The 144,179-nt window shown below is 45.7% G+C and overlaps 1 protein-coding gene across 1 annotated transcript; it reads left to right on the forward strand.

Annotated features, from left to right (window-relative positions):
• Positions 1-11,232: 11,232 nt before the first annotated feature.
• MYDGF (myeloid derived growth factor) lies at positions 11,233-86,794 on the forward strand. Its single transcript, XM_069649358.1, has 6 exons — positions 11,233-11,581; positions 30,234-30,284; positions 32,754-32,815; positions 55,294-55,375; positions 56,687-56,747; positions 86,400-86,794. The coding sequence occupies exons 1-6, from the start codon at positions 11,420-11,422 to the stop codon at positions 86,477-86,479; spliced, it is 498 nt and encodes a 165-aa protein (XP_069505459.1). The 5' UTR covers positions 11,233-11,419; the 3' UTR covers positions 86,480-86,794.
• The last annotated feature ends 57,385 nt before the right edge of the window (positions 86,795-144,179 follow it).

Consider the following 144,179-nt stretch of genomic DNA (forward strand, 5'->3'; position numbering starts at 1 on the left):
AGTCTTTCAAGGTCTCCCCTGAGCTGGCGTGGTGGGAGAAGGCATGGCAGGCGCCCCATTGATATTGAATGTGCCCTGCTCTTGTGCTGGTGCCGGGCTTCCAGCATGCGTGTGGGGTGCATTTAATCATAGCTCTCAACTCACACACTTTTGGCGGGTGTCACCCGCCTTGTAAACAGCGGACTCACCCGCCAAGCCTCCTGCACACCCATTCGTTTCAATGGGTTTCAGTGTTTTCACCCGCCTTTGCGACACAAATGGTTGAGAGCTATGCTTTTAGTACAATAAATCCTGCACTTTGGAGTTTTCTCAAGCATTTAAAAAAAGAACAGGCATTTCAGCAACTGCAAATAGCACAGACAATATCATGACAAAAAACAGGAGTGCAGAGAAAAAAAAAATAGAGATGCACAGTTATATTTTAAAGAATGTGTACAACGTTTTGGAAAAATCAACAAGCTCGCATATTTACAAAGTGATACATTTAATTTAAAATATTAAATAAAGAAAAAAAGACTGACTAAGAAAAGTCTTGCTCGAAAATATATCTGAGTGCCATAAAATTCAAATTACCAAGAATCCAGAACCCTCAAAAAATAGGAAGAAATCCACATCCATATACCCAAAGAGGAAGAAATCCATCAGAAGAATAAAAGAATTTTATTTGCTGGAGCAAATAAATGAGAAGATGAAGCATAATGCTCGCCTCCGTCTTGACATAGAATCGCATAAAGAATGGACCTAAACAAGGCTGTTGTAGTGTTCTGGTCAAAGTGCATTGAAAAAAGCAATGGAGGGAGTGACACCTGCTGGACGAAAATAAAACTGCAGTTTAAAATTACATTATTAGAAAGATTGGTTATGACATTTATTAAAAACATTTACAAATCTAAATACAACTAAAAAACATAAATTCAATGTTTAAAAAATGTGTAATTTGTGTTTGTCAATACAATTAAATGAGTTATTTAATATTCACTGATAATGATTTTGTTATTAATTAATTCGCTATTATCAATGTATACCAAGGAGACTTTGTATACAGGGGCACTCCTCATTCTGCCACACTTGTGCAACCTTTTGTGATGATGAGGGGCAGAGCAGTCTGCAACCGCTTGAATCCCTCATGCTCTATGGAGGGAGAAACATGTAAAGAAAGTGGACATGCAGGAAGTTTTGAGAAGAGTGAAGGATCAACAGGCCAAATACAAAGAGTATTATGACAGCACTAAAGCGCCATCCGATACAGTTCTGAGGTTAGGAGCTTGGGTTAGAGTAAAGATCACTTGCAGGGTTGCAAAGGGCTTATCCAAAGACAAAGGACCAAGAGTGGAAGGTGTGGGGAAGAAGAGTGTTACCCTAGAGCATAGCTCTCAACTCACCCGCTTTTGGCGGGTGTCACCCGCCTTGAAAGCAGATGAATCACCCGCCAAGTCCCTCATATGCCCATTCACTTCTATGGGCCTCTCACCTGCCAAAAAGAAAATCGGTTGTTTTCACCCGCCTTGGTGACAAAAAAGGTTGGGAGCTATGCCTAGAGCAGGGAGGAAAATGGTTGTTCAACAATATTGTACGTGTACCAGACAATACAAGAGCTGCCATAGGTGGCAGCTTGTGTGAAGACGCAGACATTCTGAAATAAGATGAAAGGAAACTTGATGTCCAGAAGAATCACACCTTTATTTGTTTATTTATTTTGACATTTATAAAGTGCACTGAACCCGGAGGCATCTGGACACTGGTTTACATGAGGTCAGTGGTTACACCTGGTTACAACAAGGTTACAGACATAGGTGGTGCATTAGTTTACAAGTAATGGTTACACTGGTTACAAGCATAAATGGTACTTACATGGTGCATAGACATACGTTTCTGAATCCGGGTGGAGGTGGCGTTGCCATGTGTTTGTCGGTTTGGGCGGGTTCAGCTAATTTTTGAGGTCTTGGGAAAGGAGCCAGGTTTTGAGGCCTTTGCGGAAGGACCAGAAGGAGTCATCAGAACTTAGGGCCACAGGGAGGGTATTCCAGTGTTTGACTGTGATCACAGGGAAACTTCTGCCCCCTGCCTTCTGGCGCCTCTATCTGGAAATGTCAAGCAAGTGTGAGTAGGCAGCCCAAGTAGGTCTGGAGGATTGGGCCTTGGAAATGTTTCTGGACAGGTAGGGTGGGGCAGTGCTTGAGATACTTTTGTGGGTCGGTGAGAGCGTTTTGAACATGATGCATTCTTGGACCAGGAGCCAGTAGATGTTTCGTCTGCCTGTGGAAATGTCTTTTTTGGAGATGTTTGACGCTGCTTTTACTGCGTTACTGGATGACCTGTAGTTTTTTATATTACGGACATTAGTGACTGCAAAGAGGGAGTTGCAATAGTCAACCCTGGATAATATGAGGGCTCTGGCAAATGTGATGCAACTGTCAGTGGATAGGAATGGCCTGCAGGCGTTCATCAATTTTGTGATGTATGCTGCTGCGGATGCAATAGCGTTTACCTGTCTAGTTAGTGATAATGTAGAGTATATTCTCAGGGTTTTTACCTCTTTAGCGATGGTGATGATGTTCCTGTCGATGGAAAAGGATTTGTATGAGTCATTGAGTGTGTTTAGCCGTGATTGTGTGCCAATAAGGAGCAGTTTGGTTTTCTCGTCATTTAGGCATAGTCAGTGTTGTGCCATCCAGGACTGAATGGTTTGCTATAATTTGCTTAGTGCATTGGAGTCAGTGTCATAGTTGCCGGAGATGGGTAGGAGGATTTGGGTGTCATCCGTGTAGTTAGTGTAGGTGATACCCAGGTCATCAAGGGGGTCAAAAAGGGGTTTGGTGAAGATATTCTACAGGGTCGGTGAGACACATGAGCCTTGTGGCACTGCACAGGAGACTGGGATTGGGGGGCTGCCGCTGAGGTAGAGAACACTCTCATTAGATAACAAGGACTCTATGCAAGCTATGGCTTTGGCCGAGAAGTGGGCAGCCGAGGAGAGGTGTTGGCAGAGGATTTTGTGATTGACAAAGTCAAAGGCGGATGAGAAGTCAAGTAGGAGGAGGATGGACATGTTTCCATTGCCGTTGATTTTGTCCATTTGGATTTTTAAGTCCAGGAGCGTGGATTCTGTTTGGTGACTGTGGTGGAAGTCTGATTGGCAGAGCCCGAGGAGATTTTGGTTTTCCAGATAGTTTTGGATTTGCAGATAGGCTGCTCTGTCAAGTATTCTGAGGAGGAAAGGTACGGTCATTATGGGGCAGTAGTTGGTGGGAATGTGAGCGTCTAGAGTAGGCTTCTTGAAGAGCAGGGTTACTGTAAAGACTGGAGGGGGGTGTCTGTACTTCTGCTCTCTATATGGTAGAGGAGAGGCACAGAGGACCCCAGCCAAGATTCTCTATTATTGGTACGTGGTCGAGCAATCAAGGCCTAGCTTCTCAGGAGGTAATGCAGGCTGGTTCTTAAGTACAGTGTAGTCCCAAAGCCCCCACAAAGGAATGTCCACATACTGTATTAGTTAAAACACAGTCTTTATATAATTAATGTTCAAGGTTATGTACAATATCACAATAACTGACTTTGTACTCGGTTATCTACAATGGCAAATATACAGTTCTACATGGTACCACTCTTACTTTTAGATCTCATTAAAGTGCATCAACTGTATGGTTAAATGTCACACAAATCAGTTCGTAAAGGAAACCAACAATAGATATAAGAGGAAAGCAGTTGGTTAGAACAATAGGCAGAATACTGGCCCTGCCACCTAGACACAGCTCTGCGTGGATGTACCCCCACCTGGGCAACCTGTAAAGTAAAGATATATCACAAGCCCAGTCCATATATGGTTCACAAGAGTCTTTCCAATAGTTCAGCAACCCCAAAGTACCTGGTGTTATAGAGTTCCTCATCGGGAAATCGACGGCCCTTCGTGAGTGCACTCACTTTAAGGCAGGAGGCACGGGTCGGCGAACGTCCGGCGATGAACAGGGTGAACTACGGCGGTGAAGTGGCAGCTTCGTTCCTAGCAGTGCTCGTCGGCGACGGAGCATAGATGTCCTGCAAGGATGAGGCGTGCGGAGCACCTCGATGTCGATAGTTCAGGACCGCAAAGAGTTTGAAGAACTGTGGCCCAACAAGGTGGTTGAGTCGTCATCATCTCTGTGGTCTTTGGGTGGCGGGAAACCCACCGGCGGATGGTCCTCGGCGCGTCGACGGCCTGGCCGTCTCTGGCGGGATAAGGCGGGTGGCGGTGCAGACGAGCGCGTTCATGAATCGATAGTTCTCAGGCAACGGGAGCTCGGCGGCTCTGGTCGTCGATGGTGGTCGTCGACAGTGGTGGACAACAGTGTCCGGGCGCTTCTCCTTGTGATTCCGCGGCAGTCCCCGTCTCCGGCCGGCAGCCTGTCGTAGGTCTGTCTACCAGGGAGCTTTGGCAAAGATCAGCTGGTGCACAATGGTCGCTCGTAGCTTGGGAAGAGGGCGCCTTACCACGTCCTCTTTGGGTCAGTCCTTGGAGAGAAAGCAGCTTTCAGATTGATGAAGAAGGGCAACAGCAATTCCTCTCTTCCAGCAGAGCTTCAATGTTAAGCTTCAGTTTCAACTCCAATTTCTTTTCAGCTTCTGAACACGAATTCTAGCAGTCAGAGACCCCAGATATACTAGTTGATCTCCTATTCATTCTGCTGGGTCACACTCAGGCAACCCATCGGTCAGAAGGGCATTCATACAGGCAGGCAGCCAATCAGGCGCATAGTGCATTCAGGCCATTCACTTCTCTCCAGACACTCACAACAAGTTATGTGTATTGGGACAAGTACCCAGCCATTCAACACTCTACACTGCATTCATACCAGTTTTGGGCAGGGCTGTCTCAGTCATTGTGTCAAACACCAGAAACCAGACATCCACAACAAGAAGTGCATATTGGTCACACACTCCATTCACCCAGGTCCCACCCACAGGGTGTACCCATAACATACTGTCACTGGGAAGGCTCCAGCCAGTCTGGCCTGGACTTCAAAACAACACTGTCACAACCCACATTCTGAAGACCCCCTGGCCAACCTATGGGCCAGGGAGAGTCTTGATTCCAGCCCCCACTTAACCCAAGAAATTGCAGCATAGGCCTTCTTGGGGCCAGTCCTGGCACCTTTAGGGCCAGGCTCATGTTTGAATATGGACTTGTGCTTGGGAACTACTTTTCATTAATGCCAGTCATGTGGAGGCATCCTCATAACCTGGCTCCATGAAACTAGGCTTGCAGTGTAGTATTTTTGGGTGTGGTACCATGGGGACTATTTTACCTGGACTTCATTCTTGAAGCTATTTAAACCACACCCGAATAGACTGACACGCTTCGCGTTACTGCAACGTAACGCTCACCGTGTTCAGCTTCAGCCACAAACCTCGTAAGGACAGCACCTGCAAAGGAAAGGAGAAGACATTGTGAGAAAAAGGCAGCAGCTTACCTGAACTTCATCGCCAGCGGTCCGCAGCTCTTCCGACCATCATCCTGGAACCAGTGCTCCTCCGGACCTGAAAAAGAGAAAAAACAAGGCATTAGACATTGTACAATTAACGAACTGTGCCGAAAGGCTTACCTCGCTGGCCGCTCCTCAATCAGCATCACGACAGAAATTCCATCCTCCGGCCGAGTACCGCGACCTGTGGAGAGGAAAAGATAACAGGTTAGCAAAGGCAAGGCATCGTGAGCGCAGCGCATATCGCCTACTCACCGCATCAAGGCGCTCCAAAAACGCCCATACTTGCCGGCGAAACACAGATTCACCTTGCCACATATTAGACTTCCGCGTACCTAGGAAGAAAAAGACATTGTTTAAAAGGCATGCAAGAACAGCAATATTCACAACAATAAGACCTACCTGAAAGACTCAAGACGGGATGGCATCAATGAAGCAACTCGATCGTCATTGCCCACCAAGCTCAACGCGCCCCTGCCAAGACAGCAGGACGGAGAACCCACCAACATCTAAAACAAGGTGAGGAGAAGTCCAGAAGGGTCGCAGACCTACAGGGAGGTGGGAGGCTGTTTACCCCGGTTGCCCAGTTCTGAACATAGTTTACCTGTATTCCAGGCAGAACTCTTCTGCTGGTCGCATTTGGGCATTGCAAGGAGGGACATCTGAACCCCAACTGCTGAGTGGCGCCCCCGTGGAACCAGGTGAGCATAACAAACATCATATATGGAACTTCCACCCAATAGCCAGTCAGGGGGAAGGGACAGAGGCAGGGCTTCCCAGGACTTTGAGAAAACAAGGTAACAGGCCATAGAAAGCAAGAGGCCACAGGGGCCTTCTTGTTTCCTATCAGGAATCAACTGATTCCAATGGCAGGGCCTGGGTATCCCAAAATGGAGGATACTCAGAGCACCTGTCAAATTCAGCATGGAGCTGCCACCAGCCCATACCCTGCTCTGTGGGCCACACACAGGTGTCCAAAACATACACTAGGGGCACAGGGTTGTACCCCCACCCATGGGTGCCATAAGGGTATCCCATGGGTCTGCACACCAAACCAAAAGAGAGAGCTGCACCGCCAGGAGTCCCACATGAACTCCTGCGCGGAAAACACGACAGAACACACAATAAAAAGCAGTAAAGGACAAGGATACGGAGACCCTGTCCCTCAGATGCATTTCCAGCATCACAGTTACCCAGGCTTCTTTTAGATTCTCTGGGACTTTGCCAGCTGAGAAGGAATTATTGATTAGCACTCTGATGAATGGGGCAAGCTCTTCAGCACAATACTTTATAAAAGTGGCCGGGCATATGTGACCTTGGCATTTGGAAGGTTTCAAGCCTTTAATCATTTTGGTCATTTCAATGGCCGTGATTGGGTTGACTTCAAGCCAAGGAATGGTGATGGGGGTGGGGGGATGCTGGTCCAGGGTCTGGTCAGTTGGCGAGAGTTCTTTTTTTTTGCAGTGATTTTAGTAGGGAAATTTATCCAGGAGTGTGTTTTGGAAGTTTTTGCACCAGCTGAGATCCTAGGTGCAGTTATCAGGTGAAGGAGCTGGTGTTTGAAACTCGCGTAAAACAGCCAAGAGCTCTCTTGTGCCCAAGCTTGCTTTTTCAATTCTCCTGTTATATGTGGTGCTTTTAGTTTGCAGAATAGCTTGTTTGTACTTTTTGGAAAGGGCTGTGAGGTACTGTTTGTTCTCGTCTGAAGGTGTTTTTACCCAGGCAGTCTCCGCTGCTCTTTTTGAGTAGCATAGGGTTTTGAGACTGGGGGTATATCAAGAATTAAGGTGGGCACTTGGTTTGGGTTTGCAGTTACTCAAAGGTGCTACCTTGTTGATGGCTTTGAGGAAGGTTTGGCTATATAGCTCGACCATGGAGGTGGGGTCAGTGTTTGCGTGTGAATGGGCTGTTAGAGGTAGCAGCAGGTGGAGTAGGTTGGATGGAGGTATGTTACGTGAGTTTCTCGAGAGGGAAGCTGGTGCTGGTTGGGATGAGACCTCAGAGTTATCTGTCTCTAAATGTGATAACATTTTGGTCTGACCAGGGGCAAGGATTGTTAGCTAGTATGTTGGTGTTGCAGTTGAGATTTGCTATCCAATCTCATGTGCAGCCTTTATCATTGGTGGGGCTTGAAATACAGAGGGAGAATCCCAGGGATTCAAGGTGTTGGCTAGGGTGTGTGCATGGGGATCAGATGGGTTGTTTAGGCCTAACTTGACATCTCCCAAGAGCATGATTTTGGAGGAGGGCTTTGTGTTGGTGGAGGGGAGTTGTGCAATGTCTTCCTCAAGTGACAGTAGTGGGGTTGGGGGTCTGTAAATTAAGTGGGTTGTAAGGGTGGCTGTAGCGGATAAGGCAATTTTGATCGAGAACAGCTCACCTGAGCTGATAGTTTGGTTTAGGATTTCTCTAATGGGTAGGAGGTTTTTGGCAATAAAGGCTAATCTGCCTCCTTTAGATACCAATCTGTCTTTCCTGAAGATGGTATATCTGTCCGAGATGGATAGGGAGCGGGAAGGACCAGCAGCTGGATGCAGCCATGTCCCTGAGATTGCTAGGAATTCCAGTTTGTTGCTAGTGATGAGGTTGGATATGTCAAGGGCAAGGAGGAATCTGGCATTGATGAGCGCTCCTATGAGGTGTGCTGTGGTATTCGCTTTTGAGTCGGTGGTGGGGGTGATTTTGTTAGGTATGTGTTCTGGTGTAGCAGGGGAGGATAGTTTGGGTATGCTGGAGGCTTTGGCCCGTGCTGTGGCGCTGTATCTAGGGTGGTGGTGGTATGGATAGTGGCTGGGGAAGCTGTCTTGATGGTGTTGTGAGTGTTGCATGTGTCAAAATCACAATTGCGGATGTTGGGCTCTGGAGAACAGGTTTTCAAGTTGTGTTTGCAGTGTGGGTTGCGAGGCGATGTTGTTGCGTTCTCGTGGTGCAGGGGGTGGTGGCTCTTGATTTGAGGCATGCATTTCTCCACATGATCGGTGGGGTTGTTGTATATAGGAACAGCTGGCATGTAGCTAAGCGAGACACTAATCTCCTATTCCGATTCTCAAAGGAACAAGGTTCACTGGGGCTCGGGATAGGCTTGTGCCAAGTATCCAGTGGGATAGAGGTAATGTTGAATGGGCATGCCTTGTGCATGAAGTGTGTTGGATGGGCATGCCTTGTGCAGGAAGTGTGTTGGTGAATCATGGAGTGTGTGTTGACATTTTTAGGGTGAGTGTGTGTTCATAGATAGTGGTGGCATGCTGTGAGTGGTTGGAAGGGCAGATTGTAGGTCGCTCCAGATCACCCATGGCTTGGTAGGGCCAGGCAAGGGTAAAGCTGGACCTATTGTATGGGTCTTTGGTGGAGGGTAGCATTACCTGGTGACTCCTAGGCGAGTCCAGCTGGGGTGGGGAGGTGGCATAGTTTAACGGAGTCTGGCAGAAGTGGGCTCAGCGACGTGGGTTAGGTGTGCATTTACACGAGGAGCATGGGCTGAGTGGGGCTCAAAGGGGATACCTATAGGGCCTGGAAAGTCATTATCATGTACTGTTGTTGGTTGGATAGGGAGTAGAGTGGGGTTGAAGCAGCTGGGTTTGAATTGCCTATGAAGGCGTCAGAGGGGCTGCTGTAGATGAGTCTTGGAGCTGGTGGAGAGTTTGTTCAAAGTGGGTCGTGCCGCAGTGCTGGTGGGGGTTGTGTCAAAAGGAGGGGGGGTGCGTGTGCATGTTGGGGTTTACCAGTGCAGGTGGATGGAACCAGGGCTTCCTTTGACTGTGAGCCTACATGCCATGGAGTATCATGGAGAGATGCTCGCAGCTCCAGCACGCTCCGACAGGCTCAGACAGGGGCTTTAGTGGTCGTCCTTGAGTAGGGGGTTGGCTAAGCCTGCCGGCTTCTCTGATTGCCCCTTTAGTGACACCGGCCAGACAATGGAGGTCACTGGAGGGCTGGCTGGGAATGGCATTGCTGGACACAGATGGCGTTGACCATCTTGGAGCAGGGGAATCACCATTGGAGAGAACAGCCTAACTGAGCTGGTCAAGAATGAAAAACAAAGCTGCACTTGGGAGTAGGTAATGCGCAAAGACAGTATAAACTTAGCGCTCACTCAGGCAATTTAGTGCAATTTTTCCTCTTAGGTCGAGAGGTGGCATGCAATATGCAGGAAGTCCAAGTTCAGTGGGCGTACCTCGTAGGTGGCTTGGTTTTATGTTTCGGGACGTCCTGGTGCTGGCCTTGTGGCGAAGAGGCTCTCTGGTACTGTTGCTTGTCCCCACGATGCAGGAAGACTTCATATATTGTTGATTGACAACAGTTTTCCATCCTTGTGTTCTTAATGTTGATTTATCTAGCTTTCTTTTTCCCCACCCTCCCCTTTGCTTTCCCCATCTTTCTTTAGTTTCCCTATAGGGGGATATGTGATGTGTATCACTGTCCTGTTCTGGAATTCTCCATCTAGAATTCCACAATAGGACAGTTAAGAATTGTTTGGTTTGAGTTTGTGAGACTTGGAGGAAGCAGCAGCTGTGCTGCGGTGGCTCGCTGGGTTCTCAAATAAACACACTACCTAAATCTCAATGGTGTGTGTCCTCATGGATATCAGCTTCAACAGGGATGGGCTTAGGGCAGGGCCGCCCGGGACACCATTAATTAGCCATCCGCCAGCTCAGGGGAGTCTTTCAAGGTCTCCCCCGAGCTGGCGTGGTGGGAGAAGGCGTGGCAGGCGCCCTATTGAAATTGAATGTGCCCCGCTCTTGTGCTGGCGCCGGGCTTCCAGCGTGCGTGTGGGGTGCATTTAATCATAGCTCTCAACTCACACACTTTTGGCGGGTGTCACCCGCCTTGTAAACAGCGGACTCACCCGCAAAGCCTCATGCACACCCATTCGTTTCAATGGGTTTCAGTGTTTTCACCCGCCTTTGCGACACAAATGGTTGAGAGCTATGTTTAATAACAATAGGCCGCTGATGCTTTCGCATCGGCACCCCAGTGAAGTGATTACCTCTCCGCTCTGGTGCGGGAGCGGGCGGTTTTCATTACAATGGGGCGCTGATGCATTAGTATCAGCGTCCTATTCCAGTGATTAAGTCACTGCTGCGGAGTCTGAGCTAAAAAAAGATGCCCCCCCACCTCCGGCAGTGACCAGCGGCGCTGGGGGATGCGGTCGGCAAAGATTTGCTTCACTGCTAGTGAGGCGGTACAGTGTGGATGCAGGATGTACATTGAGACCTGGCAATACTTACGCGGGAGCCTACATTCACTTTCAGGGGGAAAATGCCACGCCCATGCACATTGTGCATACTTTACTTAAATTGCGTGATGATGCATGTCTCATCATTATGCGTAGATATGTGGATTTTCGTCATAAAATATTATTCCGGATGGACGTTGTTACATTTGTAATACTCCTACAGAATGAGACATACAGATCCGCCCAAGTGATGTCATGCTTGGAGTTTATGAGCTAAACAAAGCCCTGAGCGTATTTATTGATTAAATTATTCTACTTGTATCTTTAACAATGTAAGCTTAATAACCAGTTACTGAAACTCAATTCTTTTTTATTAAGGGCATAACTAATAGCACCAATACTACATTGTTCTTGAATATTATTTACATTAAGTAATATAGCTATATGAATGTTTTAGATCCATTAATATGTTTATTAATGTCTTTTTTGTAAGTGAAATAATATTATAAACGAAAAAAGGCTTTGGGCTATGTACACGTGGCATATGATATCCACGTCAACGTATTTCATTTAGGATGGGGCAGGTCGCCGGTGTTCAAACAGAACACTCGAGCTTTTGTTACATGAATGCGATGGGAGGTGTTCATCTGGTCTCCAGCTCCATGGATTGACCCGAGCCAGTAGCCGTAGCTATGATTTTCCAGTCCACCCTGTCTTTGCGCGCTTCCGGTTGGAGCGGCTCATGCTGACGTGCAGTTAGTCTGTTGCTTGGTCCTGTAGTAAGATGGCGCCGCATAGCTGTCAGAACTGGCGGGTCGCTCCAGAGTTATTCACCGTTCTGATCCTCGCGCTTGTGACAAGCGGCACGTGGGGGGAGACGCCTCCCATCACTGAAGATTTTGATGTGAGACCCGGAGGACAGGTGCACTCGTTCTCTCGAACCTTGGTGAGCAAGGTGGAATGTGCTGTTCAGACTGCCACTCTTTGAAACTGAGGCTTGTCGATTGCTGTGAAGATATCCTAGGTGTGAGTGCTCGTAATGGTCACTGAGAGGAAGATGTTTGGATACTTTGGAATGCTGGTCTAAGGTCTGTATTGGTGCACCGGTTTAATTATCGGGCTTTATGGGTACACTGGATGTATCTCGGAAGGCAAAGCTGGGTTCACAGGTCCGTGTGGGAAACTCTATGAGAGTGGCAGTGGCGAGAGAACACAGTGGGGTGTATTCTGTCACTTGGAGAGAAGGAGCCCTTTGCAGTGCTGGAAATGGGGAAAATGTATTGGGGGAACACTCTCATCCTTGAAGCGGCGCGGCCGAGGGGCGTGGTCCCAGGCCAGGTTACGCAATACAGTCTCTCTTCATGGAAACCCATACTGCGATTTGCATGAAAGCAAATAGCATTATGGGAACGTAAGTATGAGTACACCTTTTTAGAGAAGAATGGAAGTTGTGGTCTGGAGTTTTAATTGGTCACACTACTCACCATAAGAAAACATGTCTCTACATTGCAGGACAAGTATACCTGTCTGAACAGAAACGTGGGTTGCTTGTGCATGTGACAACTCTGCTTCAGGACAGATCTCGCTGGGAGTATCCTGTTCTGAAGCAGAGTTGTTACACACTCACACAAGCAACCCACTGTGTAATCCACACGCAATCCATGCAGACTGCTCACAGAAGTCAAGTCTTATGCAATGCTCGTTATAACGTGTCTCTGGGGGCAGAATATGTTTCGCCAGAGCCCCGCTCCATCGTGTTCCTGCGCCAAGCGTTTGAGTGGCTTTTGGCATACGGGCCGGCTCCGAGCGACTGCTGGCATAACTGCTCTGATGAGGGTCAGTTCCCATTCAAAGGGTAAAATTGTACATGATCTCGTTTTAAGTCTCTTGCTTCCAAAAAGTCAAATGTAAAAAAATGACTCACAATTTAAATGCATAAACCAGAAATAAAAAGTCTGTCGCCTACACGTTAAAAACTCATCAGAAGGGATTCCCTAGCTACGTTTTGATGGCTATGTACACTTTTCATGGTGCTCCTTGAACGGAAGGTCTGAAGCCTAGAGACTTGGCATTGTTGACGAATGAAGGGAAGAAGCCTTTAAGTTACATTGATGGGTTATTTTCCAATTAGTGTTTGGGAATTGTGTTAATTGATGACTGTGTACTCAGTTTTTATTAATTTTGGATATGTAGGGTCATCCAGGATTGCCTTATACCTAGACTTTTTTTGCAAGCGTTTCATATTGACACATAAATGAGAAATTCATTAGTTCAAATACTGTTAATGTTAAAGGTATTTGCACGACGCACCATCACCACCGGAGTGGTCCCCAGGCACTCGGGCGTATCTGAAAAAGAGGGGGTGGTGGGTTAGATTTGGGTTGACTATTTAGATGTGAAGCATGGCAAACATCACAATTATAACTAGACGTCATGTAAGACTTATCTCGCAGTTCTAGTACAAATCTGTCTAGGAGGACACATGGTAATCTGGGAAAGGTGGGGCAGTTAAAAGCTTATCCCTGACAATTATTAGCATTATAGTACACCTGCGAGATATGACCGTCATAGCGTGGGCTATTTTAGAAATATGTAGTCCTAGGGGTGGGTCAGTTTAGTGGGGTGCAGTGATTGCTGTCACCGTCGGTTACACCACCCTTACCTTGGTAGTTGCTGCCGATTGATGGCTGCCGGCGTACTGAGTCTTCTGCAGACATCATCTGGTGCTGTCCTTAGCCTCGGGTTCCTTCGCAAAGGGTGTTGCCCTAGTTCCTGAATTCAAATAGGGCTGTAGGCCAAATCACCGACATCTGGGGAGCGGTCACACGGAACGGGATGTGGGGGCACCAGGAGAGAGCGCATGCTGCAGCGTTTGGCTCTCATGGCCATGGGATTTTGGGAAACGGGGAGAAGAGGCGGGGGACTAACGGGGGGCCCTGAATTTACTCTGCCTCGGAAGCCGTAAAAGGCATAGAAATGTGCCGCTTCATGTCGTTCATCGCAAATGGTTCCTCAACATGTTTCAGCCCTTCTTCAGGGGGACTTCAGCTATCTATGGAGAAACCTTTTTTGGTTCATGAATCGTCCAATATAGGTAGCTTGATGTATTGGTTCTCATCTTGGCATTGCCCCACTGATTTCGAGGTGGACCTACGGGCGATAGAAAATGTTATATGTACTCTGGCTCTTGATGCATGCAAAAAGTCTCTATATATCACACACACATAACTTAACTTAACTTAGTGGTCAGTGCCCGGTTGACCAAGTACTCTGTATCACTTTTCCAACTTTATAGTCCTCTTGGATACACTGGCAGAAGAAATTGTGATTCTGAAATGTGAATTTTCTCTCACAGTGGCAAATGCACATTCAAAGGTATTGCATTTGGTCAGAAGTGTATGTATGACAAACCAATACTAAAACAGACCATTGTAAATATGTACCTTTTTTTAACGTTCTGTGTCCTCTGGTGTTGAGTTATGGTCCCCGCGCTCTTGTTTTGACTCAAAGAGCCTGAAAGAAAATATGTTCAGTCACTTTTCATTGATTGGGGAATGTTTTAGTCCGACTAAATTAATTATCCTAATGGTAAACGTTGTGCATACGAATATCCAGTCTCTTTCTTGTGGGTGTCTGGAAGGGTGGTCGAATGTTGTGCTGCCAATACTATATGCGAAGATACTGCAAAAGCCAGTAATGTACTTTTTGTTAAATGCTATAAGGATGACAGACTCTAAAGTGGGACCGCCTTATAAGATCAGGTACTGCGCATGCATGATGCAACAGGTTTTCCCCATGGTTGTTTGGGGAATCTAGTGGACATGTTGGGGGTTTTCAAGATGGGGTGAGCTAGCATACGCCTACGATTGATGCAAGATGCGTAATAATAAAACGGTAACTAAGAAACCGTTATCCAAGTGTTGATATTTGAACATATTCCAGTTTTGGAGGTCAGGCGCTTGAGAATTTGTTATATGTATTTTGTTTTGTGACATTTGTGAAGAAGCTAACGGCCTTTGGTTTTGCTTGAAGCAATCCAAGTTTTTTTTGTAAAAATTCGGTAGTCTGAAAATTACATTGTTGGAAGACAATGGGCCTCATTGCGAGTCCGGCGGTAACCCAGACGGTGAAACCGCCTGGTTACTGCCGGACTCGTATTACCATTCCACCTCCGTGACTCCTGGAATTACCGGGGCATTACAACCCTGGTGTCCTGGGAATTCCAGAGGCGGAATGGTGTTAATCCCCATTCCCATTGAGTCCTACGGGACTCAATGGGGATGGGGATCATGGAAACACTGGCACCATCTCGTGATGGTGCTGGTGTTTCCTCGTCCGCCTGCAGGCGGGCGGTGTTAAACCCGCCAGGTCAGACCTGGCGGGTTTGACGCCTCCGCCTGCAGGAGTTGTGATCGCCCCGCATGGAAACAACGGTAGCGGCGGGTTTACTGCCACCGTTGTTTCCATACCGGGCGAGTTATAATGAGGCCCAATATTTGCTTTGGTAGTTAGGATTACTGTGTGCTGTACTGTCGCTGAATTACTGATTCTGCCATGATAACCGAATTTGGATAGCAGGACTATTGCCAGCTACTTATATGGATGCTTTGCTTAAAGTTGAGAAGGACCATCTATTCAGAAGCAACTTGGGTATGCAATAATAACCCATGGTGTCGGGCTGAGGTATAAAATATCAAGTTACAAGCTACTTGTCAAACCTAAAAAGTCACTTGCCCCCTCAATTATCCGCATAAACGGGACACAATTTTCTACTCGCCAAGAGTAATTTAGCACAAGTCAATGCCCTGTTTTTATTCTTGAGTGATATATAAATGTATACAGTGTACTAAAATGCGGACTATTCAATTTATGAAAACGCCATTGCAAAGCTGCCATGAGATATCTATCTGGTGGTATGGAGTAGCGGTCGTGTGCCTATGGCTAATGCAAGGGAAGTAATTCTGGACGTGGAAGAGTTGGCATGTCAGCAATTAGTGGGACTTGGAGGGAGTTTTAAGGGGCAAACGGTAGTAAAGAAACAGAGCTTGTCGTCTCTCACTGCTCTGCTGTGTGTCTCTCCTTTGTGTGCCTTATTTAGTTTAATTCATATTGTTTTGCTTAGAGGTAGATTTGAATGAATGCCTTGTCTTGGTCTTTTGGTTTGGTCATCCTCACTCGGCTAGTTTTAGGATGGGTGTGTTGACATTATGTTCCATTTGGTCTTGTCTCATTGGCTAGATAGGGTTTATACTGGCAGAGATGTTGGGCGTGCTTGTTGTTTTGAGTGACCCTATTGGTTCAAGATTTCTAGTTGGAAGCTATACCCAGGCATAAGGGTATTCACACTCCCAGTGCCAGAGAAACATAAGCAAAAGATTGGAAGAGAAGGTGGCCTATAGTTTTATGCCAAAGGAGCAGCAACGAACCAAGACTCTGGGGAAGAAGGGGATAAGGCAGCATTCATTGAAATAAACCTCTTAATTTTCACCTAAAATACAAAAATGTGTTTGTTGTAAATTATCTTTTGGGTCAACGAATTCTAGAGGGAAGGGGCCAAGATTTGAAAAGATCGAACCAAGGCTTTATTTCATCTGTAAAGGGGTGCCTGTTCGGGCTGGTGAATGCCAGGTAAGCAGGCTGGTGAATGCCAGGTAAGCTTCAAGTAGGTTGGGGCATGACCGTGAAGGATTTTATATAAAAGGTCCTTGCCCTTAAATCTGACCATGGCCGCCACAGGAAGTCAATACAGTGTGAGACATGCATGGTATCAAGAGAGACAAAGGGCCTCATTACACGGTAGGCGGTAAGGGTTTACCGGTAAGGGCACCGGTACCGCCTTACTACGAGTTCCCTTTGCGGCACCCGACCTTAACGGCTGGTTTTACCAGCCGTTAAAGTAGGGTGCCGCAAAGGGACCTTGGTGCTAATTACGGTACCGCAATTTGCGGTACCGTAATTGGCGTCTTCCCCATTACCATTATGCCCTATGGGGGCTAACATGGGAATGGGGAAGTGCCTTGGTGAATGGGGAATTACCGCCCTCGCTCACCTTGGAGTAGGGCGGTAATTCCACCATCCACCAAGGCGGACACGGTAAAATACCAGCGGCAACAATGGCGCTAATAGCGCAATGGTTACCGCCTACCGTGTAATGAGGCCCAAAGACTCAAAAGTAGCAGTTTGAAAACCGTTATTTTGTAAAGCAATACCTAGCTGGCCCTAACTCTAAATGGATTGTTCCCTCAACTGATGTTTCTAAGGGTCGTCGATGCCCTCGCTCTTTGACAAATAGTGGTAGGAAGTCTTCTTAAAAGAAAAATAGTGGTTCTTAAAATAAATATAAACCAAGGCTGGTTTCAGGTGGTTTTCCCACCAGGCATATTTCTGCCAATGTCATAAAAATTAGTACAGTCAAAAAGGGTTGTTCGTGAAACCTTCTCCACAGGGTTCTTGCAATATTTTCTGGTTCCTTGGGATTCCCTTCCCCAAGCTTCAATTCTTCAAAGTTTGAAACGCAGTTCCTTGTAGGCTTCTCAGGGTTCCCTTTCCCAAGCTTATGTCTCTGTTTAAAAAAGAATAAAATCATCTTTATTGGGCCTCTCAGGGTTCCCTTCCCCAAGCTTGGGCCCCTTTTATGTAATACAGAAGTTCTGCCTGTCAGGTTACGCCCTTCGTTAATCACAGTTCTTTCAGGGGCAGTATCAGAGACTTTCGAGAACGCCAGCCTCTTTGCTCCTCCTTACCGCAACCACTCTGATGAATATCCCCTCTCCTTTTCTTCTATTTTCATAAGTCTCTTAACTTTCCTGTGTTGGGGTTTCCTACACCCCTTTTCACACTTTCCATGATTTTCATACTTTCTTCCTGCTTTACTGTGCACAGTTGCACCTGTTTCTTGCTCCTTTTCACTGTACTGTGCTTCTTGCGCACTTCTCACTTTGTTGTGCACACTTGCACCTTTCACTTTTTGCTTTCGGGTCGCTTGCACCCTTTTTTTCTTGTCTCCGCGCCTCTAGCGCATTAATCCTGTCTTCTTTCCTTTCGCAACACTTGCGATACGCTTTCCTTTAAACTTTCTTCACTTTTATGCTGTTTCAATTCTGTTCAGCCACCTGCACGCTAGAGTTTCTCTCTTCCTTTTCTCATGAAACTCGCTGGTAAGCCCGGCGCTGGCAAGTGGTCTTCCTCTAGTTGCTTGGGTCCAGGTCAGGGTCTCACCACCTGCCCCTCTGAAACCCTTGGGAGCGGCACACGTCCCAAGGGAACACGCAGTTCCTTAAACAGGGCCAGCAGCTCACTCCGGCTCCTTGGAGACACAGCTCCCTAGGCAAGCTGTATCTTCTCCTGGCATACCGGGTCAGCGTCTCAGCTCTCTGTTCTTCTCCAGGTTCTCCTGATCTTCCTCACTGCTTCCTTCTGCTGCTTGGCTCCCGTGCTCCACACTGCATCTCCAGCTCGCCCCCATTCACCTGTGCAGAGCCACACCTTTTTATAGTCCTCAGTGGAGTCAGATGTGCACAGTTGGGGAAAAGTGCCTGACCTTGACACTATTAGTGGGACAATTCAAAGGTGTTACGTGGTAGGCCTCGCTTTGTATTCCGTCCTAGTACTTATTGGAAATGGGGAGGGGTAGCTGAGGTGTGATTGGAAATCCCCCCCATAAAGACTGAGAGAAAGTGGGCTTTTGTGGGTGAGGTTTTCCAAGGTTCGTTTCAAGGGTTTGGTCTCCCTAGATGTTTGACCTTCCCTTTTCTTGAGGGAAGGTCAAGGGGTAAGACGGACCCGGGTGACAATATTCCATAGACGGAGAGGGAGGGTAGGATGGATTGGGGCACGGAACGGAGAATACCATGTCTCGCCTTCGAACACTCTTCCCGCAGTCCCCACGGATCGCCTTTTCAGTTGCTCCTGTCTCGCTTGTCCACTCTCAGGATTGGGATCCAGGAGTGATGACCTTTCCCTGGCCACCTGAACAACAAATCCCTGGGGACTACTTGTGAGAAGGCCCTCCAGTTTCTCACAGCAGCCTCCTGAGAACGGGTTTAATATGTGCTCGCCGGAGGGCTGTTGGTGACAATACGGGCTGCAGCATTGAGAATCACCCTAAGGCTTTGAATGCCCTTTTTTATTTGCCCCCAGGAATAAGATTTTGCAGTAATCTAGTTTTGCCCCACTGATTGCTCCCGCAAAAGCAGTACCATTCTCCTCTGACAATAGAAGACTGATTTGTCTCATTAACATCAAATATGATGAACGTAAAATGAAATTAACCTGGCCAACCATTGACATGGGACATTAAATATAACGCCAAGAAATGTGCCCTTGGATGTGCTTTTAATCTATTCCTGTATAGAAATGTGGGAATTAGTGACTTGCCTCCCCATCATTTTCACCCCACTTAAAGCTCTCCTCAGTGTGGTGGGTGGGAAGGAGTAAGACGCATATTGGACACTTTTTCAGTATTTATTCAAAATAATAAAGAAAAGGCCTACCTTAACCTATCGCTACAGGGATGTTACCTACCTACCTACCTACCTAACCAAACTAACTAAAGGTGCTCGTCTGTCATCAGGAAGCTCAAATCAAAAATATCTTCTGTCCAAAATCTAATCTCCCTGACCCTACCACTAAACAAAGATTACCAAAAGAATTTCCCTCTCCTGGCTGCTTCCTTTCAGGTACCTGTCTTAAGGCTTCACTTCAGGGTTCTCTTAGTTCATGCATATATCAAATCTGAAAATGTCCTCCTCTAGAAACAAGTCCGTTACAATGATCTCTTCTGGTTCTCAGTGTCTTATTTATGAGCTCTTGCCAAGAGGTAGGTCTGGTCTTCCGGATGCTGTAAGGCTTATAATTTCCTTAATGGTTTTCTTAAGATGATCTTACATTCCTTCCTGTAAGTATTTTGCTCTCTTTCCACTTGACCCTTCTGGGGTTTGCTAGATCTTCATCGTGGGTGAGGCACCACTTCCGGGGTCTCACTGACTATTTCTCTGAGCCCTTGGCGCAATATGTAATCTTGACACATAGTACTCTTCAGAATTTTCATTAAAGAATCCCCCGACTTCAACAGTTAACTTTTGTAACTTCCTTCATCGGATACTCTCTCCAGATTTCTCAAAGCTGCATGCTTAATATCTCTACTCACTTTCAGTTTCTTGTGATATTTGCATGTATGCTTTTTCAATATCCCAACATCAATATCATAGTTTCCACAAGTTCCTTCACTTAAGGTAGGTTTCCCCAGAGCCCTCCCCCTTCTCCATTTCATCCCGGTTCCTTCGTTTGTTGTGGGTGGCTTTTCAGGGTTTGGCTCTCACAGGTCTGTCTTCGGTTCCTCGTCTCCCTGCTGCAGGCTTTGCAGCAGCACTGCTCTTGACGTCTCCATAGGGTTGCCGCGCTCGGCGAATGCTGGTTGACGGGAGGTTCCAGGTCTCCCGCTTCCACTGGTGTCAGGGTTGTTGGATGGACCCCAGGCCCACCACGTTGTTTCCGTCGTCATACCACCACTTCGGACGTTCCTCCAAACTCCGTCCTGATGGCTTTCTCCAGCGTCTCACTTTGGTGTTCTCTGCTTCTCGGATTGCTGCGGGCTCCACTGCACCACTATGCTCTGCCCCTCCAAGGCGTAGGTACGTCGAACGGCTTCCCCTGTGTATGGCTCTCTCTCCTCTTCTCTGAGCCTCTCGTCCTTCTTTCATACAAGTTCGCTCTTAAAGGCATCGTGGTTGATTCAGCATTGCCTGGAGGCAAACAAAAGGAGGGCACCTTAGTCATTACTGGAGGCAGTCCCACATATGCAGATATGATGGCTTGCATAGGGCGTTCCTTTCCTTGTGGGAGAGTCTTGCGGTGAGGGCTCATTTCCCTAGCCTCAAAAGGGGTGGCTACCCCTGGGGAGAATGGGAAAATACTCTCGATTCGTCACATCAGGCACTTTTCAACTGGCAACTAGGCCTTTGCTAAAGAAAATTTTACAAGTCAGGCATGTCCACTTTTACAACCTTCAAAGAATGCCTGTCGGTGCATCAATAGAAAACAGATACAAAAGTTCTGTTGGACGTTTGACTGCAGTCACTTTAGCATTCTATTTCTGAATTTGCTAGCCTTGGATGCTCCCTGGACTCCTTGCATTGAAACGTTGCACTTAACTGTTACTCCAAGCAAATTCCAACAGATGGCTCGGCAGTTCTTGCTTTTCCATTGGCTGTTTTTGTGCTGTCGGTCCAGTCAAAAGGTGCTCACAAGGGCAGAAAGGGCAGTGTTACGTTCTTGTCAATGAGTGTGCTTTGACTCAAAATATCAACGGGCAGCTTAGCCGTTCCTTCCTTCTCCTTTGTACCCATCATGCTTCTATGGATCATGTGCCTTATCCTTGCCCACATACAGGACATCCTTGCCCAATGGAGGTTTCCTTGAATGGCTGGCAATAGCTAGTGCTCCCTTTCAAACTTACTTTACGGGGCACCTGCCAAGCTCCGCCTAACATAGATATTGTGGCATCATGCAGTGCAGTAGTTCATACCGGGAATACAGGAGCCACTGGATGACAGTTGGGAAGAGTCGTTTTTTTTTCTTTTTTTTCCTCCATATTTCGTAGACCCCTGAACTTTTTTTAATGCACTTTTGTGATGCTCTTTTTTTTTTCTCCCCTCCAGAAAGTCAAAACCAATCTTATTTAGGACGCAACTCTTTTAATGACTTGTTCCCTGCCACCCCAGATCGGGGTTGCTGCAACAGTACGTTTTGAATACCCTCACCCAGACACTGTGTCCGTTACTAGTTCACGGCAGTGTAACTATCGTGACTGCACCATGCATGGCCATTTTTCTGTACAGAGAAACTTTATTGCTCCTTGTTTCTTCAGTCCAGTAACCTAGAAATGGGACTCTATTGCTGTTTGTGTTTTGGCCACCCAGAGTGACCTGAGGTTGTCCCAGAGCTCACAAATGGATTCTGTCTGGATGTGCCTGTGTAAACCAGGGAAAGGGATAATCCACATCCATGTGTTTGCCTTGGAAAGTGACGAAGAGCAATGTTTGTCTGGCCATCAAAAGTATGAATGGTATAATGGTACGCGTGTGCGATTGATGGTTGGGGTCCTTACCAACCTCCGGTTTAATGATGAAAGCTGAGACTCTACGCCCTTACTTTGTCAGTGAGATTCGATCCTAAAGCACCTGGAAGGACGACTTCTCTGACAACGGTGAATAAAGCTGTTCTGCTACATCGCCTAGACCCTTGGACTTCTGATGGCACCCTGTATTTGTGGGGAACTGAGTATGGCGTTCCTTCCCCTTTATTTATCTAGCTGGACCTGTTGGATCCGTAACCTGTACTCTGTGTTTGTGATTCCGCTGAACTCTTGCAGGGAAATGTTTCTTTCAGATGGGGAAAACTTTTCATTCAGAAGTCCGGCGTGGCTCTAGTGGTCACTGTATTCATCAAGTAGTGCCCCTATTCCATTTCCTGATGCATGGGTATCTCAAATGGCTTGACTTGCATTCTTTTTTTCCCGTATCTGACCTGTGCTGATGTGAGAGACTCCTTCCAAGCAGAAGTCCTGAGAGATGCTGCTGTCCTCGAGATCTTTCAGGTCGTCCTTCTTTCGGGTTTTAGTTTCCTTCCACTTGCTCTGGGATTATCTGCTGCAGAATACTTAATCTCTAGTGTGAACTTGCTATTTGTTGATTTGCTCTTTCAGGGCATGATCTCTGGATTGATGCGACTGCAACACACATCTTCCTCAGAGTATCTTGTTTGGAGGTACACAGACTATTTCTTCTGATTCTGAGGTCTCCTGCTGCAGGCCATTCATCTTCAGGTCTAAACCATGACTGATCCTGGACAACACTCTGCAAGCACAATTTTGGAGATATTGCAATGCATTTACATTGCTTGGATTTCATCCTTGTGATCCACTCATACTGTCCTTTTCATTCTAAAATGCAAAAGGCTAAGTCTGCAGACTTAGTTCGTGGCAAATAGGATGACATTGGTCTATTGGCCTTAACACAGTACAGTCATGTATTTATTGATTTAAGTTGGATACAAAATTGAGGTGGTTCACTAAAAAGGGGGTTTGGGGAGTCTAAAGGACGGGCAGGTGGCTTGGACGAGGGCTGCCTGTCCCAGACCATACGTCACGAGAACCTGCAAACCTATAATTTGGTTCTCTGTCTCAGGTGGTCTTGGCTGCATGCTGTAAATACTGCTCTTTGTGGTTCAGTTTCTAAATATATTGCTGTCTTGTAAATCAGTTTCTCAACTAGTAAATAAGAAATGTAATCGGTGGGTAAATACACTTCTGTAACTGAAGTGCAATGTGCTTAATAGAATTTAAGTGCTCAATTAGGGGATCAGCTCACCTGCTGGCAGTCTGTCGCATGATAATCTTTAGCTTTTAACCCCCTTCCTCCATTTCTTTATCTAAGAATTTGCCACAGTATCAAGCACAAGGAAGGTGGATAGTATGCACATATTGCCTAGGATGGCACCAGTCTTCTCAAACTACAGTCCGTGTCACTTTAAATGTGCTTTTGCTAGCCTAAAACGGACCTATTTAAAAGGTGTTTAACTTATCACTGCCCTGTTTTACCCTGCTGCTGGTTTATGGGGTAAGGAATATGCTTGAGAGAAATCCTGAAGTTCAAGGTCGTGCTCGCAATTTGCACCCTCAATGCGAAATCCCGAGAAATCTGCCCTTTGGAGTTTGCATTTGGAAACTTCTCAATTATAATCTCTGCTCCCCACGGCTGCCTCAAAAGGGAAGCCCCATCATTTTGAAATGGGCTACCACTCAGCCCCTTCGCATCTTCAGCTGGCCGTAAAATTCGCCCATGAGAAAGGGGCAAAGGACAAATGGCTCTAACGTACGGTACTTGCTGCTTTGCATAAAATCAAAGAGCATTTTGGGAACATAAAAACGAGCACATTTTATGTATAGCATATCTGTGACAGTGATTCAAGCCAGCAACCTTTCTGAGCACTTAATTCACACTGGCCTCCCTGCATATTTAATTTGTGATAACCTACAATAAAATGACAGCAAACCACAAATCATGTATACTAATTCGGACATGTTGGCAGTCACGTGTTGGCTGTCCTGCTTTAGCAGAAGTCTGCTTTCCTGCATGCAATTCCTTTAGATCGTGTCATTAATTGATCGATCTGCCCTTGGTGTGGGTCACTTTTGTGTGCTCTCAGGCCCATGACCTACACCCAGTTAAGGGAGCACTGGCAGTGCCCTGACTCAAGCGAAGGGTTTTGGTGGCTGTTGAAGCAATGCCTGCTAACCGGGCACACTTAAAGCCCTCCATGTTATGCATCCTTCTAAATCAATCACGGAACCAGGAAGATTGAAGCGTTTTTATTTCTCTAACCTAGTTAAGAAGTGCAGATTACTCGGATATGAGCAGACTGGTCGGTATTAATACAAGCATATTTTTCAGTATTTGAACAGGCAGCAGGATTAATTTTAAGACCAGTGAATCTGTTCAGTGGAATGCACGGGGCTAGAAAGGGGGGGGCGCTTGGTTTGCAAAAGTTAATTTCTCCACACTACTCTCTACGTTACTACTGCTCTCTCCTACTATGCTACTACTGATGCTCCAACCAGTACAACTCTTCCCTATCCACGCCTTCCCAGACTCTCTGCCTATCTGTGTTACACATGTGAGAGCATTAAAATAAAAAAAGAGGTAAGCCCGCCCCACCCCCCACACCCTCTCTTATTTCTATTTGGCAGGGGAAATGTCAAGTCCATTGCCTGGCTGTTCTTGATTTCGTTTTCCAGGCTGCGGTTTGGTATGTTTGTTGTGCCCACAGTTGATGTTGGTGCCTTGCTTTCGCCTGGAAGGGGTCTTTCAATCTGTTCTGAAGCGCAAGTCTGTTGTGACTTACTTGCGTGGGATGTCTTGGTTCGAGAGGCTCTAGACCTAGCTTGCTGCAGTGTAGGCTTAGAATAAAGTAGGGTCAAGAGCACGCTTTCGTTTAGTGGGAGACACTTAGCCGATGTGCGGTTTCATGTGGGGGATGGATTACATGGAGGCCATCAGGGGAGCCATAGTGCGGCCACATGCATGTGAAAAACACTGAGGGTCTGATTCATGGAATAATTTGTCCGGTGCAAAGTACTTTGCACTGGTGCAAAGTGACTTCGCACTGCTCACAAACACCCTTATTCATGGAACAGTGCAAAGTGACTTTGTCCGGCAAAATGTTGCATGAATCGGGCCCCGAGTGTTCCAATTTAGAAAACTCTAATATTGTATTTATTTTTGACACTTTTCAATCATAAAATTGATCTTTGGTTATATTAAAATTGTGCCGTTTGTGTCTTAATTTTTATGCTATTTCCAGTAACCATTTCTAAATAAAAGCAAAGCAAGCGTTCTGCATTTATGAATACATTTTTGAAGCCATTTCGTAAGCCACAGAAAGAATGGTATGAATGTGCATAGCGTTTCAGAGCATGGGCCTTTGGTGAGCAATCCTGTGAGCAGTGAGAGAAATTGAGGTGGGGGTTGGTGTGATCGGAGGCCAGCAAGACCGTATGAAGTCCAACTATTGTTAGAGGAATGATCGAAGTGGATTGTGATGTATCTACTGGTGGTATTAACTTCAAGCAGGACACACAGGAACCACCAAGGAGCCAGGGTTGTAAAAGGTAAGTCTTCTTTATTTAGTTACAGCTTCAGTAGGAAGGTGATAATAGCCTGCTGCCTCTGGCTCTCTCCCTGCTAGTCCCTAACCGTCCAACCTGAAACCCCCTCACTCACCACCTTCCATGCCTCACACCAACATTCCAAGCTCCACTCACAGACCCACAGCCCTCATACCACATATAATCCATACATTTACTAGGATACACTATCCCCCCTCTTTACAAACCAAAAGAAACTTTCCAAAATGCAAAGAAAATAACCCTCAAGAAACTGACCACCTTTTGTCCTGGTCTGCCCCCTAGGACCTTGGGGCTGCCACCCCCAAGCACAAACTGCTCACTCTGAGCGAACCCCACTAACAAACTAAAACCTACCTCCTTCCGTAAGGGCCTGCCACACCCAAACCCTGAACCTGCCACGTCCAGGCACAAACCTCACCCCTATTGCAGGACACTACCGTCACTTGCACAGTGGGAAAAACCTACCTACTTCCAAAATCAATACAACATCTGGAAAATAACTAAAAGGTCTGACCACTTCTAACCTAGTAAATAATTCTAAACACACAAACGAACAGCATCACCACCCCTCTCCACATAAAATAAGCAAGAAAAATTAGGATAGCCACCAACGATACAGAGATGACAGAAAAATGAGACAACCACAAAAGATGTGGTGTGCTAAAAAGGTAAGGTGCACAGATACAACCGTGCAAACACAGGAAATTCTTACACAAATGTTGAAAAGATGAAAATAAAACTCTTGCAGAATATTCCCGAAAACTCCAAATATACACACAAGATGAAAAATATGGTGCATTGCAAAACATAAATTTGCAAAAGAAATTAGTTTAGGTGCACGAGGGATGAAAAGTAAAATGCGCAAATCTAAACTTCCCCAAAACGTTTAGAATAAATATTAAAACCGGTGTCAGTGTAGTTCAAGTAAGTTTAACACTTCAAACACCCAAAAACACCAAAACTGTGTGCAACCCCAAAGCAAAATGAACTGGCGAGCCACTACTCCTCTTAAGGCATCGCCTGGCACCACAGAAAACCCATTAGAAGTGTAAATTACACTCCCAAAACAGTAACCTCCACCTTATTTTGCAATAACCTACAATGCACCAAAATCTACAACATGGGCCCTGTGCCCAAAAACTCTAACGTAACAACTTGCATAAAGACCTCCAACTGCTTCATGGGCCCCTTGCCCTGGCAACTACGTCACTACCCAAAACCAAAAGGTTTAACTCCCTGGAGCACTCAACAGTAAAGTGTCCACCTTCTGAAGGTTTTTTAAACAGCAACCACAATTGGCCACAGCGCGGAAGCCAAAACCCCTTCATATGCATGCAACTCCATTACAGAAGCGTCACACAAGACACGTACACTACAACTACAAATGTGTCACACTACTCACGTGTACTACTACTACCACACCACGTGCTACACACACATACGACAGCTACGCCCCTATTACATCCAATACGCTTCTTTGCGCCACACACACACCCTGCTACCCTTGCGCACACAAACGCAACTCACAAACTCACTGTCCACATCACACATACACTGGGTACAATTACGCATTATAAACTACATTTCTTAAAATAGACATGGGTTGCACCACCAGCCATGGCGGTAATCAGTCACCATGCTGGAGCGCACGCAAGATCATCATCAAAACATCTCAATGATCCTTAATTGAGCTATAATTAATCCACCCTCCGTATAAAACCTGCAATTGTATATTCATGAAAGAACGTCTGTGGACATTTCACATTTAAAAAAAAAAAAAAAAAAAAAAAAAAACAAATGCATAAATTATACTCCTGGCTGCAAATATCTTACCGTAGCTACAAATTAATCATGTGATGTCCCCATTTTAAACTTGTGTATTTCCTTATTGCTGTGTTTAAAATGTGTACCTCCTACTAAATTCGACAAATACACACTACACACGCATACGACTTCATGGCAATTAATCTCTATTCATCTCCAACATAATTTCCATTAACTCTACCCGATAAAACATTAAGCAGCATCCTCCAAACTGTTTGAAATGCACCAATTACAGTCGCTGCATCCAAACACGCGCTGCACATGCCTATCAACTCGCATTTACTTCATTTAAAAAAAAACACTTCAACTCTGCAGTTTAGCACTGAATTCATAAAACACGTCAAAACTCATCTATGATATGCTTCTTGAAAACAACACGCGATTATTCAAGTCCTTCTGCAAATTAAATGTGTAGTCAACATTTAAAATGTTTCATTTCCACATTGCTAAGTCTTTTTCTGGCTAAAGCGTTTGTCTATCCAAACAAATACTTCAGTGAACTTTAAAATTCATGAGCTCATGAAAGTACCTCCCAGCCTCAATGTTCTCCATAAGTCTGTTGCCGCCCTCTGCTGCCTCCATGTCCTTATGGCCACTGTTTCCTCTTTGTTTTTGTTTTTTTAGTTTTTTTATTCCCATATAAATATCATCCCGCTGGCGGTACCGATGGCAGTACATAACAGCTTCCTCAAAGTATTGCCGGAGGCTTCACACAGACGTGTAACGTTTCTCCTCTTTAACTTCCACCAACACGTCACGGCAAGAAAACAAATGGCGCAGGCATTTCTCATGCGTTCCAGCCAACAACACGGCTGAAACGCAGGGGGCACAAATGGTCGCGCGAGGGACCCTCCAGAAACGCCCTAATCAATTTTGATTTTTTTTCTTTTTTTTCTCATTGCCTCCACAATAGTGCAATCCTTCACGTACTGCAAGTCCCAACAGCCTCCACACTGCGCGAGCGCAACGGCTCTCGGAACTCCAGCATTTCAATCCTAGTTCACCAGTGGCAGCTTTCTTCCACCACTCGGGCCCCAGCCCATTTTCAGGGCCTGACACTTCACCTGCTCCATGGATGGTCTACAGGCCTCCTCTGCAGCCTGTCTGATGCCATGGCCCTCTCCAACAGCCAACTGGTGACACGGTCATCTCCTCAACTGACATCAGCTTCATTCTCAGCAGCTCAAGACTCCTTCTTTCAGATCTCCAAGACTCCTTCAGTGTCTCAACTTCCAGCAGGTTCTTAATATCCTCGTCGCCAAAAAGATGTATCTACTGGTGGTACTAACTTCAAGCAAGGAGCCAGGGTTGTAAAATGTAAGTCGTCTTTATTTAGTTACAGCTTCAGTAGGAAGATGAGAATAGGAGATCAATAGCCTGCTGCCTCTACCCTTTGCTCACTCCCTGCTAGTCCCTAATCGTCAAACCTGGAACCCCGCCACCTTCCATGCCTCACACCAACATTCCAAGCTCCACTCACAGACCCACAGCTCTCATACCATATATAAACCATGCTAATATTTAAATAGTCCTGGAATCTGATTTTTTTAATTTTTTTATTTATTAAATCGCCATTATCTTTTAGTACTTTCGCTAATCTGAGTCAAAACATTTAAGATACATTGCTTATTGTGGAATGGCTCTCGGTTTCTGTTTTTTTGTTTTTTTTTTTCTCTTCTTTGCCCTACAAAGTTAATATCAACGCCAAACTGAACCGTGATTTATATCTCTTGCGCCTTTAATACATTGTTTCTTGAATGTGCGTTTACAATTCATAAGAATGTTTTTGGGAAAACCATGATTCCTTAGTTTGGGCTATTTGGTGGCAGAGCCCCCTATAAGCCTATTGCAATAGGGTACAGTTTGGGAGAAATGGCAAATGAGGAGGGACACACAGCTTGAAGGTGTTTGGTTTTTGCCCACCCGTTGACTGGCCATGCTAATCCCTATGGCCATTCCCACCCATTTCTATCCCTCCCTGTCCAAAACACCCTCTTCATGGGAACTCTTTGAGATTGTTTTAAGCAAGCCTTACCATCAAACTTTGCACTCGAAGTGCCTGCCACTGTTTTTTCAAAGCAGTCTTTGAGTGTTAATGACTTAATGGGAGCTATAGTCGCCAAGTATTTGTCTTGGTTGGGTATCCGACAGCTGGAAGGACCTTTGTGGGAAAGCACAGGATTGAGTGGAAGTCTTTACAGGTAAATAAGGATTCGTGAAGAAGCAAGAAGCCTGGCAAAATACCAATGTCCCTGAAGATGGTCAAAGTTGACTGAAATGCATCGGACATAATTTGCGACAGAGGCCAATTTCTGAACCACCTGTAGAATAAAGATGAACTTTTATGAAAATGTTCAACAATTTGGCGAATCATTATTACCTATACCTATAAAGACTGCCACAGAATTGAGTGGATTCCCACATACTTGGTGACTAGAGCGAAACACCCCACAGTTCAAATGGGGCGGAATCTGGCGTCGGGACAAAATAACTATCCAAGAGCATAAGAATCAATTATAAACTTTTGATATATAAAGCTGTGCCCACCTAACCCTACTGGGAAAATCTTAATTGGAGCTATACACAGCTACTGGTATAATACAGATGTCTAGACCATGTCTGCCTTCAGCCACTCGATTTGATCAGCACAATGCGTGCTCTTCACTGAAGTCCTGTTAATAACAAGCATTGGCAATACTAACAGTTTTGGCTTGTGTAAAAGTATTAGGCATTTGCCAGGCACTACTATTATGACCAGGTACTCTCCCCATTTTGCACCTGACCATCAATAAGGCAGTGCCTGGCAAGAACCTTTCTCATGCCTACACAAAAGCCAAAACTACTGGCATTGCCAATGCGTGTTTTTATTTTCATGTCTGATATCCACCTCTGCAACAGCCCGCCAGTTATTTCAGAGCGGTTGTATGGTTGTCACTGATTTGTGTTGGGTTCTTTTGGCATCGCTGTGGGTCAGTATGTTTGCTATACAAAGACCTGATTGCCTTTCAGGCATATCGTTTCTACTTGTGCTCAGTATTGTTTGGAAACCCATTTAACGCTGCGTCTTCTCTCCGCTCTTGTCCTCCAGGGGGGATACACATGCACCTTCACTTATGCTGCGCAGGGAGGCACCAATGAGGTAAGTGATTAAAGCCTGGGAGCGTGTTTTCTGTAAGCAGGCTCAGACAGATGCTGCTGCACGGTTTCCAGCACGCATCGGGAAGATGTCTGGGAGGCACAGAATTTGTTTATCACACATTGAGATTTGTGGTGGAATAATGTGTCTTGCAGCCTCCCTCCCATCTGTGAGAAAATATCTGCATGTTTACTGGTTTGCGAGAGGAATGCAGAATTGTGGTACTGTGTGTTGTTGAAAAGAACTAGATGAGCCCCATCAGGGAAGAGATAACATGTCAAAATGGCAGTCTTCAGTACGCAGAAGGGCTTGAGATTGCTTTCCCAGCCATTGGCGGGCGCATGTGGGCACTGCTTGGACACAGATACCATGTGGCTGGTCAGTAGGAGTAGGGCCTGTTTAGACTTTCTAGAAGAACAATTAGTCATTCCCTCGTTCAATGGGGAGGGAGTGCAGCATCCATTCTTATCACTTGATGATCATTCTACCGTGAGTTACATCTCGTTGTTAAAAATGGGTCTCGGTTGTAGGACTCGTGCTTTTCCATCTCTTCTGGAGGTGTTGGAGACAATCCATCTTCATGGATAATCGTCACTTGCCTTGATTTTGTTGGAGACGTTCCCACACATCATCGAACAAACGCATGCATTATATTTTGGGCATCCATATACACCTGCTCTTAGAATTAAAGTATTGAAATTCACTGGTGCTACTGCTACTCCTAGAGCAGCCACTGAACTAGACCTGCTGCGAGAAACGCCATATTTCTCAGATCTATGGTCTGTGTTTGTGAACACACTTAGCAACAGGGTTTTGAAGCATAATGGTGCCAAGATGAGGGGCAAGGTTTTGCTACACATGTATTTCAAGTGTTCTTCGATTAGAGTGAAGATACCCAGGGTCCACGTTGGGCAATTTGCCGAGGGGAGTGTGACGTGCCATAGAGTCCCTGTTTTCTGTGTGAAGAGTATGGCCCTCATAAGGAGGTCGGCCACTGGGATTTCAGACGCAGCCTGGGAATGGGAAACCTGAAGTACTGGCACCCTTGTTAACGGTGCCGGTGCTTCAGTGAAAACCATGCTGGTAGGGGCCTGAACTCTCGGCGGGTCAGGCCTGCAGGGAGTTCTGTGTCCCGACCGGCATACTTCTAGTTTGGCGGTCAAGAAAGGGGGCCGGAACATTGCTACCGACACCTTTATTTCCAGACCACCAACCATATAATGAGGCCCTATGTCTCAATTCGACTCCATTTGTAACATAGCAACATGATGAACTGATACCTGAGTGAACAAGGATGCAGGCCCACTCTAGATAACATTTGGTAGTGGGAGTATTTTACTCCCTTTTTTTTTAAAGTTGGGAGTAAAATGATTTTTTAGTGAGTAAAAATGTAAGTCCCATTTCCAATGGGAGTATTTTATAAGTGGGTAAAAATGTTTAAACTGGAAAACTGACATGTTTTTGTAATCATTATTTCTTTGCACCTAGTTATTCTTGCACGTAAAAAAGATACAGGTTTACTACTTCCCATCAGGCAGCAATAATAGTAGTTTCTTTCGGTGGTACTACCTGCTCTACTGGCTCAAACATATCCATGGAGTTTTGTGGGTGAAAGCTATTTTTTATTGGGAGTATTTTTACTGTATTTGCCTATTTATAGGACGTAAAAGTGGACGATGCACCCCTTATCTGCAGGGCTGCAGCCTGCTACGGGGGTGAGAGGGGATCATATTTTAAATTGGTATAATAGTCTCGGGAGGCTAGCTCAGGGGCAACATGCTCGCCTTGGAAGCAAGACGACATGGAACAACACAGGTTCGATCCCCCGGTCCATGCTGAAAAACCTCTGGGTATTAAGCGTGCAATAAATAACCGTGCAATAAATAACCTATCATACTCATAGTCTAAAGGATGGAGATTAATCTATCTGTAGCAAGTGACATTGTCTAGCAGTGGAATCATATGCTTTGATGTATCCATACTCGAAGAGACAATCCTTGCTGACGATTCCTATCTTGACAATCAATGGGGAATATTAAAGCACGTAGATCCATAAAAAGATATTAACTTTGAGTAACTATAATTGCAGGTAAGTGAGTCAGTGTAGGTGCTTTCAGACCTTTCCCTGCTATCTGGATCCACATGTAGCTCAGGTATCATCAAAGCTGCTGTCTTAGGATGTGCCCATTGTGCAGAAACGTCATGTGGGCCACCACCACTGAGATTTTTCTGTCTGAGGCAAGGTGGAATAATTTTACAAAGCCAAAACTACTTCTCTTATATAAGAATAGCCTTCACGCACAATCCTACTACTTTATATTAAGCATGTCTTTGATGTTGGGTCTAAATAGTGCCTGCTGTGTATAAACGTGCCTTCTCCACAAAGAAGTACATACTGTTTAATAAACCTCGCAATTGTTGTTTGATGTTGAAATTATCCATGAATTAATCGTTGCTACTATTTATTTCCAGCAATGGCAGATGAGTTTAGCTGTCAGTGTGGATGGTAGCCTCTTTTCTTGTTCCATGTACAGGTAGGTCCTGTAAGAAAATTGATTGTTCATGGTGGATGGGAGCTTCTTTGATAGTGGGGTGCGTGGCCCAGATAGGTTATGCTATTAAAGTAGAGATACGGCTAGAAAAAGTTTGAATTGGGGAGGTCTTCACTCCTTTTATATGACCGAAGATGTATGTGCTCCTCTGAACAGAATATCCTTTGTCTTTTGTGTAAGACCTGGTTTTAATTATGATGACCTGACCTGAACCACGAAAAAGCTGAACTCTGATGTATACATTTCAAGTTCAGACCTTGTTTGACCAATGAGTCTACAGAAACACTTGGTTAGCAGTAATTAATGTATAGCATATTTGTATGCTTGACAAAATGTACAGGCTACCATCTCAGTGACACATACCAACTGATTACACATCCACCTGCAATCCAACAAGGAATTCTAATACTAGGGCATAAGGAAAACCAGCCTTGAAATAGACTGTCACAGGTCAAAACACGCGTTCGAAACAACAACCAAAAGAATTAAAATTAATCAATTCCTTCAAGACTTATTCCACTCACTGTTTAATTAAGGGACTTTGCGCGTGTATGACACAGGTGTTTACTAGACTTTGCAATTCACAGTGGTACAGTCACTGAACCTGTTGACACGCTGCAGTCCCACAATACTTCTTCATCCAAGACACTAACCCAATGGGTGTAGATATACCCAGTTAATTGTATTGTATTCATGGTTCTAATTATGGCCATTGAGAAGCAGAGTGAGGACTAGAAATGTAAGGCAATACTGCCAAAGAGGCACATGACTGCAAGGCATAAAATAAGCGGTTTCCGATAGCAATTTGCCATGCAATTCTGTAGGTTAGTGTAGGGATTTGGTATTATCCTGCATCCTAATGGAACCTTTGGTCAGTGTATTGATTGACAATGGAGTGTTAAGGGTTAGAATGTTTGTGTGACTGGGGTTCTATGTGGTCAGTTGGGAGATGTAAGCGCCTACCTGGGAGGATGCAGGTGTATGTTGCCCTGAAACCAGATGTACCTGACATTATATGACCATCATAATGTACTGGAACTAAATAAAGAAGTTACTGGAACTTCACCTGAAGTCATGGTCATCTGTGGGGAACAAGGAGTTCTACATTGGCGACGAGGATGCTGGCTGTGCTGGGGGGACAGCATTGAAGATGGCACATACACCTCCCCCCCAACCCAAGAAGAAGACCTCCCAGGTAGGGCGAGCGCTTAAAACTGTAGGCGCAGAAGGGCCCAGCGCATGGAGCTCAGGGGCAGAAAGTAAGGGGCTGTGCCAGAGCCAGGGGCCAGCTGGCCTGTCACTAGCAGGACAGGTCAGGCAAAGAGGAAAGCAAGAGACTGAGGAGGGGCTGAGGGCCCAGAGACTGATTGCTTAAGGGGTCTGGGACCACTAGCTGCAGCATGGAGGGCTTGGTGCCCATTGCAGTAGCAATTTTAAGAGGCCTGTGGTCTAGTTACGCCTGGAAATTATGAGGAAGCCATGCTGGGCAGCTGAGGGATATAGCCAAGGCAGTAGCAACAGGAGAGGCTTGGAGCCTAAGCTGCGCCGGGAAAAGAAACAATGAGGAGTGATGTTGTACAGCTTGAGGCCTGGAGTTGGGGCAGCAGCAATAGAAGAGGTTGGGAACCTAAGCTGCGCCTATATGTTAAAATAGAAGATTGGTGGCGTATGTGAAAAGCGCCTGGAGCAGAGGAGGGTCCTGGGGGGCCATTCCAGCGTTTGAGGGGGCTTGGAGCCCATACCTGCACCTAAGAGACTTGTAGCCCGTGGCTGCACCTTAGGGGCTTAGAGCCCATGTGCAGAGATGAAAGAATATTGCCCAAGACAACATGTGTAGTGCCTGGAGGGGCAAGGGCCCATTTGCAGCAGCGCTAAGGAGGTGCATGTAGGAGCTATCACTTATATGAGGTGATGAGGATCTTTGAGGGCATGTTGTCAGTAGTTCCTGAGGGGCTTGGAGCCTACTTAAGAACTGAGAGATGCGGTAGGAGGCAAAGGGAGTACAAATTTTATAGCAGGCGGCTGGCAGCAATGAAACGCAGCATTATGAACATACCAGGAAAGGAACGCTTCGGGAGGTGATATTTACAAAAGGAAGAGTGGCAGATGGATTGGTAAATCCATTTCTGTTGCGGGCGGCTGCATTTCCGCCCGTTGGAATTTTTTTATTTTCAAAAAGCTTAAGTTGTGAATGATCTTAATTGCCGGAATGAATAACAGAGGTACTTTTAAGTTAAGAGATGATGCTTTCACGAGCATAAGTAAAGGAAGCAATTTGGTCTTGCCTTCATTGAATTGGTTAAGTAGTTATAATTAGTTATTGATTCAGAATCTGTTGTCATGTGAGGCCTGAATGGCATTTGGACAGCGTGAGTGCATGAGAGCGTGAACCTGTATGTTGTCAGGTGTAGTTTCTTGTGGGATAGGTTGTCCTGTAATAGGGGCACTTCATGGAAGTTGTTGAAGCTTAAGAGCAGAGAACAAAGTTTATAGTTTTTAGATTGGATTTAGGTCTCAAGGGTGTTTGTAATTAGTCAACCAAGGGATTAAGTGATCCAAATGTGAGGTTTTATTAAGTAGGTTAAAGTTGCATATTAGTAGAAAGAGATTGAGATATGCGTAGTAATAGTGTTTTCTGAAATGCTATTTGGTATTTATGTTGTAGGTACTTTGGTATGAGAGGTATCTTGCAAGTGGTAGTTAGCATGTTTGATAGGTGTGCACGGATGGTGTGTAAAAGTCGTGGCCTCTGTTACCTCTGTCAACAAATACTTGGTAATGTTATGATGCAAAGGCAAAAAATTGTGGTACGGTCATGTTTAACTAACACGCTTTTCCTTCCACAGATGGACATTTAATGAAATATAGGTTGCATTGACAACATTGCTAGAATTTGGTATGTGGAATCTGAAGTATAGTTATGTGCACTAATGTTTTATTTCCACAGGTGGGACTTTTGTAATGCAGATGTATTAAGACCTTATTTAATGCTAAAGTTTAAAGTGCTAAGTGTCAAACAAAGTTTTTGTTTGGTTGTTTGGTTTAGAAACCATACAGAGTTTCATGATGATACAGCAAAGACTATAGTAGAGTCATTGATGTTGGTATGATGCTGGTGTGAATGAAGTGTGGTTTTCCCTAATAGGAGCTGTATTGTATTTTAGGAATACTTTCAACATGGGCAAGTTAGGGGTAATGGTGTCACAAGAAGTGAAGTATTTACCCGGGTATCTGGGATACTCAGTCTAGTTGGAGGTGGTGTGTATTTAGGTACATACCGGTTTGCATTGTTGGGTGTGAGGGAGATGTGTGTATGTTCTTTGGTGGGACGATGAAGTCAAGTTTAGGAAGAGAGGTATGGGTGCCTCTATTTGTAAAAGTTTTAGTAAGGATGTTTGAGCAGTTGGGTGCCTTTTCCTCACTTGGTAGAAAGAGAAAGGGGCATTGATTGTAATTGTGTCCCACGGCTGTGTGGACTATTTTGGAATATGTAATGAGACTAGCAGAATGTTCTCAGTTAGGAGTGATGAGGCAAGTGCATTGAACGTGGGGTTGTTTGTGTGCGTGTTGTTATTAGCCATTATGGTTAAGTTATCTACTTGTGTTTTTATGTCCCTAAGGAAGGGAGATATATAGGGATTTGGTATTATCCTGCATCCTAATGGAACCTTTGGTCAGTGTATTGATTGACAATGGAGTGTTAAGGGTTAGAATGTTTGTGTGACTGGGGTTCTATGTGGTCAGTTGGGAGATGTAAGCCTACCTGGGAGGATGCAGGTGTATGTTGCCCTGAACCCAGATGTACCTGACATTATATGACCATCATAATGTACTGGAACTAAATAAAGAAGTTACTGGAACTTCACCTGAAGTCATGGTCATCTGTGGGGAACAAGGCGTTCTACAGTTAGCTAATTAAATTGACGCTTGTGTAGCACAGCTAGCTATTCAAATTTCCTTGCTCAATAAAGCACAGCTCACCTGACAGTCCTCGCTCCACCCTCATTTATCAGTTCACTGCAAGTTCACAGAGGCTAATAGTGAGAGAGGGCAGCTTTGATCGCCTTCTCCACTCTGAAAATTGCCAGAGGTATGTGTGGCAGTGATAGGCAAGACATGTTCTCTTATTTTCAAATGATTGCAAATCAGAAGTAAATTGGGATTTTTTTTTATTAAGCTAACTATATCATGTCTGGCAAAGAACAGTATTTGATCACTTTCTTATTTTTTAAAAAGACCGTTCTGAAATTCACTTCCTAAAATGTAAGCTGATATATTATGCATAAAGTATTGCTAATGTAAAGCACTGCATTGTCCCCATGTTTTTCAGTAAAGGTTAGGTTAGTGTATCTCCTAGTGTAAACTAAATTTCAGTTTGTTGGTGAACGTGCATCATATTGACCGGTGAACACTTTTGAAAAGGTATATGATTACATGGCTAAAGGCTTTGGATGGCAAACCTAGTTATGTGACCTGTTGATTGCGTATGTCTGTGCAACTGGTGCTTCACCCATGAGCTGATCCCAACTCCTTGACATTCTATCTTATCACCCTGTTGCTTTATAGCAGCTACCTTGAAAGTGAGATGGTTGCAAAACTACAATATTCCACCTAGTTGCACAGTTTTCAGCTATGCCATTCACTCTGCTTAGTCTCTTTCTTTCCTCTTAGATAATGAATACAAAAAGCAAACCTGATGTTTGCACAAAGTAGTGATCCATAGTTCATCCAGGCTTTACATCTTCAGATCTACTGCAGTACCTTACCCTTTAATAAGCCTCTTGAGCTCACTTTGCTCTACAAATATGATTGCATTGCAAATTGGCACCTGCGGGAGAGAGCTGGCCAATCTGAAGGCTGGGAACGCAAGCAGAATCTGCAAGTAGCCCAAAATTCCACTAGACCCGCTGTGCCTCTCCCCAGTCTTCACCCTGTCCTTGTAGGGTAATTTCATTTTAAGAGAAGCATGAATAGTGCAAACCCTGGTTTCCTTAAAAACAAACAAAAAATATCAACACCTCAGATGGTGGCTCTGAATGCTAATGGCGATAAATACCGCTTTCATGGATGCGCTGGACTGGAATACTGCACTTGTGCTTACCTGACTCGGGCTTGAGGACTTTTAGCGGCCCTCCTCCCCCCACCAAATGTGGTAATTAATGTTATATTGAAGACAGTTGATATCAATGACCGGCAAGGACCATGTTATTCACTTGAAGTTGAGAACTACCCTGCCTGACGCAAATCTATACTACGTACTTGGTCTTAGGCTATGACATTTCTTTTACATTGTGAATGTTTTCGTTTTACAAACTTCTCCTTAGACAGCAACTGACGAGCCAAACATGCAGTATACAGTACACTGCCCTGTGGAACACTGACTGACTGCACCCAGCTGCAGACACTTGCAGTGAAAAACATTTTCAACTAATACATCATATCTATTTTTGTCCATTCATGCTGCTAACAAGTTACATTTTACAGACACTCCCCTCACTAAAGTCTTCGGCGCTAGACACACATGCTGTATTGTTGCTAATTTTATGTCTTTGGTACAAATACCATCTGGTGACATTTACAGGGTTCGAAATTGAGGGAGGCTGGGAGCTATTTAGCTCCTGCTTCTATCAAAATGGAGCCTGGTTAGCTTGAAACCAATAGCTAGTAGGAGCTACTTTTGGTGCCTAGGGCCAACTGGTGCCTTCCAAACATGTAAATGTGATGTTAACTTTGAGCATTTGAGAATGTTAATCAAGAGCAATTTGAACATAACTAATACACATTTAAACACAATGATTCATACAAAATGGACAAAAACGTTAAGAGCATCTCTGGTGGCTCATGGTTCCCCTGCGGAAGATCCTGCCTATAGGGTAATGTTATCCAGGAGCTGGTTTTAGCTCCTGCTCATCAAATGCCAAGTTCGAACCCTGCATTTACAATATTAGTTACACATTGCTAATCAAATATGTTTTTTCTGTAATCAAAAAAGTAGCACATTTTTCTAATCAATTTTTTGAAAACTATTTTATACCTTGTTGTGGATCGGGTATGTGTTTTAGCCCTGAAGAACAGACTTGAATTTTGGGAGCGGCAAAGAATGTGTCTGCCAAATTGGGTACCTTTTTCTGGTTTTACTAATTACCTCATAAGCTCCATCTTTTCATGTCCCTTCACATTCCTGGCAAGGAAATAAGATCAGGCATACACGAAAGACACATTTACGAAACGTTTGGTGGGTACAAAAGGTCTGTTTATTCAAAATGTTAAAACAGTAATGCGGACATGCAGTTGACATGACACAATTTTGAGTTATATGATTGATGCTTAAGACCACTCCTGCTGCTATATCCTACATAAATAATGAATGCCTAAAATTCCATTTAATGTATTCATATAGAACACAAGAGTTCAATGTATTTGCACAACATGACAAAGCTGCAATGAATTTATATTCTCTTCACCTCCCACTGCACTTTGCTTTCCTCGCCCATGAGCTTAGAGGAAGGCATCCTTCGTGTGTGTGTGTGTGTGTGTCTCTGTACACGCTCCAAACTGGAACAAAAAAGCAGTGGCTTACTATACTCTTGATAACTCGCATCTTAACCTCTGATCCCATGTTTTTAATATCAGTTTTCACTAAGCGCAGCTATTCACCAGCTAAGTTGCTTAACTTGTAGCTTGGATTCCATTACCAACTTCAGAACTTGACCAAAAACTATGTAATTCTGGTCAAATCACTATCTCGATCTGCCACAACTTGCACAATTCTGTAAATATGGAGAGCCAACTGCACAGTGTGACATAAAGTGTTGTCCTAGTTACGTCTTCTGAAAAAGCCCTTCCAATCCAACCATGGGTTAAACCATATTACTCTTTTCAGTGCCTTGTGTTGGTGATGCGCTTCATACATTAAATGCATGTATATAACTGTGCTGCTCCTTAGACCTAGCTCCCCTACATCAAATACATTCATTACATATATTAAATCTTAACCTTTTCTTTTTTTTGTAAACGAGGGCTGGCTCTTTGAATATAGATATCACAATAACCTCTCCTGTGTTTATGTACCCATTTGGTGCCTAGTAGTACTTAAGAAGACTCTTTAGCCGTGGTTTGAAATGTGCATGTATAAGGACCATCTATGAAAGCAGAGATGGATGCCCCGGGTTGTCATGTTATACTGAAAATCATATGGGAGTGGCCAGTGTTCTTATGGTTTTATAGACCTTAAAGTGAACTGTGATGTGGGTGGTGAGGATCCCAAAGATAAACGGCAGATGAGGCTTGCGATTGATTGGTCTGGGTTGCCAACTATGTCTACAGGACACATGGATTGTAGAACGTATACATTTTTATGGTTTTAATAGTACATGTAGAAGTGCGACGAAGTATATAAAGGGGGCGTCCACTTAAGGTAGGAGAGGAGCTTCTTACATTTCGCGATATATTACCTCTAGAAATTGAGAGACAGCTATCGTGCTCTGATCTGTTAGTTCCTTTAAAATGGACAGTCCACTTATTTCAGACAGGCTTATTGTGAATATTTATAGTCCTCTCGGTGTACAGAGGAGCCATAACCTATGGACACCTGTGACGCCTAACTTGTATACTGGATGTCAAAATTGATTACCGATCATTCTTGGGTATTAGGGGGTCTTAATGAATGTTGCCAATTCTCGCCTGCTTGAGCAGCATTGTTTTTCTTAAATATGATTTACAAGGTCCAGCTGTACCTGGGAGATCCAATGTCCAGGGTAAAGCTTGGGCTGAATTGCTTTTTATTTTTTTTAAAAAGTTCTAATTTTCAAATGACACAACAGTAGGCAAAACTCTTATTTCATACAGAGAAATAAATACCAAATTCAATAACTAATTGATTTAAGCACCCAAAGTGTAAGACCTTTTATATCTAGCCCAAGTGACTTAAAGCTTTAACAATGTCCATGTTTCACCCAGCTTGCAGAAGGGCATTACCCTCTATCCGTCACCTACCATTCTATGGCTTTAAATTTGATTCCAATTGATAAACACATCCCCATATTTGGAACATGTACAGTGAGTTTCAACAATTAAATTGGCTATGCATTATACAGCATTAAAGAATTTGGTAGGGATAGTTGACAAGGAAGAGTTGTAAGGTATGGCCTTGTTATCTGTTTGTATACCTCTCGAGGGTCAGGACTGCTGTCATCACCTACCTTTTTGAACGTGAAAATAGATAAAATGATTTCTTGTTATTCAGCGTCACCAAGTCTGGAGCATTGCTGATCACAGTCTGAGTTCCCGAAAGCAAGTTCCCACTTCCTCAGACCACTTGGACCTTTCACCTTCTGCACTTCTTTATGCCCCTGGAGTAATGGCCTCGCTTAACTAGCGCAATCAAAGATCCATGATCTACAGTAGTTAGAGCCCCAAAAACTGCTGCATCTGTTTTACTATAACTGGCTGAGGCGTATTCTGAACTGCGGTGGCTCTCTGGCATTAGCTTCCTTCATGCAGGCCATACTACTTGCCCCAAATATACTTCCTCTGTCTGGCAATACTACAATCTTTCATTGTCAACTTTGTACCCCTTCTTTGCAAGCAGGGCAAGGAGCATTTTCAAATCTCCTCGAGACTGCTCCCCTGAAGTTCTACAAACCAACAGATAGTCAACGTATTGAATTACGGTAGTGGACACATGTAAATTCTCCAGACCCATTTGAATCGCCCTGTTAAAGACACTCAGAGATTTGCAGTACCCCAGGGACAACCTTGTGTGCTCGAATCTCTGACCGCGATAAGTAAACACTGTAAGGTACTGAGAATTGGAGTGTAAGGGAACAGTGAGAAAGGGTATTTTTTAAATCGATCGTTGTGAAGAGGGTCGACACAGTCAGAATATTACAGAGAATGGTGGCAGGATTCAGTACCACAAGAAATTCTACCTGAACAATATTATTGAGGGGGTGTAAATCCTGGACTCCTTCGCTTTCTTTACACGGTAGATGGGTGTGCTGCACGGGGATGCAGAAGGTTGTATTATGCCCTGCTCCAACAAGGCCATAATGGTCTCATAAATCCCTTTGTCCGCCTCCTTCGACTTGGCATATTGCTTAACCTGTGGTAATATCGCACCAGGTTTCAATTTATCTGCACCGCTTCAACCCTCTTTAAGGTCCATAAGTGGTCCGGCACCTTTCCCAAATCCTCCTTTCAATACGGTGATGCATTTTTAACCATGAGCATGGTCTGTGGTACTTACCTGTGCTTTATCGCTATCTGGCAAGGCAACCTAATTTCAAAACCATCTCTCCTGTGTCTTTAAATAATTGCTCGTCAGACACGCCCTTTAGCGATAAGGTCAGATTGATGCACAGAACTATGCACCCTTCTCCGCCTTCCTCATCTGTGACTGAGAGAACCACCCTGTTCTTCTTGATCACTATGGCCTCTAGGAGTATTGTAACAATGGTGCCTGGTGTTGCTTTCTGCGGCACAATAGGCCGAAATCAAAACTCCATCAGTACCCGCCGTGTCTGATTTCTGATCCCTCGGGACCCAACACAACAAAACCATCAAACCATAACAAAGTTGAATGTACAGGGACTCCCCCTGATTGTGGTGTCGCTACAATAGGGATGCAAACACGCTCCTTCTCTTACCGGATACAAACCTGGAGTTGAGCACACTATACCTTCCTCCGTGAACGTAATCGGCATCTGCAGCTTGCTCAGGAGGTCTCTGTACAACACAACAATGGGGCAGATACATTTTGAGTACCTACCTTAATACAGAAATCTTCAGTATAAGGAACTGACAAGATAGCCCCAAAGAATCCCTGTGTGCCCATCGTTCTGCCTGACAAGGGGAACTCGCTTTCCTTAAACACAAGATTTTGTAGATCCGTCGTTGACCTTGAATGAGAACATTCTATCACCTACCTGCACACCTATCCAGGGTTCCTCTTCTGGATTGGTGGTATCGGACAGGGCTGGACACATCAAAGACCACTGTCGGCTGTCCTACTCCTGATGCATATTAGCACCAGCAAGCAAAAAAACAATCCCTCCAAAAACGCTTGCTCCACTATAGTGAGTTAACCTTTCTTGGGGTAAAGGATTCTTATCCCATGTCTGCACCGATGCTTGTGCTGGCACGGTCAGTGGGATCCTATAGGTCTCTTCAGCCCCAGTTTCTGGGATCTGCTAAATCCATGCCTGCTGCGATTGAACAGAACCTGGGGGATATGGCGGGGTTGGGGATTGCGTTTGCTGAGTTCCCATGTTAAAATACTGTGACCTGTCGTGACAATCTCATGACAAGTATCCCAACCTTCCACACGACCAAACCTGAATCCCATAGAACCCTCCATAATTATTACCCATTGGCCCATTATACGGAGGACCTGTTTCTTCTAACCCGCCAAAGGACGCACTCCCTCGTGGACATCCTCCCCTGCCCCTGGGAAACGCTCTCATTTACCTTTTGGACCGGTAGCCTACCCGTCCATCACACCCCTTTGTCATACACAATTCAGCCTGTCCCTGCTGTCCCTCCATGGAGTTAGTAATTACTGCCCCTTCCAAACAAATCTTCGCCAATTCTGCACAAGCTTGGCCTCTGCTTTTTGTGCCTGTTCTATACTCTCCTTTTCCATTTCTTGTCTCCTTTTACAAAAATGCATTATATGTGCTTGAATTTCTGGCCAACTCTTGGCCTCCATCCCTACCACTTTATCTAGATCATGCTGAACTTCCTTGGGAAGTCCCTTCTTTAGTATGTGGTAAAAATATTGGCACATTCTTGTCCCATGTTTTTCCCGTTTTTGCCCTCCACATCTCCCGAATGAACTGGATGTGTGCAGCAGGATTATCACAAAATGTCATTGTTTTGGCTAGAATTAACTTTATATTGGGATACGTTATCCACAAGGCCACCCATACCTTTGCCTTCCAGTTATTAAAAGCTCCTCCATCTTGTGCAGTTGGATAGCTGAGCTCCCAGATACCCCAATCTCCTCCAAAGCTCGTCTGACCACTCCCCCTCCCCTCACCCCCCCATTAGGGCCGTGAATAAGCTCTTCATGTCTCCTATGGCTAAAAGGACACCGGCAGTGTGCTACTCCAATGCATAAATCCACTTCCCTGCTCCTGCAGTGAGCGAAGGGAGTGTCTTCATCACGTTACTCCTGTTCACGTGTAACCATGGGACATAATACGCCTTGCCGCGACCCTTCTGCTGCAAAGGAAACTGAGTTGTACCCATTTTTACTGGGGCTTCCCCATCTCTCCTACTACTTGCTACAGCTATGCGAGTACCCTGCGGGTCCTATGGCCCCATGGTGCGCTCTCTATTGCTGGTACAGGAGTGGGAGGTAGGGCGACTAGACCCTGCTCTCCCTGCTTGACATCAGATTCCCACCTCTCTATCTCATATTCCGGTTACCACACACCCTAACCCTTCAACAGGAACGGAAACTTAGTTTGCACTACCATAGGATGCTGCCTCCCTGCTCAAACCCTGTACCTGTGGCACCATCCCTGTTCCCCATGTACACCTCAACTGCTTCAATAACCGATTCATCCAACCTAACAAGAACATGCCCATGCCTCCACCTTCCTTCCTTCTACATCCCTTAACTGTCTTCTCCCTTCTACCCGCTCTTCATCTCTTTGCTGCTGTAGCTGAAATGCATATTCCTCCACTAGCCTCAGCACTTCTTTCGTGTTTTCCCGCTCTTGCGTATCTACCACTAGTCGCAGCCTATCCTCTATCCTAACAGTAAAAGGACAGATCTCCCTTGTTTCAGCCCTTGATCTGTGCTTCTAGCTGCCAACCTCACTGTCTCTCGTTCCTCCACCCTTAATCTGTCTGCTAATTTAGCAGTCAGGGGAGTTATTCCCTTTCCGCTCTCTGTTTGCAACCTCTCTGCAGCCCTATTTATTGATAGTTACCCTTCCACTTCCCATGAAATCCCACTTCATAGGTATTGCAGCTGATGGAGGCATCACTTGTATCTGTCTTGCAACCACTGGAGTGGCTGCTGGGGAAAATGGTGGTTTGAACTCATCTACTCCTCTGCAGACGATAAAGGGCATCCATATGTAGGCGGTGCAGCACCCTTCTTTTTCAGCTCTTCCTCCACGATTTTAACATTATTGCCTTTCTGCCTTTTTCATACATCCTCCATAGCTCCGGGGAGCAGTTGGATGGTGCTGTCGAACCAAAGTAACCCAAGTCTCACTGAACCACATAAATTGATACATTATATACGATTTTGCAACAGTTAAAACATTCCTAGCTACTTAATTACAATCCACCCCCACATGTGATTGGACAAAACATCTTCAAAGAAATGCCATCTTTCTCCAATTCCTACATTCTCATTGGTAGCCGTTATCTTAATTACCATCTTCAGTTCTTGTGTAGAACACAATTGCTTTTAGGATTTGTCTGTGGTCGGTCATGACCTCATCAACCAGTTAAACATCTGAATGCAGACATAATTCATTACTAGTAATAACTAGCCTAAGCCCTATTAACCTTTACTCTTAATTGCACCTAGTTCGCATAAATACTTAAAGTGATATGAAGAAGGCTGAGTAAATGGGTTCTCTTTGAATTAGCGATAACTATCTCATTTCCCGGTGCTCCATTGGAACATTTTAATCTAAATAACTGCCATTTCATCGTGCACAGTACCTGTGAAAATACAATTGAAACGCCTTGGTTTCAGTCACTTTAGCCTCGAGCATTTACCCCATGGTTTATTGCTGGTCAGAATGAATAGCAAAAACCCTCTACAGATTACACGTGCTGTCTGCGATACTTATCAGTTCATAAACCCCATGGACGCTCCTTTAGCTGAGCTGACCATTGCGAAGGTTGAAGTCCCTTATTACCCCGCCTCTGAAACTCTACAGAACCAGTTTCTCAAAAGTCAACCCCTGACTGTCGTGTTTCAATTTGTTTATAAAAAGCACACTACATGTGGATTTATAGATCCCCTTTTACATGTTTTCTCAGTGTGCATGCTGAATACTGACTTTCTTTTACAGTGAATTCTTCAGGACAGGCCCCCTTTTCTGCATGGGCATTATAAAAACCACAATTGCCTGCTTCTAGGCACTCCATAGCACATTATGTCTGAATCGCGTTTATTTTTCATTTGTCAGTTTTAGCATTTGTCTTTCTACATCCAAGCAAAGCTAATCTGTATCATGTTGACCAAAAAGTACCACTAACATATCCCATTCACATTTAACTATACTGGATACATATGAAATTGTATCATTGCGCCCAGTTTGTCGCACCCTGAGTCACAAATTTGGCACACGCAACAAAAACACCTTGATTGTGGGGACCTTGCCTGACCTTCCAAACATTTCCAAACCTTCCCATTTTATGTTGCATATTTTGACCCAACATCTGCATTTTACACAGCGAACCAAGAGGTATGGTAGGTGAAATTGATCACATGGGGAATTCTGGATATCCTTTTAAATGTTCATTCTGCTTTTGCGTTTGAACACAACCCCTCCTAATGAGCATAATCTACTTCAAGTTTCAAATCCAATTACATTTTGTACAGATCAACACAGAGCTAAATAAATGGCAAGTTACTCCTACCGCAATCCCACAATATACACACTATATCCTCTTGGGTACACCACTGGTTGATCTTAATCCTTTAAATAATCTTAAGGTCGGACATTCTTACTACACCCGGACCAGTCTTCTGGCGCAGCCATGCAAGTACTTTGTTCCTTAAATAGATTCTTGTTTGAAAACCTCTACAGGAATTCAAGTTAGAAATATGAAAGTTCCTGGGGTCCATGACAGACATCCTAGCTGAGAGTCTTCAGTAATTACAGGCATGGAAGCCTTGCTGACACGTAGATGTTTTTGGATACGAAGTTTGGAATTGATATTGGGCTGTTTCAAATGATAGCCCGAAACATGGACCTGGTCTCCTGAGTCAGCATGAGAAGTCAACCTGGCGACTTAAGCTGACTGCTCCCTTACCGTGTATGCAATTGGCGTTGAGATTTGAGGCTTCCTTAAGGTTTTCAGACAGTCCGTAGTTATTCATAGGGTGCTGTATCGTATTTCTTAACTCTGTACTTATCTGACAGGAAGAATCTCTAGTTTCCCCCCACACTGTGTTTCCCCTCTCCTGGGGGTTTATTAACGTCAAGAGGGCGGGCAGATTGGGTTGTTTGGGACATCTGGGACTCAACATTTTTATCATTATTTCCTATGCCCGTAGGCAGATCCCACTGACAGGATTGATCTGTCTTTTCTGGCTGAAGCTGGACTTGCACATTTGTCTATCATGTCCAGCCATGCAAACACATCTGAGAGGTTACTTCACATGTTCAGTTCCACAATTATTTTGTCCTTCATTTGTGCCCATTGCACTGGATTCGTATGGGCCAGTTTAGAAGGAAATTCCTTTTCTGGCATCACTATGGAGATCTGTGGAGATCACTTTGCAGTGGGTAGCTGAGCAATCTTTAATGTCGGTTTTCCAGGGATTAATCCTCCACTGTTAGTTTCAAAGTTATTTATTGTGTGTAATGATAACATGCTATCCGCTCCTTGGTCCCAACTATCTTAGGTAACCATCTCAGAAGGGCATCCCAACTCTCCGATATGATACAATGACTCATCCGTCACTTTTGTATTAATTATTGGCACAATTGGCGATCCACTGAAATCAGTTTCATCTTCAGAAGAGCAGAGTCTCATGACTTGCAATCTCAACCTTCCTTAGGCACTCGAGGTCAGCACTTCCATTAAGTGGTTATTTTTAGGAAGAGGAGTTGTATTTGATGCCACCGGGAGTGTGGGCATTTCTTTGGCTCCAGTGATGGGGATTTTTTTAACTTTAGCTCTGGTGGTGGGCATATGTGGTATGGATAAGGGAAAAACAAACAATTTGCCCTACTATTTCCGAGTACACAGCAGATCTAGGCACACAGACCTGCTCCGTGCGGGCACAACCCATTCCTCAAGGCAAGCAACCGATTAGCCCTGCAACGGCTTAATCAGCCCCTCAAGCACCCAGCGATCCTTGCATTAGCTCTGCTTCCCAAGCGTCGCACCGATATGTACCTCGGGTTTGCCATCATCAGCTTCAAATCATTCCCACTTCAAATCGTCCCCACTCTATTGTGCAACACACACACCACACACTTCTCTATGTTCAAAGAGTATTCAGAGTATTCGGAGGGGCAGGCCTAGGCCAGACCGCACTCCTGAGAGAAGTTAGAAGAAAGGACCCAAAGATGAGCGTCCATCCGATCGTTCTGCTGTCAAGCCATGCCCAGAAAGGACTGATTCCGACAGCAGCAATCCATGGATGGCCATATATACGAAAGCCCCTTGCTGCAATCTATGCACCCCCAAACCAAAGGCCACCATCTCACGTGCGCCCAAGCCTAAAGTTGCAATTTCATGGGCGCACAAGCCTAATGACCCCAGTATGCGTGCCCCCAAGTCCTACACTTGATACCATGCTAAGTCTAGAACGAATCGGACATCTCGGAGCCCAGACGCACACATTAGACTTGCCAACAGTATAGAGCATAGCCTGTACCTGAATGACGATAAGACAGAGCTTCTTCTAGTCTGCCCCCAACCCACTCTCGTAAACCTTGATCCTGCATTCCACCTTTTCACCATAGATGGACACAATACCCCTGTCTCCAAGTCCGTAAAAACTCTGGGTATCTACTTGGATGCCTCACTTAACATGACTTGTCAAATAAACAATATCAACTGTACAACTGCTTATGGCACAAAACTCATACGAGCAAGTAGACCACTCCTCACTACCACCAACCGGCTCACAGTGGCCTGCTCCCTTGTGGGGTCTAATTTGTTCTACTAATGCCTTACTTTGCGGAACGATTGATAAGAACCTGAACAGGCTCCGAGTCATCCAAAATAATGCTCTCTGAATGGCACTGGACCTGTGCAAATTTGACTACATTTCCGAAGCCAGGAGATCGGTCCACTGGCATCTCATCCGGGAGAGAATTAAATTCAAAACTCTTCCATCACCGTCGCGGTCTGACCAACAAACCCCCTTCCTACCTGGTCCAGAGGATCAAGAAAGATCTGCCAGCCAGACCACTCAGATCTTTCCACTGTCACTGCCTTCTGACCCCAGGAATTAGACATATTACGTGAAACACCTGTTGAGCCAACCAGAACACTTGCCTCCCTGCTATCTTGCTATTCCATTGTTTGTACCCAGCGCCTCCGTGCCCGTGGGCTTTCGTACACTATAAGAAATAAGCAAACCTATGCTTTGGGCACCATATTGTATGAGCTGATGTCTGTTTTCTACTGCATGGTAGATTCTGCTATGTCTTTTCAGATTTATACAGAAAACTGCATTCAGATGTACAAAGTGAGCTTTAATTCAAATGTACAAAGTGAGCTTACAGAGGAGTCCTTGTGTAAATGCTGTACATTGAACGCTGTGTAATAATGTACATAGCATGATGTGCTTTCCCAAGAAGGCATGTTTGCATTACTGCAGTAGCAAAACACCCTAATATAATCTGCAGTGAATTCTTCTTATTCTCTACTCCACACCCAGAAAAATACATCTGCTGCAACCTTGAAGTGCTATATGGATAGTCCCTTATTTAATGTTGTAAATGTTACTGGGTCTTGAACCGCCTTGCTCTTCTAGGATTTGTCCCTTTCTGCTCATCTACCACTTTTGCTTTGTGAGCCATAGAAAGTACAAGGTACATTCTGTTGCTTAGCTGTGGGTCAGTGCCTCTCACTCCGTGAAAACACAACTATCGAAGAGCACGTAGGGAATATTAGGCCACTGGCAATGTTGCTCTCAAGCTTCATGGGAAAGAGTATGAGAGACTAGCTCTGTCTGAAAACAAATTACATAGATTCTCTGGGAAAGTAGCTGTCCCCGGTCTGTTGGACATAGTCCATGAGTGAGGGAGACCCAAGACCGTACTCGTGGCCACACCTGGGATGTTTTCCATGCCCGGTTCACAAGTATGAGGATCGGGAATCGTAGAAGCTAAAAAAGAAAAAAAGCACCAGGTGTAATTCATCTTTTTCAAGTATCAAGGTACCACAGCATGAACAAGCGTGGACCATGAAACATAAAGATAAATTGCCATTGCTTTCCCCATGTGCACACCAAAATTAAGAATGGAAAAGAATACTGAGGGGGTAGTTGAGCGATTGGATTTCGTGTTGTAAATAAAATGTATGTCCTGATCAAGGCCCCCATGTAAATTGAAAAGAAGATCGGTGAAGGATGAGCGGATCCTTTTTGAAGAGCCCAAACACCCAGTGTCGACAGATCATTTTCTAATAACATCCTCTTAAGAGCAGAACTAAGAGAGGAGGAAACACACCCGCTGGGCAATGTTTGAGCACATATAAACAGTTGAAAAAAGGATGGATGTTTTAACAAATCTATTAATATTATTTTTTCTCTGCCTGCAAAATGCATGATCCCCATCCCAGTAAATGATAAAAATTAACAATTTCTATGCAAACAAATTTGTTGGTAGTGCTTCCATGCCCATAGTAAATACTAACAAGTGTAAAGAATGCAAAAAGTCAATTGCACGAGAGGCACCTTGGTTACTAACCCCATTTTGTTTTGTAGACATGTGTATTGTAAATGTGTAATGTTATGAGATTGTGTTTTTTTATTTTTGTGAGCTTTGTGTTTGATTAAATGTATAGATCAGAAATAAAGGAAAATATTTTTGGCCAGAAACAGAATTTGAGGTCCAGTCCAGTGCAGTAATTTGAATATACTTACATTATGTCCACAGGTGGCTAAAGATATTCACATAAGAGGGAGGGGTAATTTGAGACTCTGTTTTTCTGATCCCTGTCTGTTGGAGACTTAAGTTATTAACAAAAGCTCTTTCTTTGATCTTGATTAACTTGATTTAAATGATTGCTTGAGAGATACTGCTCGATCATTGACTTGGTCACCTGAGTCTTCACCACTGGAGATATGATATGGCATTTATAACCCGCCTATACACAAGTGTTTCAAGGCGTGATGAGGCAAGGGAGGGGGAACAAGGGACAACGGACAACGATCCTACTAGGCCAGGTGTCATTCAGATCGCAAGTGCATGGGAATGGGGAAAGGGAAAAGTGCGAGGGGGAAGGGAGAGGGGAAGTGCAGTACATGGGATCGTAGAATGAATAAATAAAACGGCCAGCAGGTGGCAAGTGCAAAGTGACTGCAGACATAAGTGCTGGTAGGGAGACTGCGGGGATACAGAAAACAGTCCCCAAGTGCAAGGGTTGCCAGTGCAGGTGGGCAACTGGCAGGGCCTGGGCCCGGGATCAGAAGGGTGGCCAGGTAACCAGTGCAGTTTCTGTCAAGAATTCAGCAGGGAAGCGGGGGAGAGATAGCAGAAGCAAAGAGGAAGGTTTTGAGGTGCTTCCGGAACAGGAGGTGGTTCGCCTCAAGTTTCAGGGAGACAGGAAGGTTGTTCCAGAGGGAGGCCCCTGCTGAAGAGAGAGATCTACCACCAACTCGTTGCTTGGAGAAGCGACTGACCCTGAGGGAGTTGGAGGCGGATGAGCGAAGAGCTCGAGAAGGAAGATATTTAGGAAGAGAGAGTTGAAGGTATTGCGGCCTCAGAAGGCCTTGTGGACAATGCAGAGAGTTTTTAACTTGATCCTCGCAGCCACTGGGAGCCAGTGCAGAGATTTCAGTCCTGGAGAGATCTGATCCCTGGACTTGAGGCCAAGGACCAGTCTCGCAGTCCTGTTCTGGATAAGTTGCAGAGGGTGGAGAGTAGAGGTAGGCAGATTTAGTCTAGCCTAGAGAGAACCAGGGCTCTGGAGACAGTGAGCTTCTGTGGAAAGGAGAGGAAAAGAAGAATACCTCTGAGGAGGTGCAGCTGGTAGTGTGACTTCTTAGAGACGTCAGAGATGTGAGGAGAGAAGTAGTGTGGAGTCGAAGATGACCCCAAGGTTTTTGGCCTTGCAGGTGGAAGCAGGAAGAGGGCCAAGAGAGGCCAGCCAGAGAGCTGCAGGGAAGGTGGGAGTAGGTGTGCCGATGAGTAGAATATCAGTTTTACAGGCATTAAGGCAGAGGTCATTGGCGGCACACCACTCCTGGATGGTAGACAGAAATGAGGGAAGGAGAGGAGGCCGCCGAGGGTAGCCTGAAAATGAGCTGGGTATCATCCTCGTAGCACTGAAAGTTGGGGCAGAGAGAGGCGATGCAGTGGGAAAGTTGTGCCAGGTATTGGTTGAACAGCCAGGTAGAGAGCTGGGGGACACCACAGGTAGAGAAAAAGATATGGGAGAGGAAGCACCCAAGTTGGACCTGGGAGGGTCGGTCGGAGAGGAAAGAAGTCAGCCACGCAAGAGCCTGACCAGTGATGCCCAGGTTATCGCGGAGACGGTTGAGCAATATGGCATGGTTGACAGTGTCAAAGGCAGACGAGCGATCAACAAGACGAGAACACAAGTGGTGTTGGAATCAAGGTTGGAGAGCAGGTCTTCATGGATGTTCAGGAGAGCAGTTTCCGTGCTTCTGGCAGCTCTGAAGCCAGACTGATGGTCATGAAGACAGCCAACAGATTCAGTGTGGAGCTTACCCAGGGAGGGAGTCATGGAGATTGGGTGATAGTTCGCCGGACAGGAGGGTTCGGCAGAGGGTTTCTTAAGAGGGTGCACAAGGGAGTGCTTCAGGGGGGATGGGAAGACTCCAGTGGCGAAGGAGTGATTGCAGAAATCAGCCAGGGCAGGAGCCAGGGAGTCGATGTGGTCCTTGATAGTTTTGGAGGAAGAGGGGTCAACCTGTTTCGATGAGACTTTCAGAAACCTCATCTGCAGAGAATTGGGGAAAGGCAGAGAAGGAGGGCGGGGTGGTTGCTGCAGAAAGGCCAGAGGAAGAGCATGAAATGGAGGGAGGGGGGGGCGATAGGAGGAGAGTGAGGATAGGATGTCCTGAGTTTTAGAAATGAAGTGAGAAGCCAGTGCCGTGCAAAGGGCCTGGGAAGGGACAGGAGAGGTAGAGACTGCGGCAGGATCGGCCAGTTCCTTGCAGATTTTAAAGAGCTCAGCCGAGTTGTTGGATTCCGCAGAGACGCGGGCTTGGATATGAGCTCTCTTCTTGGTTAGGACAGAGAGCCGGTATTGCCTTTGAAGCAGGCGGCAGGCCAGTTTGTCAGAGGGTGTACATGAAATGAGCCATTTCCTCTCGGCCACCCTGCACTTGCATTTTAGGGTGACGAGGTCTGAGTCGTACCAGGAGTTGCACTTGGCCTTGGGCTTCAGGCGGATTCTCAAGACCGGGGCAAGGATATCCGATATAGCAGAGTGGAGCGTGCAGAGGGCTGTGTCAGGGTGAGAGCTAGCCAAAGGTGGAGGAGGGGGAGAGAAAGTGGCTGCGAAAGCCTCAACTGACAAGCGCTTCATGGGTCGGATGACCGAGGTGATGGGGGTGGCAGTGATGGGGGTGGCAGTGATGGAGGTGGCTTGCCCTGAGTGGTAGGGAGGGTGAGGTGGGAGGAGAGGAGAAAGTGTCCACTCCAGGAGAGAGGGACAGAGAGGGTAAAGTCTGATGAAACCAGAACATCCAGAGTGTGCCCTGCAGTGAGTTGGGCCAGAGGGGCGAATGGTGAGAGAGTCACAGAGGTCGCGAAAGAGTACTAAGGGAGGACAGGAGGCATCCAGGTGGATGTTGAAATCTCCAAGAAGGAGGAGTTGAGTGGTTGAGGCCAGGAGTGAGGAGGAGAGGTCCGCCCACTCGGCGAGGAAGGAGAAGATTTGACCAGGTGGCCGATAGATGGTAGCCACAGTAAGGGAATGGCTGGGGGAGAGAGGGAGCCTGCAGACGAGGCATTCGAAAGAGGAGTAGGAGGGACAGAGGTGGGAATCCACTCTTGGAAGATCAGGACTACACCTCCTCCAGAACGGATGGACCTGGGCGCAGAGTGGATCTTGAAAGACGTCTGGTAGGAGCGTGTCAAAGCAAGTGGCAGAGCTGGCCGTGAACCATGTCTCGGTCAGACCAAGGACATCGAGGTCAAGTTCCTCCAGGAGCCGGCAGATATCAGAGGTGTGTGACAGCAGAGCGAGAGTTAAGAGTGGCAATATAGAGAAGATTGCCATCCTTGATGGACTTCCGGGGAGGGGTACAGGTAAGAGGTACACTCTTCGGAGGTGTAGGAGCCCGAGAGGGAGCATAGAGGAAAGGAGAAGGCAAGGTAGTGAAGGAGGAGACAGAGTGGGGAGGCGAGGTTGTCGCGGAGAGGGGAGCGGGGACTGCAGGAAAAGAAAGGAAATTGATGAGGCGCGGGAAGCGTCTATCAAAGAGGTGAAGGTTAGCCTGAGGGCCTTGGACCAAGACTGTCCCATTTGAGTTAACATTAATGATGACCTTGGAGGAATGGACGGAGGCCAGGAGGGCGTCCCATCGGGTGCCGCCATTAATGGGAGAGGAGGCGAAAGGTGAGAGCACAGAGACAATATGAAGGGTCCATATGTCTGGGAGTGGAACGATAAAGAGGATGTCGGTGAAAGTTTCCTTAGAGGAGGCACTGGTGTAGGTGTCAGCGATAGGGAGGCCTGGGCTGGAGACCAGGATGTCCTTTTTAAACTTCTTTTTACCATATTTTGTGAGGAGAGCAGGATAGTCCATAGGGGAGACAGAGAGCACCATGGAGTAGGTCGGAGAGGAGAGAGGTAAAGGTACTAGAGCAGGACTCTAGAGAAGACGGGCGTGACAGTGAGAGGCAAGCAGGTTGCTCAATAGGACAAGATGACAACAATCGGGATTAAGGAGTTTACAGAATGCACGTTATAGGACAGGAGAGAAAAAACAGCTAGATTTGAGAATCCTGAATAGAGGGAGGAACGCCTAGGTTTCACAAAGCAGTTGTATAAGTACTGATATGGTCAATTGTACAAACATCCAACATCAGATGGCACCATCTATAGGAGCAGGGTAGACAGAAGGGAGGGGTCAGGCAATAGGCGTCCCCTGCGGACACCTGCAGACACAGGGAGCCGCCCTTTGCCTACGGGGCTCTTAGCCACAGGGGCTGCCCTAGGGAGGTCAAGGAAAAAGGAGGGAGAAACCAATCGGGAGAAGGGTGGGCGTGATGGGAGGCAGGCGGGAAGGAGGGGGGTGGGAGAGAGAGAGAGAGAGAGAAGAACACGGAAGGGGAACTGGAGGCATGCAGGAAGGGCTGCACATGGGGGAGGGGCACCCGCGGCACAACAAATTTAAACTTAAAGCACAACACTATCACAATACCTCAATGGGGGCTCACCAGATGGGGGGGAATGAAGTTGCTGCAGTCACCCGCTCAGCTGCCGTGAAAGAAAGGTGCTAGTCAGTGACTGGTTAGTAAACGCGGCCTCTGCGGTATGCAATATAAGATGCTTTTGATGGTTTCACTTGAATTGTTCTTTCTTGTTCCATTCCCATTTAGGCCACAAGGGACATCCTACTTGTTCTTCACGCAGTTTGAAGCTAAAGTGGAAGGGGGCACGATAGAACACGCCCAGGCCTACGTGAGTAAACACTAAGTAACTGGGTGTGCATGGCCTGTGATGACTGAGGGCTGCAACAGGGAGACTCCTGGTTTTCTGGTGGCAGAGCCAGCTGAGTACCTGCAGTATGACTCTTATTCCTGAAGATGTCTTGCCGATCTTACTGAAACTGCCTTCCTGATTGCTCTTTTGGTTATTTCACTCTCCTCTCGAAGCAGCACTTCTAATTAACCCCACCCCTCAATCAAACAAAATTAGGTTCTTAGCTTTTTTCCATACCCTTTATTTCAAAAATCCGTACATTCATTTTTTCAAGTATAATATCCACTATTTATGAAGCCCTTCTTCCGTTCTGATCTCTTCATGCATAATGTGAGTTTATAAATGCAAAGGCAGACGGTTTCCTGTAATAAATTGCCTTCCGTTATGTATGGTTTTGGTTAGATGCATTTAAAGACGCAATTGATCAACCTAGGGAATCAAGTTTCGAGAAAATCTAGGATATGTTTTTAAGACTATGAAAAGCATGGGTGGGCCTCAATTGGTCTGTAGCTTTAGCAGTAATATGCAGGTTTGTAGCACCAGTGACACCAAGGCAGCCGCAGTGGCAGAGAAGGCGAAGAGGCGGGGAAATCAGGAGTGAAGGTGGACTTTAAAAGCTCTGTGGACAAGCGGCGCCTGTTGAACCATCATTGATTGGAAGGCTGTATCAGTATTGAGTGTATTTTAGCATTGATGAGTCTGTAGTGTTTTTCAAAATATGGGTTCTCTAGTATCTTGTCGGTGACCAGGGCAACAAAGGTAGCAACAAAGACGTTGAGAGGCGTTTATACGCAGCGTAATAGGAAGTGTGCAGCTGCAATGGTCATAGCTGCATCATTAGGAAAAAGCAAAAATAATCTTTCCCCCAGTCTAATCATTTTTGGTTCTGCAGTATCGCAGAGCAGATGGGCATGAAGACAGCTGAGTTGGCCTAGTGACAGGTTGTAGCAAGACTGCAGAGGTAGGAGGAATCTATAGTAGCTGCCATCGATCGCCAGCAGATTCCTAGTTCTGCAAGGAAGGAAGGTGCACATGCAGCTGTGCTCATTCGAAATGGAGCTGCACTGCAGTTTGTTGGATGTGAGGGATGCTGTGAATGGAATGATGAAATGGGTCTTGTGGCAGCATGGAATCATGGAGTTCACTGTTGCCCAACTACCAAATGATTTAAGAATTCACACGCTTGATCTAGGTTTGTGCAGAGAAGCCCAAACTTGATTTCTAATTTTGAAACGTTTTGCTTCTTTTATTCTGGATGGGTTATGCCTACTTACTGCTCTTTGCTTTCAGTCTCATTCCGATAAAGACGTTCCCCTGAAGAAGGAAGAATATGAAGTTGGCGAAACTACAGGTTCGTTTTCATGCACGTCTGGAGTTTTTTGTACAGTTGATGCATTTTTTGTGCACAGCCATACTGCTGCAGTGGTCTTCCAAAGGGTTTAGATGCACATTAAAGAAAGTGTTGTTAAACGATGTGTCTGTTAAAGCTTGAGAAGAGACTAGTCAGCATGTGCACTCTGGCAAAGGTTAAGTGGAGGTGACCTAAGGTAATTATGAAGCATACCATTGGGTTGATGACCTTAAACTGTCCCTCCACCGTGACCCTTTTACTCTGTTTGCCCTGATTGACTTTCAAGCTTATTCTCCCTGATGTTTACTAATTGAGGCCTCTTCGGGGACGTGACTGTGATGTCTGTCCACTACCTGCCTCACCCCTGCCTTTCCCAGAGAAACTCTAAGCCTCCTGTGGCTAGAATGCCCCAAAGGCACTCTGTTAGCTGTGCACGTAAACATGAGTGGTGAGCTGCAAGGGTGCCACTGATGTGATTAATGTGCATAACGTTAGAGGGGCACAGCAGTCTATACCAAAGGGAGGGTCAAACTAATAACCCCTGTTTAAAATGCAGTATCAAATACAACAGTGCGTTGGGTGGCATAAGGATTCGACGATATGCAGGCATGGTATCTGCTACCTCCGAAGAGTGAAGGCTGCAAAGCTAAGTGTAGGCAGCTAGGAAGCCCTTCCTGCACCTTGACAAGGCCCATCTGACGGCAAAGCTATGTCACTCTTGGAGGATACTGGATTTCTCAACCAAGGAATCTGCACCACTTTCCCATGACCAGGCGGGCAGAGGCTAGTCCCTCTCAAAGCCTTGCTTCTCTTCTGCGTGGACCTAACACAAAGAGCTTGGAGCAACAGTATCTTGCCTGTCTATATAAAAAATTTGAAGATCAAATAATGCTGAAAGAACAGTTGGGGGGATGGGGGGGCAGAGCCCTGTTCCTACATAATGTGCAGCTACAGGACACGCTCTGAACCTCCTGATAACCGGACCTAGGTCTACAACCAAACATCTGCACTGCTCACCTACTGTCTGACCTAGCACATTCACATTCTCCAGTGGCTTCATCGCCCCATCATCCCATACTGGGGATTGTTACTGATGACCTCTAAGCTTGCAAGGACCTGCCACATTGGCTTTGAACAGTCAGAAATAGCTGTAGACTTCAGAGCACAGGTTTTCCCTTCACCGAGGTGCCTCTGTAGAGACGCCCAAGTGAAACTGAACTCTGGTCATATCTTTAATACTTAAAATAGTGGGCACCACACATCAGGACAAGCGGAAGCAGATCGATCTCTCCCATACATTCATATGAGAGTGGCGCCTAGTTCAATGACTAGAGTCTAGCAAAGTGCTCAAGGGGTACTTTCAATGAAACTCTGTATCCAAACGACGCTTTTGACTTTGGGCATTGCTGGTGACCGTAAGTGGTAGGGTCTTTACTTCACAGAATATGCAGGATTTATTTTTTCCTTTTATCTATGTTGACCGTCCCTTATTTAATATAATCCTGTATCTTGCGATCCCCCCCTCCTCCTCCTCTCCTAGTATTTGTCTATTTCTGCTGATCTACTGCGCTTTTTTTCTGTGAGCCAGAAAAGGAATAAGGCAAATTCTGTTGTATACTGTTGTATAGCTGTGGTTCAGTGGCCCTAACCTGCAACGGCACAGACAGAAATTGTTTTAACTTTTGCCGGCAGTGTTGATGAGTTTGACAAGAACTAAACACCTATAGTTTGAACACCTAGCTGTGAATGTGGGCTCATGACTGTTGAGGACTGGTAAGACTGGAGAAATGTATCCTTGCAGATAGTCCCATCAGGTGGAACTTAAGAAATTACAACTGAAAGCAGCCAGTGGGTAAAACCAGAGAACATCTCCCGGGACATGTAATCCTTTGACCTGGTGTGCCGCAGTAGGTTAGCATATGCCAGACTGGCAGCTGGGGGATGAGTGGTAGAGTTAGGACAATGGCTAGTAATGTCCCAATGCTGGGACTGCGGGCCTCTGTACACTGAAGAAAGGTCCCCAGCTGTAAGGCCAGAGCCTCGGGGGGTATAGGTAAACCAATCCGTCCTTCCATTTGGAAGAGGAGCCCAATGGCATTCCTTCGGAGATTGTCTTTGGTGTAATTTTCAGAGAAGGCATCCAAAAACGTCCACAAATTATTGTACTGTTCTTGATGCTTGCCTTTTATTTCTCTTTGCTTTCTTCGCTGTCCAATTGAGACACTTAATTTGAGTTAGCTTGGATGACTTACTGAAGTGGTGAAAGGGCAGCTTGAGAAGAAGTAATTTAATCGTGTATTCTTTTGTTTGATACATCATTTCCTTTTCTGTGAATGGTTACTTTATTCTCTTCTGCTTACCAAGAACATCCTCATCCAGCCTTCTGTTTGTGGGCCTGCCTCAACTGAGCCGAGAACGGTTGTGATGGTCAAGAGACACCATTAACTGATATTTATTTACCCCCACAAAGAGAACTTCTTAACTATAAGCCATGTCTAGAATGTGGGTGATGGAAGATGAGTGGGAGGATTTAAATAATGTACACCTCAATTTGTGTTCTGGACAGCCAAAGAACTTCAAGGGAGGATTGGTGAAGGAGCGGGCGGAAGGAGGAAAGGACACCAATGAATTGAGCTAGACTATTCTCTATAAGAACATATTGCTCCTGTAGATCCTTTGAAGTCCAGCTCTCTCGTGGCAAAACAGAGTGGCTTTAATGTGTAGCATTCTCATCTCGGATTGTGTATTAATTCATATGTGGACCTGCAAATACCGAATGTAGCTTAGTAACGTGAACACATTGTACAAAGGGCATACCTGCAGTCCTACATCATTGTTGCTAGCGTTCCCAGCACACATTTAATATTAACCAAGTATATTATCACCAGTGTGCCATGTCCCAGTTAGAGTTTTTGGTTAAGGTGCATCTGTAGGCTTTTACATGTGTGCATATATGATGGAAACAAGAACTGCTTTTGAGTGAAGGAGCAGGCTTTCTTTTGGACAAGTGAATGGCTCCTGCATGCCTTCCACAAAGCATTTGCATGTCTTTTGGATTGTGGGGCTGGGTCGTGGGCAAGTAGGCCATCTAGCCAAACTCGGATATTCCAGGAATCTGTATGACATCAGGGAATGATGTCAAAAGACCTTTGATATGGATGACATTGCAGGAAGTGATGCCATGTGGCATTTGACACAACATATCTCACAGGAAACACAAGGGTTGGGAAATTCTGTTTAATTTCCCAAATAAAACGATATAAATGCAACAATAAAATAAACTGCAACACATGCAGATCCTGCCACCCTATTCAAAGTGCTGTTTTAAATACCTCTCTAATGGCATCTAATGCCAATTACCTCATGTGCTATATATAGGGTACAGCCTCAGACACGTAGGGGCTGTCATAAGAGGGGTACAGCCTGAAATGTCCCAGTAAAGTCTTATAATGCCAGTTTTGTCTTGTGCAAGGTACAGCACCCGCGTGCCGTTGCTGCCATCATATTCGAAATGCAGCCTCACATGCATCAGATATGCAATCCAATGCCAAAGAATGTCTTGTATCTGTTAGTCACTACATGCAAGGGGCAGTGTCTCACATGTGCAGATACGGCCCTCGCTTGCCAAGCACACAGCTTTTAATGCTTTCCCGGCAGTGTCATTTCTCATGCATAGCAAAGTCACCATTTGTAACATACTGCCTCGCAGGTGCTAATGTATAAGAAATGAAGCCTCAAATGTCCCACTAATACCATCATGCCAGTTAATGCCTGGTCATTACCACTTGTTCATTTGCTGCCATCATAGGCCGCACAGCCTGAAATGCCCCTGTATTGCCACCGATTGCCAGTTCATATCCTCACATTTTTAAGCTGTACAGGTGCTACCCCTCGTATGTGACCTCTCGTGCCCATACCTAGATGAGTTCCCACCTTGTATCCCATAACAGCCTTTGTCTCGAGGGCTGTGCTTCATGCGACACTAAATGACTTGGCAGGTCGCGTGTCAGCCCTCCGATCTTGCAGAGAGTCCTGTATTCAATGCAGTTTTCCCTGAAATGCATTTTTTTCACCGCACAATATTCTATATTCCAACTGCTTTTCCTAATTCCTTGAAGTCTGGCCTTTCAGAGATCAGAAGTGAACACTGCTTTAGATTGCCAATAGTCTGTGCCCATGAACCTTAGCAGCATTAACGGGATGCAATCCAGAGCCTTCAATGGCTAATGTTGCCTGAATTGTTAAATGTGCTTTTTGCCTTTTGTGGGGTTGAACCAATTTAGTGTTGCCAAAGAATTAATCCTTTTTAGCAAACGCCCATACCAAGAGTGGGATCTTTGGCAATGGAATTCCTCCAATTCCCAAACTGAATTGTCTTTTGGTACTGTAAATCTGTCTTTTGATCCTGCTACTCATTTTTGTGAGCACAGAAAGATCACAGAAGTGGAAGGGTGTACATTTGGGAAGGTGTATAATCACCTAGGTGACTTCACACCAGATTTAAATGCCCATATACCCCCAGCTTTCTGTCTCCGTCTTCGAAGCATCAAATGAAGGAGGACTCGTCAGTCCTGCAAACTTGTTTTCCTCTTGCACAGATTGTCCTGAAGCCAGGTATTTTGGGTCACAAATTCCTTATGGTCTCCTTTTAACAAACTGTTAGCCCCCTATGCTTTGATGGTACCTACGTTTCCTTGTCTTTTTTTTCTCTCCAGTAAGATTTTATCTAGAGTCTCACTGGAGATTGCAACTCCATTTTGTATGCATGCTGCCCTCGTATCCTTCAAGGATAACCATGGAAGGGGTACTACCAAAGTACCCTATTTTTGTCCTTTTGATGAATAATCGCACCCTAGCAATGTAGTAGTGTGGCAGGCTTCTGGTTGTTCTTTTACCCTTAGAGACTAAACCATTTTGTCCTTTTACTGTGTTGGTAAAGTCTTGCTCCCAGAGACTGGGTAACATGGTAGGTGTTTTTAAATTGTGTGACATAACCATTGTTTGTGTTCGTCCTTGTTCATGTTTCACAGCGGTAATGTGCATTTTTGTAGTCTTTTGTTAACGTGAGCTCTGGCTCATAGCTCACAAATGCCCTTTTGGCAGAACCTTACCAAACTCAAACTGCATTCCGTTCACTCAGACACCTGACTCCACATTCCTTATTGTGCTCACTGTAAAACAGGAGAGAGGATGGCTTTCCCTTTTTGGAGTGATGCTAAATGTTGTGAAAGGTGCATGAGATCTGATTGGTGGGATGGAGTCACCCCAAAATCTGTGGCTGATTGTCTGTTGCTCCTGGTCCTCCTGAAGGCAAAGATCTGCTCCTTGTTGACCTTGCGGATCCTGTTACAGACCCTCCTTTCCTTTATCCGATGGAGGTAATTGGATCCCTTCCCTCTGCAGCCTTTGTGTGCTTCCCTGAATCTTTTGTACCTTGCACATTACTAACATAGAAGCGTGAACCCCTGTGGTGCTCCTCGGGACATGACCGTGTTTCGGCTGCCCACAAGTGGTGCTTCATTGCCAAACTCTCATGGCTGGACTCTAGTGCTGCTCTTCATCCGAGGAAACTTCCTGTTTTTCAATTTCGAGTTCCGACTATCCACCGACCTATCCCGAAGTGTCAGCATTGACTAACTCGCTGCTGCTGTTCTTCAGCACATGGATGTGAGGATCATCTTCTGTGAGTCCACTTCCCTTGTTTTCTTTGCTGCTTCTGTCCTCTCCCCACTAGGGTCTGTGTGCAATCCATCTACCTGGAACCTTAATGGTGAACTGTATAAACACTGACATCTCAACTCACCTATGTACCCCGTGCCCTGGACATTTTCTTCCATTCCAGCAGCCTTGTCTGTATCTTTGTTGTTTTCAGTCCCCTAGTAAGTCACTGGTTTTCTTCTACAGTGCACAGTGCTCCAGATTTGGAAGTGGGAGTATTTTACTCTGTATTTTTAAAGTTGGGAGTAAAATGATTTTTTAGGAGTAGAAATATAAGTCCAATTCCCAATAGGAGTATTTTACAAGCGAGTGAGTAAAAATATTTTAACTGGAACACTGAATTTTTTTGTAATGATGATTTTCATACACATTAAGACATGCACGTTTACTTCTTCTGATCAGGCAGTTATAATAGTGGTTTCTTCCTGTGGTACTACATGCACTACTGGTCCAAACAAGAGAGAGCTAAAGAAAGACTGGTATGGAATGTATTGTTGAACAAGAACTTTGTGAGTCCAGTAAAGACACAAACAAACTGTTGGATAAAAAGACACTCTTGCTCTCCTACCTAAACATCCAAAGGGAGGAAACCACCCTCTGGATCCGAGGGTCTTTCCTTGTTGAAGTCATCCTTATATTTTTGGTTGTGAACACTTTTTGCTAACATCCAGGCAAAGACATTTCCTTGCATCCTTTGTTGTTTTATTTCAAATGTGAGAGTGTTGGACACAAGGAGGGCTTGTAATTACTTGACACAGACTGATCTTCAGTAGTAGTTTTCTAGGTAGGGACGTTGCTCTTTAAAATAGGGCTTGAGAGGCATTTTCCCAACCCATTTACTGTTTAATACAATGTCTAACTTTGAGAACATCATAACTTTGTGTTTGTCTCTCATTTCGGACCCCTCACAGCAGGTAGGATGCACTTTTTGTAAACCCAGTGAGGGCAGTGAAAATGCTAAGTTCAGGGAATGTTCATTATGCTCGGGATCTGTCTGTTAGAGATGTCCACCCTGGGACTAAAGTTCAAGAAGGGTTCGTGAGGCTCAACGCCAGTTCCAAGTCAATATGACCTTTTCTTGTTCCAGAGTCGTCTATTTATTTATTTCATTTCTTAAGCACCCATACAACTCGTAGGCATGGAGGCACTGGTGCAGGTACATGGTACTAGACAAGATAGTGTTATGCAGGCATAGTTTCGTACATGTTCAAGGTGACAAGGTGTGACCCAACGGCAATTATCATAGGAAACCTACAGAATCATACATAGGGATAACAGGTGGCAATAATCCTACAAAACAGGGTGATGGACGGTTGGACAGAAAGGTTCCCGGGGAGAAGCGCGAAAAGAGGGAATTCGGGTTCAGGTAAAAAGCTGAGTTTTTAAAGCTTTGCAGAAAATCTAGTAGGATTTCTCTCCCATCAAGGTGGGTGGGAGTTTGTTCCAAAGTTTAGCTGCAAGGTAAGGGAAGCTGGAGCCTTCAGCTTTGCATCTTTTCACTTCGGGCACCTTTAGCCTGTCCGTGTAGGGTGTCCTCGTGGGTCTGGAGGAGTGGGCTTTGGCAATTCTTTTGGAGAGGTAAGGTGGTGCTGTGTTGGAAAGGCATTTGTCGGTGATGGAGAGTGTTTTAAAAATGATCCACTCTTGGATGGGGATCCAGTGTGCATCTCTTCTAGCTTTCCAGATGTGCTCTTTTTTTGGGCTGTTAAGGGAGCTCTGAGAGCGTTGTTCTGGATTACTCGAAGTGCAAGTACATTTCTGTAAGAGGTGCCATTGAATAGGACGTTACAATAATCAATCTTTGAGCCTATGATTGCCCTGGCAATGGTTAGGCAGTCTTTCCTAGAAAGGACGGGTCTGGCTGCATTAAGGACCTTGGTGGAGTAGGCTGCCGAGTAGGCAATGGCGCTTGCTTGTCTAGTCCTGGTGAGTGATGAGTCTAGGTATACCCCTAGGGTCTTTACGGTGTTAGACAGGAATTGCGCAGTTGTTGATTGTTAAGGCCGAATATTGATCACCGAGTGTCTCTGTGGCACTTGGGGATACAACTATCAGGATTTTTGTCTTGCTGCTGTTGAGACAGAGGTGATTGGCTGGCATTCAGTTCTGAATTGGCGAATAGATTGTGTTTAGGGTGTTGGCGTCTTCTATGTAGTTACCTGAGAGGGGGAATCAAGATTTGTCTGTCATTGGTATACTTGGTGTAAGCTATGCCGAGCTAATCTAAAATGTGGAATAGGGGCCTGGTTAAGATATATTGTATAGGAGCTATACATGATCCTTGTGGCACACAGAGGTGAAAGGAGAGGGAAAGACTGATGTTTGCTGTCTCAGAGAAGACTCGTCACTCTTCCATTAAGGGAAGATGCTATCCAGGCAGTGGCTCAGGGTTGGAAATGAGCGTGGATGTAGGTAAGTCTAGGAGAAGGAACGGTACAGACTTGCCTTCGTCCCTGATCGCATCAAATTGTTTTTTTAGATCGAACAGGGCAGATTTTGCCGTGCCTTGGGCGGCACCCAGATTGACACATCCCTAGGATGTGATTGTCCTCTAAGAACTGCTGAACTTGTAGGTAGGCTGCTCAGTCCAACATTTGTAGGTGGAAGGAGACAGTGGTGATTGGCCTGTAGTTTGTGGGGATCGCTGGGTCAAGGGATGTCTTTCAAGAGCAGGAGTACCCAGGCTTCTTTGAGGCTGGCTGGATCAGAGCTTTGAGCGAACTAGGTGTTTGGTTGCTGTGATAATGGGCGTTAGAATTTCGGCACAGTCTTTGACTAGGGGTTCAGCGCGGATCTCCTTTACTTTTTGATAGTTTTAGACTATTAATCAAGTTTGCAACATCGTTTTGGAGAAGTCTCTGAAGGAGAACGGAGTGGTGACGTAGGTAGGTGAGCAATTGTTGCTGGAGGTAATGGGTACTATGTTAAATGTTGCTTGTTGAGATAAGATCTTCTTATTCAAGGTGTCTTAATTTTGCTTAGTAGTGCCTCTTGGATGCTACAGCACCAGATCTTGTCTTTAATGATGGTTGTGGGGGGAACGCAAGGGATTAGAGTTCTCTGTAGATGGTGAATATTTCTTTAGCGTCCGGCTTTGCCTTGCTGATTCTGGTGTTGAAGGAGTCGGACTTAGCTGTGATTATGGCTGATTTGTATTGTTTGGAGGCTTTGGTGAAGTCCTGTTTTGCAGCCATGGTGGGATCTTTTATCAAGGTTAACTGAGCTTTTCGTTTCTGGGTCCGTAATTCTAGTAGGTCAGGAGTAAACCATGAATTGGAATGTCTGACCATCTTTGCTTTGTGTGATATTAGGGGGGCTAGGGTGTTCACAGCTTTAGCGAGGATGGAAGAGTAGGTATCCACTAGTGAGGTGGGGATCAAGGCGAATGGCGCCTGAAGGCAGGGAGTGTTGATCAAGGGTAGTATATTTTCTCTGGTGAGCTTCCGAGATCTCCTAGCGAGAGCGGGAGGAAGTGGATTAGGTAGAGCTGTTGGCTTGTTAGTCTGTGTTATGGAGAAATGGATAGTATGGTGGTCTGACCAAGGACAGGGTGTGTTGGCGCTGGTGGTGATTTTGGCAATTGTGATACTCGATCCAGTCCAGTGTGCGGCCCTTGTTATGTGTGGGATTGGTGATGCGTTGAATGAAGCTGGGTGTGTTCAGTACGTCAGATAGCGATTTGAAGGGAAGGTCATTCGGGTCATGAAGGCCCAGGTTGAAGTCACCTAGTAGGATTATTTATGAGGAAGCTTTGAGGTTATACTGGAGGATATGAAGTATATTTGGCTTAGTTTGTAGCGGGGCCAGGAGGGCGGTAGATAAGGTGCAGGTAGGAGAGGATGAGAATTTGAGAGCGAAGGTCCGAATTCCCGTCCATGGATGTATGCACTTGTCTAAGGGGGATGAGTCTCTTGCAATCAAAGCGACTCCGCCTCCCCTGGAGGTGGTTCTGTCGTTCCGTAGGATAGTGTATCCTATGGCTAAGGCTAGAGCCGCCAGGGCAGAGCCAGAGGCTTCATGAAGCCTACTCTCAGTGATGGCTAGTGTGTCGAGGTTGAATTTCGTGATTACGTCATGTATATCGAGTGCGTGGGCTGGAAGGGATCGAGCGTTGATAATGGCGCAAGTCGAGAAGGGTTGTGGGTCAGTAGGCCGAGACAGCTCCTTGATCTGGGGAGGGGGCTTGAATCTGGCTTGATGGTGATGTGGGGGAGGTGTCTGTATGGGTAATGTACGGTTGTGTTTGAAACTGGGGGTTTTGGTGAGCTCCTTGCCAGTGATGGCAGGAGGAGTTGATATGTTTGGAGTATGAGGTAGATGACCATGGTGGTTGAGGGGATGAACGGAGGCTTTGGGTGTGTATTTATGGCTGGGCTTCAGGTTGCTATGAGCTATGCAGCAGTGATGTGTTGGACGTAATGGGGGTGAGATTATTCTGGGTGTGTGCTTGTGAGCAGCATCTTGCTGCTGAATATTGGATTTTAGGCAGCAAGGAGGTTCAAGATTGGTGCACACGAGTGGGAGGATTGTAGTGGTAGCTTTACAATGCAACAGGTTTGTTGCTGAAGGCCGGGCAGCAGTAGGAGACTCCTCAGAGGGTAGGGTAATGCGTGTTCTGAGGCGTGAATTCCTGGTGAGGGTTGCTTGTGGTCTGGTTGGGGCACATTTTTTGTCAAAAGGAGATGTCTTTGGAATATTTATGGTAGGGCATGCTGGCTGCAATTGTCTGGGGCGCGGTCATGGAGTGATGGAAGCATGAGGGCAGGCACTGGTGGAGATCTTGGCTTGCCAGCAGTGTGCATATAGTGCACACATAACTTTGGGCATGCAAGATGATACTGCTGTAATTTTTGTGTGGTGAGTGGGGGTGACCGCCTTGGTGACGGGCAAGCTGGTCATAAAAGCTGAGGGGTGTCGCACGTTGTTGGCAGGGCGCACAGCTGCAGATGTCGGTTGCAGAGCACCTGCAAGTTTGATCCGAGCTACCGAGTGCGCATGGAATTGTGGGGATTGTGGTTTCCATGGTCACAATGTAAGATCTCCTAGAAATCTCTGTCCCTTAGTTGAAAGGACCCATATTACTTGGTGTGAGGAACCTGAGGGCATCCTCACTTCTTTTTCCACTGGATCCTCCTCTCAGGTGGCCGGGGATAGGCCATCGCTTTTGGATCCGGACCCTGAGGGTGCTTATGCAACGGAGGATCACCTGGGAACTTGGGGTGTGGGGAAGAGGACATCCTTAGGTGAGACGTAGTATCCCCCATTCCCTTTCCAAAATGAACCTTCTATCCCTTAAGCCTTTGTAGGCTCCTGTCACCACTTTCCCTCTCTCCGAAATGTCCTCAAAATGATCACCTCAATACTGGGTCGAGGACGAGACCAACTTGGAGGACACATCCTCGTTTAGATTTAGAGAAACACATATTCACCTTGTGTTGTTAATGCCGACACACAAGTCAAATACCAAGATGTAGGAGACAGCACAGAGTAATGCACACTTCCTTTTCAAACCTCCCCAAACACCACTTTGGTACTGAGACGAAGAAGAGGGCTAAGGAAGTGTATCATTGGAATGGTCCGGCATGTCCAGCTAATGGGATTCTTGAAGGTCAGGCAATTGAACTAAACGACCCATACCTGTGGGCCATTAACAATTCCAATAGGTATGAGAAGCCTGGCTGCCCAGCAAGTAGGGAGGCACGGAAAGGAACCCAGAAGCAGGTTGCAACACAAGCTGGAGAGAATCTGGCTAGAGAGCGAGAGGAGTGGGGGATGCGGGAGCTGAGAGCCTTGTCGGGCAGGAAAGAGGGATTCTGTGGCAGAGGCCTGCTACGGGAGGGTCTAGAAGGCCTGCCAGCCTTTCTTGTTGGGTGCATTCAGCAGGCGCTGTGGGGCGCCGAGGCACTCCAGTGGCCGTAGCACACCAGGAGAGTGTGCAGTGCTCCGCAGGGAAAGAGCATAGACACGGGAAGCCGGAAAGCAATGTGGAGAGCAGGAGAGACGCTGATCGGAGCTGCCTTGTGGAACCAGGAAGTGACAAAAGATAAACGCTCATACCGGGCCTCTCCAACAGCTTTAAATACGCACTCTTAACTTCTGAATGAACTGAAAGTTATTATAGGAATACAGAAACAAGTGTTTTTGGAAAGTCAAACAAACTGAAAGTTGTAACAGTCAATTTTGAATGCCGAATGAATTGAATGACTTTGTGAACACTTTTGAATACTCCATAAAGCAAACGCAAGTTAGGCGTACTTGTGAATAGAATGGAAACAAGGTGGTGCAAGTAAGAGATTCCACAGAGTGAACTGTTTGATACAGAAGTGTTGGGCAAAGGCTACCAAGAAGGTTGAGAGGAAAAGCCAAGTTAACAGAGTTCACGGAACTGCAGGGTAAGATGACCTGAATTGGAAAAATCCAGAAGAATACACAAGGTGTAACAAAGTGACAAACCAGGCTACGGTGAAGTGTTGGGGACTGTGTAACATTGATGAAAGGAACAAATGCTACTGTTCAAGGAAAGCAGTGGACAATTGTTGATGGAAAGCAGATAAGAAGGGGTATTGGTTGCGTGATCTATAATGGGCGCACTGTGTGGTCCGACAGCTGCGCCTAGAACGAGTGCCCTTTATGAAGGAAGCCAATGAAAGTATCCATACAGAAGCAGGTGTTCAACAGCTGCTTATATAATCTTGAAGTCAAGAAACCGACTTGTCTTTATGAACCAGTGAAGAGTACTAAGGACAAGAGAGTTGGGAGTGTCGCAACAAACTATATTGTTTTGAAAAGCTGGAAGATTTGAACTCTTGGGTAAGGGAACCCCAACCTTTTTGTTAACTTTCTTGAACTTTGGGAAGGGGAAGCTGGTCATAAACTATGAGCCGGAAGAAGCTCTAAACTTTCTTTTGCACTTTTGAACACTATTCATTTTGAGGCTGACATCCCTACACATTGTATACAATTAGTTGTGAGGGCAAGTATACGTTTTGGACACAGTCATTTGATTTGAACATGCTGACGCAGACTAGCCTTATTTTTCTTTAGGTAGGGAAATCCCGCCTTAGCATAGGGCAAGTGAGGCCTTACTCCGTCCTGCATTTTAAGTTGAAATAAAACTTTTGGGTAAAAATTTGAATCCGTTTGTGTCTCCTTCATGATACCTTCACATTGGGCCCTGGCTCCAGTTCCTTAAGTGGCATGGGAAAATGAGGAGTCCCATCAAGGGGGCGTGGCCTAGCTGCGGACGGTGCGGGGTGTTCTCTACTGGCTTGTTGGCCCTCGCTCCCTTGACAAGTGCCAGCTTAATAGGCTACAGGCAGCCCTGCCAGGCAGTCCTGTGTCGGGTTCAGCACCCTTCCCTCCCCTGTGGGAGGAGAGGGTGTTGATCGCTGCATTTATTACCTAAAGAGATGCCCGGCAGGGGACAGCGGCCACATGTTTTCAGTCTTAATGGTGGCGCTGCCCCTCTCCGGGCATTTGATGAGGGGCAGCAGCACCATTATGGTTAAAAAGGTGAGGCCGCAAGAAGCAGAGGTATTTTTTTTTTTTCTAAAGCTCCTGCAAATGAGCATCAGGCTTTAGGAACAAAAGGCCTTGGCTTTCAGCTTCCTCTTTTCTTCTATAATGGTGGCACCGGCCCACAGGCATCTCTTGAATAAAGGGATGCCTTGCAGGTGCCGGTGCCACCATTATGGAGAAAAGTGTTTTTTCTGAAGCCTGAAGCTCTCGCACGTGAGCAGCAGCTTCAGGCTTTAGAAAAAATACCTTGTCCTCTAGCGGCTGGGGCTGCCAGGAGACATTGGTGAACCCCGGCAGGGCCACACCTCAAAACCATATTTCTGAGCGTGCCGGGGCTCAGCCCCGGCCCACTTAAAGCCCTGCTTGGTCCTATGGCCCTATGCAATTCTGCATGATGGCAAAGTGTGTTCCTCCTGGTCTGTAACAGATCCTCCGCTGTTGACCCTTTCCTACATGGTATGGGCTGATCTGCAGACAGATGTCATTCTAGTCCCTTGCCAAGGGGACTCCTTCCTTCGATTTGCTTTTCATGGCACTGTAGCCCTGGCTCGGCTCTTCTTCCTTGTCTTTCACAGTTGGGTTTGACCTGAGTCGCCCACTGATCTTTCCAGTCAACAGTCGTTAGCTGTGAACTACTAAGTGTTCTTTAGTCTCGTCAATGGACTTGCCATTTCTTCCAGTTCAAATTTTAGACTTTGTGCTAGTGTCTTCCTTTCTATTCCATCTCCCTTTTTACAATGGCAAGTGTTTTTCAGTCTCCTCGATGTAATGTAATATGGCATTTGTTTAGCATCTTTTCCCATTGGTATGGCCTCAAAGCGCTGTAAGTGAATGCCCTTGGGGGACCGAAGTCCATGGGTTTGGAGATTCGTCAGGGGAGATTAAGTGTGTGTTCATTTTAGCCAATATGAAGGTAGGTAGGTGTTACCATGTCCTTGCTAGTGACCCATGTTGAGCTGGCTTGTGGATAGGTGCTGTGAGGTTGTCTGGAGACTATGCGAGTCCAGGAGACTAGTTATATGTCCATCCAGACCGAATTGTTGCTGTGGGGATTAGCTGCTTTGTAATGGCAGGGGTGTTGTGCAATGTGTCTTCAAGTAGCGTATGATTGCAGATGAGTATGGGTGAATGGACGTGCCTAGGACTATTTTCAATTAACTTGGAGTGTGATGCGTAGATGCAAGTCCTCGCTGGTGTCTTGTTTAGTTGACGTGGCGTGGGGCCTGTCCTACGGCCTTCTGGAGTCCTTTCTCACTGTTGCACAGTGCATTCTTTGAGGGGCTCAATGACGCCCCAGCCTATATGACAGGGTTAAATTAACCCGAGGGGCAGATGGGGAACATTGGGACGCAGGGGGGAAAGACAGGTCTTGAGGGCCTTCCGGAAGGTAAGGTGATCCTCTAGGTGGCCGATGGGTGCTTGGACTGAAGGGATGACAAGGAGTTCTGTTGGGTTGTAAGGGGTGATCTTGTGTTGTGGGTATTATGGGCCTGTCTTGTGCATAGCACGGTGGGTGATGCACATAGCATTGAAGGTGGACAGTCGGTCGAGAATACAGAGGGGATGGGGAGTGGGGGGCGTGATGTGCTCTCTGGGGCCAGGGGCTAGGATGAGCCTACCTGTTGTGTGTTGGACCATTTGGAGTTTTCTGAGTTGAGGTGCAGGAGTGCCCATATATAGGTAGTTGGCGTAGTCTAGGCGAGAGACGATAGTCGTGATTGCTGGGAATCCTGAGGGTAGAAGAGGTAGGGGAAAATGCGTCTGAAAATGTGAAATTGTAGAAAGCATGTTTGTTGTGGTGTGAGCGGGTCAGATCTGCATCCATGGTGCATTCCAGATTCTTTAGAGTTGGATGTAGTGGGAGGGGCCCTACAGAGGATGGCCACAGGGTGGGTTGACCAATCCCACCAGTGGTGGATTATGGCTTCTTTCTAGCTTCGCTGTTGTCTTGGTGGCAAGATGAGCCACTACCACTTCCCTGGTCTTAGTCCGCAAGGTTTTTTGAATTGTCCAAGCCTTGGAATTATGTCCCCATTTCAATTCGGGTTCATCTGGCAGTGACATCCCATCTTTTGGAGTGCCCTCTTGTACTTGTCCCTCATTATTTGACAGATGCTGTATTGCTTTTCTGGACCTCACTGTCCACCACTTTCCCATGTACACCACCTCCTTCTAACATTTCTGTCCTCTTGCTATCTGCAGCTGGATTCTCACCTTCCTTTCTTTGATCTACCTCCTTTTCCATGCGTCCCTTTGCCTGATCGTACCTGCTTCACCATTGTCATTTTTTTTCTTAACTTGCTCCTTTCAACATGATAGTCCCCTTTCTCCCCGCCTCCCTCCTTTCTCCAGATGGTTCCCTTCATCATGACGCCAAATGATTTCCCTTTCTCTTCCTTTTGCTTATCTCCGCCTTCCTTTCTTAGCCCCTCCCTGCTCTTCACTCTGCCTGCCTCTCTCTGACCATTTACAAACTCCCAACCACCCGGGAATCCAGCCCCTTTCTATACTTGAGCTGGGGGAATTTGGATCTGGGGGCATTTGGATCCATTAATTTTTTTTCTTTTTTAACATATCTTTATTGACATTTTCAAGATAAAACATTGTCAACTGTGTCAACTCCTCCACCGCCCCTCACCGCACCTCTTACCCTAAGGAGCACAGAGATGGCTTTCTTAAATAGAGTTCATCCCAATTGTTAGCCACGATGGATAGGTCTGGGTTTCTCAGCCCAGTCAATGTATGTCCAAAACCTTTGTTCTGCGGGCACCACTGCTGCAAAGTCACTTTTCAAGAAGGAGAGCGCCTCTCCTCAGCCTGTGAAGAATGTTGCAGTTTCTCTTTGGATCCTATACGTGATCCACTCTGATGCCAGAATGTCCCAAACTTTCCAGAGCCAACTGATTTGTGATGGTGGGTCCTTTTGCTGCCAGTGCTTTACAATGACCTGCCAGGCCACTATCGGCAGTATCACCCAGGCTCTCATCTGCGGTTTTGGGGTGTCTTGTTGCTCCCGTTCCATCAGGCCACATAGATTCTCCCCTACGGTAAGAGGGCATATTCCCAGGACTATCTCCTGCAGTCACCCAGCCCCTTCCTTCCAGAATTCCTTAACCTTGGGGCATCCCCACCAAGTATGTTCCCAATCCCCGCAGCCTCTCCAGCATTCCCCTGAGGTGCATTTTATAAAATGTTTGAAGTTTACTGGGGGTATAATGTCACTGGAGCATCATTTTGTACCATGCCTCCCGGGTTTGTAAGGACCTAGTTGGCTTTGGAATGTTCCTCCAAAGCCTCTCCCAAGAATCCTCTGGTATCTCCCCCCCCCCCCCCCCCCAGCGTACTCTCCCACGCTAGCCTCCCACGCTAGCTGATAGGGCCATCTCTTTTTATCCACAGGATCCATTAATATTTAGGGGGTTCATTTGCGGGCACTCGTGGATCAGGTCTTGGGATTGCTCTAGGTAGTTCACTGCACACTCAACCCAAGTGAAGCTAAGGCACATCTCTTGATGGCCTAGAAGATCTACAGGCTGAGGCATACATCTCTTGGCCACCAGCTTGAAATGAGGTTGTCCTGTCCTAGTAGCTGCCTGATTCTGCAATAGTACCATCTCCATCTGATGTCTGTTCTGTCTCTGTGCTGCCAACGAATCCCCAATCTGAGCCGTGCTTTGTATCTTCAAGTCTTGGGTAAGCAGTGGCCTACTACATGAGACACAAGCGTCCATCCAGCTGGTCTCTGCCTCTGACGCTTTGATCATTGTCTATGGTATATAGGTCTGCATGCCAAAGAACATGTGGGAAGCATTGTATTTCTGACTCTTCGCGGAGGGCTGGGGGAGGGTCATCTGCCTGTGTGAGAAGGTTGGACATTTAGAGAGGCCTGGGTGTAGCCACCATATACCAGCACCGAAGATGACTTCAGGTTGTGGGTGGCCCCCATCTCTACCTCAAAGGTCTGACTCTGTCACATTTAACCCCGCCTTCTTGATTACTCTCACTGGACCTCTAAACCTAAGTTGCCATTTTAAGAGGACTTGTAAAAAACAAACCTTTCTGCCCTGAAAAGCAAAATTGTAGCACCATGCAGTCTTGTGAAATACATGGAGCTGCCACCAGCCAGTGCGTTGGATAATGAGCCAAGCACAGTGATCAGCTTAGTGAAAAGGACTACAAGGTACCTTGGGAAACTCTGACCTGGAAGTCAAAGGGTCACGCAGGTCAGGATGCCCTACACTCTGTTACATCGCCAGTGAGGCCTTCAATGGCGACTCGCAGGGGAAAAATAAAATTGGTGCACCAGTAAGGCAAACAAAAATGTCGGGGACGAGGGGACTCTCGCTGATCGTTTTTTGGACTTTCCACCTAACAGTAGAACACCAGCTTACTTTGTTAAAATCCCACCCAAATTAGCATCACCCTCTTGTCTTGAGTGGATCTGTAATTGTGCATGCGAAGGGGAATAGAAAATCATAGGGGTCGCAGGGGGGCATGCTGTTCTTGTACCTCTAATAGTTTAAAGACCGTTCTGCACGATCAAACTGCTTTTCTGTGTTGATCTAAACCTGAGCTGGTGAACTTCCTTTTCTAGCAATGATGTGTTAGGTGCTTGTCCTGTCTTATGTGATGTGACGAGTTCCTTTGCATAATGATTCCTACTTGATAAATATGTATCTGGTGTATTTGTTTCTGGACCTTATCGGTGCTACAGGAAAGACTGGACTCCTATTCCAAGTCATGCGGCAACATCTGCTACCACAAAAGCTTAGTAATTCAGGCCAACCCAAATCCCTTAGACGCTTTTGAACTTCCATATCAGATTCCCCTTCTGCATTGATTACCCCCTCCCTCGTCCAAGTTAACAGGCCACACAGCAGAGGCATCCAGCACTGCAGTTGGCAAGATTTAAAATCCGGCACATCCCCCAGTCCCTTGACTCAGCCTCTAACTACCTACATGACCTTGGCAGATTCTCACGGATACTCCAACTCTCCAAAACCACTTACCACTGCCACTTGCCCACTGCCAAAAACCATCTCCAACTTGTGTAGTACCAGAGGCTGACACCACACCAGAAGAGTCTAATGTTCCTGTGGACTTGATCAACCTCATTCTGGGATGCATTAATGCACGATCAGCAAAAAAGAATGCTGCAAATAATAGATCTAGGCTTGAATCTGAAAAACTCTCCTGCCTTGCTATCAGTGAAACCTGCTTCTTGGATGAGTTCAAGTTCCTACTGTACATTATGGTGCCCATTAATGCCAAGTCCAGGTACTAAAACATGAGGACTAAAAAGGGGGTGGGCTTTGTTGGGACCACCCTAATACACTAAAATGCCACATCAGTAGCAGTATCCAGTCTCTCGAACACCTCTTACCCAAAATCAACCTCAAACACATATAATTGTACCCTGATCATCATTGCTTTCAAACCTCGGGATACAATCTCAGCTTCATCCTGAATGGAGAAAATATGGGCACTTTTGTCAACCAGGCAAGTAATACCCTGATGGTTGGGGCAGGGGGTGGAGGTTCATAATGTCTGGAAAACGGCCTTTCCAAAGAATGTATATGCTTAGGTTTTGTACAACTAATCTAAATCCCCCCTACACTAGGATGTTTGTATGTTTTTTCAAGCAATTTTTACATCTCGAATACCAGAATTCCCCCATTGTTCTGGGCCGTTTACTCACTTGCCTACACATGCCAGGTCCAAAGACCTGCTAAGCACCTCCCATTGACTCTAAAATAAATAATTTTCGGCTAAGAAGAGAAAATATCCCGATGTCTTTCACAACCCAGCAGTTATTTCCCTGCCCTACCTTTTGACTGCGTTGGTCACAAAATACTCTGATTTTTAAGCTCACCGAACTGAGCACATCGATCACCAGGGCACTTGATGAACTGGCTCCGTCAAGATCCAAATCACAAAAGAACACAGCAAAGGCAAAAATCAAATGGTTTGATCTTCCTTAGGCCCTCATGAAATTCACAAGCCAGATCGAGTTTGGAGGAACACCCAAAAGCAGGACGACGCATGAATGCATCCAGCATGCCAGGAATTTGACACAATACATCCTAAAACACTTTCACCCGCCGGTGCATCAAACCAGCAGCTGTGACGAATTCTGAGGTGCTGTCACTAATTTAGATGGGGAAGCCCCTTTTTATGGGGTCAGGGAGGTGAGGCCGCTACCCGATAGTCGCCCTCGGGGTGGTGATCAGCGGGAGGATCTCCTGGGGATGGAGGATCCCATTGGGAGTGGTAACCATGTCAGCGGAAGGCAGTATCCTTCCTCCCCCCTACCTTCCCTCGAAACCCCTGCAATTCCCCATCACCCAATATCCCCATTTGTTTTTGTAATATATCCCCAGTAGAAACTACTGAGACGCTGAAGAGGCCACGTGTAATGCATATCAATGATGAGAATGAGTGTACCGGCTCTAGTCCTTTGGACAATCGTATTGGTCGGCTGTCGCTCAAGGCAAAGGCATTATCTGGGAGCTTGGGAAGAGCCACGGAAACCAATACGGCAGGGAAGCAGCGTGTGCCTGAGAGAGACGCACTCACGGAGTGCCTGCTATGCAGAATGAACACCAGAGAAACGGATAGGTTCTCGCTGGTGACTCGGCAGCTCGAGTGTAGGTAAACGACAGCCGAACTACAGAGAGGCGTAGAGGACTGGAGAAGGTCTTGGTGAACCGGAGAAGCCACTGACGTTGCAACAACCGGAGGGTGACGACCAGAACCCTGCAGGTACAAGGGTGGCTAAAACCAGGGTTGGTGAGACCTAGAGGGGCATGAGGCTGAACCTAAAGCAAAGAAGGGATTTTCACCAGGGGAGGGACGTCAAGTACAGGGGTCTGGGACCCATATTCGGAAAACGTATCACGAACAGCAATTGAGCAGATTACAAACTTTGTATACGCAAGAGATACCCGTAGGCCTTGGCAGCAGGGGAGTAAACCAAGATACCGAGTTGAAGAAAAAGCAGATGACGAGAATTGTGATCACAACCAAGTGCAGGGGGGTCTGCGATCCAGATTAAGAAGGAATATCATAAACGGCAGATGAAAGAAATACAAAGTTTGTACACACACATGGTACTTACAGACCTTGGCAGGGGAGTAATCAAAGGCTGTAGGTTGAATAAAAAGCAGACGGTTGCTAAGTGAAGGGGGTCTGGGACCCATATTGGGAAAGAATATCCTAAACAGCAACTAAGATGGATACACACTTTACACAAACAAATGGTTTTTACAGACCTTGTCAGGGGAGTAAACCAAGGTCATGGGTTGACAAGGAATACTGGGAGAGAAAGCAAGTGATGGGGGGGGGGGGTCTGGGTCCCATGTTGGCGAGACGTACCTCGAACCACAATAAAGAGGAATCCGAAGTGTGCAAGCACAACTGACAATTGGAGATCTTGGCAGGAGAGTAAACCAAGGCTGTCAGTGAAAGTGGACTGTGAAAGCAAGAACGCGAGTACCCCACTTGGCAGGAGTGGACCAAGAGGAGTGGTACTGAGAACAGGGTCAGGGACCCGCGGCAATTGAAAAGAAGATCCTTAGTAGTGACTGGGAGAGAGAGCCAGGCTGCTCTTCCTTGTGCAGTACCTGGGAATCTGGTCTGCTCACAAAGTGGTCTGGAACCTGAGGCAGCTTGGAACACGTGTCCAGGCCATGTTACCATGTTGCAGGGTCTGGGAGCCAGGGCTGCCAAGCAAGGATACGTCTTTATCTGAACCAATAAAGACACTGAGACAAGGTTGAACAAAGTGGAAAGACTATATGGGAAAGGGAGCCAACCCCTTGAGTCTTTGTGGAACTTTTACATGCTTTTATACACCTTTTTGTGAACTTTTATTTTGAACTGCAACACTGGGCTGCTGGCTGACAGCAAAGAGACATTTCACTTTTCACCTTATATTATGTTTAGTATATGAGGGACAGATTAGGATTTGGACACAGGACGGCAAACTTCACTTTGGACATTCTGACAGACTGTTTCATTAGCTAGTTTTGTTGAGGCAAGGGAAATCCCTCTCACAGATGGGGTTAGTTAGGATTTCCTCCAACTCCCCTGAGTTGTTGTTAATAAAAGTCTTTGCCAATCGGCATGCCACCCTTGTGCCGGACTCCTACTCCTACAGCCTCACACAGCCAACAAGATCAACGTTCTTTCCAGTCTACAAGGAACTAGTTGAACCTACCAAAATGGCCTCCATGATGGAACTCTTTCAAGAACTAACTGATCACATGGCCTTGTTCTTCATATCCAAAGAGGGCACTACCAGAGATCCCAACGGCCAGGTGGGAAAACCAAATTTTACTCAAAAAATAAACTGCTCTTACTGTAGAGGACACTGGGGAGGGGGTGGTGGGATTCAAACCGCAAGCAATATACATTTTAAGCAACCCCTTGCTCAGACACCTGATAATCATTCAATGCATACTTGAGGATGCCCCACCCCCCCATTATAAGCAAAGCTCTTTGAGAGGGCTGCACCTCAATAACTACAGGAGTGTAGGGAATTGCACAATATTGTGCGACAAAAATTCTGGATTGAGAGCCGTGAGAAGCATAGAGAGCACCTTGCTAGATCGAATAGAAGAATTTCTGTAAAACCTAAACTGTGCCAGATGACGCTCGTTCTTCTGGATCTAACCAGAGCATATAACACGGTTGATCACATCTTGCTATCAAGACTAGAATCTCTCATGGGAATTGAAGGCTGCACCCTAGAATGGATCTCCACTTTCCTGAGGAATCGCTCAGCCGCATTTGGCTGCGGTTGATTCTTCAACCAATTTGAGCTACTATGAGGAGTCCCCCAGGGCTGCTCCTTCCCATGGTGGTTCCGTTTTGAGACATGACCATTTTTCAGACGTGCTGTACCGCTTCACCATCAACTTATTTGCTGATGGAATCCACTCATGATTTATCTAGACAATGATCCCTCCCCTAATGCAGAGAACCTAGCATTTCAAAACGGGATGAACCATGTCTGAGCCTATGCAAAATTGTAATCATGCAATGCTGTCGGGCCAAGACATCCATCATCCCTGGGATGTAGCCCAAGGTTCTTAGCCTTGCTGCAATTCCATCAACCTAAATTAATAAGTTGGTGGTGGGAGGGGTCTGAAATGTGAGACGGACACAAAGGTATAGTTTTCTCAAAGTTTGCCATTTAATTACATGTTCCCCTATCCTAACGAGGAGGGCCCTGCCTAGCAAACTAAAACTAAAGAAAAATGACCCAGTGTCCAAAATGTCTGACCCTCACACTAATACACACAACAAAATTATTCAAGGAATCTTTGACTTTCTTCAGTTAAACAAACCAATATACCAATTCAAACGTAAAGGTTTTAGAAAGTACTCCTTGTGACCAGGGTTGGGCTCCCTTCTGCTGGATAAAAAGTTCTGAGTGAACAAAGTTCTGTTCAGTGTAACACAAAGTATTTTCCATTAACTGCGTCCTCCCACTTAGCAAAGTGAATGTCTCTTTCGCAGATGCTTGGTCGCAAATCAAAACGGCTATTATTCCCCCACAGTATCCTTCCTGGTAAAGCAAATGTCTCTCTCAAAACACTTCATAAACCAAGGCAATTCTGATCTTCAGAATTCCAAGCAAGAATTAGCATATCACACTTATTCTTCAATGGGAACACTTTCGTCAGGATAGCACAGCAACTATTTTTGGTGATGCAACAGTTTGTCGAAGAAGTGATAGTTCACCAGTTCTTTACACCACACATTTTTACCATAAACATACTTCATATCCTCTTCTTTCCTGGTATACTTGCCTTTCAGGATGAAAAACTCCTACAACTACATGTGTGCTTAGTGGCAACATTTGTTCAGGATTCTCCACACCAGTATCCTACATGAGGAGGTTTGAACAATGGCTGCTTCTTTTTATAGTCTCTTGACAATATGGGTTACAGATTTCCCCAAGTTGGTATCCCATGAAAGGGGAATTGCCCCCTTGTTGCCTCTGTATTACTCCCCTGTAGCATTTTGGCTTTTGGCAATGCAGTTTACAGGTTTCACCCAGTTGGTGTCCTATACAAGGAGAGTTACACCCCTGCTGTCTTTCTATTACTTCTATGCAGCCTTTTGGCTGCTGGCAGTGTTGGTTACCGGTTTCCCCCAATTGATGTACCATATAAGATGTATTGCATTCTTGCTGCCTTTGTCATGTTTTTTTTTTTGTTTGCTACTTAAAAATATTATTTTCTGCTGCTTGTCTTATTCGGAGCGCCCCAGGGTCACTGGTCGATTCAGGTCAACTCACCTGTCTTCTCTGGCGGCTCCTTCTCACTCGTTGGCACTGCGGCAGATATTCTGTAATCTGTCAGCTCTGCTGCCAGCTCCTGCATGGCTGTCGTTGTGAGCACATTTCTTCGGTGGAGCTCTGACAGCTCCACGGGGGCTATGCTTTCACTTCTTCACCAGAGAGGTTCACAACATGTTGGGAGATGGTCTCCCATATGGCTGTTTTTCCCTTCGAGTAGCCGTCCAGTGCTGCTTCCTGCTGCACGCTCTCTGCACTGCTGCACGCCTTCTCCCGCATCGGCTTCAGCTAGCGTTCCATCTGCTTTCGCGGCAAGTCCCGTATTCTGACCTGCGGCTGCCCAGACTACTCCTTCAGCGTCTCCTTCCCTCAACTGCAACTCATTCCTGAGTTTAAATGTCCCACTCGGGTGCCTCACACTACAACAACTAGAACGCTTGGAATGTTTAATTGCAACTGTAATCCTCATTGACTGAGTCACTGTTCCTCACCCAGTACCACAGGCATTATTAATTTTGAAGTCAATAGCGGCTTTTGTCTTTTTGTATTTAGTTGGTTTTAATTGCTTTGTGAACTGAGAGTCAACAATGTTGGGGGAGGTTGTGGAAAGGGTTTGTGATTTACTCTTGGTTTTGTAAGTGATTTCAGTGCAGCATACACCCAAGTCAATGCCTAGCATGTAGTGCACAACTGAAATCCTCGTTTGTTTTTGTCTAAAAGTTCTTTATTCTGAACAATATACCACTCATATCACGCCCTTCTCCTGGAACCCCCCCCCCCCGGTCACACTGGACCAGGAAAGAGCTTGGTTTGCAAAGGTTAAGATTTATTTATGCATTTAAAATTTTTATCACATTAGGTTTGGGTACACCACACTCACCGATGGGGTGAGGTAACACCGAATACTCTTTTGATACACAAGGAGTAACAGTGAGCAAACAATTCAGCACAGAAAATAATGCTTGTGTGTGGTTTCAGATCGGATAGCACAGTGGTTAAAGGTTCCCCCTGCACACGCCTCAACCCCCCATAAGTAATGTGAAGAGATAGGAGGAGAGAGCAGGTATTCAGGAATGGCAGAATTCAAACAGAATATCAATCGCACTTTCCCCCTTTCAAACGCAACAGAAATCTGAATTGACTGTCAAGCTGTCAGACTGGCTCTTAAAGTTATCTTAAAATGAACTGTTAAAAGCCAAAGTTTCATACTTCTAGCAGAAATACATTTAGTGTAAAATCGCATTTCTTGCAGTTTCTTTCCAGAACATGTCACACAATTTTGCCGCCTCTTGCAGCCAAAATTTAGATTCACAAATCTGTTACTTTTATATTTTTCACAATTTTAAACAGCAAGTTATCCGTCTTTTAAAAAAAGTGTTCTTTGTTAATGTTCAGCCACAGATGGTTGTTTGGGTCCGCCTCTTGTCTCCCTGCAGTCCAGGAGCAGTCCCCCCTCCCCCCCCTTGCTTGCTCTTGGCAGAGGCCATTTACAACTGTCTTCACACCTCCCATTTCCTTAGTAGCAGCTGGTCATTGTTCCTCATGCCTCTGTAGACTAGGTTCTTTCCCAACCCCATAATTAACGCTTCTGTGTGATTTCCTGCTGCGGGGGGAATGACCTTCCTTCTGTGAGAAAAGTTGTTATTCCAGTTTGGTGGCTTCAGCCAGGCTTATTTTTAACTGTTAATTCTGCTGAATTTTTCCTTAGCTTAAAACAAACTTGTTGTATCAAATCACAGCTACAATTCTCATTCAAGATTTTAAACCATGGGATCAAAACAATTACAATATGGGTTACTCTCAGTACAGGCCTCTTAGATTGCATACATTTGATTTCAGTTTATACATGTTAAAGTTTAATCGGGCAGGCTCCTGACAGCTGTCGTTCAGGCGGCCCAGGGTACTGCACCAGAGATTTTTGACAGATCCACAGACAGACCATTTTTCGCTGTGGAAATCTCTTTATGCTTTCAGCTTTTCAGGACTTGTAAGTTCACAATGATTTCTTAAACAAAGTGAATTGTAGCACCCAGCAGGAATTTTGGATATTTGAGGGTGTTCTGTACCAGCATTCTGAAGTTTCAGCAACAAAGAAAAGGGGATTTAAAGCAAGATTTTGGGTTTCATTTAGCAAAGCACTGCTTTTTCCTTCTGTACTCCATTTTTACTGGTTGTGGAGCCCAGTGACCTACTTCATGAGTGAGAGCTCGGTTCCACCACTGACAACATGCATGGCAGATTGGGCAGCCATCTTTTTGCACGTTGCAAAGCGCGATTTTCAAAGGTTTTGGCGCGCGCAAGGGTTTTGTGGCCATTTGGCTATTTCTGGCACCGTCGTAGCAGAGTGATGCAGCATAGCAGAGCAAAAGTGGGTCAAACATCCCACAGTTTGGACCTCCTATTTAAGGCCGAATTAGAACAATTGGAGGTCTTCATATTTACTTCCTGAACACGTAGGTACCAACCTTATTCTGTTTAGCAGATTTTTCATAGCATGTGTTTTGGGTAGTTAAATGGGAGGGACTTGTACATTGACAGCATGCCTTTATATGTTTGGGAATTATGGGAATCTCATCCTCGGAAGAAGATGAATACCGCGTCTCTCCTAAAGGAGTCACCACTTCCTCCAGACAGCTATCTCCTCCAATGTAATCCTCCCTCATGTTACCACCCCTAGGGATAGGATTGGGTACCGGCTGCCTTCCCCTGGCCGCATGGGAGGAGAACCTAGGCTGAGGTTTAGTGATGACTCCACAGGATTCATCACAGTGGTAATCATTGACTAAGAGTTCTTTCCCATACACACACGCCTCTCTGTCATCGTGAGAAGAATCAGTTTCACTCTATTGCGATGAATGAATGAAGACGACCATCTGGTCCAAGCTTTGGTCTTGTACAAACTGGAGTATTGCATTGGTCTTCTCCTGTGCCTCTCTAAGACAGAAATTGATCCAGAACAGGACAGTACAATCGTCATTTGACGTAAAAAAAAAAAATGTATAAAGGTTTGGGAAACGCTGAAAAGCCTTATTACCTGCTGTGGTAAGTCAGAATCGGGAGGCGGACAAGATGAAAATTTGGGCAACAAACCTACACTATCCCTAGAGTTCTCAGCTCTATTCTTTAAAAAAGGAAGAAAGTGTGTCCATCAGGATGTCTTTACAAAATAATCCTGTCTGCCGTTCTGATTCCGATTCCTCTCTCTACCATTATGAACTTAAAAGAAACCCTTCATTCGGGTACCTTCATAAAAAGGTACCCGAACGATAATAGTGGCTGGTTTCTGGCCTCACCGTAATGTCACTGTATCAGAAAGGGGCTTCTCGCCCGACGCACATTTCCAAAAAGAGACATCAGTAAATGTCTCTTCCAAATTCCCTTCCTGGGATTAATTATCAATCCATGGTGTTGCTTTCTCCCTGTATGGGCAGGGACTTTGGCTTATTCTTGGGTCGACCTCAAACCTTGGGAACCTGCTGGTCCGTACAACCATACCAGGCCTTCCCCTCTGTTTCGCCTGGTTTGTTCCCCATCCTGATATCTCGGGGTTCACACCCCACCTTTGGGTCCCTCAGCCCGCCTTGGGCCCTGGCTTCCCTCGCCCCACCTCTCTTCACTTTGGTGTCTTAATTCTGTCACCCTGCACTGTCGTCATGCTCCAAATCTGCCGTGGGGTGTCTGCTCTCAGCCCACCATGGGGTGTCTGCTCTCGGTTCCATGTGATTTCATCGCCTGCAGTTTCATTGCGGGTTTTTTTTATCGTGGATTTTTTTTAGAAAAAAATTGTTATTTTTTAATTTTTTTAGTATTTTTTTATTTTTGGGGGGGGGGGTTTACCACCCAAACCCCCATCCCCTTTAATTTATTTTCATATCCCCGCACACCCACAGACCATTTATATAATTTTTTACCCCCCAAAAAACTCTCCGTGGCAAAAAACCCTGTGAAAAAACATCCGGCCATGAAATTACGTCATACCCTGCTCTCATCCCACTGTTGGGTCTGGGTTGGTGGTTCCGCTCTTCACCTGGCTCCCAGGAGGGACCGCGTACCTTCCATCACTGCGTGGTGCTCCTTCAGGTAGGCATTCTGGTAGGTTGACGAGGTTTTTTGGTTCTGGCTTCTTCGGCTGGTCCACGTCTGTTGGACCAGATGCTCCCGTCCCACTGCTTTCAAGAAGGACTTCAGTGTCGGCTTGTCTGGGTGCCATTGGGTTGCTGATTGGGCGTTCCCCACTGTTGGAGACTCTCTGGGACCGGGCTTCTCCAGTCTGTGTCTCAGCAGGGGAGCCGGATGTTCGGTGGGCTTGTCCATGCTTAGGTTCGCTACCCCTGGCAGGTGCTGCCTCTCTGCCACACCTCCCAGGAGACCTCCTCTCTTATGCTCTGAAGCGTCGCTCTCACCTTTGGGTCTGGTGGCTGCGTTCCTCCCTTTGGGCACTGCTGAATGGCCTCTTGGCCTCTTACCTTCCATGCAACGAGGGGGTGGACTTTCCTCTCACTCTCCATTCCAGCTTGAAGACTGTGCCTGTAAGGGGTCAGAAATCATACAAGCCATTGAGTGCTTAGTGGTAAATCGTTATACTAACTCCAATGTAAGCAATAAAATAATCAGTCTTCTGGGATAAGGGTGGGTGATGCACATCCCTATGTAGGGATTGCCTTTCCACAAAGGGTGGGGGAGAGGGGTCACCGCCAGTGGCCTCCCGCATGCCATGCCGCCTAGGCAGTGTTAGCCGTAGCAGGTTCGCCTCTCTAGTTCCAAGTGGGTGGCTTCCCTTTGGGGAGAGGGGACGATTTCCCTAGATTAGTCACAAATGAAACATCAAATAAAAATAAAAAATCACCAGGAAAACTGTTTTGGACTTTGGATCTTAGTAGATAACCTCCACCTTGTCTAGCACATCCACGAAAAACACAGATCCGGAATCCTACATTTGCAAGACATTTTAGAAAAGAATAGCGATGGCAGGCTCTGTTATCCAAAACTCACTACCCATTTGAGGTCAAGCGGGAGCCCAACCACCTTAAATTTAGGCGATCACTAAACATTCTTCTTTTAAAAAAGGACTTTCCAGTTTAATGGCAGCGAATGCAACATGAACTGCAGTGACTCCTACCCATACATTCCTGAACTGCCTCTCTGCAAAATTCCTGTCCAGTTAAGAGGGACAGCCACCTTGGCACCTATTATCTGTTCTGAATTTGCCTGCATGCTTAAATGTGAGATGGCCAAATTATATTTAACCAAGGTGGGAATTGCCTATTTTCATACAGCCCCTTTAAAACCATGAGCCTTTAATGTTGTCTCACTGCACGCTTTCTCTTCATTACCTACCCTTCTATGCCTCCTACCCATTCACTCCAACGCCCTGAAGTATTTTGTAAAAATGTAGTCCACCATAATCCGCTGAATAATAATTTAGTTAATCATTTCAATCTGTTTTGTGTCTTACTTGCAACAGTGTGAAGGATGTTTTGTTTAATACCCATTTAGGTTTTGCTCACATGTAACCTATATCTGGAGGTCTTACGGCTGCTTTATTGATGCGTTCTGTAGAATGCCATTCTGTCAGTGCTAAGGACTTCACTAGCCATGCCAGTAGAAATCTGAATAACCGTTTAGTTGGGCCTGGAGATCTAAACTGCCATTTATATCAGAGAAACAAACGTTAGCAGATCCCCTAATGAGTCAGCGCAGCCCACACAATGAGTGTGTTTCATCACATAAACTGTAACGTCTTGTGCAAGTGGAGAAGTGGAAGTCCCTATGCATGGTTCTTTGCTGCCAAACCTTGAATAGTCTCTTTCCAGTTCTGGTGATCAGCGATTTGGTTACAGGTGGCTATGGACTGAGCCCAGCAATGGTGTGTAACGGGCTATGCCCCACTGCATGCTGATGCTGCTTGCCACACGTTCTATGAAGCCCTTGTTGACTCGTAGATTGATTCCTTTCATTATACTTTGCCTATGTATCCATACCTAGGACTTTGGCTTGTGGACTACATCAAGCCTATATTTGTGTGTTCTCGAGTAACTGCAGCCCATTTGGGCAAAGGGGCTTTGTTATCACTTCTCTTGATTCCATGTTTGTGTTCTTTTTTCTTCCAGTGTCCCACAAACAAGGGGTGTTCGGATCTTCTCTCGCCAAGATTATCATGATTGCAAAGACTCACCACGCGGAACTTTGATCCTGGATACGACTCTGGCTTGTCCTGGCCAGCAGAAGCATCGAACTAAGGGGAAAATTATGCACGTTGAATATCTAGTTTGCGTGGGGGTAGTTTCCCTTCTGGCATGCCAGACTCTGAGTTGGTGGACTTGCCAAAAAGTAATCTTTTTTTGTATGGTCTTTTTGTTTTTTGACAAAGAATTTGTGAAGCAAGCGGGACATGCACAGGTTTTCTTGTCCGCTGAATCTCTCTGCTGGGGATTGAAGGGTTGTCCATACTACATTCCTAATCAGTAATCATAAAAGAAGGAACCAATAAAGCAGCGAAGTACTATTTCAGTGAGTTATTATTAAGACTTGGTCTTTCCTGCTTTGTAAGCAAGATGTGACACAGTGATGACCAAGCGAAATCCCTTGGTTTTCTATGTACCAACGCATTTGATTGCTCTGGAGAGGAAAAAGGAAGCTGGACAATTCCTTCATTGGGAATGCATTTTGGAAATGTAATCTCCCGTGTACTTTTAACACAACACGCTTTCATTCCTGTTAATGGGAGTGTTTTATATTTCTTTAAACTGATTGCTTGCATATTTTTCTTCCGCTCCTCTGACTGTATGCCTGCTGCTCTTTTTGGATGCAGCGGTGCCTCCAGTTTTTCTATCGTCATTTTCTGGTACCTGCACTGTATGTAGGCAGTGAGGTTTTGTTGATCCTCTTGGGTGCTGTCACGAATTTCATGCTTGTTGTTCCGAAAGGTAATAGGTTATGTTTAGCTATTACACTGCTCCTGCTGTAATCCTTTCTTTAACCAAGTGTGCCTTTTAGAGAGTTCCAAGCAATACAGCATCTGAGCACATAATCCTGAATTTAAGTACTTTTCTTGATGATCAGGAGGTTACTCTGCGTGGTCATGTCCCAGATGTTAAATGGTAATCTGCTTCCAGTCATACTCTGACTGTACTCCAGTAATTATATATTCAAAACTGTTTTTTCAATGTGAAATATTGTGCCTTTCTCAGATTACTTGCTGCTGTGCCGTATACTATTGCTGACTCTTTTGTCCTGTAAATGAAAGGATGCTTTTGTTTTGCCTAAGGCATAGGCAGCGCCCCATATTCATTTTTCTACCAGTTTTTCTGAAATTGTAAGTAAAATGTTTTTAGGGTGTAAATATCGAATTCTTATTCCCAATGGGGTTATTTTCTGGAGAGTAAACCTATATTTTGACTAGTTGTCCTTTTTTCTCATGATCTTTATAATGCGCTAACTCATGGGGTGCGCTACTCCAAAGCATCTGGAAAAATACAATTGGACGTAGAGTACAATACAAAGGTGTGACACATATACACACTTATGTTATTTTAAGGCAATTTGTAGAGCGTGGCAGGCCCGAGGGCATCTTGGCGCTGGAGAACCATTGACCAACAGGATAGAGCAGACTTGAGGGGCCGAGAAAGGCCATACACAAAGAATAGGAAGCAGGGGGATGTGGTTACGTGCCCAAGTAGTCTGCTTAGTCAGTATAGCTGCGAGTTGGGTTACATATTGTGGCTGATGCTTTTTGCCACGGCTGATTGGGGCTGTGGAGCACAGGTTCTAGTCATAGGCGGTAGAGTAAAGTATAGTAGTTGATCTGGTGAGGGAAGGTTGTTTGGTTAGTTTCATGGGCATATCTGAGTTAGAACTTCTGTTCATGAAGCCAGAACCTATTGAGCGTATATATCATGTTTTCAGGGTTTGGAAATCCATGCTGATTTGCATGTGGTCCTCTATGCAAATGAAAATATGCAAGTTTACCTTAAAGTGCGTCCTCATATCAGGAATTAACAATATTTGATCTTGTTCCTGTGGCATGGCTCTGTTACTGCTAACCCCATGTCTCAGTGGAGCTCTCTGGGTGAAAGCATTGGGCAGCACACTCTGCTTTCTATTTGTTTGTTTGGGGAGTATTTTACGCCATTTTTTTAAGTTGGGAGTATTTGTCTGGTTTTTAGGATGCAAAAGTGGGCCAAGTGTAGGTTATCTAGTGTAAGTGGTAGGTTGTATGTTATTTCTTTGATATTAAAAAGTAATTACTGGTAATATACATTTAATTGGGATGATTTATAGAACATTCTAACATATACAAGTTATATTGGGTAAAATTGTATGTGGGAACATGTCTGCCTACAGAAAAGCCAGAAGTGTTGTCTTTGCCAATGCTTGTTATAGATGCTATGCAGATGGTGTTTGCAGATGTGCTTGAATGCTCATTTTATATAACTGCTTTTAAAATCGTAAATGCCCCGAGACACTGCCTGTTAGAACCTTGTGTTCCAGCAAGGATGTTAAGAGGCATTGAAAAAACTGAAAGCAGCAGGGCGGGGCTTGCATTTAAATTTCAGTGTTGCACCCTTTTTGCAAGCACTTAGCGAAAGTAATGCCTTTGGCTGCTACCTGTACAACCTACTTGATGCATAAGACACTGGAAACTGTGTATCAACATACCAATTGCACCTGATCTGTAGATTAACATAATTGGGCTCTCCGTGTGAAGGCTCCCTTTACCTTCCTTATCAACAGGGATGTTCTCAACGTCCCTCTATACAGCCCCTTATTGTACCTGCCCTTAAATTCCTGGTCAACACCTTATGATCCCGTTTGTTTTACCTTCCATGGTAATATTAATGGTGCAGGGAGAACCTTATGAGAAGTTGCGTTTGATTTCCTATACCCCCTGTCATTTACCACCACCCTACATATCTTGCCTATACTGGAAATTACTGTTCTAGACTGTTCATGGAGCATGTTGCTTCTTCTACCTGCCCCATGATCCGTTTATCTGTTTGGCTATTCTCAAGATGCTTACTTTATCTAACCTGGATGTGATAATGCCAGTGTATCTCCAAATAACGGCTCTTGTGTTGTCTGTGAGGTACCATGCTGCATCTTGTAACTACTTGCTTACGACACATTCCTCCCCTGGTCAGCTCTCAGTAATATATATATATATATATTTCTCCAGCATTGGATCTTTCATGGATTCACATGCTTAGAATATTCCCCGTCGTCAGACTGGGAACCCTCGGTACACATATATATAGTCATTTCCAATAGGAAAAACTTCTGCCCTATCCCCGTCTGCGTCCTCTACGGGGCCGCCCACGTACGCCCCGTTGGACGTGATGGTATATAAGCCCCGCCCCCGCGGGTCCCTTCAGATTTCAACCGTCTCCAAAGATAGTGGGATCTCCTCGTGTATTTTCTTCAAATACTTATCGATTGTTTCTAACTCCTGCGAGTTTGTCTGTTTGGTCCGCTTCCAACTCCTACGAGTTTTGTTAGTTGGTCTGGCAATAATGTCGGGTAAGCCTCTTTTCCGCCCGTGTGCCACGTGCGGTCTAAAGAAGGTTTATGAAGGGGATGGCCATCTTGACTGCATCTACTGCCTTCACCCCCACCACTCGGCGGACCAATGTGATATCTGCAAGGGGTTTTCCCAAAAAACCCTGAAGGACCGGAATCGGCGACTGGTCTCGTGGCTGAACGACGGCGCTGGAGCGTACCCTCAGTCGGAGGTAGGATCGGTGCGCAGTATCGCCTCAGCGAAAACATCAGAAGCCTCCCGACGCTCACATCCGTCGGAACCTCCGGCCAAAAAATCACGACCTACGGAGAAGGACGTGCCTCGAAGTCATTCCTCTAAGGCCTCATCGAAAGAATCGTCGAAGAAATCATCTTCTTCTTCTTCGTCGAAGAAAGATAAGGACAGGCCAAAATCCTCCTCGAGCGATCAGAAAAGATCAGCTACGAGTAGAGAGGCGGATAAACGCAGGGAGAGCTCCGCGAAGGCGGGACCGCCTAAGCCACCTGCAGGCCCTCCGTCGACGACGGCGACGATCCAAGTGCCCACTCCGTCACAGTCCCCCGCCTTTCAAACGGGCTCATCGTCGACGACGATTCCCTCGTCGACGGAGTCCCAGGCCTGGAGGCCAGAAACGTTCGACATGGGGCTACCCGACACACTGCTACAAGAACAGGCAGTTTCGATCGCCTCCAAAGAAGACGACGGCTTCAGAATAGTGAGCCCGGAAGACCTGGGGCTACGGCCCAGATTTCCTTCTGGTGCAACCTGCTCTCAAGTTTTCACCCAGCCTCCAAACGCCCAGGCTACTCTCTCCATGGAGGTACTTTCCTCCTTACACTCGCTCTTGAAGTCCCTGGACGAAAGGCTCCCGCCTGTTCCGACGACTCCCCTCGTCGACGAGCCCGGACCTTCACACCGCCCGACTAGATCGGTCGTGGGCCCAACTGCTCCAACAGTCCAGGAAGAAGGTGAGCTCTCGGACTCCCTCTCTGAACAGGGGTCAGCTTCTGATATCTCCCTCTCGCCGTCGAGAGACCCGTCATGGGTTTCGGATGTGGAGGTGGATCCTCCGAAAAGTCCCATTCACCCATCTCCACCGGATGACATAGGGGCCTTCCATTCCATGATGGAAAAAGCCTGCAAGGAGTTCGGTTTGACCCAACAAGAAGAAAAGGACGACTGCTTCCTCTTTGACCACATGGGCAAGAATAGGCGTTCCGTTTTTTCGATACCGATACTGGACCACGTATGGAAAGAGGGCGTCCAAACAATGCGGCATCCATTCTCGGAACCTGCGGTCAAAGGCCGCGTAGAGAAAAAATTTAAAGTTCCAGATTCGACGCCAAAATGCCTCTCTGCGCAACCCACGCCTGACTCGGTGGTATCAGCGGCGGCGACGAGAAAGGCAAAGGCCCAGCATAAGTGCTCTACCCCGCCGGACTCCGAAGCTAGACGCCAAGACGCTTTCGGTAAGAAGATCCTGTCAGTGGGAGCGTCAACAGTGAAAGCAGCGAACTCCCTGGCAATCATGGCCAGGTATGACAGGGAGATGTGGCACAGACTGGCACCCATTTTGGACCACCTCCCAGAAGAACACAGAAAATCAGCTATGTCCCTGGTTCGTGAAGGAGAAGAAGCCTCGAACCATGCTATCAATATAGCGGTGGACCTGGCAGACTCGGGGTTCAAACAAATTAACAACGGAGTGGTTCTACGACGCCAGGCCTGGCTCAAGTGCACCAACTTTAGACCCGAGGTGCAATATAAGGTCGTCGACATGCCTTTCGAAGGTGACCACCTGTTTGGCGAAAAGGTGGATGAGGCCTTGAAAGGAATGAAGGAGGACTCTGAGACGGCGCGCTCGCTGGGCTCTCTCCAAAGCGGTAAGCCCTTTCGTTCCTTTCGCCCCTTTAGAGGAGCTACGGGAAACGCACGATTTGCGGGATCCAGGGATAGAGCATTCGGGAGGTCTTCATATCCGTCCCAAGGCTATAGACGCGCCTCACAGTCCTCGACCCGACGCAGAAATTTCCAGGCCTCTAAGAGACGTCCCACTTACTCGTCGTCGACGGGAAAACAAAAAGATCAACAATGACGTTCTAGGAGGGAGAATGTCAAGTTGCGTCGAGGAATGGGAGTCAATTACGACAGATCGGTGGGTTCTGGACACGGTGAGACTGGGACATTCCCTAAGATTCAAATCCAGACCTCCAAGACGTCCACCGATACGCCTGTCTCAACCACACCTAAGCGTCTTGCGTCGAGAGGTTGCGCTCATGCTAAAAAAAGGCGCCATCGAGTTAGTCCCTGCTTCACAGAGAGGCTTAGGGGTTTACTCACGCTGCTTCGTAGTAAAGAAACCAAACGGGAAGTGGCGCCCCATCCTCGACCTACGGGACCTCAACAAAACCCTGCTGAGTCAAAAGTTCAAGATGCTTACTCTACAGGAGGTAATCAGATCGGTCCAAAAGAACGATTTCCTGGCGTCTCTGGACCTCCAAGATGCGTATTTTCACATTCCGGTGCGCACTCACCACTGGAGGTTCCTGAGGTTCCTAGTCGGCCAAACACACTACCAATTTACTGTGCTCCCTTTCGGCCTGAAGTCCTCCCCAAGAACCTTTACAAAGTGCCTAGCACCCGTAGCAGCCTGGCTGCGGAAGGAAGGGCATCACGTTTACCCGTACCTCGACGACTGGCTCGTGAGGGGATCCTCCCCAGCGTCGACCAACGACAGCCTATTGACCACCTTGCGACTGCTACAGCGTCTGGGATTTGCAGTGAACTACGAAAAGTCTTCACTAAAGCCCTCGAAGAGCTTGAAGTTCCTAGGTGCTCAATTCGACACCCACACGGGACTAGTGAAACCATCCCTGGAAAGGTTGTTGAAGATCAAACACCTGACAAGCCAACTTCGTTTACAGAGAAGGTTGTCAGTAAGAAAATATGCGGCTCTCCTCGGCTCCATGGCATCGTGCATCCACCTAGTCGCGAACTGCCGGTTGTTCATGAGACCTCTACAGGAGTTCCTATCAGACAGATGGAAGCAGGCCACAGGCCGCTGGTCGGACAAGATAATAGTCGACGACGAACGAGTTATCAAAGCCATCCGATGGTGGAAAGTGGCGCGCAACCTGGACAGAGGGGTCCCCCTGCAGGAGCCGGAATTTCAGAACACCATCATTACAGACGCCTCTCTGTCGGGCTGGGGAGCACACATGTCACGCCACCAAACCCAAGGCAGGTGGTCGTCGACCGAATCTCGCCTACATATCAACGTCCTGGAGCTAAGGGCGGTGAGATGGGCCCTGAAATCTTTCCTCCCACACATCAAGGGGTCAAAAGTAAGAGTGCTCACGGACAATACGACAGCTATGTTCTACCTGATAAAACAGGGTGGCACCAGATCCAGGACCCTCTCGAAGGAAGCTCAAAAGATCTGGCATTGGGCTTTAAAACACCACATCTCCCTAGTGGCATACCACCTACCGGGAGCGAAGAACTTACAGGCGGATTCCCTGAGCAGGACTATGTCACAAATACACGAGTGGGAGCTGGACTCCACTCAACTCGGGGAAATCTTCGAAAGATGGGGGACCCCGTCGATCGATCTCTTCGCCACGGAAAGAAACCGAAAATGTGCTCAGTTCGCGAGCAGATGGCCCCAAACAGGCTCCCTGGGGGAAGCGTTCTCGTTTCCGTGGACAGGCAAGTTCCTCTACGCCTTCCCTCCATTTCCCCTCCTACGGAGGACGATCCAGGGGATCCACAGGTACAATTGCCGGGTCATCCTAGTGGCCCCGCGCTGGCCGAGGCAACCATGGTTCTCAGACCTCCTTCATCTGTCGCTGGATCAGCCGATACCATTCAGGAAAGTACCGAACCTCCTGTCCAGGGACGAGGGGACCGTGTGGCACCACAATCCGGACAGCCTGAACTTAACTGCATGGCTCCTGACTTCTCGGAGTTCGGGAACCTAAAAGTCTCGACTGATTGCCGAAGGATTCTGCAGGCGGCCAGAGCCCCGTCCACTAACAAATCATATGTAAGCAAATGGAAAAGGTTCTGTATATGGTGTCAAACACAACAAAATATACAACCTTTGGATGTAACTCCGGAGCAAATCCTCCCGTATCTTCTTCATCTTGCGGAAAGCGGACTGTCATCATCGTCAATCAAAGTACACCTGGCGGCTGTTTCGAGATTTACCAGAAGAAGACAGTCCCCTCCACTATTCAGTGACAGGCTAGTGAAGCATTTCATGAAGGGTCTGTTTAGAACCTTCCCTCCGGAAAAACGGTTCCCACCGTCGTGGAGTCTGAACACGGTTCTAGCTGCCTTAATGAAGCCTCCCTTTGAGCCAATGTCCTCTTCATCTCTACAATTTCTATCTTGGAAACTCGCGTTCCTAGTTGCCATCACTTCGGCTAGAAGAATGTCGGAACTACAGGCACTGGTCATAGACCCTCCATATCTGAGGTTCTTTAAGGACAAAGTTATTTTATCAACTAACCCTTCATTCATCCCAAAAGTACCGTCGGTCTATCATAAGCACTCGACCCTGGTACTCCCTACTTTCTTTGCATCTCCTTCGTCGACGGCGGAGAAGGCTCTTCACACTCTGGACGTCAAAAGGGCGCTAAAATTTTACCTGCAAAAAACGCAAGATATCAGAGCCACCAGACAGCTATTCGTCGCCTACGGCCCCTCGGCTAGGGGTAAGGCTATCTCCAAACAAGGTCTGGCTCGCTGGGTCTCCTCGGCGATTACCCTGTGTCATTCCAAGGCCGGGAGACCTCTACTACATCGTCCCAGAGCCCATTCCACGAGATCGACATCTTCCTCCGTGGCTCTATGGGCAGGAATTCCGCTGACGGACATCTGCCAGGCGGCGGCATGGTCTGTTCCGCACACGTTTACGCGCCACTACTGCCTGGAAAAGCAGCACGCGGATGAGGTACAAATGGGAAGGGCAGTGCTTCGCCACCTTTTTCAATGAGGTAAGCCAAAGTTTCAAGAAGAATGCTGCCTATTATTATTTGGCCTCAGCTGGTTTTTCAGAGTGTATACATGAATGTGCATAGTTTATTGACCTAAACATAAGTGGTTGGGTAGATATGTGCGCAAGGGGTGCATACTGAGTCATATGACATAGCATTGTATGGCGGAAATCCGTTTCGTATCAGTATAATAAGTTGTTGCTTACATACATGGTGTAAACGGTAGTGTTTGGGGGTGTCTCTACGAATGTAAGTTACATTGCACTCTCACCTCCTTCTTAATGTTACTGCTTTACAATCTATTCTAAGCATGTGAATCCATGAAAGATCCAATGCTGGAGAAGGGAGTAGTTTCTTACCTGTAACTCCATTTCTCCAGCATTGGTATCTTTCATGGATTCACATGCGCCCTCCGGCCTCCCCGGACTGCAATGTGGAAGATTGGTATGTAAGCAAGTTTTCCCCCCGTTATCTTGGAGGGGTCGAAATCTGAAGGGACCCGCGGGGGCGGGGCTTATATACCATCACGTCCAACGGGGCGTACGTGGGCGGCCCCGTAGAGGACGCAGACGGGGATAGGGCAGAAGTTTTTCCTATTGGAAATGACTATATATATATGTGTACCGAGGGTTCCCAGTCTGACGACGGGGAATATTCTAAGCATGTGAATCCATGAAAGATACCAATGCTGGAGAAATGGAGTTACAGGTAAGAAACTACTCCCATATAGCGCTTGTGGATCTGCTCAGATCACATGCTATGCATAGGCCGACATCAAGTGGTAGCCACAGAGTATTACATTTTTTTTTTTTTCGAAACTCGAAAAGGGACGTTGACAGGGCTTGCCAGTAATACTATCCCTAGTGTGACATCCACTGTAACCATGGTCCTTCACGCGTTGATGCTCCTCAAATTGTTTTTTTCCGCCATCATAGTCTGACACATATCAGAGTTCCTTCTTGGCTGACGCCATTACTTAGAAAAAATGGAAAGTTAGACTTTCTTTCTGTCCTTTTGACGACAGTACACCACAGGATCTCTGGCAATGGCTTTCGAGAGCAAGACCATCCGTTGATGACAGCGACTCCCATCTCAACAAACCTTGTCTGCGGCCTGCCTCGGCCCTGTATAGTAGGGAGAGCAGGGGGAGGTTCAAATTCCATCTCAATTAGAGATTGCATATTCCCCTATACTTCCTTGTATTCCGCCAGGCTTCCATCTTTATACACTATGGAAAATACTCTTAAATGTTGTCCTTCCTGTAACAGAAAGATTCCCTGGAAGGATTCACACCGTGTGTTACCTCTGCCTCCATAGGGACCACGCCGAAAAAACAGTGCAAGTATTGGGGCAAATTCTGGAGTTGGCAGTATTTTCTTACAGCGGTATTTTGGCGGTAAACAGGCCTTACCATTAGAGGTAGTTCAGTATTACCCTATTTTGGCGATAATGTAGTGTTAGTTTATATTGGTCATTTTTAGTGGTATAGTGGTGAGCATGTCTTTTATACTACCATCCCATCATAGAACATTCTCTCCCTCATTACAATTGTCACCCACCTTTGGCTGACTGCAGGTACTCCATGGACCTAGCATCCCTAACCCAGTGAGTTTATTCAGAATGCCACTTATTGCTTGTAACTCGTGTTACTGACTTATTTACATTCAGTAACCTATGTGCTCTGGGGCACCGCCTTCTCTTTACAGCATGCAGAGAAAAGCACATCCACACACACACATAACCTTCGGTCTTGCTTATTTGTATATATTTACTCTTGTCCTAAACCTATCCCATGTGGTAAAAGATGGCAAAATGATTTACCACATAGGTATGACACTAGGATTACCCACTGACTTTTTCCTCTAATACAGTAATCATGGGAGACCTAAAATAAAACCAATAAAGTTGCACCATCTTTGCTTTTTGTTATAATATTGGTCTTTGTTATACACAATCCAGAATATTACAATTGCACATATGCTTACCAACAGCGAGCATAACTTCGTCTTCTAGAAAATAAACACAGAAAAGAGAACAAGTACATGGCAACATGGAAGAAATAAAAACAGTGTATGCAATTTTTCTGAAACAAATGCAGCAATAAAAATATCAAAATAAAAAATATTGCAAAATGAACTCCGTGTGCATCACTTTCTTACCCAGTGCAGAAATGCAGAGAGAAACATGACATTTCTTTTAAAACTATCTCGCTACACTGTCTTTCAATAAGTGTAATGCATCTCATACATCTCACACTCCTCATCTTTGAGACCTGACTCACCAAAATGTGCAAAGTCTGAATCTTTTACTGCCTGAGCTTTATCTATGCGAACCTCCTTCACACAGCCCCCTACTGCAGCTTTCGGAATTCCTTCCACTTCAATGCCAGCAGCCCGACAACTCTTCTACATGGCCTGCCAGCTCTTTTCAAAACTGCATTCCCGGAGCCCCGTCCAAGAAGACACTGACCACTTTCGAATCTCTGCAAGGACTGCCTTCTCTCTCCAGCTCAGCTGATTAAAAAAACTCTGGCTGTCTGTCAAACTCAGATCAGCCTCCCATGACGACATGGCCCAGCCGACCCTTATTTTTACCAATCAAATGAAGAATGCAACAAAGGTAGCAGGGGCCCCTCTCTCGGAAGAACAAGGCATGATAATCTGTTCAGTGGTTGTTAACCACATTGAGAGTTCGCAGCCATCTGCTTTTTGCTCACTGTACCTTTCACAGATGGAAAATATCCATTTGCATATCAGTCTTTGTCCTGCCCAGATGGGCAGTCCAGCACCAAATTGCTATGGCAATTCCTCTCTGAACAAGAGTACCAACAGCAACCCCATACACGTGTTTCAGCCTTGTTGGGCATCATCAGTGAGGTGAAGCTGAGCCTCTAAGCACAGTGAGCAGGGAGTCCACGACTGGTTGCCCCCAGGTAATCTAGGGTGACCAACTCTGGAAAGTCCTCGGGTTCCGGCGACCGGGTGTCGAAGGATGCGTCGATGGCCCCTGCAAAAAGCTCAAACATGAGCGAGGTAATAAAGAAACATGCCCCTGAAACCCTACTGAAATGACAAAATCCTCAACGCCTCAAGCCTCAAAATCGCAAGGTTAAAAAAAGAGTTTCTACCCCTACTCTTTCAGGGTCCATGCATCACAAAGAGCCCCCTGCTACAGAGCCCATGCCTACCCCTGCTCGCTCTGTGTTGCCAAGTTGCTCCCAATAGACCCCAGAACAGTTTGATAGGGTCATGCAGAGAATGTACAGTTTTGTATATTTCTTTGATCAACACCCAGAACAACTCCCCAACCTCTAGGGACCCCCTCAATAAGAAGCTGCTACAAAACAGCCTGATGCCAAAAGAGCCTGCCTGCACACTTCACAAACTAATACCTTGTCATATCAGGACATGGCTCGGGACACATATTACAACACTCAAGGCTCACAAGACTGTGGCTCATTTACAGACCCACAATAGCAAGGGGACACAGGGGACTTAGACCAATACTATGACGACAGTGAGGTATAAATCATTCAATCCCCAGACCATATCGACCAACAGTGGCTGACTCCTCAGTGGACTGCCTGCTGCAGTACAATGACCTGCTCTTAAAGGCTGCAGAACACTTTAAGATAGATACCTCAGGAAGCTCAAGTCGATAAGGACTTTGTATAGGACATCCTTGGGGATAAGAGATCTGCAGCACAGTGCGTCAATCTGTCCAGAGTCATATTCAGCCCTCTCTACTTACCCCCAGTCTGACCAGGGCAGTCAACCCACTGTACATCAGGGGGCAGCTAAAGCCTGACTCTCTCTAGTAGTCACCACTACAAGAGAGCAAGAACACTTCGCCCCTGCAGATGCCCCTCCTGACAAGGAGAGTAAGAAAATCTACACCCTGGGCAGGGAAGTAGTTTCCTTTGCTGCCTAAACAGTGAGTATAGCTAACAACACTAGGTTATTATCCAGCTATAGTTGCCACAATTGGGACGAGGTCGCACCACAAATAGACTCGGTTTCAGAGTCCCTAAAGACACAGCTCTTACACACTATTGCTGAAGGGTGACGAGTAGCAAGCTGCAGTTTTAAAAATAACTTAGACGCAACAGATAATGTGGGGCGAATTGTGACAGAAGGTGCCTTCATCAAATGCCATGCATGGCTTCGTCAATCCGGTTTAAAATTGGAAACCCAGGCTTAAACATGCCAGTTGAGCCCAACACATTATTCGGCAAAGCGGTTGAGGAGGCACTAAAAAGTGCAAAGGAGGAATAGGACACCCTCAAATACCTGGGACCACTAACTAACAAACCCTTTGTGCAGAGAGGAGGTTCAAATACATGCCGGTTTAGAGGACAGAATGCCCAGCGTTCCTTCAATTACAACCAGGGTGGGCAGAGTTCATCCTGGGGTTCTTCACAGGAGCAGTCCTCCCAACAGAATTTTCAAAGGGGCCAAAGAAGGTTCAGAAGTAGGGACTGATCCTCCTTCCTTCATAAGCAATGACCAACTGCTACAGGTCCCCTCCCATGCCTCTCCGGTAGGAGTCTGTATTTCTCACTTTACCCGCGCATGGGAGGGGATCATATCTGACACCGTTGCGGGGGCTATTGCATAGAGCCAATACAATCGCCAGCCAACCACCTGCCAAGACAAACTACACAGGAAGAAAAACGCATCCTGTTAGAAGAAGTCAAAGCACTGCTACTTCGGGACGCCATAGAAATCATCCCGGAAAACGAGGAAAAAAGGGTATTTATTCAATGTACTTCTCATGCCAAAGCAAAAGACAGAACAACTCGTCCTGCCCTGGGCCTGTGCCTTGTGAACACCTATGTCAAGCTACAAACATTTCGCATGACAACGCTACAGGAAGAAATCCCACTGCTAAAACAGGGCAACCTTGGACATGAAAGATGCATACTTTCAGATTTCAATATTCCCAGTGCACAGAAGTTCCTGCACCTCAAAATAGCAAACCAACACTACCAATTCAAAATAGCAAACCAACACTACCAATTCAAGGTGCTACCCTTCGGCATAGCCTCAGCTCCAAAGGTATTCACCAAGGTACTAGCGGTAGTGGCAGTGCACCTACGCATACAATCAATCCCAGTGTACCCTTATCTGGACGACTGGCTGATAAACGTGGAATCCCCCCAAAACTGCAAGCAAAATATCAAAAGAACAATCAATCTTCTGTTCCAATTGGGATTGTCAATCGGCAAGAAAAAATCAAGTCTTGTTTCAAGCAAAACCAAACAGTTCTTGGGAGCTGTCATAAAGACAGAAGAGGGTCTAGTCTTTCTGTCAAAAGAAAGAGTGTGAAACATACTTCTGCAAACACCTCAGAATCTAGCCGGTCACCAAATGACCTTACGCAAAGCAATGCTCTTGCTCAGGATGATGGCCTCATGCATTTACCTGGTTCCGCATGCACAGTGGCGCATGCGCCCAATGCAACAATGGTTAGCGAAACCGTGGTCTCAGGCAAGCGGTCAGTGGGACAATCTAGTGGTTGTTTTGCTAACTCTAGTTCAAGCGCTATGCTGGTGGACAAAGGAAAATCTGTTGAAAGAAAAACATTTTCACAACCCTACAGTGCAGGCGCATCTCTCACCGGGTGGAGAGCCCATTACCTTCACCACACAGCGCATGGCCTGTGGACCCAGATCACAGCCCAAAATGACATAAACCTCTTAGAGCTACTAGCAGTGCTCAAAGCCCTACAAGCTTTTTGTTGGGCAAGATTTGGAGCAGTACCCTTTGGGTGCACTACAACAACTTTAACCTCCTGGCAATATGAACCCCAACTTTTGGTATAAGTCTGTACTACACAGGTTGGTAGTGTGGCTGAGCAGCCAGACCTATCTCAAGAGGGGTCAATGTGAGCAATTGGCGAGTTACACAGAGATTCACTGTGGCAAGTATCGAAATAAACTCTTACACACAAGGTTACTTGATTAAACAATTATTAATTTAAGTCAGTTTGAATAAACCTGCTTCAGAAGGGGCACTATAATAGTAACACACAAAATGCACACTCTTAGTTTCTCTAAATCAGCAAGTACCCATTTGGGATGGCACACACACTTCCTACACCCTCAGGTGACTTAAATAGTTGGGACACTGTGGAAATTAATCTATCACTGGTACATTGAGAGCAGTACTGAAATTGGTGTCAAAGAAAAGGGTTTAGGAATAAAACAAGAGATCACACAAATATTCTGAAGCAGGTAAGTACTTTTGAACCCCCAATGCAAAGCAAATTAACCCTTTCCTGGAGGAAAGGTAAACCACAAAGTCAGATGGCAGAAGAGTCTTTCAGGGAGCCAGGCCAGCCAATATTAAGTTAGCAAAACTCTAGGTGAGCTGAAGCACTTCTTGCAGGTAAGTAAAAGTCTTGCACAATGTTTTAGAAGTCCTTGTAGAAAAAGTAGATTCAATGTAGGGCCACAAGCTGGAGGGCTTGTGAGGGGCAAAGATGTAAGCAACTCTGCAAGGTTAACCAAGACAAGTCTCAACTGAGAACAAGTAAGGCTACACCACATGAGGTAACTTCTCTTATACTTTACAGTACCTTTTGGTTAGAAGAAATGGTTCCAGCTGGCTTCTGTTCCTGTACAGCTCTGCAGATCCTGGTGTTCCTGGGTCTCAGTCATGGGGACTCCTACACTGCAATGGGAAGGTCAGCAGCCGCAATAGACTAACTTCAATTCAATGGCACTTCAGTGTTTCAGCAAATAGCAACACTGTGGTTCTCGGATACTACTTCAGATTTCCTCGCTTCTGGGGTCCAGCACTCTTTTAAGGTGGCTCAGGCTTAGTCAGTCCTGCTTCAGGGAAGTCCAGAGGATCTTCCTCATGCTCAGGTCCAACTTAGAAGCGATCCACTCGATTTTGTGTTCTTCTCCCTGGCACTTTGTTCCCACAACAGCATCAGCAGTGGAAGTACAGCCAGCTTCAAGAGGATGTCCAAACGAATTCACTTTGGAGTTGATTGGTTCCACCAACTCGAGGGGAGAAGTCATCCTTGCAGGGCTTCTCTAGTCCAGGCAAATTCAGAGCTTCAGCACAGTAGCAAGGCTTCACCGGCCAAACCAGCGGTCCAGGAGTAGCTGTGGGCATCTTTTCCAAGTTCTTCTTCGGATTCCTTCGTCCAGTGGACGACTCTGCCTTCCAAGCCAAAAAGCCTTGCCTTTTATGCAGGTTTCTCCCATTCATTCCAGCCTAGCTGTCTGTCATACAGCAGGGTGGCTGTCCTTGCCAGACAGCCAGCCGGCCAATCATCTTTGGGTGCATTCCTGTAACCAAGGGGATTAAGCACAGGGAGTTTCGGCCCCCTCCCTCACTTCCTGCCCCTGCCAGACATACTGGTGCCAGAGGCGGGCTTCACTTGTGAATCTACAAATGTAAGTTAATTCAATTTCACTTTACTACTCTTGGAAACAGGAGCTTATCCAAGAGAAGGTATTTCAAAATTGGGGAAATCTGTAAGACTTCCCTGTGCCACTGCACTGAAGGTGCTATGTCTCACAATGTAAAAAGATGATGCCTATGGAGTTTGTCAGACTCCATAACCAAAGGAAAGTGTTCAAATCACAGTAAAATTCATGGGAAAGTGGGAAAAAGGTCTCCCTCTCTCCAGGTTCAAAATTTAAAAAGTCCTCGAGTCCAGCAAAAGTGCTGGCGTCTCTAAGGTAGAGAGGAATTAGCACATTTCTGAGAATTCTCCCTAACACTTTTCAAGTGCATATGTCAAGCTAAACAGTACAGAACCTCACAGACCGCACCACTGCCATATTTTATATAAACAAGCAGGGAGGCACACACTCTCCAAGTCTGTCCTGGCTAGCACAAAAGATTTGGAAGTGGGTACTCCAAGCGGAACATGTTCTAGTGTCGCAACATGTTCCAGGGGAACTCAATTCTCTGGCAGACTCATTAAGCAGAGATCCTCTACTGAAGAGCACGAGTGGCAGCTCAGCAGAAAAATCTCAGCCGATATTTTTTTCCCTCTGGGGCTATCTACCCTTTGACTTGTTCGCCACAAGCCAAAACACACAATGCCCGGACTTTGCATCCAGGATTCCCCAACCCAGGGTCCAAGGGGAATGCCCTGTGGATGAGCTGGTCAGTGAAATTTGCCTACGCTTTCCCTCAACATCACTATTGAGTAGAATAGTGAACAAGCTGCACCAGGAAAAAATGATGCTAATCCTGGTTGCTCCTATGTGGGCGTGACCACCTTGGTTTCTGCATCTGCACAAACTGGCGATGTGCGATCCCATCGAACTCTGTGCCCCTTCAACATGCTCACCCAGCACAGGGATGTACTCCATCGCACATTCTTCATTATGTGATCCACTTACTAGACTCTGGTGTTGTATTCAGCTCCATCAAGGTCCACCTAGTAGCTCTTTCCCCGTACACCATGTCTCAAAGCAAGGTGTCCTGGTGGAAGGTCCCTGTCATTAAGGCATTCATGGAACGAGTCAAGAGGCTTTACCCACCCCCCACCCATTTCAAACCCACCTCCAGGGTGGGATCTAAAGGTGGTACTCTCAAAGCTTATAGGCCCCCACCTTTGACTCTATGCACACATCCAGCCTTAAACACCCAACATATAAAATTGCTTTTCTGGTGGCTATCCCAGAAGAGTCCGTGAACTCCAAGCTTTGTCAGTGCAAGACCCTTTCTTTGTTAGTCACAGTCAAGTTGGTACTAAGTACACCCCCTAATGCAACTGGAAACTGCACCAGCTACCTAGACGCACTCTGATCTCGGGACCAGGTCCTCCCCCACCAGCGTTTCACTCCTGCACTGCCTAACTGGCAACCCCCACACTTGGGGACTGTCTCTGTATCCCTACAACCCCCCCTCCCAGCCCTGACACCTGATGTGTGCACTTACTCATGCACTTGCTGGCAGCTACTTACTTATTATCTTGCCATGTACTGCACTTTCCCTGCCCCCCCCTTCCCATGCACTTGCGCATTCTGAATGACAGCTGGCCTAGTAGGGTGGTTGTCCGTCCTCCCTAGGTTCCCCTCCCTTGCCTCGTCGTGCCTTGAAACACTTATGTATAGGCGCGTTATAAATGCATATCATCATATAATCACCCTACGTTTTCACCTAAGTTCATATCAAAGTTCCATGTCAACCAGTCCATTGAACTACCCGCTTTCTTTCAAAACCCTTCAAGCTCAGCTGAGAAAAACCGCCATACACTAGATGTAAGGAGGGTGGTTTTCTATGTACACAAGACAAAACCGCTACGAAAAATAGACCAACTGTTTGTCTCCATAGCATCTGGCAGGGAAGGTAATCCCGTTTCCAAAAACGCCATCTCTAGATGGTTAGTGAAATACATACAGCCCTGTTACTCTCATCAAACAAGACTCGGCCTTTCACACCAAGAATTCACTCTATCAGGGGTACAGGAGCTACTTTGGCCTTTATTGCAAACGCCCCGCTGGACGCCATTTGCAAAGCAGCTACATGGAGCTCTGTCGATACTTTTACCCAGCACTACTGCATTGACGCACATTCTAAAGCAGATGTACAGGTGGAACAAGTGGTACTAAAACATCTGTTTGCTGCTGTACCTTCTCACAAACCACCACCTTCTCCAGACATTGTTTGCTAATCAGTGCATAGCATGTGATATAAGCAGATCCACAAGCCTCAGAAGGGATACATTACTCACTGCATTTGTATTTTTGATGCTTGTATCTGCTTAGATTCACATGCGCCCACCCTTCCTCCCCTGTGGAGTAGGAGGTGCATAGCTTATCTACTCTTATCTGCTTTTTTACATCTGTACTCCTGCTACACTTCATGCTACCTCATGTCAGAAACCAAACCATCTGAAGGACCTCTTCGTGTGAAGGACCATGGGTACAGTGGACGTCACACTAGGGATAGTATTACTGACACGCCCTGTCAACGTCCCTTTTTGAGTTTCGAAACCAAAAAATGTAATACTCTGCGGCTAACACTAGATGTCGGCCTATGCATAGCATGTGAATCTAAGTAGAAACAAGCATCTTAAATACGATTATGGTGAGTAATGTATCCTATATGTATATATTCACTGAAAAAAACGTTGTTAAAGGGACACTATGGCTAAGTTGCACTAACAAAAACCCATGAAATTAAATGAAAAATCTTTGTTAAAGAGACATTCTGTTTACAAATAAAACCGAAAAACCCAATGAATGACATTTGTGATGTCCTCTTTGATGTCTTGGGTGTTAGTCTTAGCAGTGCACAGAGGTGGCGCGAGCTTACCCATAACTGCCAAATTTCAAGGGTTTTTTGGTTTTGCCTGTAACCACAACGTCCCTTTAACAATGTTTTTTTTTCTGGGAATTTCATAGGTTTTTATGAGTGAAAATGTTTCATGATGTTACATCACTGTCTAGAATAATTCCTCTTTTAAAATATATGAAAGAACTGTAAACCACCTTGAACAAACATATTTTTTGCAACGCATACTGATGTGTCATTAGCAGCAGTGCATGCTGGGGATGCATATCATGGTTGAATTATCTTGGGCATGAGGCTTGAACATTACCCCAGCCCCACCAAACCACCCCCGTTATCTACTGCACCTACCCTGCATCCTTGTTCAGTGTTCACTATACCCTCATAATGTTACCAATGGCCAGTGGTCATGGCTTGCCATTCCCAAATATGCAAATCAAAGTACACATTTGTCCTTGCTCAGGGCCAGGCCCATTGCCCAGGCACCAAAGTTATACCACAATTGTTTTGTACTTACATTTTGACCCTTTAGAAAAAAATAGAACACAGGACAGATTAGCAAAACCATGCTTTGAGGTACTTGCTGCTTTTCTTCGCGATTGTTTGCTGTAATCCTGTCCAGCACTTCGGGCTATAGCTACGAGCAGAATTTTACTTCCTATTCAAACCTATACTGATTTCTCTTCATGGCCAGTAAGACCCGGACAGTCTGGCCACTGCCCATGGTCACAGGCTATACCTCAATCACCAAAGGTATATTACTATTGTTTTGTACCTACATTATGACACTTTTCAAAAAATAAAACACGGACACGTTTGCAAAACCATGCTTTCCGGTCCTTGCCAATGCTCCTTGCACGAGTTGGATGCAAATCCATCCATGTTTTATTTTTTGATAAGTGTCAAAATGTCTGTACATAAAATCATCATATAACTTAGCCCCCACTTGACATAATCCATTCAGATGTTGCACATACATTCAAGGTACGGTCTATAATCTTTCTGCAGAATTGTGTGCACATTAGTCAAATGGCAATAAAGTTATAAGACATCTAAAAATGTTGAGACCTCCCTCTAATTTTGACCTCTCTTGACAAAATCCCACCACACTTTATAAATCCATTCAATTCTGTGTCTAAAATATTTCATCAAAGGGCACCAAATTTATAAGCCTTAGAATTATTTTGCAAAATCTCATGCAGTTTCATTGAGTGGCACCAATGTTATAAGCCATCCAAAAACTGCTTTTCACCAACCCTGTAATTCAGAAATAGGCATGGATGTCCCCGAACATCTGAGATGTTCGCGAACATCATCCAGACTGTTTGCAGACTTTGCAAATGAAAACACGCCCGGTTTTTGGCTTCTTATGGCCATATCCCATCCTTCTCACCCCTCACCTGCCCAGATGTTCGTGGACCATGTGTGCGGTCTGCAAATCCAATATGGCGGGCGTTTCACAAAAATGTGACGCACCTCACACTTTTCACCATCCAATCAGCGGCCAATTGGAGGCCCGTCCGCGGACTGAACCCAGATATCGTTTTTTTGTACCTTATCTTTGCCTGTTTTAAAAGAAACTACTGGATGGATTTACACCAAATTTACAAAAGCCCGCATTTGGGACCAAGTTGCCTCTCCTGCTGCAAATTTGGTGAACATCCATGCAGTGGTTTGGGCTGTAGGCGCGAGCAAATTCTTTTTCCATTGAGTCTGATGATTTCCACAAATGTTGGGACCCCCCTTATAACTATTCCCCTCCCACCCCCCCGGATGAAACCTCACCAAACGTCCCAGAATCAATCTGACAGGGCCATATACTTTTTGTTTTGCAAAGTTTCATGAGGCTTTGTCCGGGGGGATGGGGGAAGTTATAAGCCAACCAAAAAGTGCTCTTTATATGGGTTGAGCAACTTAACCATAACTTCATGGCCGCTATTGCAGCCCATGTAATATATTATAGTTGGTTAAGTTGCTCAACACATAGAGTACTTTTTGGTAGCTTATAACTTTGCCAAGTGTGTGAAGGCACGACCAGGAAAGGGAGGCGGAACAAAGGCCACACAGAGACATTGGCCCCACTAGGCCAAGTGACGCTGAGAGTGCGCAAGTGAATGCGAAGGGGGAGGGCACAGTGGAGTACATGGGAACAAAAATAATTAGCAATAAGCGCTACTATGGCCAGTGCTGGCAAGTGCAAGGATAAGTGCAGAAGTGGTGGTTGGACTGTTAGAGTTACAGAAAACAGTCCCCAAGTGCGGGGGTTGGCCGAAAGCCAGTGCAGTGGTGGAACTATCGGGAGGGAGGTGGCCTGGGGCCCAGATTGGAGGAAGGGTAGGAAACCAGTGCACAATTAGTTTTAGGTAGGAAGTGAGCAGGGAAGAGGCAGGGAAAAAGAAGAAGCACATGGAAATATTTTGAGGTGCTTCCAGACCCTAAGATGGTTCTCCGGAAGTCCCAGGGAGGCAGAGAGCCTGTTCCATAGGGAGGCCCCAGCAGAAGAAAGACATCTATCTCCAATTAATTGCGTGCAGAAGCAACTGACCCTGAGGGAGTAGGAGGCGGATGAGGGAAGAGCTCGAGCTAGCAGATATTTCGGAAGTGAGAGTGGAAGGTACAGGGTTTTTATTTTATTCTTCACAGCCACTGGGAGCTATTGCAGACATTTTAGTCCAGTAGATATACCATGCCTAGCCTTCAGACCAAGGACAAGTCGCGCAGTCCTCTTATGGATGAGTTTCTGAGGGCGGAGAGTAGAAGCTGTCAGATTTAAAGAGTCTGTGGCAATAGTGCAGCGTACAAAGAACCACAGCCGTGCACACATTGACCTTTTGGGAACTGCCTTTAGGCTGGTAAAACACATTCAGTGGTGGCTTTGGTGCCATATTTTTACGATTTATGTAGGAGATGGGTTAGTGGTAAACACAATTCGTAGCATTGTCGGAAGGAAAAAATAGTTACTGTTTCGCTAATACACTGTATGATATGGCTAAATGAAAAAGTTGCAAGCCGATACCATTGAAGAGCCACTTCATGGTAGGAGCATAGGGGGAACCACTATGCTTTTCAAAAACATAAAGGACGCTTAGTGGCATATATCGTGCGCATAGGCACTTATAACAGAGTTGTAAACATACTGCCAAAAAAACTTCATACCTTTATTTTGTGGTGATGGGTGCTCATGTGGATGAATGTGCATGCACAAATCCTGCAGTGTTTCACAGAACTTTCCACTGGTCCTACTTTCCAATAACAGCAAACTTGCAGGCTGAATTTGTAATGGTCCATATGATGTCTTGTGGAGAACTGACAGTGGTGGATGCGTATGTGACTACTTAACAATACCCAATGATGGTGTGGTGGGGAGAGGATAGTGGAAAGGGAAGAAGAACTGTTTGTGCTTTACTTGGGCTTGCCCGTCATGATACTTTGGGAAGCGTGCATGCCTCATTCTGCGTCTTTCACAATGCTGGCAAATGGAATTGGCACTGTGGGGATTATCCAATAAGGTACTGAGGGTGTGGGTCACAGGAAGGGGTGGTAATACTGGTGTTCATTATTGTGCATAGTGACGCTGGCGGACATGGAGACAAGAATTGTGTTCACATTGGATGATGCCTTTGTGATAGATCTGCACAGTATGCACAAGAAAGACACTTTCATGGCAATTTCGGTTTGGAAGCAGTGGACGCATTGTGGTGGGCTGTCGATGACCTCAGTTTAGCCGATATGCATGCACTTTGCAGAGACCTGGCCAGTTCCGCTACTGTGCATGTTGTCCTCATGCACTATGGCAGCTTGTATTTGGGTTATGTTTGCTCCGTCGACTCAAGAGGCTGATGAATGCAGTGAAGAAGCTTTTTCCCACTGGCCAGGTGGGTTTCTCCCCCATACCTCCAAGAAGAGTATGGACCGTTTTATATTGTCTGTTGTACCCCGCAGAGGCTGGAGGGTGTATGAGTAACAGAAGCATGTCTGAATTTCTGTGTGCTCGTGGCATGTTTTTCTGTGACAATGACATCATTAGTTCTGTAAATGCGGAGATCTTCCTATCAAATGGCATTTCGTTGTCGTCCATTGGTAATGGTGTTTTGTTTGCTGAGCTCCAAGATGTACTCAAAAGGTTCATGTAAGATTCTGAGGACAAAAAGAAAACACACTGTTCTATGAACCCTAAAGCGAGCTCTTTGTGTGGAAGCAGATAATGAGCAAAAAAAGGTAAACACACAACGGCTATTTTCAGAGCCACCCCTACAGCTGAAAGCCCTTACCCTGGTTGACATTTCTCCACCCCCCTCCCCGCACGCACGCAGCACGAAAGCCACATCCAGGGATTTTCAGAATGGTGGCCATGGAAATGGGACTGTGGAGGCTGAGGAATGGCGCAACAATCTTTCTGGGTCTGGTGTGTACGCAGGGGACTGTTGTACAGAACTGCTAGTGTTACATGGAGAGTGCACATGCCACAATCTGCGCTTCTCACCATACTGGCCAATGGAAATGCGACTGTGGAAATTGTCCAATCAGGTGGTCAGGGTGTGCGTCACAGGAAAGGGCAGCCATATTTTGTTTCATTACTGTGTGTAGTGAGGCTGGCAGAGATGGCGTGACGCACAGTTTTCTTAGTGGGTGATCGCTTTGTGGTAGATCTGCTCCAGTATGCCGTGGAAAGAGGATTTCATGGCAATTTGAATTCAGAGGAAGTGGAGGCTTTGTGGTGCGGTGTCGATGTGCATAGTTTCGGACACTTGCTTGCAGAATTTCAATGAGTGGCCACTTACTCTACTGTACACGTTGTGGTCGTGCACTATGGAGCCTTCCTTTTGGGTTCCATGGCTTGTTCACGTGTGTACTGTCAACTCAAAATGATGATGAAAGCAGTGAAGCACATTTTTCACACCGCAAAGGTGCTTTTCTCATGTATACCACCAAGTCCAGTATATAACAATGAATGTTGTCATCCAGAGGTCAGAAGGCGTCTTATCAACAGACGCATGTGTAACTTCTTGCCTTCTGCTGGGATGTGCTCCTGTGACAATGACAACATTGTTTATCGATATGTGCACCTTCTCAATGGAAATGGCATTTCTTTGCTGCCCAATGGCAATGACGTTTTAAAACACTTATAAACACCGGAAATGGATTCTATGGAAACCGCTTTAAGAAAAACAATACAAAACGGCTCTCTTGAGAGCCACCACTGCAAACAAAATCCCCTACCCTGGTGGACATTTATTACCCCACTCACGCGCGCAGAGCACGATAAGTCTGTGACCTCGCAATAGATGCAAGGTTGCACGTGCCACATTCGGCCCTTTAGCACATGGCGGCCATAGCAATGGCCATGTGCACGCTATGGCCTTTCTGAATAAGGTTTCTGGGTGTGGTTTTTACGCACAAACTGTGATACACAGTGTATTTGTCGATACAAATGCAGAAGTTGCGGTTATGGATGTATGCTTCACGAGCCACAGGGTATGGTTTTTGGGGGAGTTCGGAATACATTGATTGAAAGTGAATGGAGAACACTGTGCATTGGTTGCTCATTTTGGATTCTACTATGTGGATTCGAACTGGTATGGAGTACCTGGAATGCAGTGACTGCTTTTGGTTTGTGTTTGAGACTTTGGTGACGCGCGATCATGCCACCATTATTGTTCTTCGTTGTGGAGGGAAAAGTGCACAATATGTTACCGGCGTTTCCATACTGTTTGCGCTGAAGGAATCACTTGCCTAGGTCATGCGCATGTTTCCGATCTAATGCATAATTTTTTATGGCATTACGCAGACACAGATGTGGCTGCGTTACTTTTCATTTCGTCCGGGAATGGAGAAAGCGCGGTACATTGTGAAGATGTCTATTTGTGACTTTCCAACTCTGAAAGCAGCTTTTTTCATTGAACTTTTGTTCTCTTTCAGTTGCTTTCCATTTATTTTGATCTTGTAACACACCACTCAGAAGGAAAAGAAGGCAAGGCCCGATACGGAACGGGCACCACCTACAGGGATAACATGGGAAAGTGCACAAAGAGAGGGAAATGTCAGGTGGGTCTCACTTAAATAGCCGTCAGTCATTGTCATGCTCCCGGACCAACCCTTCCCAAGCACTTCCAAGTACTTTCCCTTTGTAGAGTCGTGCGTCGCAGTTCATGCACAATACAATGCCCTTTGCCAGTTAAGGGTCTGCAGCGCAGCCTATGGTGTGCAAGGATGTTACTGTTGGTGGGCAGAGCAGCTGTGCAAAATGCTGTACATGAAATTATCCTAGTGCACTGTTGGAAGGGCAGTACCCTGCCCACTGGTGCCTTGTGCTTCAATTTTAGTTCTCGTCACATGCAGTACAGACACTTCATGGTACGCCATAGTCGTTGGACAAGTATTCACAGACATGAATACATTCTGAAATAAAAGAATGCTTACAACAAGGTGAAACACAGCTTCATTACGTGGAGCAGGAAGAGAAGTATTCAGCGAGACCCATGCAGCTACACTTCTTTTCTAACCACCACTGATATTCTTTGCGCTCCAAACCATGTGTTGTTTGTTTACTTCTCTTTACATGCACTTGTATGTGAGTGAACAAGGCACCCCATCATTGCCATTTTGCAGACTCACTGCAGACTGTTACACCTGCAATTAAATGTTTACTCCAACACTATGGCCTGCCGGCGAATCCTTGACACTTTCTGTCAAAGTGCTCACGGCACAGAGACAGTGTTTCTGTTTCACGGGTCATGGAAAGGCAGGCAGTACATCACATTAATGCAACATTTAACACGCCCACTGTACATTGGAGGTTGCTATTCCTTGTTTTCCAGTGTGCCTCATAGAGCCAGGTGTGCTGCATCCATACATTGGTAGGTCTGAACAGCAACCCACACAGTCGCCATGACTGCTTGAAATGCCTTAGCCTACCGTATGAATCCATAGGCCTGGCAACAGGGGCGGTGTTACCTGCACACAAAGGATGCCCTACACATGTGAATAGCTGTGCAACAGACAGACATGCGCTCCCACGACTACTGAAACATAAATTAAAGATGCAACAAGCAGTGGAGTCCTATGGAATCTTGCATTGTGATTGCACAGATGTGGTCTCCCTAGGAAACCTCCATATTAATCCCCTGCAGTCATCTGATACAGTACTGTGCACCACAGACTGATCATGCATTGTTAACAGAAAAAGAAACACTCTCACACTCCCCAACATTTAACATGTACACCTTCAATTTCTAAGATACACAGACACTATTAGCAAAGGGAAAGAGTTGCACAAATGGGCACATACAGGGGAATTTGCCCTTTCAATAAGTTTGTCATGAGAGTAGCCAAGGATTCCATGCACAAATGTTGTTAACGGCACGTTATGGTTCAGTTGCTCTACCACAAACCTTTCACCTTCACAGAAAACACTATGCTAAAGCAACGTTCTGGTTACAGTGCCCTACTAAAAACCTATCAGATTCACTAACAAAACCACTACTAACGGGACGTTATGGTTACGTTGCGCTACTAAAAACATACCCCCTTCACTGAAAAAACTGTGCTGCACAAACTTTATGGATACAATGCCCTGCTAAAAACCTATGAAATTAACCAACAAAAAACATTGTTAAAGGGACGTTATGGTTAAGTTGCACTACTAAAAACCTATCACCTTCACTGAAAAATCTATACTGAAGAAACTTTCTGGATCCACTGCCCTACTAAAAACCTATGAAAGAAACCAACCAAAAACATTATTAAAGGGACATTATGGTTAAGTTGCAATAATAAAAACCTACCACCTTCACTGCAAAATGTATACTGAAGGAACTTTCTGGTTCCACTGCCCTACTAAAAACCTATGAAATAGACCAACAAAAAACATTGTTAAAGGGATGTTATGGTTAAGTTGCACTAGTCAAAACCTTTGAATTTCAATGGAAACACGTTGTTACAGGGACGTTATGGTTACAGATAAAACCGCGAAACCCCAAAAATGTGTGAGTTATGGTAAGATGAGCAACCATAACTCACACCATCACCGTGCACTGCTAAGACTAACACCCAGGACATTACAGATGACATCACATATACAATTAATTTTAATGAAAACTCCCTACAATGGGTTGTGTTTATAATGTTGGTAACAAGATGTCATAATCGGGAGACCTATCCTGAACTACTTAATCTATTAAATAATGTACTCATCTAAACAACATTGTATTGCAGTGTTGTTGGTAATACAGGAACCTAATCATACTTAACCATAGGCAATGGCTGCAGCATGCACCATAGAAGTACAATATTTGTAAACTTGTAATTTTGGATAGTACAATAACGAATGCTACTTTATCAGACTTGAGTAATGTTAAACATGTAAAAACTATCTAACCATTGAAGACTTACTGCACACTTGTGCTAGTACAAACAATACATATGAAGACCCACCATGCATACAAATCAGAGGCACATACTGGGAACCTAAAGTAAGGCAGAAAGAAACGACATCCTCAGAAAATGTTGAAAACATTACAGTTTATCGTCATGTATACAAATGCATTGCGTGTTTCAGGCCTGCTTATTTCCCCATGTATGTGCACCATGACCTGCGACCAACCCCTAAGGAAAGTAGTTTACGAACAAATGACAAGGTTAACGTCTAGATATATAGCACCTTTTGATTTTTAATATTCTGACTGTCAGTGAACAGGACCACCTGGTTTACATATGTCAATTAACAAAAACAAGTGGCCCAGATATGTGATGTCCATCAGTGATGTCATCAATGGCATTTGATGTAATCTTTGATGTCCTGGGTGTTAGTCTTAGCAGTGCATGGTGGTGGAGCGAGTTATGGTTGCTTATCTTGTAATTCGTGAATTTTTATGGTTTTACCTGTAACCATAACATACCTGATGCAATGTTTTTCCATTGAAATTCAAAGGTTTTGACTAGTGCAACTTAACCATAATGTCCCTTTTAACAACGGTTTTTGTTGGATGGATATATATATATATATTTCTGAGGCTTGTGGAATCTGCTTAGATCACATGCTGTGCATAGGCCGACATCTAGTGGAAGCTGCGGAGTATTACAGTTTGTTTTTCGAAACTCGAAAATGGGCGTCGACACAGGGCGTGCCAGTAATACTATCCCTAGTGTGACGTCCACTGTACCCAAGATCCCTCACGCGCCTAGGATCCTCAGATTGTTTTTTTCCGCCATACTGGTCGGAAGCATTTTGCGGAGTCCCCTGGCCTTAGCCATACTTTTGCTAAAAATTTAAAATAATTATCTATTGACATCCTTCCCCACCCCAACGTCGAACTTCGACAACTCGACGCCGGCTGGAGAAGAAATCGACCGTCAGCTGCTGCACAACGGATTTGGGCCTCGGAAGGCCGCTGGCCTCGGCCCGGGCCTGGTAGGCCGCTGGCCTCAGCCCTGCAAGTAGGGAGAGTGGGGGGTGGTACATACTCTACACTCTTTGTATATAGGTACACCTTATACATTTCCTACACTTAACAGCGAACTGCAGAGCGTGTAGTAGGTTTAAACCTAAGACACTTAAGGACCATTCGACGAAGCGTTGGGCCCACCACGCCAGGCAGGCGGCCATGGCAGCGGAGGGCGCCTTCAGCGATGGCAGCGACGCCATACTTTCGGACGGCGAGGGCATTACGGCGTCGAAAGACAGCCGAGCGCAGGTCCCCGACCTCGGAAGGTCGTCTGGCAGGGCGGCTATGGGGAAGACCCCCGGCGACACAAGCGCTTCACATACTACACACACTAAACACACTAAGTCCAACCGAGACTCGATGACGTCGAGTTCTCGGAAAGAGGCACAGACATAACGGTCCGATTCGGTGTCCTCTGGGCGCTCTCGATCAAGATCGCCGCATGACTCCAGGCAATCATCCACTCTTGCCAAGAGTGCCTCGCTCCCTAGGCTAACAGAAGTTCGATTGTCGGAAGACGAAGACGACTTCCACCCCCAGGCCGCGCTCCAGGAGTCAGAGCCCGCAATTAAAGCCAGCGAGGCCCCACGCTCGAAGGACAGGGACACCTCTCCCGATCCTCGACGCCAGGCGTCGAAAAACTCCGGAGCCACTAAGGGACAGGGAAAACATTTTTCTACGCACGGGGAGGGGGGAAAACAGCAGAAGAAACTACCTGTACATTCTTCCACACCTATAAAACACTCCACCCCCCCTAAACAGACAGACAAGCCCAGGTCTGCTGATAGGTCCACAACCAGCAAAGCTACTCAAGATAAATCCCATAGACTTGCTGAGAGTGTCATTCCCAGTTCCAAAAAATGGTCCAGTGAAGACATAGATGGGGTCATGTCAAGAATGTCTTCTTTGGCTGATTTTTATGCTAAAAATCCAGAACATTTCCTCTCGTATGATCCACAAGGGGCCACACCCTCAGGCTCTACTGATCCAATCCCCCCCGAGTAAGAAGGCCCGGTTTGAAACCCGTATGAGGTCTGAACCCTTCGAGGTACAACCTTATGCAACTCCATACTCATGGTATCAAGGAGAGGCTTCCTTTTGTGAAGACCAAGAATTTGGTATAATAGAAGAGCAAACCGGGACGGGCTACTATGGGGATGATGAGGACCACGAAGAAGAAGAGGATGACCCGGAAACATACAGAGTAGATTCCCCGGTAGAGAACGAAGCCCCGGTTACCGACTCCCCGGTTGATAACCAACCCCTCCTAAATGAGGTTCTCGCTCGCGCAGCAGAACATTTCCACATTGACACCCAGGGTGTACAGGAGGAAAGGGACTTCGCAGAAGAGTTAGTGGGAGAAAGGAGGCCTGTTGCCCAGACCATCCCTATCCTTAAATCCATTCAGCGGAGAATAGATCCGTCCCTGGTGAACCCAAACCTCACCAGAGTAGTCAATCCCAGGGTTGAAAAACTTTTCAGGGCGGCACAGTCTGACCCTCTCTATATAAGAGGACATCTGAAGCCAGACTCCCTAGTTGTCACCAACACTCGTAAGAGGGCTGGGACACCCTTGTCTTCGTCAGAAGCTCCTCCCGACAAGGAGAGCAAAAAACTATATGGTTTCGGCAGGAAGGTAGCCTCAACGTCCGCCTATCAAGCAAGGATTGCTAACTCCACCACCCTGTTGGCCAGCTACAACTGCCATCAGTGGGAAGAAGTCGCGGCTGTCATAGCCTCTGCTCCTGAACCGTTAAAGGGCCAATTAGCTCGGATTTCTGCAGAGGGTAGAGCCGTGTCTGGTTGCATTTTGAAAGCAACCTTCGACGCCGCGGACAACGCAGGCAGATTGATAGCAGAAGGTACTGTTATCAAGAGACATGCGTGGTTACGGCAGTCTGGTTTTAAGGCAGAAACACAGGCATCATTGTTGGACAAACCGGTGGAAACCGATCTGTTGTTTGGTAAGGCGGTCGAAGACGCACTGAAAAATGCCAAGGACGAATACGAGACCCTCAAGTCCCTTGGCCAGTTAACCAATAAACCCCCTAACCAGAGAGGGAATAGTAATTTTCGTCGCCCACGCGGCCAAAATTCCCAGAGAGGATCTAACTATTCCCAGGGGCAGGGTACACAGTGGAACAACAACCAACAGTCTACCCAGGGTTACGGGTAGACACGCCTCCACCAAAGCAGTGACGCTCAGTTCAGGGTCCCTTCTCACGCAACCCCAGTAGGGGGACGCATTTCAAACTTCACCTAGGCTTGGGAAGGGATCACATCAGACAGATGGGTGCTGTCAACAGTATCCACAGGATATTGTATAGAGCTACTGCAGCGTCCCCGGAACCATCCTCCACGACAAAGAGTACACTCCTTAGAACATCAGAAGATTCTCCTCAAGGAGATCGCCATTCTTCTACAAAAGGACGCGATAGAACTCGTCCCGGGACACCAGGTAAACAAGGGTATTTATTCAACTTACTTCCTTGTGCCAAAGAAAGACTTGACAATGCGCCCAGTATTGGATTTACGGCCTGCCAACAAGTATGTCAAGCCCCAAAAATGTTGTATGACCTCGCTACAAGAGGTAATCCCCCTCCTAAAAAAGGGGGATTACATGGCAACCTTGGATATGAAAGATGCTTATTTCCATATTTCCATGTTCCCAGCGCACAGAAAGTACTTGCGCTTCAAGGTGGACAGTCGCCACTACCAATTCAAGGTACTGCCCTTCGGGATAGCTTCAGCACCAAGGGTATTCACCAAGGTACTGGCGGTGGCGGCTGCACACCTACGCAGGGAGGCAATCCCAGTGTACCCTTATCTGGACGACTGGCTCATAACGGGGGAAACCCCAGGAATTTGCAGGACAAACATTCAAAGGACTATCAACCTCCTACACGAGTTAGGCTTCTCAATCAACGAGAAGAAGTCAAGCCTGGTGCCAAGCACCTCAAAACAATTCCTAGGAGCAATCCTGGACACCCAGGAGGGGTTGACCTTTCCTTCAGAAGAAAGAATTCGGAATATACTACTGCAAATTCCGCATTATCAGTCCGGTCAACAAATAATGGTACGCAAAGCGTTTACTGGGCATGATGGCGTCATGCATTTACCTGGTCCCCCACGCATGCCTGCGCATGCGTCCCATGCAGGAATGGTTGGCGAAACAGTGGTCTCAGGCAAGTGGTCAGTGGGACGATCTAGTGGTCATTTCGCCAACACTGGTACAAAGCCTTCACTGGTGGACAAGAGAGACTCTCGCACAGGGGAAACCCTTTTACGATCCCGAAGTACAGGCAGTAGTCACTACAGATGCATGTCTGACGGGGTGGGGAGCTCACCATCTCCACCACACAGCTCAGGGTCTCTGGTCTCACTCAGTGGCCAAGAACCACATCAACCTGCTAGAGCTTCTGGCAGTATTCAGAGCGCTTCAGGCGTTCGAGCCCCATCTACTAAACCTGTCAGTGCAAATCCGGACGGACAGCACTACAGCCATGTTCTACCTGAACAAGCAAGGAGGGACTCGCTCGCCAAATCTGTCCAAGCTTGCCCAGAAAATCTGGATATGGGCACTCAGACGGAACATCTTCCTGTCATCACAACATGTTCCAGGGGAGCTCAATTCCCTAGCGGATGCTCTGAGCAGAGACTCCCTCCCAGAGGAACACGAATGGGTTCTTCACAGAGAGGTCGTAGAAGATCTCTTCTCTCAGTGGGGTTTCCCCACTATAGACTTATTCGCCACAAGCGAAAACAGACAATGCCCAGGATTTGCATCCAGGTTCCCCCAACCAGACTCCCAGGGGAACGCCCTGTGGATGAACTGGTCAGGGATGTTTGCGTACGCTATTCCACCAACTCCTCTCATCAGGAAAGTGGTGAACAAGATGAACAGGGAATCGGTGACGCTCGTCCTAGTTGCTCCCATGTGGGCAAGACAACCGTGGTTCCCACACCTACGCAGGATGGCGGTGTGCGAGCCCATCAAACTTCCAGCCTGGTACAACCTACTGTCCCAGCACCAAGGTCAAACAGTGCACCAGCAACCCAACTCAATGAACCTGGCAGCATGGCTCCTGAGGTCATAGAGTTTGGACACCTCAATTTGCCACAGAGGTGTATGGACATCCTAAAGGAATCTAGGAAACCAAACACAAGGCACTGTTACTTTGACAAGTGGAAGAGGTTCGTTATCTGGTGCCAGAGTAAACGAATCAACCCGGTTGATTGCACTCCTTCCACTATTGTGATATACATGCTCCACCTGCTAGATGCAGGATTGGTTTTTAACTCGCTGAAAGTACACCTGGCAGCCCTCTCGGCTTACACCACTTCACATAGCAAGGTTTTGTGGTGGAAAGTACCAGTAGTTAAAGCCTTCATGGAAGGAGTAAAGAGACTTCACCCTCCTATTTCAAACCCACCACCAGGGTGGGACCTTAATGTGGTGCTAGCCAAGCTCATGGGCCCCCCTTTCGGACCCATGCATAAAAGCAGTCTCAAACACCTGACTTATAAAACGGCCTTCTTAGTAGCTATTACTTCTATAAGAAGGGTCAGTGAAATTCAGGCTCTGTCAGTGCAGGATCCCTTCTTTACCGTCCATAAAGACAAACTGGTTCTACGCACACACCCTAGGTTCTCACCTAAATTTATATCAAAATTCCATGTTAACCAGCCCATCAAGCTTCTGGCTTTCTTCCAGAACCCGCAAAGCTCGGCTGAGGTGAAACTACACACCCTAGATGTGCGTAGGGCGGTCCTCTACTATGTAAATAAAACAAGACCGCTAAGGTAAACAGATCAACTGTTTGTCTCCGTAGCTACAGGCAGAGAGGGGGATCGCGTCTCGAAAGGTGCCATCTCGAAGTGGATTATTAACTGTATCCAGCTGTGTTACTCACTCTCTGAAAAGACTCTGCCTTTTACGCCAAGGGCCCGCTCTACTAGAGGCATTGGGGCCTCCCTGGCTTTCATTGCAAATGTACCCCTTGACACCATTTGCAAAACAGCTACTTGGAGCTCTATTCACACTTTTACTCAGCATTGCTGCATTGACACCCATTCCAAGGCAGATACACAAGTGGGACAAGCGGTTCTAAGACACTTATTTGCTCATGACCCTTCCCACATCCCACCTCCTTCTTCTGGTACTGCTCGCTAATCTATGCACAGCATGTGATCTAAGCAGATTCCACAAGCCTCAGAAGGGATACATTACTCACCGTAATCGTATTTCTGATGCTTGTACCTGCTTAGATTCACATGCGACCCACCCTTCCTCCCCTCCGAGAGAAGGCGCATGATTGCTTGTAGTCTTACCTTTCTGTCTATCTGCTTGGATTATCTGTACTCGCGCTACCCCTCGTGCTACCACATGTCAGAAAAAATACAATCTGAGGATCCTAGACGCGTGAGGGATCTTGGGTACAGTGGACGTCACACTAGGGATAGTATTACTGGCACGCCCTGTGTTGACGCCCATTTTCGAGTTTCAAAAAACAAACTGTAATACTCCGCAGCTTCCACTAGATGTCGGCCTATGCACAGCATGTGAATCTAAGCAGATACAAGCATCAGAAATACGATTACGGTGAGTAATGTATCATATATATATATATATTCCAAGATAAGGCAGAAAAACCTTCACTGTATGGAGCTGCACTCCCAACACTCTGGAATAGTACCAATCCACGGCTACAATTTGCTGAAAGATGAGGCTTCGGGAACTTGAAAATAACTGCACTTGCAAAGATATGCAAAAATAGAAAAAAGTTTTATTTAATCATGGCAGTTAAAAACAAAAAGGCTTCCCAAGGTGTGAGCGGCTGACCGACGCTTTTCGCCACACTCCTGTGGCTTGTTCAGTTACATATATATATTCACTAACAAAAAACGTTAAAGGGACGTTATGGTTAAGTTGCACTAGCAAAAACCTATGAAATTCAATGGAAAAACGTTCTTGCAGGGACGTTCTCGTTACAGGTCAAACCGAAACACCCCACAAAGTTGGCACTCATGGTAAGCTTAGCAACCATAACTTATGCAAGCACTGTGCTCTGCTAAGACTAACACCCATGATATCAAAGATGACATCACAAATGTCTTTGATGACATCACTGATGACATCCCATGTGTAGTAACTTTTCATTAATCGCCTGCACAAGGGATTCTCAATCTAATGTTCGCAGAAAACTATCAGCGGCCATTCAGAGAATTATCATAAAATGGATCATTGCACAATCCATTGCTATAAACACCATTGCAGTACAGAGTTCTTTCCAGTGTATGAGCCAACTCATGCAGAAACGTACGCATTGTCTGCAGCATGCACCATAGAGGATCAATATTGATATGATTGCCACGTTGGATAGTACAATGCAGAATGCTTTTGTGTCACAGTTTTGCGTACTGTGAAACATGTAGTAGCTAATAGCACCTCACTTACAACATATTTCTACTACTATACACAAAACACAAAGAGACAACGCACACGAATACGCCCATATGCAGGGAGAATGCAGTAGGCAACAAAGCAGTAGTAGTAGCAGAAAGTGTTCTTAACCAAACTTGTTATCTTTATGCACACAAATGATTGCACTGTTGCAGGCCTGCTTCTTCCCTTATGTACACGTATCATATGCTGTCACTGAACCTTTACAACATTAGTGTAAGAACATATGACAAGGGTAAGGTCTGCAAACATAGTACCTTTTCAATGTTTACTTCTTGACTCTCTACCCTCCATATGTCAGTGAACAAAAAAAGAGGGAGCCAGATATGTGATGTCATCAATGACATTTGTGATGTCATCTTTGATGTCATGGGTGTTAGTCTTAGCAGAGCATGGTGCTGGCGAGAGGTATGGTTGCTTAGCTTACCATAACTGGCGAATCTGTGGGGTGTTTCGGTTTTCGGTAACTATAACGTCCCTGTAAGAACGTTTTTTTTGTTAGTGAATTTCATAGGTTTTTATTATGGCACTGTAAACACAACATTGATTTAGCATGGTGTATTTAGAAATTATGCTATGTTTGTACTACCGCACCTTCACCATAACGTCCCTTTAGCAATATTTTTTTTTTTGGTGGATTATGATATAAAGCTCCTTTCAGAGTGTCACAATGTAAGTGGCAATGAAGGGAGGCAGTGCGAGGCGCATCATATATCCTCCACACAATTGTATGCTAAATGGAAGGAACCGTGGAAAACACTGCAGTGGAAACAAGTATAAATGGGTGGCTGTTGAAACAGATGGTTGTGTGTGTTGTAGTGTGTTTTCAAGAGCTCAAGTGTGCAACAGCAAGCACAAACATTATTCCTAAACTTCCAAAAAGGGCAGCAAGGCAATGTGTGTAGAGTGTGCAGAATTCGGAAATGCAGTAATATCAACAGGAACGCTATTTGTGGGAAAACTGTTCGTGCTGTGAAACGATAGATTTCCATTTGTACAGTACGACAATGGCACAAGTTGTAAAAAGACACAAATACACTTTTTCACAATGTACCACACTTTCTCCATTGCCGGGCCAAATAAAAAATAACACGCCTACATCATGAATAATTGGATACAAAATTATGCAGGAGATCGGAAACAGAAGCATTACCTGGCCTACTGCCTCCCCCAGCACAAACGGCACTGAAAATCATGTTTCATGGTGTGCGTTTGTCCCTCCACAATCAACAACAGTAATATCCTTGTGATCGTGCGTCACCAAAGTCTCACACAGACAAACCAAAAGCAATCACTTCATTGTAGGTGCGCCATACGCATACAAACCCACATGATACACTACACACAACTCCCACCGGTCTCTGTTTTCCATTCACTGTCAAGTAATGTATGTGCAATTCACCCACAAAGCATGCGCTGTGGCTCGTACAACACACAGCCATAAGCTCACCCTCGGCATTTAGGTTGACAAATATACCATATACCACAGTCTTTGCATGCACTCCACACCCAGAAAGCTTATCACACAATCCCCTGTCCTCCACAGTCCCAAATATAAGGTGGCCATGTGCAAAAGGGGCTTATGTTACATGTACATCCCTGCAACTGTTGCGATGTCCGCAGACTTTTCCAGGTGTGCGCGCGGGAGTAGGGGAATAAATGTCAACCAGGGTAGGGCATGTCCTTTGTAGTGGTGGCTCTTAAAAAAGCAGTTTTTTTATTTATTTTTTAAAACAGCTTCCACAGTAACAACTCTTTTTTTGGGCTTTTATAATTGTTTTTATTTGTTGCACTACGTCTTACATTCTTACAATAGCGTCTTGAGTGCAGCCTGTAGATTGGCAAAACAAATGTCATTGCCACTGGGCGACGAGGAAATGCCATTTCCATTGAGAAGGTGCACATATCGATAACCAATGTTGTCATTCTCACAGGAGTACATCCCAGCAGCACGCAAAAAGTTACACATGCTTCTGTTGATAAGACGCCTTACCACCTCGGGCTGCTGCCAATATTCATTGCAATAGTTCCATACTGGACTTGGTGGTATACATGACAAAAGCACCTTCCAAGTGGCCAAAATGTGCTGCACTTCTTTCATCATCTTTTTGAGTTGACGGTACACACTTGTACGAGCTATGGAACCTAAAAGCAATGCTCCATAGTGCACTACCACAATGTGTACAGTACAAGTGGCCACTTGTCGACATTCTGCAAGCAAATGGTCGAAAGTACATACAGCGACCCCGCACCACAAAGCGTCCACTTCGTCCAAATTCAAATTGCCATTAAGGCCTCTTTCCAGGGCATACTAGAGCAGATCTAGCACAAAGTGATCCCCCACTATGAAAACTGTGTGTCGCGCCATCTCTACCAGCCGCACTACACAGAGTAATGAAACAAAATATGGCCACCCTTTCCTGTGACGCACACTCTAACCACCTGATTGGGCAATTTCCACAATCGCATTTTCATTGGCCAGCATGTTCAAAAGCACAGAATGTAGCATGCGTGCCTTCCAAAGTATCGTGAGGGCTGCACCCCAGCAAATCATGAACAGTCCTTCACTTTCTACTACCCTCTTCGCACCACACCTTTTATTATGTATTGCTAAGTACTCGCACACGCATCCATCAATGCCCTCCAAGACTTCAGCATCTTACAATGTCAGTTCTCCACAAGACTTCATATGTACCGTTACAAAATCAGCCTGCACATGTGCTGTTATTGGAAAGCACGTCCAGTGGAAAGTTCAGTGAAACATTGCAGGAGTTATACATGCACATTCATTCACATAAGCACCCATCACCACAAAAGAAAGGTATGAACATATTTTTGGCAGTAAGTTCACAACTCTGTTCTAAGTGCCTCTGCGCACGATATCTGCCTCTAAGCTTCCAGTACGTGTTTAAAAAGCATACTGATGTTCCTCCCATCTCCTACCATGAAGGGGCAATTTGTTGGTATGTGTTTGCAATGTTTTCATTTACCCATATCACACTATATTAGCGAAACAGGAGCTCTGTTCTTTCCTTCCGACAAGGCTCCAAACATTGTTCCCCACTAGCCCACCTATTACATAACTCGTAAAAAGAAGGCACTAAAGCCACCACTGAATGTATCTTAGCAACCTACGGTCACTTTCCAAAAGATCAGTGTCTGCACGGCTGTGGTGGTACGCTGCACTGTTGCCACAGGCTCTTTTTAAATCTGCTAGCTTCCACTCTCCGCCCTCAGCAACTCATCCATAAGAGGAGTGTGCAACTTGTCCTTGGCCTGAACAGCAGGGATCGTATCTCTGCTGGAGTAAAATGTCTGCAATAGCTCCCATTGGCTGCAAACAATTTAAATAAAAGCTCTGTGCATTATGCAGAAGGCCTTCTGGTCCCTGGGACCTCAATACCTTGCACACTCTCTTCCTAAATATCTGCTTGCTCCAGCTCTTCCTTCATCGGCCTCCTACTCCCTCAGGGTCAGTTGCTTCTACACGCAACCAGATGGTGGTAGATGTGTTTCTTCTGCTGGGGCCTCCCTGTGGCGCATGCTCTGTTTCCCAGGACCTTGAGGAGAAGCATTGTAGGGTCTGAAAGCACATGAACACACTTCCATGTTCTCCTTCTTTTTCGCCTCCTCCCGCCTGTTCACTTCCTGGTTAAAAAATATTGTGCACTGGTTTCCTATCCACCCTATAAGCAGTGCCCCAGGCCACCTCCCTCCCTACAGTTCCACCCCTGCACTGGCTTTCTGCCAACCCCTGCACTTGGGGACTGTTTTTTATAACCCTAACAGTCCAGCCACCACTAGATGTCTGCACTTATCCTTAAACTTGCCAGCACCAGCCGTAGTTAGTTGTATTTCTATTTTTTATTGTTCCCATGTACTGCACTTTGCCCTCCCTCTTCCCATTCACTTGTGTACTCTGTGTCAGCTGGCCTAGAGATATCAATATCTCTATGTGGCCTCCGTTCCGCCTCCCTTTCCTTGGCGTGCCTTCACACACTTGCATGTAGGCGTGATACAAATGGCGCAAAATACCATAGCACATCATATCATATGATGCACACACTACATGCATTACAACATGATGCCTGCCATGTACCTTGTACACTTCGAAATACTATCTTCCCACTGTAATGCATGTACTACAAATGTCAGAAAAGTGATACCACAAAAGCTGCAGGGAATGTATATTAGCAATGTTAAGCAAGTTTGTGCAGTGCATGCATACAAGCAGGATGCATGCCCCTTACCTTGCACACTTTCACCATAGCCTCCTACATTTATCTGTACAAACAGACCTTCTGTCACAGTGTTTGTGTACACACCACAACCAGCAGCCACATTGTCCAATGGGTTAGCCTCCACAGTGCCAATGCCATAGCTGCCATCCTAAAAAGAGCTGGATGTGCCACATCTAATCCTCAAAGTCATGCAGAATCCGCTGCATTACCGTGCTAGAAACTGGAGGTGTAGGGGCTTGAGAGGGTGTTGGGGAGGAGGGAGGGAAATGTAAAACAGGGTGGGGATTGTGTCTTTAGGAATGTCTCTAAAAACACATATATTTTTTTCTTTGTCATATTTTTATGTACGTGCATTCATACCTTTTTTTTCTTCTTGTTTTTCTCTCTTTTGCTCACTGTCTGTTTGCTTCTCCTCCTGACATTTTTCTCGCCTGAAGATGAACGCTTATCTTACATTCCTACCTGATTCTCTGCAACACTTCGTGCAGAGTGGCAAACACAACAGCATTGCCAATGGAGGTTTAAAAAATGCCATTTCCTTGGAACCACTGGAAATCTTGCTGGTTATTAATGCTTTCATAGTCGGTGCAGAACATCCCAGCACTGCACATAAACTCTCACATGCTTCTGTTTATCCAACCTCACCTGACCTCTGGCTGTGGACAAATTACACTGGCATGCTCCCATTGTCCTCTTGGTGTCATTGATGAAAAAATCACCTTTGCAGTCGGAAATAGCTGCATCACAGCTGTCATCAACTTCTTTAAGAAAGTGAGCAAACGTGAGCACATGTGCCTCAAATGTAGTCCTCCAAAATGCACGACCACCACATCTACAGTACCAACAGAGGCCACACATTTGCAATGAGATCCATGCACTCAAAGCCCCACTCATAAACTGTGCCCCAAAGAGCCTGCACTCCTTCCAACTGAAAGTCAGTATCAAAGCTTCTTTCCACGGCATACCTGTGCAGATCGTGCACAAAGGTATCACTGACTATAAGCACTCGCTGTCCATCTCTGCCAACCTCACTGCATCGAAGTTTGGGTAAATATGTTACCCCCCCTTGCAGTGACCACACCCTCAAATCCTCATTGGACAATCCCCATAGTCCCATTTGCGAAGGCTCCATGCTCAGAAGGCCCTGATGTGGCACGTGCTCTTTCCCAGGTACAGCTAGGGCCATGCCCCAGTAAAGCAGACACAATACTTCTTCCCTTTGCACTCGAATTTTGGGGTGCGTGGCCACATGTTCCCATGCATGGCTCCATTGCCTTGTAGTGCTTGTGCCAAGGACTTGGCTCTTGGGTGCATGGACAGAGGCCTTAGGCCTCTGCATGTACCCAAGAGCATAGGCCTTAGGCACAACCCCTGCAATGCAATGCGCCCATGCATGGGATGACTGTGATATTGGTATGTGGATTACACGCAGAGGTATACAGAGTCCATTCCCTTTGTGTTCGCTCACTTGGGAATGTTAGTATAACGATACCTAGCTCTATCCCACACACTGTTACATATGTAACTATCCTAAGGTACTCCCCTTTGCAGATTGATTGTGGAGGACATGTTAGACTTGCTACAACAGCAGTGGTGAGACATGCCACCATTTGTGTTTGGAATGGTGTGGCCGTGGCCTGAGCCTTGGTTCAGGGAGTGCAGTAAGACATTGTGACATGAAAAGATTTTTTATACCATGACACTTTTGCGATATGGACCATTTATGCAGCTACTCGCATATACGCCATTGGCGGGTAGCTGCACAGGGGACTACTTTCTGTGATGAGTGCAGGCAGAGACCATTGGGGATGGGGAGTGCATTGCAGATGATTTCAGGGTATTTCCATTCAGTGTACCATGTTGTAGTGTGAGTGCCAAGCCCCTACAGCCTTGTGTGCATGGTTAGGGCCCTTGGACCTAACAGTCTGGCCACTGGTTGGAAGTAGGTTTCAGATTGTAGGCCTCTTTGAGGCTGTTCTTACACTGATACGTAACTCCAGCGTATACTCTTGGAAATATGCATGTCTCCTGTGGGTGGTCACGATTACAGAATGGTTGTGGAGGGCATTTTAGACGTGGTACACCACCAGAGGTGGCGTGAAGTGCCTGGACTTGCATATGAAGGACGTACTTGGACTTGTTGCCATTACTGCCTTGTGTGCATATCTAGGGCCCTTGCAAACTACCTTTGGGGCACATGGGCAGAGCAACTGCACTGTAAGCTGTAAGTTATCTTTCCTTTTTTTGTACGTTCCATACAATGTCTGCCTTTGGAGCTAATCATGCTTCCCACTCAAGGCTGTTTTACAATGAGCATTTGTCCTGTTGAAGGAGAGAAATGTTAGGTTTCGCTTTCCGACCATGACGGAAATAAAAAGGATCCAGGCGGCAACGTGTTTCGATTTTACCATGTGTTTCCGAATGTTGGTAGGGTTGTTACGGTGAAGTTAGTAGGACGTTTAAGGAAAGATGATGGTGCCGAACACATGCGGCACTGAGTGCACAGAGGGCAACATACATTAAATGTGCAATAACAGGCCCTAAGTAACATTTATATGTGCAGTGTGTAACGAGGCAACGGTGTACGATGGCAGACTGTGGATTCGATGGGTCAGCATACGTGGGTGGCTGGGCCATTGTACGCAGTTTGGTGGCTTGCAGCATGAAGATGGTTGGGGGCTGTGGTTGATCAAAGAAAAGGAATTACTTCATACCTCCTTCAAACACTCTAAGGGGGGGGTATGGTTTTCAAATGGTGTTTGCATTACACATTAAGAAAGGGAATCAGAAGTTTGAAAGTTTAAGGAGTAACGCAGAGTGTCAAATATGGCTGCTGAGCTATGTGCCATGTGCTCCAGTTAAATCTGTGTTGTTTACCTTCTTTTGAAATGGTGTACATAACAATAAAGATGATATAATGCCCTAAACAGTGGCATGCAAGGAGGCAAATGTTGCAGCAAATAGGTCTGTTGTGTAAGCCATATGGATGCATTGTTCAGTTTGCATTGCCGTGATTGTGCGGATTATCGTCTCGGTTACTGTACTATAGTGCATTCAATGGGTCCACTTATTATAAGCTTAGGTGAAAAGAGTATGTAGGAAAGAGGTTATCCATCGTGTGGAAGAAATGTCATGCAATGTGAACTGCACTGGCTAAGGGGTAGGTGGCTGTGTTATGTGTGGGGTTTGTGGTACGTGGATAGATGTTTGTATGCATGGTTGTACTGTGCGGCGGTAGTTGTGGGCAGTGTCTACAATATTGAGTGCATGGTTGGAGCCCCTACACTGTACTGGGTGTAGTAAAGCATGTAGGGTGTAGGCCCAAGGCACGTAGTGTAATATAGGTGTAAATTGTGGCATTGCTATGTGGATTGCAGAAATATGTGCACACATTGCACTGTGGACATTACAGAGAAGTAAGATACCAATAATTTCAGACTTACTGTTTGGATTGTGAAGGGCCTGGGCTGTTTTTTGTGTATGGGATGTGAAATGTTGTACTAATCGTTGCTGCATTAACTGTGGGGAAAAGAGAACATAACATGTTAGAGCAGGTATTTCTTTACTTTGCAGTCCACTACATTGCATATATTTATTTACTTTGTGGACCCTCATAACTAGTACTTCATAAGTACTATGCTTTGAACAAGTGTACTGTGCAATGTGCGCAGTTCCTGTGTTTCTTTGCATAATCATTGGGTCTGTGGGGAAAAAAAATCCATGCTGGATTAAAAAAAAAACTTCCGAATTACTTTGCTGCTATTGTGCACAATGAATTACAGTAACGTTTACAGTGGTTATAGCAATTCTTAAGGAGTGCTCTTGAAGTAGGAGGAAATGCAATGGTTTACAATTTATTTCTGGTCTATAAATGTTGGTAGTATGGGTGGCGTTGTGTAGCAGTTGGTGTTTCATAAATGTTTACTTGCTTTCTTTTTGTAGCACTGTTTCTTTATGTGTTTGGTTGCTGCTGGTGTTTTGAAAGTATTGTGTCATTGTACTGTGCTCCTGCAGAATTGTGAGTGTAGTTACTTCTATGTTGGCATACTGTAAATATTTTGGAAGTGTTTGAGGAAATGTTTGTCGCACAGTGATTGTTGAAGGTTGAGTTGCATTGTTTTAATGCTGCAAGTAATATTATAGTATTCTGGTTGCAGTTAGATACCAGATGGCATATTCTAACTGTTTACAGTGTCCCAGTCTGATAGGGTACGTTTACAAGCTTCTGCATTCCTGTTGCTACTTTCACATTTGTGTACATTCAGAAGTGGTGGTGTACCATTATGGGTTTACGTAGTGACAGTTGCATATGTATTGCATTCGTATGAGTATTATTAGACAGGTGATGACTCATTTGCGTACTTGCTGGTTTCAGAAGTTACTGAGAATAGGTTTGAACCCTCATACGTAGTACTTTCCCTTTTACGTATGATGTGGAAAATACTGCTAGTGTACTTCTGTACACTTATTTTTTGTCTGAGTGTACTCATTGGGTTAATTGGGAATAAAATTGTCCAACACACACTTTAATGCATTTCTTGAATAATTGCTGTATGCTAAATTGCTTTAGGTCCCGTAGAAGGTAATTCTTTTGTTGTGCACTTACGAAGGTACTGGTGGGTGCTGGGGAGTAGGGTATAGCAGGTTTGTACATCAATGACAACATTTTGGCTTCAAGAATATGAAGTAGGCATTTGCAAGATTTATAGGTAATCTCTGCTTTGGAATGATGCAAGTATCATTGCATTCCCACCATGACCATTGCTTTCTAATGTATGAGGTATAGTGGCCTGCACTGGTTGTGTCGCCTGTGTGGTAGATTATGGCTACTGTTGTGAAGGTTTTCTTGCCAAGTGATACCTGCCCATGTGTCAAGGCAGTCAGTTTGCAGTTGTTTTGGTTCCATCTGCTTTGTATTTTAAGAGCATTACAATTAAATATTGACTATGTGAGTATATATGTAGCGTCAAATGATTATCAGAATTGCACGACGTACACAATATACTATGGTTGGCATTTTGCACCAGTTTCTGAAATGGAATGGAGTCACAGTTCGGTATTGATACATACACAAAGCATTCGTTAGGGACTTGTTCCTGAATGACATGGTTGCAGAGACTGCATGTATATTTCCACATGTACGAAATCTGAAAGATTGCATTTATGAGTATGTTATTCCTTTCCAGTATTTGTAGTAAGTACATTAGAAATTCCTGTGGATCTTCTTGTCTGTTTAACGTGAATTTCACCATTCCAGCACAGTAGTCCAATTCTTGCCTTACTCCTGAGACACTGTAAATGTCAGGATTACTTACTGCATTTCTGTGAAGGACGAGCATGTGTAAACGCAACTGGTCTGTGCCATTTGCATAAATGTTTTCAACAATTGCTGTCATTTTGAATAGAACATTCATTGTTACATTTGCATAGCAATTAACACCCGTTACATTAGAAAATGTGAATGGACCAGGTACTTCTGTGTCTGAGTACTTTGATAGAATAAGGTGTGATTTGTTTGAAGAGGCACTTTTTTTGGTGTGTGGAGTTGGGTATGTCTTGTCTTTTTTTACTCCTTTTATCTGTGCTTTTGGTAGTTGGAGTATGAGCTGATTTCAATTTCTTTGGTGGTGCTTTTACCAAATCATTTAGAACTTCTGATTGAATGAGCTTTCTTTTGAAACCTTTGGGTTTCTGCAGAACAGAGTACATGTTCAGATGAGGTGTTTAGAGTACACAGTCTATTGTACTCTATGATGCAAGGAATGTCTGCGCTGACTGCAGTTGCATCAAAATTCACTAGATATAGTCCTTCCAGTGTAGGTAGCCTTGACAGTGCTACGTACCTCATGCCTTCTTTAAAGACTGTGCTGCCAATATCAATCGCTGCTTGATCTAAGGTTAGACCTTACGATTTATGAAGTTACTGCATAAGCAAGGGACAGAGAAAACTGTTCTCTGTGTACATACATGTCTTTGAAAAGAAGGAATTGAGAGGTTTGGGGGTCCTATCTTTTTAACTTCTGAAAGTTTGTCAAACTGCATGTTGACTAACTGAATGCTGTTGTCCTGTGGGTATGTCTTTAAGCCAACAACTGTACCAAGCGCTCCATTAACTAAACCTTACTCTACATCAAGGTTACGCTTCAGCATTACTCTACAGTACACACAAAATGTTAACATTTTCTCCAAACCAGCTGTGTTGGAGATAGTTTCCTAAGGTATTTAGTCGTGCTATGGCTCGTTGACACGTAGGTATTGTCATACCGTGTACGTCCAGTTTGTCTGTGGCGTGAATTTCCACTAGTGGTTGTTTTTCTTTTTTGAGCATTGTTGCATTGAATTGTGCACAGCTTGCTAGAGTTGGTACTAAGGACATACAGGTGACATTTTTGTGAGCTCATTTTTCCATGACATCAGTGGCACATCTGTTAAGCCCGTACAGCTCATGGATGCGTCTAGTATTGAGGATAGACTGTGCCTCCTTTGAAAGTACAACAATCAGTATATTTTTTAAAATGCTGGCCTTTGTGAGGTCTGACACATGGTTTGAGTTAGTTCTCTGTATTGGAAATGTTTACAGATATTTACATTCCCGATGCTTCCAAGACTTTTACGGCACACTTTGTGTCCTAAGGTTTTGAAGATAGCTCCCTCTTTCACTGGTATTAATTGAAGGAGGTCTCCAAAAACAATGACATGTTTTCCTCCAAACAGTTCTTCATAGTCTGTTTTGAGGAACTCTTGCAATCTGAGGTGAATCAAAGCTAATATTAGGTTAGACACCATGCTCACCTCATCTATTAGGAGCATTTTCATTTGTTTCAAAGCTCTGCGTAGCTCCATAGCAGATTCTGCTGAAAGTTTATAGTACTCTAATTTGTTTTGGTGTTCTACTGGAAGGAGTAGCAATCTGAGTAGAGGGACTCCACCTATGTTGTAGGTAGCTAAACATGTGGGGGCGGTTACAACAGCTGGATGGTTGTTGTTTGTTAATTGTTGGAGGTATTTACTGATAATTTTTATTAAGAATGTTTTCCCTGACCCAGCTTCACAACTGACATACATACAGCAGTACAGGTTTGTAGTTGTCACATGTACAAGTTTTACTTTCATGCTGTATACCATGTTCAATCGTACGCTGCTCATTGTTTAGTTGGGATTTCAGTACAGCCAACTCTTCTGTAGATTGCTCATACTGAAACATGGTGGTGGTTACTTCCATCATAGCTAATTCTGCCTCATTTGCTATCAGTGGCTGTCCAAGTGGTTCTTGGCGGCCTGTTAGAGAAGGTTCACTGTTCTCAGAAGTGTCTACATTTAGTTGTGCTCGATGATCTTCATCTTGTTGGCGTTCATTGTCCAATATGGTTTTGTACTGTGTAAAGTTTCCTTCTTTAATTGTACTTTCACTTGCATTGAAAGCATCTTCATAGGAGGTGTGGGTGGCTAATATATCTTCTACTTTTCTCCATGGTTTGAAAAGTTGCATTAGAGCCATGTAGTACAGTTGTTTGTGTTGAGGAGTTTTCAATGACAATTTCATATGATTAATTGGCCTACATTTGGTAAGTTTCACCAGGCTGCCTTCACAACTTTCCACTCTGTATCAACCTTTTTTTCTCATCTGTTTTAATGTTATTTTTGAATGAGAAGTTTTGGGCTATCTGGTACAGGCACATGGCTTATAAAGTAATACTCCTGTTCGGGTAGTATGTGCCAAATAAGTTGTTCTTCAAAATGCCCTGGCTGTTGGGATTGATTTTGGCTATTGTTTGTATGTCTTTGTTCGATTTCAGTACTCTTTTTCTGGATTCAGCAGGACCAAGGCTTAGCCACACTGTTTTCTGATTTCCCATATAAGGTGGTGCCGGTTAAATTGTCTGCGGCTATGTAACAGCCATATTCTCTATGGGACAACATTATTTATGCCAAAGCTGTACACTTTTTGTGCCAGTGTTTTGTCAGATGATATGTCATCCCAGAGGTCTTTGAGCTCTGTTTTCTCTGCTTTGGTTAAGTAGGCTGTGACATATCGTGCAACGGTGGTGGGATTGTCCGCAATGTACTGTACATCAACATTAGCATTCCATAGGTGGGCAAATATTGCATTATTGCATTGTAATCATTGATGTACTTTGATGCTTCGCTCGTTTGTATGCAGTATGTGTTCTTAGGAGATTTCCCTTTTACATTGTGTTGAACCAAAGACATGCTGTTAACTTGCCCTGTTGCCGAAACTGGTCTAGGGAATCCAAAGAAGCACTTGGTGTAGTATTTGCCTCTGTTCTTATATTTGCACCGACAATACTTGCCACACTTGTGTCTTTGAAATTGCAAAATTTGTGCTTGTAGCTCACTATGTGTACTTTCTGAAGGGATTTCGCAAGTGACATATTTGTGAATGAACTGCAAAACAGTTTAATCACTCTCCTTACCAAATTTTGCATCATCTTTAATCCACAAAAGCATGTGGATGTGTGGTGCTCCTCTGGCTTGATATTCTTTTCTCCAAAAGACGTGTTCCACTTCCCTGAGGGGAGGAAGTTCTTTATTGCAAAAGAAGTGCAGCATGGCAAGGAAGCGATGACGGAAGTACCGTGAAAAATTTACAGGATCAAGGGAGCAAAGTTCTCCTGGGGTTTTCATGTCTACACGTGTTTTATTTTTGTTTGCTATGCGTAGGAAAGAGTGCAAGTCTTCCCATGCATACTCTGCACAACTTAAAGTGACAAACCATGTGGGTGGGCCAAGATTCCGTAGCATACACCGTACATCTGCGTGCCATCAGAACTAGTACTCTTTCGTACCATGCATGTTTGCCAAGAGATTTGTAATGCTTGACTGTAAAACTTCATCCATGTCTTGCACCTTTTTGAAGTAGCTGTGAAATGGACATGTTTTGAAAATGGGAACCTGTTTTCAATGTGTGTGCAACTCCATAACATAGCGTTGCCAGTTCACTTTCAAAGAGGAGGTGGAATATGTAAATCTAGGGTCTTCAGAATACATTTGTAAACAGCGGCATTCTGATGCTGCTGTTTGTGTGCATCTTTCATCATATCTTCCACCTGTTCCTGTAGGGAAGAGTAGAGGAAAGGCTTGTGCTTCTACACTTTTTTCCCACATACTCATTGGCACACATTTGGCTTGCTGCTTTTGATATGTTTCTAGTGCATCGTCTATGGTGTCATTGGAGTGCAGTGGGTGTATAGTGACCTAAAATATTGGAGGCTGCAGTAGGATCTAGACGTTGAAATCGGCCAGTTGTTTCAGAGTCCTGAATTATTTCAGTGGTTTCTCGCAGGTTTTCTTCAACGTTTATTTCCCTTTAGTATTCATTGTTTTTTTTAAGGTATTGCAAGGCTTCCCTAACTTTGTTTAAGCCCACTAGTTGCTACCACATTTTTTGTCTTTTGTAGGTACACCATTTACCAGGATACTCAAAGATTTTTGTATTGGCCTTTGCACTCGTAGAGTGTCTACATTTTCTTTCATATCTAATGGTAAATAAACTACCTTCCCACGAATGCCTCTCAGTAATTCGGTGGGAGGCAATTTTGCAGTTTTCGGCTCAAGACGTATTATCGTTTGAAATGGGTTGCACTGTTTGGATTATAATGCTCTCATACAAATGAAGCTGCTGCAGTGCATTTGGCAGTGGAATAATTGCAAATTATTACTGATCGCCCGTGAAGGCATTTGGTTATTGTCCAGTTTTGCAGTACAGTATGTGCACAGTATGGAGGTGTTAGTAATTTCATATTTGTTTTCAACTATAAGGTACAGAGCTAATTGAAACCTTTGGGATTCCTAATTGTCTTCTTTTTTCTGCAATAAATCTATAGTGTTGGTGCTCTTTCTATAGAAAGTTCTACGACAACACACACATACTTGGTTTGGCATTTCAGCAGATGTGCTTTTGAACTTTTGTATTTCTTTTTTGTATGTGTGACATACAAAGTTGCAATGTTGTCAGTACTGTTGTCTAAAAATGCTGGAGTTTGTAAGTGCTCTTCAGTTCCACAATATTTCCTTTGGATGTGCTCTATTTCTTTAAGCACTTGTTTGGCTGTACCGTGTAGGAGAATATAATTTAAATGTTGCAGTGCTAAAGCTGGACTTTTGCATATTACAGTTTGTAAACTAGATTTCTGACAGTTGAATGGTGGGTTGCTAGCATTTTGATACGGTGGAAGGTGCTTTTGCAAGCAGGTCCAGGAATACAGGCTAAAGAATGTCCTCAAATTCCTGTGTAGGTGCGCACTAGACAGGAGTCCATAGTTTGTAGTATTTTAATTTTCCTTTTCTCGTTGCCTTTCACATAGTGATTGAGGAACTGCTACAACGATTTGATTAAGCATTGGCAAATGTTAAACATTGATGTGGAAGGCCATTTGTGGGTCATGCGTGTTGGTGTGGTGGAATGGGTAGTGATATCGAAGTTTGATGTGGATATTTCTGAAAGCAGTGTTTCTTCTTCCATTATGGTATTGTGTAGATTTTCATACATTTGTCCACTCCGATGTAAGGCAATTTGGTTTGTTTGCTCTTGTTTGTATCATTCTTCATTGAAGTATGGCTCTGTGTTTGTGGTGTGACTCCACTCGCCTGTACAGATGTGGCCAAAGGTATCTATGCTGATATTGCGTTTGTTTCGAAGTACTGCTTGTAGTTTACCAATTAATGTTGTTAGTGGTTTCATTCTGTTTAAAATTACTATAAACAATTTCCGTTTAATGATCATTGCATTGTCTACAAGAGCTTCCAAGATTACTTTTCTGCGGTAAGCCTTGAGAGTTGAGCGTGATTTCTCCCCTCTATAAGATTCTGAAGGACTCTGTGGTGGAACATTTTTTGTAAAATACATTTTTTGAAATGCTTGCTTGTGGTTACATTACCATTGTATGTACTCTGTTAGCAGTAGTGCGAGGTGCACTCTTTTTAGTGCTTTTCTTTTCATTGTCACATTTTGACAGATGAATAACACTTTCTTTACTGGTAGGTGCATCTGTTTTGCTTAATGACTGTATTAGCTCTTCTCGTTGAACTTTCTGCAGAAGTTCTGCGTGCAGTGAATGGCTACTTTCTCTTCTTTTAGGTTGCGCGGCTCTATTTCTGCGTTGCTTTCTATGGAGTTGCAGTTTGGTAGGCATTGTTTAGCAGCTGTTGAAGAAGAAAGGGAAGTATGGGTGTGCAGGTTTTCCAATGCATATGTGTGCAGTGTGCATGAGTGGTTGAATAAGAGGGTAGGCATATAAATGGAAGTGTGTCACTGTGAAATGGGCTCTAACTTTCGGTTGGGGACAGTATCGTACAATGTGAGGATTAGTCTAATGGTGGCGACATAATAAACACTGAGCACCTGTAGAGGTGTCATGAATAACAATGAAGTAAATAATGGTGGGTTGCCACAAATCTATATTCTACAATACAAGAATAGTGCACTCTTCCAGTAAGACGTGAAACACTACAATGGTATTGTACTTTGTTGCTTGGTGAGAGTAGGTGAACCGCAGGTTGTATTTTGAAGTGCACACAACAGTGGCTTTCAGGAGAGGTGAGTACTGGACCTGTATAAGATGGTAAGAAAATATCTTGGCTAATGGCATAGAGATTGCATTTGTACAATACATTCTTTAAAAGTGTAGGGGGAAGTCTTGGCAGGAAGAGAAAGTGTGTGTGTATAAATGGATGGCTTATTATATGAATGGGGACTTTGGAGCATAAGCATGTTTGGTAAGTGGGCAGGTGGGTTATTTGCAAGACGTCCTATGTAGCAAGTGTGTGTATTAGTGTAGGAGTATTTATTTTAAAAAAAAAATGGAGTACTTCTCATTGTGGAAGGACGACAAAAAGTTTGGTAAGATGTACAAATTGAAAAGCAAAATGTTTTTGTGTGTGCATTTGCATATACTTTTCTACATATATATGATTGCTGGTTGCCAGTCAATTCGTCGAAAAAAATTGGTTGACCAGACAAATGGTCGAATCAAATTGGTCGAAAACCATTTCGTCGAAATTTTTTTTTTTCTATTTTAACCCTTTTTTTTTTTTTTTTGGGGGGGGTCCCCCCCCAACCCCCTTTTTTTCTCTAAAAACCCATTTTTTAACAAAACGAAAACCCAAAAAAGAAATATATAAATAAAAAAATGTTTTCGACGAAATGGTTTTCGACCAAATTGCGTCGACCAAATTGCAGTCGACCAGTTTTTTTTCGACGAGTTGACTGGACACCATGATTGCTACATGAGTGGAGCCATTGTTTACGTTCTTTAATTTCCTTATGTGCATTCATGAATGGTACTGTTGTCAATGCACACATACATTTTTCTCTTTTTTAAGTAATGTTGCAATCTATAAAGTGTGAAAGGTAAGTGGCAGAAAACTGTTATGCATGCAATGTATGCACTTGGCTTAGTTTGGTGTGATACGCTGGCTGATCCTTTTCTGTGCGATTTTTACAAATTTCATAGGAGGTGCGTTAATGGGGGAAATTATCGTAAAAAATTGATGGAACGAAAGAACAGAGTAACCAATTGCATATAACAGTGGTTGCTATGGGCAAATGGCAACTTTGCCAACACCTACCCCTTTAAGAGCCATTTCATGGTGGGTGATGGGAGAAATAATAGTATGCATTTTCAGTACGTTATGGAGATTCAGTGCCAGGTAACCTGTTGCAACGGATTTATACCACAGTTGCAAATGTACTGTACAAAAAGTAGTGATACCTGCAGGGCGTGGTGATGGGGGGCGATGTCAAATGTGGATGCAGAACTTGTAGATCATTTTACAGTACTTTTTGCAGGTGCTTTTTATTTACAGGACACTCTGCGTGTTTAACGGTTAGTATGGACTGTTCGACAGAGATGATGCGTTAGATGCAGAAATCTTGGATGTAATTGGTGGACGCGTGTGTGACCGTTTAACAGTAGCCAATGAGGGAGTACTGGAAAACGACTACTGGAAAGGGAAGGAGGACTGCCCCTGTTTGACTGGGGCGCGGCCCTCGCGGTAGTTGGGAAAGCGCACATGCTACATGCTGTCCTTCTTAATATGCTTGCCATGGAAAAGGGACTACGGATCGTCGAATCAGGTGTATGTCTGCTTTCCTGTTTCATGCTGGGATGTTCTTCTGTGCCCCTGAGACCCTTAGTGCTTCTAATGTGACATTTGTCAGTGGAGCTTTTTTTCATCCCCCTATTGAAATGAGTCCTGTGTTCCACAATGTAAAATGTAGTTTGCAGAAGCTTGTGCAATAATGTAAGGAGGAAAAGCAGAGAGCAATCCCCAACAAATACCTAACAAAAAGGTGTTTCTTTACACATCGCTTTACAAAAAAAAACACTTTTCACAACTACCAACAAAGAGGGGGCACTCTATCCGGGTTCCAATGTGTTTGTGCACCCACCCACACAGGGCAATATGTTTGTAAAAGCTGCGGCATTTGGAGGTGCTCACGTGCTACATTCGGGTCTTTTCAGGGTGGCTGGCATGGAAATGGGACTGTGCAGGAGTTGGGATTGGTCAATAAGATTTCCTGGGTGTGGTATGTAATAACAGATTGTTCGAGAAGGTGTATTTGCAAATAGGACTGCACATGGCTTTGGGCATGGATGTGCTGTGTAATAGGCGGACTATATGGCTTTTGGCGACTCTTGGATACATTGGTTAAAGGTTTACGCCAAACACTGTGCACTGGCTGCACACCTTGGGTTCTATAATGTTGATGTCCACTGGTACGGAATACGTGGGTTGAAGTGGCTGCATGTGGGTCCTCGTGCCAGTTTGGCGACGCTCGATCATCCAGACACTATTATTATTTTTTTTTTTAAATTTTATTAGTCTTTACAACACACAAATAAAAAAACCCTATCCCGACACTTTTGGTTTCAAACCTCTTAGCATACAAATTACATATCTTAATTACTGCCATCCTCCTCCCTCCCCCCTTAACTCAAGCTTCCTCCATAATTCCTCCAAGTATCATGTCTCAGGGGGTTCTTCCCCTTCACTGCCCTTGGGCATATCATGTTCGCTTGAGCTGATTTGGGTGGATCCCGACAATGTGGTCACTAGTTGTTTCCATGCTATCAGAGGTCCCACTTTGTTTTCCTCCCCTCTGCTGGCTGCCTCATACCATACTACTGTTTCGGCATCAGCCCATTTCAAGAGATCATGCCACCATACCTCTATTCTGGGTCTGTGGCTTGTTTTCCAGCTCATGGCAATTTTCCGTTTAGCCAGAATGTAGGCCAGGTCCTTCAGATTGCTCACGTTTCAAGTTGCGTGGTCTGGTGAATCCCCTACCATGCATGCCCACACAGATTCTACATCTAGCTTAATTCCCTTCTCAGTTTGACGTAGGTTAACTTCCCCCCCAGAATTTTCCCACCTCCGAGCATGCCCAGAACATATGAATCATCCCCGCATCCACCTCCCCACACTTGGGGCATGTTTGTATTTCTGTGCCACCAAATCTGGTGATCTTCGTTGGGGTCATGTATGCCCTATGGGTTATGTACAGCTGGATCTGTTGCAGCTTTGCATTTCTGGACACCTTTTTGTGGTATCTCTGGGCCCTTTCCCATAGCCCGTCTTAGCATGGGTATTCCCGCATCCTCCTCCCAATCCAGTCTCAGCTGGGACACCTCCTTACCCACTCTAGACATCACCAGTTCGTAGATCCGGGATACCTCATGCCCTCCTTCCGAGATATTGTATATCGTTTCTTTAGCCATGTCAGGTTGTTCTGCTAGCACTATTTCGGACCATGTCCCCTTCACCCGATTGACCACTCTGGTATAGGTGATGTATTGCCCCTGGTGTAACCCAGTTTCATCAACTATCATTTGGAAATCCAATGCCTTGCCTTCTTGCCATATGTCTCCCAGAGTTACTATGCCTACCGGCTCCCAATGTTTACGAATCTCCTTTCTTAGTTGCTCATCCACCACGCGCAGCGTCTCAAGTGGTGCCTGCGGGGAGCATGGAATGGGTTGCCCATAACCCGGCATGCCTTGTGCCATGTCTTCCAGCCTAGTTCCAGCAATCTCAATTGCCCTTTTAGCTCTGATTTGGGTAGCCAAATCAGTTCTTTCAAAAAATACGGGTCACATTCATCCCTTAGCAGTCTTGATTCTGCCGTTGTGTCTTCCGACAGCCACCTGGCAACATATTGTAGTTGCCCGGCCAAGTGGTATATCTCAAAGTTTGGCAAGTTTATGCCCCCTCGGTCATACGTGTTCTGTAATTTCCATTAAGCAATTCTGTTTCTGTTGTTGTGCCAAAGAAAGCCTCTGCATAGACTCTGAAGTTTCATAAAAAAACGTCTGGGCAGCATGTGTGGGATGGTTACAAAAAAGTGTAATAGCCTGGGCAAGACCACCATCTTCAGCAAATCCGCCTCCCCACCATGGCTAAGGTGAGCTTCGCCCAGAACCCCATGCTGTTTTTGATGTTTTCTACCACTTTCTCGGTGTTATGCTTGTGTTCATCTTCTATCGTGTGATATATGTTGATCCCCAGCTATCTAAACGTTCTGGTCTCCCAGGCTATCTGCAGTATAGGTAAGTTTTCCTGTAGGGCTCCTTTGTATCTTTCTAAGGGAAACATGCACGATTTTTTGGGGTTAACCGCTATGCCGGAGAGTGTCGCATAACGCTCCATCACCTCCAAATACAGCAGAACATTGTCTGCGTACAATGATATTAAGTGCGGTCCCCCCTTAGTGGGGACCCCGATCTCTTCATATTGTTGCCTTAGATAGATCACTAGAGGTTCTAATGCTAGGATGTACAGCATCGGGGACCATGGGCAGCTCTGTCTAGTGCCTCTGCTGAGTTGCCATTTGTCTGAAATGATCGCTCCCGTTTTTGACTCTGGCCAATGGGGATACACCAGTTTCACCCACCTTCGGTACCCGGGTCCCATTCCATATTCCTTCAAAACCGCCATCATCCAGGGCCATCTTACAGAGTCGAAGGCTTTCACTGCGTCTAGTGAGACTATTGCTATTTCACATGGGTCGCCTTCCACCTGTTCTATGATGTGGTGGAGCTTTCTAAGGTTATCAGATATACTCCTACCTGGGACATATCCAGTCTGGTCGTGGTGTATCAGTTAATAATTACCCGTTTAAGTCTGTTCGCCAGCACCGCTGTAAGGATTTTACTGTCCTGGTGTAACATGGATAGCGGTCTGTATGACCCACAGTCTGTGCTTGGCTTATTGGGTTTCAGGAGTGGAATGATTATCGCCTCTCTCTGGGATTCTGGCAGTCTCCCTTTCTCGAAGGTCTCATTTAGCATTGCTAGTAGCGTTGGGAGCACCTCCTGCCTGTGTGTTTTATAGAATTCACTAGGGAGCCTGTCTGCCCCAGGGGCTTTGCTGGTGGGCAGGTGTTTGACCACTGTCTCTAGTTCATAATTGGGGCATCTAGGTTCTCCCTATCTCTATGCCCAATTTAGGTAACCCTATATTCTCCAGCATGGCGTCTGGCATGGCTTCACATGCTCATGAATATTCCCCGTCGTCAGGCTGGGAATCCTCGGTAAAGAAAAAATCAGTATCAGTTTCGTTTCTGATCTGTCTTTCTTAGTAGTAACCAATCACTGATCTCTGGGTCATACTGCCCCCAGCCAATGACTGCCCTCTCCCTAAGCCCCGCCTCCGGCAGCCATACTCAGATTTTTACCGCACGCTCAAGTGTTGGGAGTCCTCGTGTTTAGCTCGCTAGTTTTTTACTGCGTTTTACTGCGTTTTCACTCTTTTTCGGGAGATTTTCTCATTTTTTAGGTTTAATCGAGCATCAAGCTCCACCGTTTCTACTTCCGATAACGGGGACCCGTTTCGGAATTCTACGCCCCTCAAGGGTGAAGTTTTCGTCGAGTTTACACTTCTTGGAGGATTCCGGAAGATCTGCGGCCTACCTCAACAGACATGGCAAAGGACAAAGGAAGCTCGACGCCCAGATCCAAGCTGTTCAGGAACTGCCCTGGATGCAGATTATATAACGTTTTCAAGGAGGACGAGCATTTGCGATGTCTCTACTGCCTCCATGGGGACAAGACGCACGTGGAGAAGGACTGTGCGTTCTGCAAGAACCTTTCGGAACGGACCAAACAAGATCGTCGTTCCCGCCTCGCCTCCTGGCTGGAGAAGGGCACAGCAAGTGAGAAGGCGAAGAAGAAGGTTGAGCGGGCTTCTAAGTCCTTTGAGGGCGCCCCGGCGACGGGGGCCCAACAGAAGGCCAAGCACCACGAGTCCGCAGGCTCCGGGAGTGCCGAAAGGTCGGGCTCTTCGGTTGCCAAGCAGGGCGCTACTTCCCCGGCACGGTCGACCACGAGCCAGCGTTCTGGTTCGGGGAAGAGGAAGTCCGAGAACCCGGGTAGGCCGCTGGAGCGGACCCGGTCGATCTCGAAGGGGGAGCGAGGCGTTGACCCTCCCCTTAAGGCGAAGGCCCAGGACGCACCTAAGGTGGTGAGGGCCTTGATCCACCCAGCTAAGGCCTCTACCGCAGTGGTCTCTGCGACCCTGGCGGAGCCGGCTGAGACTACGCCAATGGAAACGGCCTCTGGGCCCAGAGTATCCCTGCCGCCGCGGAGGGAATCCTCTTTCCAGCCCACTGCTAAGACCCCCGTGAAGCCCCCGGCTGAAAAAGAGGGGGGGCCGGTGGCCGCTACAGACTCGGAATCAGCCTCTGAGGAGGAACTGGTGGAGACCGAGAGGGGCCTCAACGAAAGGTCCATAGGCCTCAACGAGAGGTTCATAAACCTCAATGAGAGGTTCGAGAAGGTTCGATCCCAGGGGACGGTCCCTGCTGACGTGATCGAAGATAACGACGAGGAGGACGAACAGGGCCCAGTGGAACGGCATTCCCATCCGTCGCAGCAATTGCCCGAGCCCCAGGATAGGTCGGTGGCCATTTTGTTGGCAATCCAATCCTTATGTACCGAGATAAGGACGAGATTACCACGGACCCCGACGGAGGATCCAGAACCAGGCCCGTCGGGAAACCCTCCGAACAAGCGGAGAAGAGTCCACCGCTCTCCGCCCTTCGTGCCCGTGAGGACGGTGGACCCCTCATCCCCGTCGCCGGGAGAGGATACGGATACGGGGACGGACGACGACGGCGGCGATGACACAGCAGACCTCCCGTCGCCACCCCCCCCAGCGGGCATCCCCAGCCGACGAGGTTGGCTCTTTCCACGCCATGATAACCAGGGCATCGGATCCAGCTCTGCCCTGAAGAACAGAAAAAGGAGGGGTTTCTGTACCAACGACGAGAGGCTAAGAGGAAGACGGTCCTCGCGGTGCCTTTACTCAACGACATCTGGGACGAGGGGCTTGCCGTCCTCAAGAACCCTGCCACGACACCCGCCAAGAGGGACAGGTACGAGAAGAAGTACCGAGTCCCTGATGCCACCCCCTTGTGTCTCAGGGCTCAGCCCACGCCGGACTCGGTCGTCTCGGCAGCGGCTAAGAAGAAGGCAGCGGGCGCGGTGTCTTCAACTTCCACTTCCCCGCCGGACAGCGAGGGCAAGAAGTTGGACTCTATGGGACAACGGGTCATCTCGTCGGCGGCGACGACGATTAAGGCGGCCAATGCCTTAGCGATCGTGGCCCGCTACGACAGGGAGCTCGCTCTGGTTCAAGATAGCTCCCCTGCTAGATTTCCTGCCTGATGGCAAAAGGGAAGAGGCCCTAGAAATTCTGCAGGAGGGCGAGGTGGCATCGGATCACGCCATTACGGTGGCAACGGACATTGCCGATACCGGATTTCGCCAACTGGGCAACAGAGTTTGCCTCCGACGACGAGGATGGCTCAAGGCAACAGACTTTCGCCAGGACGTCCAGACCAGAGTGTTGGACATGCCGTTCGACGGCAACAACCTCTTTGGTAAGGCGGTGGATGAGTCTCTACAGGCCATCAAGACCGACTCGGAGACGGCCCGGG

This window comes from Ambystoma mexicanum, chromosome 1p, assembly GCF_040938575.1.
Source record: "Ambystoma mexicanum isolate Mex_15411 chromosome 1p, UKY_AmexF1_1, whole genome shotgun sequence".
Taxonomy (NCBI): domain Eukaryota; kingdom Metazoa; phylum Chordata; class Amphibia; order Caudata; family Ambystomatidae; genus Ambystoma; species Ambystoma mexicanum.

Excerpts from the sequence above, each read along its gene's own strand:
- MYDGF (XM_069649358.1), top strand. The coding sequence starts at position 11,420 with ATGGCGCCGCATAGCTGTCAGAACTGGCGGGTCGCTCCAGAGTTATTC. Across the intron at positions 11,582-30,233 it reads ACTCGTTCTCTCGAACCTTG|GGGGGATACACATGCACCTT; the intron begins GTGAGCAAGGTG and ends CTTGTCCTCCAG. Across the intron at positions 56,748-86,399 it reads TGAAGTTGGCGAAACTACAG|TGTCCCACAAACAAGGGGTG; the intron begins GTTCGTTTTCAT and ends TTTTTCTTCCAG.